This window comes from Perca flavescens, chromosome 1 (assembly GCF_004354835.1).
Source record: "Perca flavescens isolate YP-PL-M2 chromosome 1, PFLA_1.0, whole genome shotgun sequence".
Classification (NCBI taxonomy): Eukaryota; Metazoa; Chordata; class Actinopteri; order Perciformes; family Percidae; genus Perca; species Perca flavescens.
In genome coordinates this window covers 3210001-3327322 of record NC_041331.1, presented here as the reverse complement: position 1 = coordinate 3327322, position 117322 = coordinate 3210001, and the positions used below count along the sequence as shown (strand labels likewise).

General features: G+C 41.4%; 5 protein-coding genes and 1 long non-coding RNA gene across 6 annotated transcripts in view; 5 read left to right on the top strand and 1 right to left on the bottom strand.

Moving 5' to 3' along the window:
• The first annotated feature begins 604 nt into the window (after window positions 1-604).
• LOC114561037 (adhesion G protein-coupled receptor G3) lies at window positions 605-11818 on the top strand. Its single transcript, XM_028586697.1, has 12 exons — window positions 605-908; window positions 1165-1231; window positions 1705-1795; window positions 2688-2816; window positions 3798-3953; window positions 4497-4548; window positions 4642-4733; window positions 5256-5374; window positions 6306-6586; window positions 8742-8838; window positions 9362-9687; window positions 10689-11818. Exons 1-12 carry the CDS (start codon window positions 767-769, stop codon window positions 10802-10804), a joined length of 1668 nt encoding a protein of 555 aa, XP_028442498.1. The 5' UTR covers window positions 605-766; the 3' UTR covers window positions 10805-11818.
• A 1499-nt stretch (window positions 11819-13317) lies between these two features.
• On the top strand, window positions 13318-60205 carry LOC114561045 (adhesion G protein-coupled receptor G3-like). The gene is made up of 13 exons (XM_028586706.1): window positions 13318-13349; window positions 14220-14254; window positions 30217-30283; window positions 30746-30845; window positions 32164-32292; window positions 42367-42513; window positions 43712-43763; window positions 43855-43946; window positions 44401-44519; window positions 45562-45842; window positions 58501-58597; window positions 59194-59519; window positions 59605-60205. The coding sequence occupies exons 2-13, from the start codon at window positions 14230-14232 to the stop codon at window positions 59718-59720; spliced, it is 1551 nt and encodes a 516-aa protein (XP_028442507.1). The 5' UTR covers window positions 13318-13349; window positions 14220-14229; the 3' UTR covers window positions 59721-60205.
• A 14943-nt stretch (window positions 60206-75148) lies between these two features.
• Window positions 75149-76346, top strand: LOC114561055 (uncharacterized). Its single transcript, XR_003693304.1, has 3 exons — window positions 75149-75253; window positions 75780-75846; window positions 76311-76346. It is a non-coding gene; the product is annotated as an uncharacterized LOC114561055 (long non-coding RNA).
• An 8851-nt stretch (window positions 76347-85197) lies between these two features.
• On the top strand, window positions 85198-103734 carry LOC114554719 (adhesion G protein-coupled receptor G3). The gene is made up of 10 exons (XM_028576724.1): window positions 85198-85227; window positions 86011-86139; window positions 87198-87341; window positions 88027-88078; window positions 88168-88259; window positions 93922-94040; window positions 95876-96156; window positions 101490-101586; window positions 102772-103097; window positions 103183-103734. The coding sequence occupies exons 1-10, from the start codon at window positions 85198-85200 to the stop codon at window positions 103296-103298; spliced, it is 1386 nt and encodes a 461-aa protein (XP_028432525.1). The 3' UTR covers window positions 103299-103734.
• A 2454-nt stretch (window positions 103735-106188) lies between these two features.
• Window positions 106189-113831, top strand: slc7a6os (solute carrier family 7 member 6 opposite strand). The gene is made up of 5 exons (XM_028586618.1): window positions 106189-106445; window positions 107023-107349; window positions 109225-109431; window positions 110112-110244; window positions 113167-113831. The coding sequence occupies exons 1-5, from the start codon at window positions 106257-106259 to the stop codon at window positions 113298-113300; spliced, it is 990 nt and encodes a 329-aa protein (XP_028442419.1). The 5' UTR covers window positions 106189-106256; the 3' UTR covers window positions 113301-113831.
• Window positions 113832-116844: 3013 nt separating this feature from the next.
• The window catches only part of slc7a6 (solute carrier family 7 member 6), a 17481-nt gene continuing 17003 nt past the window's right edge, over window positions 116845-117322 (bottom strand). The window contains exon 10 of the mRNA XM_028576041.1: window positions 116845-117039. Coding sequence (XP_028431842.1) covers window positions 116972-117039 — 68 coding nt within the window. The 3' untranslated portion in view covers window positions 116845-116971. The remainder of the gene's footprint in view (window positions 117040-117322) is intronic.

Sequence of the window (117322 nt, the reverse complement as noted above, 5' to 3'; positions counted from 1 at the left end):
TAACAACACAGGACTTTCACCCGGGCGAGCGGGGATGGCGTCCCGTTTGCGGCGCTTTGTTTCCCGGGGATGGCGTCCCTGCGTGTGGCGTTTTGTCCCTCGTGTTACTGAGGCGCGTCTCCCGGCGTTTACGGCTATCTCGCGGGCGCCTCCCGGCTTATGGAGCGACCTTTTCGGCCGCCTCCCGGCGTCCTTTCCCCGAGAAAATAATGTGACATTTACACGTAAAAAATAATGTCACATTTACACGTAAAAAACGTCTCCGTGAACACGTATCAATAGATTAAGAATAACGTGGACATTTACACGAACTGCCGGGCTGGCAACTTTTGAGAACATTATGTGGTTGCAGTGTGAGTTTCACTTCCCCAGCAAACTGTTACTGCCAGTACTTATTGACCCTTGTGTCTTAACTATTTCTTTTTTCTTGCGTATAGGAAAACATTTCAAAAACTTCCTCTTTTCTCTATAGCCTCTTTTTTTCTGTAGGCCTAATCTTGAAGATTTAGTCACAGTAAAATAATATAATTTTTTTCTATGAACAGCAAGAGTCACATTGTAAAAGGAGGAGATTGTATTGTCTTTCTTTTCAGTGATAATGCCGTACTACTCATCAATAAATCAACAGTGTGACAAAAAAAGGAAATTAACATCAGCATCTTAAAGGAGTTGAGTCACCCTTTAAAAGGCGTCAGACATGAATCACTTCTCGTCCCTATCACCTCTCCGCCTCCTCTCTGCCACCACCATGTGACATAATGCAGATATGAAACTCCCTGATCATTCATCAAGCAGAACACTGCTGTGCAGGGAACAGTCACATCACATGTGTTTGAGCATCACTGAGACGATGTGGATTACTTTTTCTTTAGTCACGCTTGCGTGGTTTTCTACAGCCCAAGCTGGCGGTAAGTTTTTCACGTTTATTGTGTATTTTATGGCTGTGTGTTTATGAAGTGAGTACCATTTTAACTGTGAATATATTAAGGTCGTAGACTTTCACATCGAGAGAAAAACAAAGTCACACATCACAGTCACAGTTTCCACAGTAAGTGGTGATCACAATCTGACAACATATCACTTGTCTTATTGCATTGGCAGACCTATAGCCATATATTATACTATCTTTGACTCTTTCTCTTTCTTTCTCTGTCCCCCTGACAGGCAACTGTGAACATGTCTTTGATGAATGTCTAAAACAACAACAACAAGGTGGTGGCCCCTGGACCAGGTAACTCATACTCATACATATAAAGCTGATACTGTAGATCTTTCTCTCCTCTTATTGAACAACAATACATCCTTCTCTTACACTAATGAATATGTGAGGCTGCTCGCTGCTGTCTAATGAATGCTGGGATATCTCTGACATGATTGTGAGACCCTCAAACAAAAAGGGGCACATAAATAACAACAATTAATCAATTATCATAACTTACCATATTGTTGTTAGAGGAACCAGTGTGTCAGCCTTTCAGGAACTAAACCTGACCGGGCATTTCTCTACCACAGTGTTTTTCGAAATGGCTTCACCGGCCAATGTGGTATACAACCCATACATGACTGTGTAAAGTCATCATTTTAAATAATGTCAAAGGACAAAAGGCAACTTAGTTGTGTTGGTTGTTCACCTAAAATCAATGCTTATTCAAGTTTATGTAAGTGTTTGGATTGCTGAAATATATTTGAACTATGTGTTGGTAGGTGCTATGAGGACAGGATTGGAAGCTGTAGGCAAAGTAGAAGCCAACAGATCCCAAACTTCATTCATCGGAGGGTGAGCTGGTCTGATAAGGTGAGGATATTTTTGGGTAGCTCCCAACTCTTGTCTTATCAGGTCAATCTCAAGTTGTTGTATGAAATGTACTAATAAATAAGCAAAACAGAAGTATTATACAAAAATAGTATTAGTTGTCCTCACCATACACAAACATGTGTAATAGAGTTGAGGATGTTACACTGTATTGTCTTTCCTTGGAACGTGTACAAAATCCAACATGTCCTCCAAACCACACAACCGTATAGGTTTTTTATTCTGCCCATCTAATGTCACCCACAGGAGCGTTTCATAGATCAGCGCCCCTAGTGGTGGCAGAAAATACGACCCACAGGACCATTTTCTGTCCTTATATCTAAACCACAGTAACAGTCACATTTCAAAATGTGTTGTTAATGTTGTGAAATGTTCGTAGTTTGGATAGGTTTGGCAAAAAAAAACTACTTCTTTATGTATAGGCACCAAAACTCTGGTCTAAAATCATCTGGCCAAAGGATTACAGTTGAAAATTAGCCGGCTGGTTGATTAATGTGTATTGTCCTTTATAAAATAAAGAATAAGAGAATAAGAATAAGAGAAAACTATTTGGTTAAGTTTAAACATGTTCATTAAACTGAAACATAGTAAAATGTTTGTTTGACCCATCCCTTATATGGATTGTGACGGTCTTATACTCGTCGTTTTGCCCCGTCATAATCACCACAGCCACTAGAGAGCGCTGCCATTTTAAACATAAATATGAGTCGCTGGTTGAACAAACAACGTATGTTGGCTTGTTTTTTCAGAAGACAGTCTGAGCATCAGAGCAATTAAATCAAAGCAATTAAAATCATTAACAATAAGTTAATTACCATAGATAAATCATTTCCATACTTTTTTTGTATGTTCTCTGTATACTCTATGGTTTTAGGTTGAAGCGAGTCCCACTCCTGAACACAGCGTTTACATCCCAGCCTCGGCCCTCCAGAGAAGCAGGGGATCTGTGTCTGACGAGGAGATACTGCTGGTGGCCTCTGTGATCAACAGCACTCATTTCCAGGTCAGTCACATTTGAGCCACAAATTATTAACTCCTCCTTAGTTGCCCTTATTAATCTGATCACAATGGACGTGTACATAAAGAGAAGTTAAGTTTGGGAAATCACAAACATGGCTGCAATTCTGGAGGATGGATACAGAAGAAGGCCCTTCATATTTTAGTGCGCTTACACTGGCTTCTACTTTCAGTTAGCTCCGTCTGTATATTTATACAAGGCATGACTTTCCCCTCATGCTGATTTGCATTGATTTCCATGAACTCTGTACACTCACCAGCCATTGTGTTCTATAAAAAATGGAGGAAAGGTTGATTGAGGAAGCTGATTCACCTCTAATTAACAATACCCCAGTATTAATGTCCTGTTATCCCTTTGGCACCAGGTGGGCAATTTGTATTGGGCACTCCATGATGCAGCCATTAAAAATAACATATACAACATAATACATATACAATACAACAAACAATAGTATGACCTTAATGGTGTGTAATACATAACATGTCAGGAATGGGGGACAGAACTCAGGCGCAGACTAGAGTAGGTGGTAAAGAAGCTGACTTTATTGAAGCTGAGAGTGTGGGCTGGCAGTGGGGGTGCTGGGTCCGAAGATGGCTGGGCTGACAGAGGGGGTGCTGGGTTGTGTTTCTAAGTGCGGCTGCACACACTGTGGAACATGCAGGTGGAAACGGAAACACACCAAACACACAGCAGGCATAACAAAATGAAGAAATAAAAACACAACACATTCACACACACACACCAGACTGTCACCATGGGGAAGTCACGGCAGGCGGGGGTGTGACACAACATGGTGTGACGCAGTGCATATAGTTAACCATTTATAAAACAAATGTATATCAAGAAATATCTGTGCGGTGATAACAACTCTAAGAAAAAGATCAGTTAATAAATTCAACATCAAGCGTAACAACAAACACAAATCTCCATCATCAACCATCTTCTGTCAATCATCTTTCATTACAGTTGGCTCCCACTCGGTCAAAAGCAAGACTATTCACACCACCAGACCGGCCTGTCCGCAGTGTTTTGGGGGGGTTAGTCCTGGCAGTGAGGGCAGGGAACCTTCCTGTCAAAAACCTCTCCCAACCCATCAAATTAACCTTCAAACACAACAAACAGGTAACATAACAAAAGCAGCTGTGAAGGCATATATATATATATATATATATATATATATATATATATATATATATATATATATATATATATATATATATATATATATATATATATATATATATATATATATATATATATATGTATATATACATATATATATATATATATATATATATACATATGTATATATATATATATATATATATATATATATATATATATATATATATATATATATATATATATATATACATATATATATATATATATATATATATATATATACATATACATATATATATATATATATATATATATATATATATATATATATATATATATATATATATATACATATATATACATATATATATATATACATACATATACATATATATACATACATATATACATATATATACATACATACATACATATATATGTGTGTATATATATATATATATATATATATATATATATATATATATATATAGATGAATCTGCTTTCATCATATCTTGAGTACACTTTTGAATGTGTTTCAGGTGGGAAATGGGGAATGTGTGTTTTGGCAGGAGTCAACGCTTAATGATGGAGGTAGGCTACAAATGCCAGCCCCAGTCATTTTACTCCCAAATTAAAAGATCAACTCAGATTTAAACATCATATTGTATGTGTGTGTTTTTTTAGGTAGCTGGAGCACAGAGGGCTGTGATACCGATGACACCGGAGCTGAATTTATTTGCAGCTGCAACCACATGAGCTTCTTTGCTGTGCTTGTGGTAAAATTAACATTCCATCTCCTTCGTAACATGCTACCTAATGTGCAAAAGGATTTGCCTTCAAGTGATTGTGTTTGCAAAAACACAAGAGACAAAGTGTAAGGAACGCAGTGTGTTTAAGTGCTCTAATGTGAGCCACAATGTTACCACACAGATTTGTAGCTGAACGATTATAAGCTAATTGAGGGTATGATTTTGTTACTGGGGGTAAAAAAATCATCAGATACAGCACACATTTTAACTGAATTTCCAGAAAATGGGCAAACTTAAATGTGAATTAATGCACACCAACTCAGCCACGCAAAAAAACGTTTTTCGTTGTTGCGATATTTTGTCCTGTTTTGGAATTTCCAGAATTTCAACTTTTTTCATGTGGTTGGAAATGTAATTTAAAGAGGCATAGAGTGGTATCTAGGACACATATGAATCAAAATCTACAATATATCTACTAAAGAGGCTTCCATCAGACTTCTTTTTCTATTTTGTATTGTTGAATGTGTATTGTCTCTTTTTCTGTGTCAGAACCCTGTGTTATCAGTGGGAGAAAGTGATGCTGTGAACCTGAGTTATATCACCTACATTGGCTCAGCACTCTCCATCTTCTTCACAGTCATCAGCTTGATCCTCTATATATGTCTACAGTGAGTTTGAAAGTCGGACTTCAAATTAATATTCTCATAAGTTCAACAGAGCTATTGCACTTTGCCAGAGTTACAGAGTGTTAATGTTAGAGTTAGTGTTAGTCCTGTCTGTCAGCATCCCAGTCCACTAATGTCCATACTGCGACAGATGAATTGAAAAGTTTGATGGCCACCGACAGGAATGATCTATTGTGCAGATCACCTGGGGAGTTTGAGTTTTAAAGTGTACCAGTTTCATTGCCATGGCTGCAAAGATGGGTGTTATAGGTCACAGAGGTTTGTCTTTAGATACTGTGGGTCAAAACAAGCTCTGTGGTTGATCTCTCTTCCTGTCAGAATGCAAGTTCATAACAGGAAAAAAATTTATTATCTTAATAGCATCAGTGGTAAGCATACATGAAACTGCTTTCAAGAAAGTGTTTAATCAGTAGCCAAGGTAACATCAAAACAGTTTGGGCTAATACCTATGTAGAAATAAGTGGGAGTCCTTTATTTCTTTATTTCTTCATTCGGATCCCACAATCACAACATATACATACAATTTCAAAACTTATAGTGACTTATAGTGCAAGTAAATAACATTACTGCGTGTAACTAGTTCCGTAAATTAGGGTAAAAAAAATAACACCACATTCCAACAACTAAGAGTTAAATTACATTATTGTTTTATTGTTTAACTGTTTTCTAAGTAGTCTTTTAAAACTGGCCTTACTGGGTGCCTCCACTGGGATAGTTGCCAAGCTATTCCACATTGTGATGGCTTTAAACATTACAGACCTGCACACTGCTTCAGTCCAGGCTCCGCTGGGCCCAAAGGACTGTGTTGAGGTGAAAGTATCTGTAGAATTTAGGTCAGTAATGGCCATATATAGTACTGTATCTGCCAAATAGGCTATAGAAAAATGATCATTATATATTGTTTTCCTTTTAGACGTCGGCGTCCGGAGAAGGCTATCGGGGTGCATTTGCAACTAACAGGAGCGCTGCTCTGCCTCCATCTCACCTTCCTGCTGTGCAGCTTCTGGGTGTGGCATCTGAATGAGAATGAGGAGGGCTGGGTTTGCCGGGGTCTGGGTCTCTTTTTACACTGGTCCCTGCTGGCCACCTTCAGCTGGGCGGCTCTGGAAGGCTTCCACCTCTACCTTCTCTTAGTCCGAGTCTTCAACATCTACGTCAGGAGATACCTGCTAAAGCTCAGCGTGGTGGGATGGGGTGAGTAGAGTCTGGTTGGGACGGTGTTTCTGCTCCCTTAAAATGCTGCTTATAACTCTGAAAAATAGCCAAATTAAAATACCCTGTGCAGCTCAAATGGAGTTGGACTATTCATGACAAAAAAGCCTTCAACTATTATTCATTTTGAAATGGGAGAATATTTCTACATACAGTCCCATATATTAATAGGGTATACAGTCCTATATTCATGTTTTCACATTGTATTATGCACATTTTTAATTTAGAGCAATTTATCCAATTTATGCACTTGGGGTGCTGTAGAGCAATGTTTTTAACCCTTGTGTTTTCCTCGGGCCAAATTTGACCCGTTTTCTACGTTTTTTATATCAGAAATATGGATTTCTCTCAACCAAATAACTTGGATGCATGCATTTACGTTGTATGGAACACATACAATGTTCTTCGCAGGTAAAATGAAGGATTACTTCCATTGAATTGTGGGTGTTTAATTTTATAGCATTTAAAAAAAAAAGGTTTAGATGGTTTTAAAACAGCATCCTGACTGAACTTTGACACAAACCAGTCTGTGGTTCACTCAACATCCTCTGATCTTAACTCACAATAATTGATCATTTTTGCTTTTCGTAAACTCAAAAGGAGGTGTAATGTCATTTAAATTAGGTTTATTGACAATGAATAAAAAAAGTGTTGAAAAAAGCAACAAAAACGATGGAAAAAGCAACAAAATTTAATTCATCAAATTAAATAAGGTCCCTACATCCATTGTGTGTTAACCGGTCTGTGGTCATTTCATTTGCTGAAATTATATGAGCTTTCAACCTGCAACAGAACTTTTGTCCACTTGGGGGCAGCAGAAACAAGTTGTAAACTGACATTTTTACATGCAAACCTGTTCGCCAACAGTGCATTATTTACACATCCAGCAGATTCGAAAGCATATTAGTATTAATAGTAGACATTGTCATATATCTGTCAACCTGATTAACACATCCTCATACCTAAACTTGCCTTAGAATTAGTCACATAAAACTACTAAAATGAAGACATCGTAAACTCGCTTCATTTCCTAATGACAGTTGACCTTTAGTTTTGACACGGGACCCAAACCCCGGTTTTCTGAGGTAAAGTCCAGTGTTTTTTTTACCCATCCACCACCCCAGCCTTCCTCCTTATGCCGAATGTGGCGGTCTTATATGGCGGTCACTTCACTTCCTCATTTGTTCTCGTGATAATTACTTCAGCCATGAGAGGTCAACAGGCCTAACAGGAATGTCATTTTGGATCGTCATGAGCTGTTTGCATAATTGACCCATACGGCCGATTTTTGGGTAAGGAGGGGCTGTATATTCACTCTTGTTTTAGCTCTCTTTTCAATCTCTATTACTACTATTACTGTATTCTGCTAGTTGCTAACTTTGTCTGTTTGACGGTAGTCAAGTAGCGGATAGTCACTGAGAACAGCTACAGCTGGTCTACCACGGTCAGTCGTCAGCTATTGCTTAAATGTAACACAATCAATAATTGGTAGTCGGATTCATTTATTGTAGTTATTGGTCTAAATGGGATTTGTTGACAATACAAAATATAGAATATCCCCAGACTTACCTTTTATACACATTACTGCAAAGACGGAGTCAGAAGGTGCCCGCAGCTTATTTGTTCCTGCCCCCCCCAAGCATGTTTATCATGATGATTGTGAGTTGGATAGACATTAGTGCTGAATGCTGGTAACGGAGGTGTTAATGCACTGTAAAAAGCAGCAATGCAATAAGAGGAAAAGAATAAGTCTGCAGCGGATGTAAACAATACAGGTTCCAGAACAATTGAAAACGGTATCCCAAGTTATTGATTATGATGTTAAACATTATTTTGGTCTTTCAATTTAATAAAATAAAATATAACCTCAGAACAGACGTGTTCTGTTTTTCTAAAGCCAAAATGTGTCTGATGTTACTATTTTTAAGTGACATAACAGGGTAGGATTTTGCCGTTAACTGCAGTACTATTCTTGAAACCCATTTTTAGTAGAGTTCACTGAATGAATGCCGATATTTCCCGGCTCCGGGGCTTTTGAGAAAACATTTGGGGCTGGAGCCCCAGAAGCCACCCCCTGGCTCCGTCCCTGGTCAGGGCTTGGTGAAGTAAATTCTGTATCTTTCTTGTCTTCATGCAGGTGTTCCAACACTGGTTGCAGTGGTTTGTGGGATTTCAGGTGTTTATGGCAAATACAGTCCGAGGAATGCCGACAACCAGACTTCATCAGCACAGATGTAAGAAACTAAGATTTATTGTTATGTTTTAAATATTCAACCACACAGGAGTTTAGAATTCCAAGCAAATATTGTTCATAGTGGGATTTTAAGCGTGCGCTATTTTGTTCCTTGTCAAGAAGCTGATTATTTGACTATGGTTAACTGCTCCTCAGATCTCTGCAGGGTAAATCCAGACAGCTAGCTAGACTATCTGTCTAATCTGAGTTTTCTCTCACACAACTAAAACAACTTTTGAACGTACACACGTACCACCAAAACAAGTTCCTTCCCGAGGCTATTTTGTCTAGGCACCGTGGCTTCATCTGGCGCTTAACCCCGCCCAAGACAATTGTGATTGGATTAAAGAAATGCCAATAAACCAGAGCACGTTTTTCACCCATCCCGGAATGCTGTGTGGACTAGCCAGACCCTCCTCCACAGCACCTTTGAGGATGGTCTGGCAAAGCGAGACTAACTTGATCTAAAAAGAAAAACAAAATATTGTCTTTTATTATTTTTCTTTCTTTTTAATAACCTGCAGATGCTGGATGAGCAGCCAGTTCCCACAGAGGCTCCTGGTCAGCTTCATCACTACCGTGGCCGTCCCATGTGTGCTGATGATACTGTGTAATTCCTGCATGCTGGGGCTGGTGGTGTTTAAGCTCTGGGGGCTACGGGCAGGTAGTGGAGGCGCTGAAAGCAGTGGCTGGAAGAAGATAAACAGGGAGAAAGGGATGAAGTTATTGAAAGACTGTGCCAAAGTGCTGGGCCTCAGCTGTGTGCTGGGCTTACCTTGGGGGTTAGCGAGCATCACCTACATCTCCCTCCCTGGGATCTACATATTCACTATACTAAACTCCCTGCAGGGTCAGTATTTGCACGATCCTCATACAGTGCTAGAGTATAAGAGTATAAGAACCCATGCTAAAGTTGATCTTTTGGAAATTGATCTTAGAGTTGCCCTGCCACACAAAACCGTTTTTACTTGCATTTTTTGAAATATGTTAGGTCCATATGTGTTTGTGTTATGTTGTGAATGTGAAAATGAACTGCTACCTCCTCTGTCAGCTCTAGCCACTGAAAAGAAATAAGCGGAGAAATAAGGCCAATTACAAAAGCTGGTCAGTATGACATCATGTTGCCTATGCTCATTACTATTCATGAGCTCGCCAAGTTGCGCTGGGTAAAGGTTGCTGATAGCCAGGTTCTCATTGGCTAGCTGTTAGCCAGTCAGAGTCAAACAGCTTAGCTCGTTGAATATTAATGAGAACTGGCACAAACTGAGCTGAGTCTTCCTGCAGGCTTTATATACCACGCTAGAATGGCTTGAAACAAGGTAACCAAGGTATTGTTTTCCACAAAAAATGTTATAGAGTCCATAGTAGAACTTCAGACATTACCACAAAGTCATGAAATAAGTGTAGCAGGGCATCTTTAATGGCTTAATTAAAAAAATTAGGAAAAATCCAACCATTAAGGACACCAATTTCCTTTGTGAATGAATAATGTATTGTAAATAAATAAATGTTCTTCCTTAAAATATAGACACCCCTATGTTAAATTCCCATAGAGACAGGCAGATTTTTTATTTTTAAAGGCCAGTTATTTCATGGATCCAGGATACTATGCATCCTGATAAAGTTCCCTTGGCCTTTGGAATTAAAATAGCCCCACATCATCACATATCCTTACCATACCTAGAGATTGGCATAGTTTTATTTCAGATAGCCTAATAGCTGGTTTGATTTGCATTGAGAGATGATTTTTTGGAAAGTACCCCATGCCAATACTCATGAGCAGCACTGTATAAAGTACTCTGCTTTTATGATTTACCAGAAGTATTCACAGCCTTTCTCTTTTCTTCTTAGGTGTATTTATGTTCCTGTGGTCTGTGGCTTTGACCTGCAAGTCTCGGTCTGACAATAACTCCTCAACCAGAGACCCTTCTTCTCAGAAAATAATGACCACCAGTTTCAACAACTGATGTTCACAACTACAACAGATGTATTATCTACTGCCTATATTAGGTGTTCCTTTGGAGTCCAGTTATGTGCAGTTAAATGATAACATTACTTAATCAGCTCATGTCTCATCATGTCTTGCAACTTCTTGAAATCAAGATGGCAGACACACATGCATCATGAACAGTAACTGCTTCTAATTATTTATTGTTGCTACAATTATGATCCGTATTGTTGCAGTAATGTCATGCATAATCAGAAATGGACAGGCAGAGATTATGAAAAAAAAAATTCTCTAATTGTCTTTTCAGCAGTTAGTGTTTTAATATATGATCATAAAGACAACTTTGTTAAAAGGAAAACTGTGTAGGAATTTCTCCCATCTAGCGGTGAAATTGTATTTTAGTGCTCTCTAGCGTCTTGCTTTTTCAAATGTGTGTTGCAACTACAGTAGCTGTTATGTACCAAGAAGCTATTATTCCCTTTTCTCCTTCTCCTGATTCCTTCTATAAAGTGCAGTGCACGCTTTCATCTCCTCCGTTTCAGCTGGTTTCAGTCACGTGATGCTCTCAACCAAAACGTGTTGTGGATTAGCTAGACAGGTATGATAGTGCTTTATTTATATAAAAAGTCTGGTGGCTTTGAAGAGAGCACATGGGTTAAGGTGTCCATTCTCAGGAATTAATGTCCAATTAGAGTCCATTAATGACCTTATAATGGACACACTGAAGAGCATTAACATGCTTTTTTAAGACCACTAATTTATATTTGCATGCGTTTTGCAATCAAAATAAGGTTTTTACAATACGTCTGTTTTCTTGGTAACACCTGAGGGTTTGACTCATACCTGGAACATTCTTTCCCATCCAGTACGCCTGAAGTAGTAACTGGATGTGATGATGTCTAAATGTGAAACAAAGTCAGTTCAGAGGGGCAGGGAAACTCTTTCAGCTTGTATGTTAGCGCCATCCTGTGGTGTTCAGAGAACGAGGCACTGAAGGACTACACAGTAAATAAAGATATTAAGATGGTTTTTCTCCATTGAATTTAGCGCATTTATTTTAAACGGTCAACAGTCAGTTTCACCTGAATTACTTGTCCTATATCACTTTTTAATGGTCACCCTGTAGCCAATCAGAATCAAGTATTCACCCAGACCGTTGTATGACTGGATATAACAAATTCAGTTCCCCTTGAGAAAGGGCTGCATGACAGCAAAGAGATGGAAATATTTGCGTTCACTTAAACTGATATTTATTTTTTGGGGTGGCTAATATATGTTTTGCTGCTGCAGCTTCCCTGCCGGTCCTGCCTGCTTCTCTAAAACTGTAAAAAAAAAAATACTTCCTCCATTTTTGACTCTTTCTGGCTCTCTGTTTCCTGAAAGGTTAGCAAAATAGTGCAAATTCACATGTCAAAGTTCAACTAAGTTGTTAGGGCCCCCCTGACCCTTTGGGACCCTGGACCAGGGCCAGGGCCCACTAATCCATCCATGTTTGCAGGTTTACCAGTTTGACCAGTGCTTTGTTGTCCCGTGTACAGATCCTGCCTTAGTTCATTTGTTCTGTGAAAACTATAATTGTGTTCTCTGTTTTTTCTATTTGTTTTTGTTGCTTTGCATTTCTTCAACATTCTGCTTTTGTGCAATAGCCCCCTGGGCAACAGTTAGACCTGTTCTGCTTTCACATTCAGTAAAACCATCAGATTAAAGAGATACTATAGGAAAAGAAGTATTTATTGGGTCCAGAGGTGTTTACAGGCTTTGAGGGTTTTATGTTGGCTTTGTGTACAAAAAACAGTATTCAAAAGAAATAAGATGTAGGCTATATATAAGTTTAAAGCTGCTGAACATAACCTGGAACAGAGGCAGATGAGCGCCATCTATTGGCTATCCAAGGTCCAAGGTTTAATTTTTAATGGAAACGATGTATGCAACTACCAGTTAGATTAATTTAGCCTATTTATTGGGCTTATCGAAGGTGCCAGGAAGCTGTTTTAAGCTCTGGGAAGGCTACAATTTTAAAAGATATTTATTTAGCCTTTTGGAAGATTTTCTATAATTCTATTTTTACATTACATGTCATTTAGCTGACGCTTTCATCCAAAGCGACTTACAATTGCCATATATCAGAGGTCTCACACCTCTGGAGTAACTATGGGTTAAGCGTCTTGCTCAGGGACACAATGGTTGATGATATCGCAGTGGGAATCAAACCCGGATCTCTCACACCAAAGGCATGGGTCACATCCACTGTGCCATCACCACCCCTATTTCAAAATGTAATTAATTTATTCTTCATTTAAAGACAAATGTAAAACATGTATTAACAACATAATGTAACAGTAACATATCTTCAGTCAATTGGAAACTTGACAATTTATCAATAAAGTAAAAAAAAGAAAAGAAAAAAAAATGTTTGCTGACAATGCCGAGGGCAGACACACTGCACAGCAGCTGAGCAGTCAGAGAGTAGGCCTGGCAAACTTGATTCCTTTTAAGGATTTGGGTTATTCTGAGTCACTCACCAAACTGATCCGGGTTGTGCGAGTCAATTTGCCTACGAAATTGTAAGTTATAAAGCTTTTGGCAGCTAAGATGGTTAGGACTAGTAGTAGCTAATGTTGCAAGAGCTTTGTGTGTGGCGCTGTTATCATTTTAGATTGAATTGTGGTAGGACTCAACTGATCCCAGTTAATGATACTGATTCGCGACTCGTGAGTTCATTTAAAGAGTCGAGTTAAAGATCCGAGGGAATCACGACTCAAACAGGTTTATCAGGTAACCGGATGTCTCTCCCAACAGCTAACTCTAACAGTAAATCAAAAACTAAAACAACGTTAATGTGGTGTGATAACTGAGAGGAGTTTACACGTTACAGAAACATGGCATCTAAGATACATTAACGTTACTATTCCTATATCCTTAGCTAGAAACGTTAGCATTGATGCCAACGGCTATAGGTACTAATGCTAACATTAACTCCAGCAATGTTAACTGTGAAAAACAGGGTACTAACTTTTCCTTCCCTAAGTAAAAAACGTCTTGTTTATTCTCTCACTCCGTTACTTTAACGTCACTGTTGACCTGGAAAATGTACGTAGCAAACCAAATGACAACCAACTGTCAGTGTAAGGCCTGGCCAGCTATCATCATATAATATATATAATATATAATAATGAATCCATTGATCCAATGCTCGCCAGTATTTGTTTTTCACAACAGTTTTAGCTAGCAACATTACTTTAAGGCAGATAAGGAAAATACTAACTGTGGTATTGCTCTAAACTCCTTTCACAAATCTGATTTTGGCTAATTAGCTAACTATTTAACGTCACTGTGTTTGTACCTAGCTATACAATGTTTTTTTTTTTTTTTTATTTTGACACAGTTTGAATATTTGGTCACACATCAGTCTAACATCTTCTTTCCTCTCATAGACCAAAGAATATGATCCAGCATCTCTGCTTGATTGGTGAGTATATGAAAATGTAAACTGAAAACTGAGTACAGTCTGTTGGTTGTGGGCAACTGTTTCCTCCCTTAAAGGTCCAGTGTGTAACATGTTTAGTTGTTATTATAAAAATCTGTGTTGCCTGTTCACAAACTTGTCCTTTTTCATAAATATTTACCACCACCATAAAGTTCAAGTATTCCTATTGACTTGAATTTTTACATTTGCACTACTATGAACTGGGGTAGACGCTCCATATCCATGTTCCATCTTGAAATACATTAGCCAGTAAGGGACATACAGGACATACTGCTTCGCCTTTCATGTTTTTGCTGTCACATGATAAACTCACAGCTGCTGCTAACGCTGCTAATGGGTATCGTAGCTTCCCGGCCCCGACACGTTATCTTAATACATTCTGCGGCGGAGTGGGACAAAAAATTTACCAGGAAATTCCGTAGACCACCGGCCCCTGGGGGCCGGGGACAGATGAATGTTCGGAAATATGAGGCTGCTGCCTCCCGCCGAACAGGTTAGTTTGACCAGCGGGTAGTGGCGGCTGGAGCGGGCAGCGGTGGCCGGAGCGGGCGATCAGACTCGCTCAAGTGGCCTCGAAACACTACCGGCCCACTGGGAAAATTCCCGACTTTCCCGATTGCCACTCATGCACGTATTCAAAATCCAAGTTTCAGGAACAGGAGTCCTCTTCTTCGCCCAGAAAAAGAAAAAGGATATTGAAAAAAACAAGAGACCGGCTTTTTGAAGCGTGAAGGCTACCGTAGCTGTAATACCTACTTTGAACTGCGTGGTGCGAGAGAGTTGATTGCGATATATGATCTCAATGCTAGATGGGAGAAATTCCTACACATTAGACCTTTAATAAAAAAAAACTCCTTTAGAATAAAAGTGACTTCTATGTAGGAGATGAGGGATGTATTGCACATTCACATAATAATCCATTCCGCATGAGGTGGCTGACTGAAATAAGGCACAAAACAATCCTCAGTAATGAATGAATGTTTTTTTATATTCTTTGTGCCTTTTAAACCTGATCAATAATGGCAGCATGAAATGGCCAGTAGGTGTCAGTCTTTTATTAGGATAGTCCACACAACTTTCAAATATTAGGTCTGCATTTAAAATAGGTGTGCAGTCATAAACAAAAAATATGAATGTTTGGTTGATGTTTACAGTCACATGGCTGAACTTACATTTAAATAATAAGTATTGCAATTACCATGAAGAACAATTTTAATAAAATATTATATATTATATAATAATTGTTTATCTTTTGTCTGGTCCACACTCTGCAGTAGGAGAACAAGGTAGTGGAAGTCTGGTCCTGTAGTCTATCCTGTTTTTTCTCTTTTTTCTCTATCCTCTGTCCTGCTCAATCTGCTGTCTCTGCCTTCTTTCTCTCTCCCTGTATTTCACACTGTTGGCCTCGTTTTGGCAGAAATTGCCCAGGCTATTACTGGATCTCTGTGGCCTTCGGGCTAAATATTACTGGATCTCTTTAATATCACTGGATCACTCTTTTTACCACTTTTATTTTAAGACAAATGTCAAAGACAACACCGTGAGCAGATGTGTCAAAGGTTGTTTAAAATAATACCAGCAATTTTTCACTGATAGTAATGGACCAGCACCAAGCAAATGCTTAATTTAACACTTTATTTAAATCTAGATAAAAGAAGATAAAAACAGTTCTCCAAATATAAAAAAAGGTAATAAAAAAGGAGGGCCGACGAGGTCAGTCCGAGCTTCCACCACAATGTCCAAGTACATGTGACAAAGTCTGTTCAATACGCAGGTCCAGAGAGGGGCGGCCAATTCCATCGGGGGTAGCCTGGGCTCGTCTTTCCCTACGCCACTCCACGTTGCGATAGGCTACCCACACTGGAGACATTATCTGTATACACAGGCGTTGAATCCTGCATTCAGGTGACTGCATCCCCCTGCTTCAGCCTCTGCCAACGCGTCCCAATCTGCACCACCACTCGTTCGCCTGCACTTTCTTCAGGTCATCACGGCTGTCAATCCTTCAGCCCGTATGCTCATCTCTGTGTCCTCTCCTTCCCCGTTGTCCTCTGTGTGTTTCTGCTCCGTTGTCTCTTTTTACTGCCTCCAGTCTCTCTGTCACACCTGTATTTCATCAGTTTGTCATTAGTTTTTCCGCACCTGTCTTCGCTCAGCCCAGCGGTTCTCAAAGTGTGGGGCGCGCCCCACTGGTGGGGAATAGAGACGTGACAGTGGGGCGCGCCAAACTGGAGTAAATTTCCTTTTTATGCCTTTATATCTTTATCCAGAAATCCCAACTGTCCAGGAAGTTCCAGGAGTCTCCCGCATATTGATAGCGGCTCCTTGACGCCCGCAAATGAGATCAAATCTCCCAGAATCAGGAGCAAGACCGCGCACTCCACTAGAGAGTGTCTGTGTGTGTGTGTGTGTGTGTGTGTGTGTGTGTGTGTGTGTGTGTGTGTGTGTGTGTGTGTGTGTGTCAGGGTACCCGCGGGGTCTTAAAAGCATTGAAAAAGTCTTACATTTGATCGTCTCAAATTAAGGCCTTAAAAGCCTTGAATTTGGTATACAAAGTCTTGGATTTCGTTACAAAGGTCTTATATTTTTTGCCTTCCCTAGGATTAGGTTCATACCGTAACAAAATAGCGGTTAAACTGATCGGAGGATGTGCGGAATGTGTCGGTGTGTCGAGCCTGGCTGGCCACTCGGCGCCTTCAGACAAAGCTCAAGATAACAGGCTAACAGATTATTAGCTAGTCAAACACCGAGCGGCTCCATTAATCTGCTCGGTGCGTCTTATAACAAACGGAGCGAGCAGCCGCCGGACTCTAACATCTGTTGATCCGTGCAGGACTTCACTGTGAGCGGACTGTTTAGAGACCATGTGACCGGCAGGTAAAGTTAAAGGTTTGCTGCTACTGTAGCAGAGCTGCAAGGAAACCAGGGCTCTCAAGTGTCACACATTGAGCGTGACTGTCACGCACTCCCGCCACACATTGTATTTCTCACGCGGAAAAACTATTTATAACATATTTAATATTCTGCAGCGCCCAGAAGTTTTCTGGCGAGCAGCTCTCACTATGGAACTGACAGGAATCAAGGGTGTCTCCCCTGGATTTCTTAGACAAGCCTTCCACTTATCAGCCAATCAAAAAAATAGAGGCATATACAATAGCCAATCAGAAAATAGCACTATTGTATCTGGGTAAGATTTAACGCAACAACCAATGAGAAAAAAGCATAGAGCAGCGTACAGACACTTCCCTAAACGTTCCCAAACAGGGCTCTGAGTCTGTCAGAAGATCTGAGATCTACCGTATCAGCACAGCAATCACGTAATGCACTGCAGACTATGATGCAGGTAGATTATTTTATAGGTTTTTCTTAGGTACTTTATTTTTCTCAAAATATCACGACTCCTCCAAATCTCAGAGAACACAGATATATTTTGAATGTGCACAAAGTTTTGAACATTAGCAGAAATCTTGCTCAAAACACATCTGAAATGTTACAGTCCAGGTGTGTATTAATTCATTAAAATTAATGAATTTATCATTGAGGTGAATAATTGTCATATGCACATTTAAGGAGGTTACTTCCTCAACAAAAGTTTTCACAGCCTGTCCTTAAAACTTAAGAGCCCTGAGTAAATGCTGTACTGAGCTGTGTGTTTTCAGTGTTAAACACTGCTGCAGCTATTCATGCACGACTGTTGTTGGTGATCTCCAGAGGTGGAAGACTTACTCACATCATGTATTTCAGTAAAAGTAGAAAAAACTGTGTTGTAGAGTTACAAATTACTAGTCAGTTACAAGTCCTGCATTCAACATTGTCCTTAAGTTAAATATACTGTACTTAAAGTACCAAAAGTAAAAGTGCTCATTATGCAGTGTAATATATCTTATTTTATTGGATTATATTATATTATTATGCCACATCATATCTCTGTGAGATGGGCTTTTCAGCTGTTGCTTCACTGAAAACAAAGTACAGATCTCAGCTGAACATTGAACATGACTTGAGAGTGGCAGTATCAAGCCTGCAAACCCAGTTTGAGAAATCGTCCGATGCAAAACAGGCTCATTGCAGCCACTAATGCAGGGATAAATAGACCTCACTTGCCAAATGGATTTCTCTTCTTTTCTTTTTTTAACACGTTGCAAAGTGGCACTTTTATTTATTTTCTATTTTTGAACTTGATACAAATTTTAACACAGCTGTAATTTTATTTTCTTTACTTTTGAACTCGCTGTTATTGGATGTAGATTGTTAGTTTGTATTTAGATACAACTTGTTACTATACTGATACTAGTTGTTCAATAAATTGGAACAGTTTAAACTTGTTGCGTATTTCACTAGCATTGTGTTGGGCCAATGGGGGCAGGTGGGGCTTGAAAATTCCACCTTGTCCAAAGTGGGGAATGACCGAAAAAGTTTGAGAACCACTGGCTCAGCCAATCAGTTCACGCCGTGCTGTCTCAAAGTCAAGGGAGGGGGCGTGGTTTTACCATAGTGAATAGTTCATTCATAAATAGAGTTAACACATGCAGTAGTTTATAAAAAAACACGGGTACAGCAAACAGAATTAAAATAACCATGCAAACACTAAAATCTTCTACCTCTCCATGGTGGTCTGCTGCTTGTAGTGTTTAGTAAGGCGCTGATGCAGAGTACCTCTCCATGGTGGTCTGCTGCTTGTAGCATTTAGTAAGGCGCTGATGCAGAGTACCTCTCCATGGTGCTCTGCTGCTTGTAGTGTTTAGTAAGGTGCTGATGCAGAGTACCTCTCCATGGTGGTCTGCTGCTTGTAGTGTTTAGTAAGGCGCTGATGCAGAGTACCTCTCCATGGCGGTCTGCTGCTTGTAGTGTTTAGTAAGGTGCTGATGCAGAGTACCTCTCCATGGTGGTCTGCTGCTTGTAGTGTTTAGTAAGGCGCTGATGCAGAGTACCTCTCCATGGTGGTCTGCTGCTTGTAGTGTTTAGTAAGGTGCTGATGCAGAGTACCTCTCCATGGTGGTCTGCTGCTTGTAGTGTTTAGTAAGGTGCTGATGCAGAGTACCTCTCCATGGTGGTCTGCTGCTTGTAGTGTTTAGTAAGGCGCTGATGCAGAGTACCTCTCCATGGTGGTCTGCTGCTTGTAGTGTTTAGTAAGGTGCTGATGCAGAGTACCTCTCCATGGTGGTCTGCTGCTTGTAGTGTTTAGTAAGGCGCTGATGCAGAGTACCTCTCCATGGTGCTCTGCTGCTTGTAGTGTTTAGTAAGGTGCTGATGCAGAGTACCTCTCCATGGTGGTCTGCTGCTTGTAGTGTTTAGTAAGGTGCTGATGCAGAGTACCTCTCCATGGTGGTCTGCTGCTTGTAGTGTTTAGTAAGGCGCTGATGCAGAGTACCTCTCCATGGTGGTCTGCTGCTTGTAGTGTTTAGTAAGGTGCTGATGCAGAGTACCTCTCCATGGTGCTCTGCTGCTTGTGCCGTGTTGCAGCTGCAGATGTTGTTGGATGTTGATGGCGAATACGGCTGTGCTCCAAAGTGTGAGCACGGCTAAAGTGGTAAAACAAGTTTGTGGTATTACCAGTGTTGGTCTGACGACATTGGTCTGACTACGGTCAGACTTATAAAATCCCCAAAACTGCCATACTGACTTTTCCTGTTTTATCAACGATTTCCTCGCTCGCTGCGGCACTCACTTTCCACTCCACGGCGGTTCTGTTATTGAAGAACACGAGACAGCGATGTGGCGCAACCAAACATGATACTGTTACATGATTGGCTGTTAGAGTGTCACTCCCCACGTTGCTAGGTTGCCAGAGAGTGAGGGCCTTTGTTCATGCAACCAAACTTGATTCACAACCTCTGGTTTCTTCTGATGAAGAAAAACAAGTTATCGAATGTTTTATCGACCGCATTTTTATATTGATATTGATTATGTGTCTATCGCAATACATATCATTATCGTTTTATCGCCCAGCCCTATCGACTAGTCCTCCAAGTGCGACATATTAAGAAGCAATCCTGTGACAACAATGCGCATGTTTGACAAGCATGTTGAGGCGCTGTTCAGAGATTTGATCCTTTCACCTGCACACCCAATTGGCAAAGTCGTGGACTACTTTTACCGATTGGAATTCCAGCACCGAGCAAGCCCACACATTCACTGTCTCATATGGGTGGAAGGAGCACCTGTCTTTGAGGTAGACTCTGATCAGAAGGTGTGTGATTTTGTTTCCAGGTGCATCACAGCCGAGCTGCCTGATCCAATCACACAACCCCAACTGTACAAAAAAGTAACAGAAGTTCAGATGCACAGCAAAAACCATTCCAATACATGCGTTAAATATAGTAATTCTAATTGCCGTTTTGGATTTCCCAAACAACCTGCCCCAGCAACCATGATAATAAGACCAGGAGATAATGTTGATGCAGAAAAAGAAGTAGCAGCATTGAGCAAGCTCACAACACTGAAGCTGTTGCTTAATGAACCTGAAAACACAAATCTAAGTTTACAGCGACTTCTGGCTCTCTGTGAGCTCACCCTTGACGAATATATTGAATGTTTGTGTATGACAGCCACATCCAGTTTGGTGATACTAAAGACAGTTGGGTAAATGGCTACAATCATAACCTCCTTAAAGCCTGGGATGCCAATTTAGATATACAGTTCATTATCAACGCTTGCTCCTGTATTGCCTATATGTGCAGCTACATCAGCAAAGCCGAACATGGTTTAAGCGAATACCGATAATGATGACATACAAGAGAATGTACCAGAATAATACTAGGTCAGAAACAGCAGGAACTGCAATCACGAGAGAGGCCCCTAACATAGATTCCACATTGTTACGCCAAATGTATCAGAACTTGAACCAGAAGCAAGCTTCCGTCATCAGAAACTGGTGCTTAAAGCATGTCTGTGGCTTAAACCCCGAACAGTTCTTCTTTTACATTAATGGTGGTGCTTGAACAGGCTAGTCCCATGTTATCAAATGCATCCATGCTGAGGCTTCCAATATATTGTGCAGACTTCCACGATATGCAGAGAAAGCAGATATTTCTAAACCTACTCCCCCTAAATACTCGCAGGACAAACGGGAACACATTTCCGCGGAGTAAGGGCGCGATCGGAGCCCAAGTGTCGGAGCTGTTACAGGCAGCTGGAAAACAAAACAAAAAAAACATAAGTCACAGTAAAATAAAACAAGGAAGGAGGAAACAGTAAAAATTACTTACAGACAATGGCTTCATTATCAGCATGTAAATCTGGACTTGCAGACGTAGCTCCGAGCAAATATATATCATGGCCTCGAGGCGAGGTTAGTCTATAAAAAAAAAAATGTACGGTTAAGATCGGTATCTATTAACGTATCTATGTCCTTATACAGCAGAATGAATGAAATTCATTCAATGAAAGCCTATTCTTTAAATCTTACCCTTGCTCCGGTTCATAGCTACACTTTGTCTCCGAGTGTTGAACGCGTACTGCTTCCTGTAAATTTCAAGACCAAAAAAATACACTTTTATAAAGCAACCCACTTAGCTCTGCCTCAATGAATCGCGCTGAAAGCAGCCGGGCACACAGCTGTGCTGCTCACGTTTAAACTTGTGTGCATGGTGTTATGAATAACTAAAAGACGTGTTCGTTCTGATTTCTGGAGGAAAGAGGAGAGGCATGGGTCGAATTGAAAGTTAAGCAAAAGGTTTAATAAAACAACATGAAAACGACAGTCAAAACACAACTAAACATAAAACATGAAAACACTGCAGCTGACAGTGGACTGAATCCATGCTTCTCCTTTTGGAGTCACATAAAAACAGTCATGTGACATGACAAACAAATACACTGTAAACAGCGGACTCCAATTGTTTCCCTTGCGGGGTCACAGATTGAAGTGCCGAAATCACCTCAGTTTCCGAATTATATTCCTGTGGAATTGTGGGTGTTTCCCTGAATGGAAACTGTCCCAGGTTAAAGACACACCTCTGATTTCAGGTTTACTCCAGGTCACAGACAAAGGTCGTTTCACATGGTAGTGCCGATTCTGTTCAAGTTTACAGAGTTTGCATTTCCTTTGTTCTAATCACGTCTGGTACCAGGAGGTTGGAGACTCAAAGAGACGTTTCTCTTTATATGTTAATAGTTGGTTTTATACTAATCTATCTGCAAGAAACAGGAAGAGAGGGGGAGAGAAATAGCCAGCTGTTTTTACCTTAGTAGGCTAGTCATTCTAGATTCCATTCCTATTTTCATAACCTGACTGCAGCATACAATTTATTATTTAAAACATAAAACATAAGCATGGTTTTAACTTTTTACAACCTAACAATGGTGGAGTTTTAAACATTATTACCAAGTCTAAGTAGCCTGTTTAACATCCAAAGACAGTCATTGTACTTCTCAAGAGTTAATAAACAGTACAGACTAGCTCGCTGTATCATTATTAATCATATACTTACATTGTCTTTTCCTTTTCTGTGGGCGCATCTTTACGGAGCCCCAGGGGCGACATGGAGGAGAAAAAAAAATGCTCCGTAGGTCTTGAACCACTCCTGTGTGTTTCCAAGTGAAGTTTGACAGAGTGTACAGAGTTGGCCTGAAATAATCCTATACTTTGGAAGCTTTTGCTCTAACTCTCGTCATCTCCCTCCCTATTTTTCAAATTGAAGCAGTGAAGGCGGGGGTAGGGCGCGGGGCAGAGTGATAGAGAAAGACAAACACACACTGGTGTGGAGGTGAATTACAGTGAGTTTTAATGGAATACTGGGAAAGCTTAATAACAGAGGGTCGCTGTTTTGGTGGCGTTACGTTACAACACACTACACAGTGCTTGCTGAGACCAATCATTTGTATTCAAATTCTGAGTAGTGCACAGGAAGAAGAGAAGGAGGGAAATGAAGGAGAAGGCAGTAAACCGGAGAGACCAGGTGGGTCAGAGCAGGAGAAGGCTACAGAAGGAGATGCAGAAATAAGTGAAAGAGAAGATTGAAAGGAAGAATTGACTGTGAGGGATGAAGAGGAGGCTGCATATTCAGAGAGAGACAGAGGCAGAGAGTGATCAGGAGGATGAAGATGACAGGGAGGAAGAGGAGGCTGCAGATTCAGAGAGAGGGACAGAGGCAGAGAGTGATCAGGAGGATGAAGATGACCGGGAGGAAGAGGCCAGTTGTAAGGCCCATTTGTTAAAATAAAATAATAAGAATATATAGTAGTGCATCAACATAAAATGTTGATATAGTTGATTGTGAAACAATAAACATGATCTTGACTTTGAACTACATGCAACAGTGTAGCCAATGGTTTACTTTTACTCCATACACACTAATTGCCTGCTTCATGATGATGATCTGATAATTTCACATTTTAGAAATAATCTCTGGTTTTAAGTTAAGGCTTCCCTAGCTGTCTGCTTTATTTCACGGTTACAGTCAAAAGATAATTGATTGGCTACATATTGAAACATTTAATAATTACTCTGTAGCCACCAAGTTCTGTGATAGATTCATTGTATAAAGTTATGTTAAATATTTGTGCATCTGTTCTGTCTCTTGAATGGACTTCATGCTGAGGCTATTTTACCCAGACCGGGTGGTGCACCGTTTTAGTCCCTTTGCCTTTCATGGGTGACAATTCCCCAGGCCCCGTCTGCAGGTGGACTGCTGTTGGTCCGAAGACGGTTTGAACAGGGAGGACATCGGGCCGTACTAATGTCACTGTAGAGCCGGTGTCAACCAGCGCCACACCCTCCACTCCTTCCACTCCCTCCACAGTGACTGGGATGTGGCAGAGGTCCCCAATCGAAGTCCGGCCCACCACCGCAACCACCTCCTGGCCGGGTGTTCTTGAGGGCGTAAGTGGGGAACTTTGGGTCATGGTCTGCGTAGTCCTCTCTATCCCTGGTGTCCCTGGTGGCGGTTCCCCATGTCTTTAGTCTCTTGCGACCAGTTCTGTTGTAGTGGAAGTTTCCTTTGCAGCAGGGGGAAGAGTTTTCAGAGTTTAGTAAATTGAAACAAATAAGACAGACTGAGACTAAAACCAAATTGGGTTTTTGTATTTTATTAAAAAAGATATATTTGCAAATATAGGATCAACATGATTTCACAAAAGGCCGCAGCCCAGTGTGGAGTCAGTTTCTCAAATGAGTGAACAGAAACACCAGGCTTTATGCATCTTCAGAGTGACAGCACATGCGCACTTAGCCATTAACACTGTCCTGTGTTACACAGCAAAACCTGAATAAAAGCAACACAAAATTCAATAAATCATTTCTTTTAAAAGAAAACCATTCACCAAAGTGTTTTCAACGTCAACATCAATTAATTTAGTTTTAACCTATTTGTGATATAGCAAATCAAAATACAAACAAAGTCTTTAGTGCAGTTTTACTGAAAAAAAAAACTCACTAGAGTACAATATTAAATTAACTGTTTTTATGCTGAAATCTCATATCAACCTGTATTGGTTTCAATATAGCCAATAAAATAAGTATTAAACAAAAATTATGTTGTTTATTTTCTTTTTATCTTTAGTTTTTTAATTTGTGCCTTTTGCACTGAGACATAATACGTTACCAGTTGGTCCTCACACTGTGGTGTGTCTGGTGGGTGTCCTCTTTACCCAAGTCCAATGTGTGGAGGTGCTGTAAACAAAATCTCAAAAGGGTGACAGGTTAAGTCGCTTGCGCGTGCACATTCTATACCTCAGTACAATAAGCAGAGCTTTTCTCAAATGTAGGCATGTTGCATTTTGAATGCAAACCACTATACTTGAGATTTTGGTAGGAATTCTCCATTTTGGAATTATTTCAGTAAGTAGGGCTTTGGCTCCTACACTAGCTGACAGTAGTCTTGATCCAAAAAGAAATCATTTGTGAACCAATGTTGCTTCACCATTGTGAAACAACTGTTTTTCCCTCAATTATATTTCCATCATCCTAATCATACTCTTTACACCTGGTTTTAACCCATGTGTAAGAAAAAGCTGGATAGCTTTCTGTTAGGAAGAATGAGCTCTACTGCTTGTACTGAGAGATGAGATGGCAGAGGTCCAAATCAGATAGCATCAGAAACACCTACAACAGAGATGCCCACACGGTTAGGCCACTGCTAGAGTTTCTGGAAGAAGAACTTCACCTAAAAAAAAATGATACCACCTGTAGCTCTGCAACACCATTGTTTCTCTCGGTCAGCTGGTGTGTGGATAAGAAAATCAGGGTTAAGAACAGTGCATCTGTTAGAGTGACATTTTGCAATCTAACAGAGTAGTAATATCTAAGGTACCTGGCCACAGAGAGTTTTATTCTGTTCCGACAAAATGTGTGACACAGAATGTGGAACAGGGCGTATTTAATACTTTGAGTGGCAGAATCAAGTTTAGCAGAGAAATTTGCAACCGGACGGAGTTTTGTCACCGTGGTGTGGCTGCATAAACTGTTTTTAGGGATCTGGCAGTTCCAGCGTCGGGGAAGCCAGTTTCATATTCACAAACGCTTCATTAGCTTCGGCAGCAAAAAATCTTACAGTGACCTCAGGAACGTGTACAGGCATTTTTACGTGACAGGCTCAAGTAAAAAAAATCCTAATCATTAACACTAAACTGAAAAAGCTGCTATTCTGTTCATTTTACATGAAAACAGCACTGTACCAAAAAACTCTCTCGAGGAAGGAAAAAGCAGATGCAGCCTTGAGAGATGTAGAAAAAACACAAGCTGGGCACTTTAAAAAAAACAAACTATATTGGTTGTCAGTCAAGCATACAGCTACAACACAGTCCATATCAGTCCAAATCAGAGGTGAGGTTGTCAAACTGTCATTATGTCTCTAAAGACATTCTTCATCAGGCCCTGTAGTAACATGAGCTGTGTAATGCAGGTTGTCAGGTTTCATGCAGTCAGAGGCAGGGCTGATTACAGACGCCGCCTCAGTGAGCTCATTTTAGCCACACTGTGATTAACAAATGTGGTTTTGTTAGATGCATCATTACGAGAAATTCTCAATCCATCAGGTGTTGAGGTTAAGCCAATGTTAAAAGTGCACATTAAATCACTACCTGAGCAAAATAAGTGGACATAAATCAGACACCAAAAAAAAGTTTCCCATGTATATGAGAAAGGAACAGAAAATTGTTCTTTTACTGTTTAACCTGTATTCCCAATTGACCAAATAGAATGACCACTGCACTTCAGTGTCAAATCTTTAGCTCTAATAATCAAGTTATGTGAGTGGAACCCTTTTAACTTTACCCTCAGTAGTAGGCATTTTCTTCTAGGTTTCAGAAGATAATATACTATAATGGTTTAACTGATTAGATTCTTTTTTCAGAACTTTCTAACCTATCAATTGTCCCTAAATAGCAAAAAAAAAAAAAAAAAACAGTGTATCAGTGCCAAGCATTTCTTCATTGCATGAAGCGAGTGTGTGTGTGTTTTTTAGCACTACCTTCCTTATCAGCTTTTGGACTCAGTCAAACAGAGGGACAAGTGTTCTTTGTCTGAGGTGTTTTTTGCTTTTTCTTCGGGCAATTACCTACCCAATGTCCAAAGTCCTTGCAGTACAAACACTGGTCTCGGTTGTAGGGCTCATTGTGGGAGCGGCCTTTTTCGGGTCCGCGCTCCATATGTTGCCCACCAGCCTGTTGTAACATGCAGACAAACGCTTCAAACATGGTTTTCTCACGTACTCGTTGGTCTTTCCACCCGAAGCAGGTGTGACTGATGTTGTCGGTCCTGTCCGATTGTTGAGTCCGTGTCCTCTTCATCCCTCCGTTTCTCCAGCTTGTCTTCCTGATTTTTAGAGAAAGCTCAGAAATAGGCTTTGGTTAGAACTGATGAGGTTATTGGTGCATGTGGGTTTGCCTTCTTTTCCTAGATCACTTTTTTCTTAAAACCTTCTTTGTTTTTCCTGTAGGCTACTCAGTAGCTTTAAATCCTGTGTCTTAATTATTGATTTTCCCATTAATTTTCTTTCTACTTCCTCTAATTCCTGTCTTAACAGTTTGAGTTTGTACGTGCTAAAAGACCCATTTTCAGGAAAAAACGTAAGTTTTGGACCAATACGGCAGACACCCCAGGCTTTTTGAGCCGTATTTTTGCACCATGTCATCCACCACGGTTCCCGTAGGGACGTGTGAGCCGGATCTGCCCGATCCGTTACCCATTTTATTGGGAAGAAGTACTTCTATCCTACTTACAATCGTCACTGTAAGGCCAGGTTTCTATCTTATTTCGGAAAAACTCAAGCACAAAAAAACCTAACAGTTTCTGAAAAACTGTTAATTAGATTTACTTCAAAACCTAATTAGATTTGTCCCCCGAAAATCTACAAAGCAAAGTCACACCCGTGCGTGGATCAGTTTTATGGTGCAAAAATACTGCTAGAATGATCACAATTAGGGCTATGTATTTACACAAACATAAAAGACTAGACCTACCCAAAATTAATACAAACAACCCCAAAGTGGTTATTCTATTTTAGTGTCAGTTTTTGTTTCTGGAAGTTTACTACAGCCAATTCAAATTACTCTTAATTTAATTTAAATTAGAGTTTGATCTTACCCTGCTGCGTGGAATTGCTTCCATCTTAATAGATCAGTGTTGGGTCAGTAGAGGCCTCCGTGGTTTCTGATCCTCTCTCTCTGAGTGCTTTTGGGCGAGGTAGAGGCGAAGATCGTTGGATCTCGGATCGCGAGTCCTCAGTCAACCACGGAGTCTCTTTTATCTGACCCCTGCACATGATCCCATCCTCGTCGCCATGTTTGTAGTGGAAGTTTCCTTTGCAGCAGGGGGAAGAGTTTTCAGAGTTTAGTAAAACTAAATAAATAAAAAATATAACCCAAAGTATTACACCAGAATATCTCCTTACATCTCCAGTGTTTTCTGTTAACAAAGACAGACATAAAAGTATGTTGGTAATATCAAAACTGGAGAGACAATAAGTAAATGTACACGTAAAAAACTACTTCTGATTTACATGATTAAGAAATGAAATGTATTAGAAAACATTAAGGCAGTGCATTGTACACAACATTGTTATTTTCCTTTATAAATGAGCTCTTTAGGAACTTATACATCAAATGTCCAGTAGATGGTGATACTTCACCAGTTATAGTTGACTGGTTCAGGCTGACAGTGTTGATCCTCCAGAGTCAAATTACAGAAGAAGAATAAAAATGATTACTCATACGATACAATATGGAAGGTAAAGACTTTTGGAAAACAAGTGCTCTAAATCTATACATGCACCTTTTCAAAACATCAGTTTCATTGCATGGAGCCTTGACAAGTGTCTGGACTATCCCTTTAAAGGACTTAAGGAAATGGACATTTACACATTTACATTTCAATGACGATTGGACAAACTCCCAGAGAGTGGAGTCTTGGGCGGAACTCAAAAGAGGCAGAACTTCCTCTACCCGCTGGCTATATTCCCAGGGGGGGTCCGCCCCCTCTGTCCAGGCTGCCAACCGCAGCTTGCAGGGGGTAATAGTAGGTGATTGGCAGCCGGTTGCTACAATATATATATAATTGTATTATTATAATAATAATGGCCCAGGGTGACCAATAGCCTAACCCATGACAGACCTGCCAACCAATCAGGAGTGACTTTTCTTGTTTAAAAGTAGTGGTTTAATCCAATACTGAGTGAGGAAATTCCAGCCAGGCCAGGCACTCTCTGGCCAGGCGCAGTGTCGCTGCTATTCATATGCTAATTAGAGCCATACGCACCTCCGCGGGAGCTCTCCACATACGTCATGGTTTGTTTCTAACAATATGTGGCACAGACGAATGCGACGTTTACAGGTTGTAAATCGTCGATAAATAATCCCCCTAATAAAATTAGGGGGATTTCCGGGCGTTTACGGGCATTTATGGACAGGGGCGTTGGACAAGGGGGAAAAAGGGGACTGAGTACCCATGGCCCTCATGTGAGGAGGGCCCAAACAGATGCCAGACTGAATAGCTGTGGATGCGGGGAGGGTCCATAGAAAATACTTTTCTAGGGACCATAATTTTGTGCTACGCCCCTGTGTACGGGAACGAAAATCCCACTTTTCATGCAGTGATTTCTGCTGGAAGAGAAAGCTTAGAGTCATCTAAAGTATGGTAATAATCGTATGAATAATAGAAATTAACTTGGTGCAGTTGACACTGAATATTTTTAGAATCTGTGTGCATTTGTAAAATAAGTTAACATATAAACTGTTCCGGTTTTGTTTTGTTTGTTTGGCTCTACACTACATCTCAGCAGTGTTATAGACTGTCTATTCATGTATATTGTGTTATTACCATATCACTTTTGCATATCCTTCATCTTACTTACACCTCACTTTGCGCCGGCTTTGTAATGCCCACTTAATCTGCACTATTGTATTCTGTATTCTTGTACTGTATTGCATGTGAAACTGTATGTTGTCCTGCACGCTTATGCTTTTCTTTGCCAGGTCGCTGTTGCATATGAGAACCTGTTCTCCATAGCCTACCTGGTTAAATAAAGGTTAAATAAAAAATAAATAAATTCTCGTCACTATCAGCTCTCCACCCCCACTCAGCCACCACCATCTGATATAATGCAGATATGAAACTCCCTGATCATTCATCAAGCAGAACACTGCTGTGCAGGGAACAGTCACATCACATGTGTTTGAGCATCACTGAGACGATGTGGATTACTTTTTCTTTAGTCACACTTGCGTGGTTTTCTAAGGCCCAAGTTGCCGGTAAGTTTTTCACGTTTATTGTGTATTTTATGGCTGTGTGCTTATGAAGTGAATACCATTTTAACTGTGAATATATTAAGGTCATAGATTTTCACATTGAGAGAAAAACAAAGTCACACATCACAGTCACAGTTTCCCTGAGTAAGTGGTGATCACAATCTGACAACATATCACTTACCTTATTGCATTGGCAGACCTATAGCCATATATTATACTATCTTTGACTCTTTCTCTTTCTTTCTCTGTCCCCCTGACAGGCAACTGTGAACATGTCTTTGATGAATGTCTAAAACAACAACAACAAGGTGGTGGCCCCTGGACCAGGTAACTCATACTCATACATATAAAGCTGATACTGTAGATCTTTCTCTCCTCTTATTGAACAACAATACATCCTTCTCTTACACTAATGAATATGTGAGGCTGCTCGCTGCTGTCTAATGAATGCTGGGATATCTCTGACATGATTGTGAGACCAAACAAAATGTGCACATAAACAATTAATCAATTATCATAACTTACTATATTGTTGTTAGAGGAACCAGTGTGTCAGCCTTTCAGGAACTAAACCTGACTGCACATTTCTCTACCAATGGTTTCGAAATGGCTTCAACAGCCAATGTGGTATACAACCCATACATGACTGTGTAAAGTAATCATTTTACATTTTAAATGTCAAAGGACAAAAGGCAACTTAGTTGTTTTGGTTTTTCACCTAAAACCAATGCTTATTCAACTTTATGTAAGTGTTTGGATTGCTGAAATATGTGAATTATGTGTTGGTAGGTGTTATGAGGACACCATTACAAGCTGTAGGCCTATAGTGAGAAGACAACAGGGACAGATGCCAAACTTCATTCATCGGAGGGTGAACTGTTATGATAAGGTGAGGATATTTTTGGGTAGCTCCCTGCTCTTGTCTTATCAGGTCAATCTCAAGTTGTTGTATGAAATGTACTAATAAAGAAGCAAAACAGGAGAAAAATAGTATTAGTTGTCCTCACCATACACAAGAATGTGTAGTAGAGTTCTGGATGTTACACAGTATTGTCTTTCCTTGGAACATGTGTACAAAATGTCCTCCAAACCACACAACCGTATAGGTTTTTTATTCTGCCCATCTAATCACCCACGGGTGCGTTTCATAAATCAGCTTCCCTAGTGGTGGCAGGAAATACGACCCACAGGAGCATTTTCGGTCCTTATATCTAAACCACAGTAACAGTCACGTTTCAAAATGTGTTGTTAACGTTGTGAAATGTTTGCATTTTGGATAGGTTTGGCACAAAAAGTACTTGTTTATGTATATACTACTTGGTTAAGTTTAAAAAAAGATCATGGGCCAAGTTCAGCCCCGACAAAACGGAGCAACATGTTTCATTAAACTGAAACAGTAAAAGTCGGTAAATGTCCTATGTATGTTTGACCCATCCCTAACATGGATTTTGACGCTCTTAGGCCGGCTGCACACTGGCTGCGTGGCATGAGCATGGTGTTTCTGTTGCGTGTCAGTTGCGTGGCGGCTGCGTGGCGTTTTCTGTCTTTGCACACCAGAAACATGTCTGACGTGGCGCTGCTGCTGCTAGCCTTGTCTGTACACATGTATTTTTCCCATTGATAAAATGAAATACCACATTAAACATAAATATATACTGATTTGATAACAGCAAAGACAACGTCGGCAGTATTCATGGCAAAATAGGCTACAGAATATTTTGTTCTGTATTGACTGGTGCAATATTTGAAAATCGATAATTATTTATTATTATTATTTATATTTATATTATTATTTTATATATATTTAAATGACATTATATCTGAGACTTTCAAACATCAAAATGTCATTTATTAAATGTATTTGTGTCCAAATTACATAGAAACATCTTTTCGTATTCTATTTTACCTGAAAACGCTACCAACGTGCATGTGTGTTGCTTGAAAAATAAGCGTCGGTCCTATTTCTAGCATGCACGAGTTTTCGGCAGGGCTCAAGCCGCGCCTGAGACGGGGCGTGTCACGCAGGCAAATATGAGTCGTAATTGCTGGTTGAACAAACAACGTATGTTGGCTTTTTTTTCAGAGGACAGTCTGAGCATTTGAGCAATTAAATTTGAGCAATTAAAATCGTCAATAAGTTAATTACCATAGATAAATAATTTCCATACTTTTTTTTGCATGTTTTGTGTTAACTCTATGGTTTTTAGGTTGAAGAGAGTCCCACTCCTGAACACAGCGTTTACATCCCAGCCTCGGCTCTCCAGAGAAGCAGGGGATCTCTGTCTGACGAGAAGACACTGCTGGTGGCCTCTGTGATCAACAGCACTCATTTCCAGGTCAGTCACATTTGAGCCACAAATTATTAACTCCTCCTTAGTTGCCCTTATTAATCTGATCACAATGGACGTGTACATAAAGAGAAGTTAAGTTTGGGAAATCACAAACATGGCTGCAATTCTGGAGGATGGATACAGAAGAAGGCTGTTGGATTCTCGTAGGGTATAGATTTGATCATTGGCAAATTATCAAAGAGGTTTTATCAATATTAATAAAGTTATGAATATGGTTATTAATAACTTTATCAAATCGACAAATAATCAAAACGGGCACCACCCTGCAAGTCAGGGAACAATAATCAAACTGTGGAACAGTCTCATTTCTGTGGTAATCCTTTAAAAAGGAAATAAAGGAAGGGGTGAATCCAAGCACGGACCTGATCGACCAGCAATTATTACAACAAGTACACAAATAATCACAAGCAACTGCTAATTAAGTATAATAAGATTTATTAACGTCACAATTATCAGTAGCTAATCAATAATCCTTCAATAATAAACATATCTTTTACAATATCGCAACCAAAACAAAGCAAAAACAAAGCAGCATGTGTCATGGACACGTCTGTGGGTGTGTGTGTGTGTGTGTGTGTGTGTGTGTGTGTGTGTGTGAGGCGAAAGAGGAGGGGCGGTGTCAAAATGTAGTCCTAACACAAAAACCAAAATGTCTACTCCTGTGAGCTGCACAAAACTATTTAGCCTCAAGAGGGCGGTAGTGGTGCCGCATGCACGGGGAGGGGGTTGAAGAAGCCGAGGGGGTTGCTAGGCAACGCGCACGCTTAGCCTAGTATGCTAGGTCATGTGTTAGCTCTGTACAAGGTGATGCCGACTCCACGTGTGAAGCTAGCACCGTTAGCTCGGGAGCTACAAGCTAGCTTGTGTCCGTGTAGGTGTATGTGTGTGTGTGTATAATTAGTAAAAGGAGACAGGGTAAAGAAGGGAAAACACTCTGATCTTAGTTATCGATAATGACCCAGTCCCCCTCAGCCACTCAGGTCTGGGCTAACGTGTAGTTAGGACAGACTCTGAGACTTTTGTTTTGCTGAGGAAAACGTCACTATAGCCACTCCAGTGGCTAACAGCAGATTTTTGCGATTTTCTCGCAGACAGTAATTGAAACTCCGTGAAAGGAGTGATTAAACAGGTAGCGATTACAGTTATACCCAGCTACTTAACACAACATAATCAACGGTATTGTCAAGTTCACAGGGGGTTTTACTTTACTTCTGCCCAAACTTGAAAAAGGCCTTGGCCATCACCAGGGTTAAATGGAATCAACTCAAATGATTTATTCTTTAATTTTTCTTCTTTGCTTTATTTAGACAGTTTTCCATGTTAAATTAGGCAAATAATCAGAAGTTTTTCATTTGGTTAGGTTGAAAACCTTTACAAGAAAAGAGAAAACAAAACACAAAATACAGCAATTACTTAAAACTGCCTACTATCAAATATACTAACAATTATAAAGTTCTCCTTAACCTTACATTAACTTCAATTAGCAACATTACTTCAAAAATATTATCAAGTCATTACCATGGCATTACTCCCATGCTACCACTATCACACTGTCACATGAACTAACATGAGTGCAATCCATTTGGAAATGTAGCAATTTCAGCATCAACATTTGCATTTTGCATTTAACATTAAACTTTTGACAAATATCAACATCAAACCATTAGGGTATCTCACCAGTAGCATCCCTGGAAATGCCCAGCAAGTAAAGTCCTTTCCCACTTCATCTATTTTCAACAGCAGCTCACAACATATGCTTCACAGCCTCTCACTGCATGTGCTTGAAAATAACTTTGCACTTCCTAATTTCTGGCATGAGGACTGGAAAGTCTCAACTTCCTTTTTCAAAATAAAAGTCTCTTTTTCTCAAAACAAAAGTCTCTCCGTTTGCGATCTAACAGCACAGGTATCGTGATATATTGATACATTCACAGAAAACAGATTAATAACTAGATATGGCCAATACATGATTACAATCAGATCACATTAATGGCACAAGCAGTAGCGAACCCTTTGCTCATTAATAACAAACCAAAACGCACTAGTTCTAACGTCTGCCCAGAACTGTGTAAAGCCTTACGGTGTGCGTTGTTTGTCAGTTAATCTCTCGCCAGAGGTTAACGATCCGTTTCGTCCAGAGCAGGGGACGATACGTGATCCAGGTCGACAAGCAAGAAACAGAACGCCATCCTTTTCTTGAATCCAGGCTGATTAAACCCGCTGCAGACGAAGGAATACTCGGCCAGTATTTCCTCGGATCCCCTTTGTATATCAGGCCGATATAAAATTGTCCCAGCTCAACTCGACCAGCGAGTTGATGCTGGCTAGCTAGTCCAGACTAGTGCTTCCTGTCAGCAACCGGGGGTTACCGTGAAAGCGAAGAAACTTCTTCTTCTTCTTCTTCTTCTTCTTCTTTGAAATTTTACGGCAGCCAGCAGCCAATACGTTGCATTGCTGCCATCTACGGAACTAGCACCTTAATGCACTATATCCGATGATACAGTCCAGTGTCTATTAAAAATTTGAAAAAACAACGTCTTCCCCTCCCGCTTGATCCTAATTCTAAAATACTTTTCATTGACACTTCTTCCAAGCCAAGTCCTTGCAAATTTCTGAGTAGATCTTGTCTTTGATGGTCATAATTTCCACAAGAAATCAAAACATGTTGCACTGTCTCCGGATCCTGACATGAACACAAACCACTCTGGTGCTTACCTAAGATAAATAAATTGCTATTCAGAAACGTGTGACCAATCCTCATTCTAGAAATAATAACCTCGTCCCTACGTCTACCCTCCCTTCTTGTACAAACATTAACTGAGTCAGTGACCTTACTAGAGATTGAGAATAAATGCCTGCCTTTATGTTAAGCGAAGAAACACACGCACCGACAGCTTTTATCCTTCCTCCGCCTCCTAGTGGCTGGGTGGTGCATTCAAAGACCCGACAGCCAATGGGAAAAGTGCAACCTTATCACAGGTGTGAAGCAGTTCTTTGTCTCACCACCAGTCTGCCTTGCCGTCCTCGTGTTGAATGCACATTCTCCATTTTGCTAAGTGGCAGCTTGTAGGAGTTTGGTGAAACTGGCTTTGGGATTTACATGTAGGCCAAGATCCTTTGTCTTGCCTTCAGCTCAATCTGAGCCAAATCACTGTTTAACCAGCTTCTTGGTCCCCAACAGTCCCCCTTTTTGCTCTGAAGAGCGGTTGGTCCCCGGTCTTTGGAGCAAACCAAGGACCATACAGTTCATGGGAGAAAAGGTTAAACTGATATCAACATAGTCCCTGCCTTCCTGGGAATGAGAGGCATTGAGAGGCAAGTTCATAATGTTCATATGTTTACTGAGGCTACAGTGTCTGGGCAGACAAATGAGGCAGTGTCTGGGCAGACAAAATTCTAACTGTAGCTAAACACAAAATGTTTAAACAAAACACAATCCTTAACATAATAGGTAAGCAATTAATTATCCCTTGTACAATCATTGTAGTTATTTCAATATGACATTAACCCAAAATATAGTGAAACAAAAACAAATGAAGGAAGATAGGAAGGGAAAGTGAAGTAGTTAGGGGTTAACAGGTTCACTCCAGAAAAGAATTGGGGTTCACCAGTGTATGTACATGTGACTGTGTGCATGTACCTGTGGACTGGTGCATGTATGTTTTAATGTCAAAACAAATACTCAATGCAGACTCTAGTCTGTATACATTCTGTCTTCTGATGCGTAGGTAAATAAAATTGAGTCCTATCTGTCATTCTTATGAGCTACATAAATTTTGAATTGCACTGCCAAGACTATACGTCAGATGTACCTGTGAAGATCGCTGTCTGGTTAGTAGCAGATTTATGGGTCTACAACAAGGCTCGAGTTTGTTGACCGAAGAGATTCCTTCTCTACCGATGCTTCGCATTAAATCTCTCGCTACTAGCAACTGGTTGTGTTTTCTGTGACACCTGACAGTCTAAAGCATACACTGGGTTCTTGAGGAACAGAATGGAACTAACAGTAAATGGTATCCTGAAAAGAATTTTACTACCGAAGCTCTGAGGTAGTTTGATTTCTGTTTGAAAATTTTACGATGGAAGTGCATGTCAACAGAATGAGGTGAGGCATGCAGCTATCCCTATGACTCAACTGGTTTGAGTCTTATCCTCTTGGGGGGAAAAGCCTCCCTCCCCCTTTCCAGGTGCAGAAGCTGCTCTTCTCTTGGGAGTGAGGACCACATGGGGAGTTGGTCTGACTGAACGTGTGGTTCAGGAGCAGGACCGTGGTTGTCACGGCTGTGCAGTTGGGTGCTGAAAGGCATTCAACCCACATGGTGAGGCTGCACGTGACGATGAGGAGGTACTGGGTACCTCGCCCAGTTCTGGTAACTGGGCCGATCAAGTTTACCTGGAGGTGGGGCCATAAGTGTATGACCCCCTTTCCCTGGAGTACAGACAAGGCGCCTGCTCCAGCCACCTTGAAGAGAGTCTGCAGGGACTCTGAAGAAAGGCAGTGGTTTTTCTGTGCAAAAGCTGGAGGCGGGTCAGGTGGGCGCAAGTAATGGTGCCAGTCTGGCCTGACGGCAAGATTCTTTGGCCAAAGTGATATGGGCACGTCTGTTGGCGTGGCGCCATAAAAGGGTGCACCTTTAACCATACAGGTGTGGCACGGTGCATCGCTGTTGTTCAGCAAGCAAAGGAAAGACCTGTGAGGGTTGGAAAAGTCAAGGCTGCCAGACTGCAGTGGCTGTGTGCTCGCCGGCGGCAAAGAAAAGTCAGAGCCAGGGTCAGGCTCTGGAAGAATCATGGCCATTTGCTCATGAATGACGGTGACTTGTCCGTCTGGGGCTGGCAGACTGCCTGCAGGATCAAGTGGCCTCAGGGTGTCGACCTGGGCCTGACTGTGTCCCCGGTGGCTGTCAGCGAGTGGGCCTGGCCTCAGGTGATTGTCACCGCTGCCCAAGTCTTCTGTGTCACTTACACAGATGAGACTAGGATGCACCAGAGTCATCCTCTCGGGTGTGACATCGACCAAAACAGGTTTTGTGATGGGCGGTTTATCAGGCAGGTAGCTGGGAATGCTACCACTGAATGCAACACCTAATACTGGTGCACTGAGGGGAAGCATTGGTTTAACGACTTCTGCAGAAGTGTTAGAATGTGTCTGACTTATTCTGGAGACGCAGTCCAGCAGGGCTAGGGTGCTTGCACCCCCTTTTTCCCCTGCTGCGGTATCTGTACCGTGGGCGTTGCCCTTGTGGGCAGGGTCTCCCCAGGACGTCAGGGGAGGTGTTTGTGAGGCGCTAGGCGTCATGGTTTCGGGGAGCACTCTGGGCTCCTTTATGTTACCTCCCTGGTCTAGTTCTGCTGATGACGAATCAGTGTCAGGCCCCTTTGAGGAGTCTGACAGTTCTGCTGGATACAGACCTTGTTTTGGGGAGGGACGCGTGTTGACCGAGTCATCGGGCTCCCTTCCCCTTCGTGGGGTGGAGTCCAGGCAGAGTGTGGCTTTGAGCTACGCAAAGTATCCATTGCAGTGGGTGAAAGTTTTGATCCACTTTTACCGCACAAGGTTTGGAGGTTTTCTTCCTCTTTAACGAGTGGAGAAGTTATGGTTTCTTCAGGAAGCAGGATGTTGCAATCAGAAATTAGCTGGGGTGTCTCCTTGCGGAGTGGAGCACCTGTTTCCAGCAAACGGCCCGATAGAGGCTCTTGATAACTCTCACCTATGACCAGCTCTGACACCTCCCTACTGGAGTTCACTAGGCTGCTAGCCGTGGACTCTGAGTAGACCGAAGTGACTGTAGGCTCTGAGGGGAGCCAAGTAGGTTCATCCAGGTCGGCTGGACCGTTGGATGTGGTAGGAGGGTCAGGCTCAGGGTCAAAGGCAGCATCACGTGTTTCTTGGACGTGTGAAGGTGTCAGCATACTTACCCGTTCCGTTGGGTCACACCGGTCACTCTGTCGTAGTTTGAGAGTATCATGCAGCCAAGGCTCGATCAGATCATGTCTCTGGAGCCGGCGGGGGTCGTTCAGAACAGGAGAATCATAGTCACTCAGTTGAGGACGGCTCCTCCCCTTTTGCAGTGGGGATGGAGTCTGATCAAAGCGGGATGGCGAGCTTTGTGGCTCGCGCCGTTTGTCAGTGGACGGAACTCTGATTCTACCTGTGTTCCTCTGATGTTGCAAGACATTCCTCCCCCTTTTGGCAGGGGGGTGGTGATCTCTCCTCCGAGGGGGAGAAGATAAGGAAGAAGGGTCCCTCCTCCGGGAAGGTGAGGAAGAGGGTTTTCTCCGCCAATGTAGCGGAGGTGAATAAGATCGGTCTCTCCGAGTAGGAGGATCAGAAGAAGATGAACAAGAACGGTCTCTTCTCTGGGAAGAAGACAAGTGGGTTTTTCGCTGAGGTGGCGGAGAGAAATGGTGTCTCTGACTGTGAGGAGACCAAGGAGGAGGGGAATAGAACGCTGTTCTTTGCTTGGCACGCCGAAACTGTGCCGAGAGGTCCTCACGGCTCTCCTCTAACCGGGAGACCTCATCACTCCTGGCTTGGACTCTCTGTCTAAGCCAGGCTGTTTTGCGCTGCTCAGCTTCGTAGCTGTCTTGCAGCAGTGCGAGCTGTGCTTGGAGGACAGTGCGTTGCCGATGGGTTCGGCTCTGATAGATGAGCACCAATTGGCCAAGCAAGCCTTGTATGCTAGCTTTTAGTATCCAAGACGGCTGTGCCCTGTAAGCCAATAGTTCCTGGAGTATTTCATCGCAGGTAGTTTCATAACCATCACGGTTATTCTCTTCAGAGTCTAGGATGAGACAAGCGACCACATTCTGCAGGACTGTGTCGGTCGGCTCTTTGGAAGCTTTCGCCTCCAGCCTCTGGTACTCAAAGCAACTCATTTTACCTCTAGTAAAAAGATTGCTACCAGGGCTCAATTCCTTTGTGGTGACAAAGGAAAATGAACTGTGAACAAGTTGATTCAAGGAGCAGGTGAAAGGCTTAACCTGTAGTTCCTTTAGTTTTAAGCGTTGACTGCTAATTAAGCTTATTACTACCATTTATCACCAACCCAATTCTATCAGGTGGTCGCAGAGGTCGCACCACCTCAGGTGAGTAATAGCTGTTACTGTCAAAAATCTGAGTGTTAGTATTAATAACTTTAAGATCGAGTAGAGCGTGAAAATCTTGACTGCTAACTAAGCTAATTACTACCATTTACCACCAACCCGATCGTGTCAGGTGGCCGTAGAGGCCCGGACACCTCAGTTGAGTAATAGCCGTTACTGTCAAGGGTTCAAGTAGAGCGTGAAAATGTTGTTGTCTACTAACCAATGTACACACTGAAAAATTCATAGACCACAACTGAATGTATGCTTGGCAGGTTGCAGAAAAATAAAATTTTAAAAAAAGAATTGATTTTTTTTTTTTTTTATATTTAAAATTAAAAAAGGTATGGACAATTATGCATACATGTTGCACTAAAGCTGGTATTCAACGCTCGCACGGGGCGTTAAATATGTTAAATTATAATTTTCAAAAATAATTATTTTTTTTTTCTTTCAAAAAAACAAATTAATATTCAAAAATTATGGATTATTATGTATAATTATTGTAACAGCTCTGGTTCTAACAGGCCTCACAGAGGGTACAGATTTGATCTTTGGCAAATTATCAAAGAGGTTTTTATCAATATTAATAAAGTTATGAATATGGTTATTAATAACTTTATCAAATCGACAAACAATCAAAACGGGGCACCACCCTGCAAGTCAGGGACCAATAATCAAACTCCGGAACAGTCTCATTTCTGTGGTAATCCTTTAAAAAGGAAATAAAGGAAGGGGTGAATCCTAGCACGGACCTGATCGACCAGCAATTATTACAACAAGTACACAAATAATCACAAGCAACTGCTAATTAAGTATAATAAGATTTATTAACGTCACAATTATCAGTAGCTAATCAATAATCCTTCAATAATAAACTTATATATCTTTTACAATATCACAACCAAAACAAAGCAAAAACAAAGCAGCATGTGTCATGGACACGTCTGTGGGTGTGTGTGTGAGCGAAAGAGGAGGGGCGGTGTCAAAATGTAGTCCTAACACAAAAACCAAAATGTCTACTCCTGTGAGCTGCACGAAACTATTTAGCCTCAAGAGGGCGGTAGTGGTGCTGCATGCACGGGGAGGGGGTTGAAGAAGCCAAGGGGGTTGCTAGGCAACGCGCACGCTTAGCCTAGTGATGCCGACTCCACGTGTGAAGCTAGCACCGTTAGCTTGGGAGCTACAAGCTAGCTTGTGTCCGTGTAGGTGTATATGTGTGTGTGTATAATTAGTAAAAGGAGACAGGGTAAAGAAGGGAAAACACTCTGATCTTAGTTATCGATAATGACCCAGTCCCCCTCAGCCACTCAGGTCTGGGCTAACGTGTAGTTAGGACAGACTCTGAGACTTTTGTTTTGCTGAGGAAAACGTCACTATAACCACTCCAGTGGCTAACAGCAGATTTTCGCGATTTTCTCGCAGACAGTAATTAAAACTCCGTGAAAGGAGTGATTAAACAGGTAGATTACAGTTATACCCAGCTACTTAACACAACATAATCAACGGTATCGTGATCTATTGATACATTCACAGAAAACAGATTAATAATCAGATATGGCCAATACATGATTACAATCAGATCACATTAATGGCACAAGCGGTAGCAAACCCTTTGCTCATTAATAACAAACCAAAACGCACTAGTTCTAACGTCTGCCCAGAACTGTGTAAAGCCTTACGGTGTGCGTCGTTTGTCAGTTAATCTCTCGCCAGAGGTTAACGATCCGTTTCGTCCAGGGCAGGGGACGATACATGATCCAGGTCGACAAGCAAGAAACAGATCGCCGTCCTTTTCTTGAATCCAGGCTGATTAAACCCGCTGCAGATGAAGGAATACTCGGCCAGTATTTCCTCGGATCCCCTTTGTATATCAGGCCGATATAAAATTGTCCCAGGTCAAAACTCGACCAGCGAGGTGATATTGGCTAGCTAGCTAGTGAAACTGGCTTTGGGATTCACATGTAGGCCAAGATCCTTTGTCTTGCCTTCAGCTCAATCTGAGCCAAATCACTGTTTAACCAGCTTCTTGGTCCCCAACAAAGGCCCTTCATATTTTTGTGCACTGACACTGGCTTCTACTTTCAGTTAGCTCCGTCTGTATATTTATACAAGGCATGACTTTCCCCTCATGCTGATTTGCATTGATTTCCATGAACTCTGTACACTCACAGCCAGCCATTGTGTACTATAAAAAATGGAGGAACGGTTGATTGAGGAAGCTGATTCACCTCTAATTAACAATACTCCAGTATTAATGTCCTGTTATCCCTTTGCCATCAGATGGGAAATTTGTCTTGGGCACTCCATGATGCAGCCATTAAAAACAACATATACAACATAATACATATACAATACAACAAACAATAGTATGACCCTAATGGTGTGTAATACACAACATGGTGTGACGCAGTGCATATAGTTAACCATTTATAAAACTAAAAAAAATATTAAGAAATATCTGTGCGGTGATAACAACTCTAAAAAAGGTATTAGTTCCTCCCTACATCTCTGACTTGATACAACTTCATACTCCACCTGTACTCTGAGGTCATTGGGTCAGAGGCTCTTAGTGGTTCCCAGCACTCATTTTAAAACTCGAGGGGATCGATCATTCCAAGCAGTGGCTCCTTGACTGTGGAATGTCTTGCCTCCCTTTCTACGTTGTGTGAATTCTGTCAAATCTTTTAAAAAGCAATTGAAGACTCCGCTAGTCAAGCAGGCTTTTAGTTAGCCGAGGGGTTTTATGGTTGTTTGTTTTCTATTTGTGTTCAAATGTCCTTGTATTTTACTTTGTTGTGTTATGTTACATTTCTATCTGTGAAAGGTACTCTACAAATAAACTTTACATACTTACTAAAAAAAAAAAGATCACTTAATAAATGATTGGTATCAACATCAAGCATAACAACAGCAGTGCAAAAACACAAATCTCCATCGCAACAATCTTTTGTCAATCATCTTTCATTGCAGCTGAGTCCCAGTCAGTCAAAAGCGAGACTACTCATATCACCAGACCGGCCTGTTTTGGGGGGATTAGTCCTGGCAGTGAGGGCAGGGAACCTTCCTGTCAAAAACCTCTCCCAACCCATCAAATTAACCTTCAAACACAACAAACAGGTAAAATAACAAAAGCAGCTGTGAAGGCATATTTATATGTATATATATTAAGGGTGTGACGAGATCTCGTTTTACGAGATCTCGCGAGATTAAAACGTGACGAGATTTCTCGTCGAGGTGAAAAGTTGTCTCGTGAGGCGATGTGATGTCAGCGTGATGGAGCGTGAAATTACTATTGAAGATCCCCCTGCAACTTTTAAATCATTTGTGTGCAAACATTTAACACTTTTACATTTAACACTTACAGCACCACCACAGCTCTCTACTAACTACTGCACCCGCGACGAAAACATTAAAAGGGCAAACAACTCTAAAAGCCTTTGCATCTCTGCAAATAATTGCCGTGCAAGAGCCACGGCAATAACGAGGGACATAGGCGTTTTCATTGCAGCTGATATGAGGCCATTTTCTGTGGTGGAAAATGTCGGATTTCGGCAACTCCTAAATATCCTTTGCTGTCTCCACTTGCCAAAGCATACCTTTCCATCCCTGCTACCTCTGTTCCAAGTGAGTGTGTTTTTTCTACTGCAGGAGACATAGTTACTGCCCAAAGGTCTCAACTGCTGCCAGAAATAGTCGACATGCTTATATTCTTGAAAAAGAACATGACCATATCTTAGTCTTACTTTGGTTATTGATACACTTACTGTTTGCATTTAAAGTTTTTCTGTTATTTACACATTTATTTTATTTACACATACTGTTTATTTTTTTATGTTCGATTTGTGGAAAGGAGTTAGATTTCTCATGTGAAATTGTACAAGGCAGAAGCCAGTTGGTAGAGTTTATACAAAACATTTTGCAGTGTTTGCACGTCCTTTACTGCATATGATTCATTAAAATAGTAAAAAAAAGTTAAATAACATTCATCATTAATAGTTGATTTCAAAATGCACACAAATTGTTTTGCATTTTGTGATTTTTCAGTTGAATAAAAAAACTATTTTCCATTCATATATTCATTGAGGATTTCTTTAAAAAAAAATTTAAAATCTCGTCTCGTCTCGTTCTCGTGAACCCAATCTCGTGATGTGTCTCGTCTCGTGGAGTAAGCGTCTCGTCACACCCCTAATATATATATATATATATATATATATATATATATATATATATATATATATATACATATATGGATGAATGGATGAATGGATGAATCTGCTTTCATCATATCTTGAATACACTTTTGAACGTGTTTCAGGTGGGAAATGGGGAATGTGTGTTTTGGCAGGAGTCAACGCTTAATGATGGAGGTAGGCTACAAATGCCAGCCCCAGTCATTTTACTCCCAAATTAAAAGATCAACTCAGATTTAAACATCATGTTGTATGTGTTTTTTTTTAGGTAGCTGGAGCACAGAGGGCTGTGATACCGATGACACCGGAGCTGAATTTATTTGCAGCTGCAACCACATGAGCTTCTTTGCTGTGCTTGTGGTAAAATTAACATTCCCTTAATGCTCTAATATGAGACACAATGTTACCACACAGATTTATAGCTGAATAATTTTAAGCTATCATTGTTTGAGGGTGCAATTGTGTTACTGGGGGTAAAAAATTATAGCACACATTTTAACTGAATTCCCAGAAAATGGGCACAATTAAATGTGAATTAATGCACACCACCTCAGCCACGCAAAAAAGATTTTCGTTGTTGCCATATTTTGTCCTGTTTTGGAATTTCCAGCATTTCCACTCCAGTTCTTTTATGCGCAGATTGAAAATGCACATACAAAACAGGTGGTTGGAAATTTAATTTAAAGAGGCATAGAGTGGTATCTAAGACACATCTCAATATCTACAATATATCTACTAAAGAGGCTTCCATCAGACTTGTGAACTTCAAATCCATTTTGAAATTGAATGTGTATTGTCTCTTTTTCTGTGCCAGAACCCTGTGTTATCAGTGGGAGAAAGTGATGCTGTGAACCTGAGTTATATCACCTACATTGGCTCAGCACTCTCCATCTTCTTCACAGTCATCAGCTTGATCCTCTATATATGTCTACAGTGAGTTTGAAAGTCTGACTTCAAATTAATATTCCCATAAGTCTAGAGTGAATTATATTAAAAGATTCCTGTAATGATAGTTTAACAGAGATGATGACATTATTACTTCCTGTCATGGAACTGAAGTTTTACGTGTTGTTATATATGTGTGATTATTGACAGTTAGCAGAGCTATTGCACTTAGCCAGAGTTACAGAGTGTTAATGTCAGAGTTAGTGTTAGTCCTGTCTGTCAGCATCCCAGTCCACTAATGTCCATACTGCGACAGAGTGAGGATGAATTGAAAAGTTTGATGGCCACCGACAGGAATGAGTGTTGTGCAGATCACCTGGGGAGTTTGAGTTTTAAAGTGTACTAGTTTCATTCTTAGGGCTGCAAAGATGGGTGTTATAGGTCACAGAGGTTTGTCTTTAGATACTGTGGGTGAAAACAAGCTCTGTGGTTTATCTCATTTCCTGTCAGAATGCAAGTTCATAACAGGAATTAACTGAATTATCTTAACAGTATCAGTGGTAAGCATACATGAAACTGCTTTCTTTGTGTGAATTTCTCTCAAATCGGTGTGGTCCAACACCCCAGCCAGTCTGCCTGCACTTACTGAGCAAGAAAGTGTTTAATCAGTAGACAATGTAACATCAAAACAGTTTGGGCTAATACATATGTAGAGATAAGTGAGAGTCCTTTATTTCTTTATTTCTTCATTCAAATCCCACAATCACAACATATACATACAATTTTACATACATTTAAAACAAGACTTAGTGCAAGTAAATAACATTACTGCGTGTACCTAGTTCCGTAAATTAGGGTAAAAAAGAATAACATCACATTCCAACTGGGATAGTTGCCAAGCTATTCCACATTGTGATGGCTTTAAACATTACAGACCTGCACACTGCTTCAGTCCAGGCTCCGCTGGGCCCAAAGGACTGTGTTGAGGTGAAAGTATCTGTAGAATTTAGGTCAGTAATGGCCATATATAGTACTGTATCTGCCAAATAGGCAATAGAAAAATGATCATTATATATTGTTTTCCTTTTAGACGTCGGCGTCCGGAGAAGGCTATCGGGGTGCATTTGCAACTAACAGGAGCGCTGCTCTGCCTCCATCTCACCTTCCTGCTGTGCAGCTTCTGGGTGTGGCATCTGAATGAGAATGAGGAGGGCTGGGTTTGCCGGGGTCTGGGTCTCTTTTTACACTGGTCCCTGCTGGCCACCTTCAGCTGGGCGGCTCTGGAAGGCTTCCACCTCTACCTTCTCTTAGTCCGAGTCTTCAACATCTACGTCAGGAGATACCTGCTAAAGCTCAGCGTGGTGGGATGGGGTGAGTAGAGTGTGGTTGGGACGCTGGGTGTTTTTGTCAAAAGATGTATAATAATAAATCTGCTCTCTTGGAATGCTGCTTATAACTCCGTAAAATAGCCAAATTAAAATACCCTGTGCAGCTCAAATGGAGTTGGACTATTCATGACAAAAAAGCCTTCAACTATTATTCATTTTGAAATGTGAGAATATTACTACATACAGTCCCATATATTATTAGGGTATACAGTCCTATATTCATGTTGTCACATTGTATTATGCACATTTTTAATTCAGAGCAATTTATCCAAGTCACATATTCCTGTTGGAGTTTTATTTACCACTAGGGATGCAGTAGAGCAATGTTTTTAACCCTTGTTTTTTATATCAGCAATATGGGTTTCTTTCAACTAAACAACTTGGATGCATGCATTAACATTGTGTGACACATACATGTCAGGCTACAATGGCGGACCCAAATGCACGACTCAGGAAACAAGGATAAAGGTGATCGGTTTATTGCTCCCAGAACAATGCAAGCAACGGTACAGATCCAACAGGCAGGCAAACGTGGTCGATGATACAGGCAATAGGTCAGGGTACACGGGGAAACAAAACAAGGGAACGCTGGAAAGTGAGTCAACATGGAGCTACAACAATCTGGCAGAGAACAAGTGAACACAGGTGAGTATATATACACGGGTGAGGGGAAGACAACCAGACACAGGTGAATAACATTAGGGCGGAGACAGGTAATCAAAATCGGCGGGAAACAAACAAAGGCAGGAAGACAAGTGAAGTGAATGAAGACACACAGTGGATGCAAAATAAAACAGGAAGTTCATGAAAACAAACAGAAAACACAATAAGAGCGGAGGCAGACGTGACAGTACCCCTCCCCCTAGGGCCGAACACCGGACGGCCCAGGCACGTCAGGATGCAGTCTGTAAAAGTCCTGAATGAGACCAGGGTCCAAAATATTGCTGGCCGACACCCATGACCTCTCTTCTGGACCATACCCCTCCCAGTCCACCAGAAACTGACGGCCGCGGCCCCTCTTCCTGACCGCCAACAGCTTGCGGACGGTATAAACAGGGCCCCCGTCAATAAGACGAGGAGGAGGAGGAGGCGGCATGACCGGGACCAGTGCGCTCTCCTGGACTGGTTTGACTCTGCTCACATGGAATGTGGGGTGTACTCTCATAGCCCGGGGCAGCTTCAACCGGACAGCCACAGGATTGATCACCTTAGAAACAGGAAACGGTCCCACGAACCGAGGGGCCAACTTCTGGCTCTCGGTACGCAGAGGAAGATCCTTCGTGGCCAGCCACACCCTCTGGCCCACCTGGTAATGGGGCGGCGCAGACCTCCGTCGATCAGCTTGCCTCTTGTAGCGGTCCCTGTTGCACAGTAGAACCTGTCGAGCCCTCGTCCAGGTCCGTCGACAGCGTCTGACCAAGGCCATAGCCGAGGGCACCCCTACCTCCCTCTCGAGAGCAGAAAATAGTGGCGGTTGATAGCCGTAGGCACACTGAAAGGGCGACAAGCCGGTGGATGAGCAGGGCAGGGTGTTGTGGGCGTATTCCACCCACAGAAGCATCTTGGACCAAGATGCAGGGCTCCGAGAAACCAGACAGCGAAGACCCTTCTCAATCTCTTGGTTAAGTCGCTCAGTCTGTCCATTGGATTCCGGATGATAACCCGAAGATAAGCTGACCGTGGCCCCAATCAATGTGCAGAAGGCTTTCCAGAACTGGGAGATGAATTGAGGACCACGATCAGAAACCACATCGGTAGGCAAGCCATGGATCCTGAATACATGGGCGAGCAGAACCTCCGCAGTTTCTTTTGCGGTAGGCAACTTAGGCAGGGGAATAAAATGTACCGTTTTGGAAAACCTGTCCACAGCTGTGAGTACCGCTGTATTACCATCAGAAGGAGGCAAACCGGTAACAAAGTCAAGAGAAATGTCCGACCACGGCCGCTTGGGAATAGGCAGAGGCTGCAGGAGACCAACAGAAGCTTGACGTGAGGTCTTGTTTTGGGCACAGACTGGACACGCAGCCACATACTCCCCAACACCTCTCTCCATAGACGGCCACCAGAACCGTTGCCGTATCACAAAAACGGTCCTCTTGATCCCTGGATGACAAGAGAGAAGTGAAGTGTGAGCCCAGTGGATGACCTGAGCCCGAAGGTCAGCAGGAACAAACAGGCGGTTGGAAGGGCAACCTGCAGGAACAATTAACCCGTCTTGAGCCCTCTTCACCCGTTCCTCCACTTCCCAGGTTACGGCCCCAATAACACAGGACTCAGGCAAAATGTTCACGGGCACCTCGGAAGAGGGGTCAGGATCAAACAGACGGGACAGGGCATCAGGCTTCACATTCTTGGACCCAGGACGGGACGACAAAGTGAATTTAAATCTGTTGAAAAACATGGCCCAACTGGCCTGGCGAGAGTTCAGTCTTTTAGCGGAACGCAGGTATTCCAGATTCTTGTGATCTGTCCAGACGAGAAATGGCTGTTCCGCCCCTTCCAGCCAATGCCGCCACTCCTCCAAAGCAACTTTGACTGCCAACAACTCCCTGTTGCCAACATCATAGTTTCTCTCAGCTCCAGACAGCTTACGGGACAGGAAAGCACAAGGATGGAGTCTCTCATCTTGAGAGGAACGTTGAGACAGGACAGCTCCAACACCCACATCAGACGCGTCCACCTCTACCACAAACTGCCGTTGTAGATCAGGCAGCACCAACACAGGAGCGGTGGAGAAGCTACGTTTCAAGCAGGAGAACGACCGCTCGGCTGCAAGAGACCACTGGAACGGCGTCTTGATTGAAGTGAGGTCGTGAAGAGGAGCCGCCACCGTACTGAAATTCCTGATGAATTTCCGGTAGAAATTAGCAAAGCCCAGAAACCTCTGGACTTGCTTGCGAGTAGTGGGTGTAGGCCATTCAGCAACCACTCTTACTTTTTCTGGGTCCATCTGGATCACTCCTTCCGACACCACAAAGCCCAGAAAGGAGACAGTGGACACATGAAACTCGCACTTCTCAGCTTTAACATAAAGCTGGTTGTCCATAAGTCTCTGAAGCACCAGGCGAACATGTTGCACATGAGAGTCTCGGTCGGACGAAAAGATGAGGATATCGTCCAAGTAAATGAACACAAAGATATTTAACATGTCTCTGAGAATGTCATTAACTAACGCTTGAAACACAGCTGGAGCGTTAGTAAGTCCAAACGGCATTACAAGGTACTCGTAATGACCTGTAGGGGTGTTAAAGGCAGTTTTCCACTCGTCTCCGCCCCTCATTCTCACCAAGTGGTAGGCATTCCGAAGATCCAACTTGGTGAAGATTGTGGCTCCCTGAAGCAGTTCAAAGGCGGTGGAAATCGAAGGTAAAGGATAACGGTTCTTTACCGTAATGTCATTGAGTCCCCTGTAATCAATACAGGGCCGTAAAGACTTGTCTTTCTTTCCCACGAAGAAGAAACCGGCCCCCGCCGGGTACGAGGAAGGACGAATAATCCCCGTAGCCAATGATGCCTCCACGTAAGCCTTCATAGCCGCCATCTCAGGAGGAGACAGAGAAAACAGTCGCCCCTTAGGTGGTGACGTACCAGGCAACAAGTCTATGGCACAATCATAAGGTCTATGGGGCGGCAATGATGTCGCCTTTGTCTTGTTAAAGACGTCCTTTAAGTCCAGATAATCCTCGGGTACACCCGAAAGATCAGGAAAGTCAACTGAATCCCTCTCCTGCTGAACGGTTGGGGCAACGATGTCATGTCCCCCCACCTCCAACTTAGCCGGAAAACAGGTCTGCTCACAATCTCCTCCCCAGCTGAGTATCCTGCCTGAAACCCAGTCCATGTGAGGGTTGTGCAATGTAAGCCACGGAAACCCAAGAACAACTGGGTGAACCGGGGAATCGAACAAATGGAAAGTCAGACTCTCTGTGTGGCCATCAGGAAAAGTCATTGACACAGGAGAAGTGCGATGAGTAACTCGCCAGAGAAGACTTCCATTCAATCCTGTGGCGTCTAAAGGCTTGGGAAGACAAATAGAGTTCAGCAACAAATCCCTGGCGAGAGCCGCATCCATAAGACTAGTGTCCGCACCAGAATCCACCAACACAGTCTGAATCCGAGAGACGATTCCATTCACCAGGGTAACTTCCTGCTTGGGTCGAGAGGGACAAACAGGAACATGTGTACGGCTCACCAGCGCCCTCTCTCCTACTGGTGAGCCCCTTCTTTTGCTGGACAGGAAGCAATGAAATGTCCCAGCTGAGCACAATAGATGCAGCGGCCCTCTCTCCTGCGACGGTGATGCTCCTCCGGCGACAGACGAGTCCTTCCTAGTTGCATCGGCTCATCAGAAAGCGAACCCACAGGACTGCGAGGATCAGATGCTGTAGATTGAGTGCGATGAAATTCTCTTGATGAGTCAAATCTCCTCTGCTGGCCAATAGACGAACTGCTACGTAGCTCAGACGTCCCAGGTTGAGTACGCTGGAAGACCCTAGATGACTCTGGCGCCCTCGGCTGGTAGGTAGAGAAACCTCTCCTCTGTAGCCTTTCCAGGAGACATTTATCAATCTTCACAGTCAGTGCCACTAGCGCATCCAGATCGACGGGTAAGTCCAAGGAAATCAGTTGATCTTTCATGACAGGTGACAGTCCATGTAAAAAAGCATCACACAGGGCGGATGAGTTCCAGCCGCTCTCTGCTGCTAGAATACGGAACTCAATAGCATAGTCTGAGACTCTTCTCTTCCCTTGCTGCAGACCCACCAGGGCTCGAGCAGCCTCCCTCCCGGGAGTAACATTTTGAAAAATCTGAGTGAAAGTCTGGGTGAAACCGACGTAGGAATCACATACCACAGATTTGCGGCTCCATTCCGCAGCAGCCCAGGATTCAGCTCTTCCGGAGAGATGGGAGATAACAAAAGCCACCTTAGCTCGGTCTGTGGGATACGCGGCCGCTTGTAATACGAAATGCAACTCACATTGCGTCAGAAATGCCTGGCAATCCCCCGATCCTCCCGAAAACCTCTCCGGTTTGGCGAGATGTGGAAATGTAGAAGAAGGGACCGTCTCCCTGACAGGATCTCCTCCAGAAATTGCGGGGCTGGAAACGGCTGTGGAACTGCTCCCGGTGCTGGGTACAGCAGTGGAATCCCTCGCTGTCAACCGCTGAACATGGGTGACCAGCTGGCTGACCTGCTCACCCAGTCCGACCACCTGGCTCTCCTGTCGACTAGCCATAGCCAGAACCTCATTCCGCAGAATGGCAATCTGCTCCTCCTGTTGTTGCAGACGCTGACCCTGCGCCCACAGGGCTGCTTTCACCGCCTCGGAGTCGGCTGAGTCCATCTTGGCCAGATTGTACTGTCAGGCTACAATGGCGGACCCAAATGCACGACTCAAGAAACAAGGATAAAGGTGATCGGTTTATTGCTCCCAGAACAATGCAAGCAACGGTACAGATCCAGGCAGGCAAACGTGGTCGATGATACAGGCAATAGGTCAGGGTACACGGGGAAACAAAACAAGGGAACGCTGGAAAGTGAGTCAACATGGAGCTACAACAATCTGGCAGAGAACAAGTGAACACAGGTGAGTATATATACACGGGGGAGGGGAAGACAACCAGACACAGGTGAATAACATTAAGGCGGAGACAGGTAATCAAAATCGGCGGGAAACAAACAAAGGCAGGAAGACAAGTGAAGTGAATGAAGACACACAGTGGATGCAAAATAAAACAGGAAGTTCATGAAAACAAACAGAAAACACAATAAGAGCGGAGGCAGACGTGACAATACAACGTTCTTCGCAGGTAAAATTAATGATTACTTCCATTCAATTGCGGGTGTTTTATTAAATTCATAGCATTTGAAAAAAAAGAATTTCAAATGGTTTTAAAACAGCATCCTGACTGATCTTTGACACAAACCAGTCTGTGATTCATTCAACATCCTCTGATCTTAACTCTTGGTCAAAATAATTGATAATTTTTGCTTTTCGTAAACTCAAAAATGAGGTGCAATGTCATTTAAATTAGGTTTATTGACAATGAATAAAACAATGTTGAAAAAAGCGTCAGAGAAAGCAACAAAATTTAATTCATTAAATTATATTAGCTCTTGGCGGCAACAGAGACAAGTTGTAAACTGACATGTTTTTACATTATATGGCAAATAATATTGTCAAATATCTGTCCACCTGATTAACACATCCTGATACCTAAACAACAATTTAGGTTGATTTAGACGCCCAAAAAAACATATACGACCTTTCTATTTAATGCAGCATTGGAGCAGTTTATGACCGTAATCAAGCGACTGTTGTCGGGACCAGCAGTTGTGTTAAACCTGATTTGTAACCAAAAAGGCCTCAGATTAAACTGACCTCTGGAGACAAGACACACATGTGGCACATGTGGACACAATCAAAGAGATCTTGGCCTAGGTGCAAAACCCACAGCCTTTTCATCAAACTACCAGGAGGAGAAGAGTGCAAAATGGCCCCAGGGAGGGTCCTGCAGATAAGGTTTGCACCTTCCTGTAATTGTGATTCTCCCATTGGTTCAGAGGTTCCTCAAACACAGCATGGGGCCTTAAACTATAAAACCCTCTGACACACAGAAACAGAGCCGGCCCGACCCATAAGCGAACTAAGTGGCTGCTTAGGGCCCCGTGGCTACCAGAGGGCCCCCCAAGAGCGCTTGAAATATCCCACAATAGAGCTCATAACAGAGCCGGTCTATGTAAAGATAGCGTTGCTACTAATAGGTCTCACATTAGACTTTACATGCGTATTTGTACATTATGAGTGCTTAAACTAATATTTACAATACACAAGTTGGTTTAGTGCCAAGTGCAGTGGCAATATGTTACAATGTGGAGAATCCCCAAACCAAATCCTGCTAAGGGCCCCCAAAAGTCTAGGGCCTGCCCTGCACAGAAACGAACGCCTTCCATTGCAACCCCGTTGCTGCAGGGAGCGTGCAAGCGCTTGTGCTAAAATCTTCCATTTCTAAACAAAGTGGATTTAATTAAGGGATCCTGGAAACGCATGTCGTGTTTCAACGCTGCAGAGAGAACAATGACGTTCTCTAGAAGAAAATCAGACACGGACACCGTTGTTTCTTCAAAGTCGACTATGGCTTGTCCCCGCTGCCCTGGGGACAAGTGGAAACCTACGGACTGATGGACTACGTACAGTAAGGGCTAATGTTGCCATTGTTTACCATTAATGTGATCGATTGATAAGCGCTACTGGGGCGCGTTTGATTTATTAATCTATGATTGTGACCGCTGAGTCAAATCTATTTTTGTGAATGTACTCTGATCACGGTGCATTTGTTGATATGTTGTGTAGAATATGTAGCTTGTTCAGGCTGTAAATGCTACTTTTTGCTTCTACCACTGCTGTGGAGTTTTTGTTACTGTTCTGCAAGATAATATTCTCCGTCGGTCCGTCTGTTCACAGCTGCGGGCCGAAGCCACCAAACACCAAACGAGTCAATGGCAGAATAAGCTGTTTGGCATTGGCAGAGAAGATTGAGCAAATTTTTCATGGGCGCAACCGACATGCTCAGCGCTGCTGCTCATCACACAAATGCATGTTCAACATTATACGATTTATTGCCAAAAAGCATTGTTACCACAGAGAAATAATCTACTAAACACAAATGTCCTTACTTTTTGTGCTTTACTAAGTTTAGTTAAAGATGCTATAGGTAAGACTTATACATACTTGCTGAAACTGACCCTATGTTCCAGTAAGCCGGTAATTTAAGAACAAATCCTGCTCCTCTGGCACCACGGTCCGTGTACTTTTCGCTTTGAAAGGAAAAAAAAAAAAAAGCGGATTTTCGTTTTGAAAAACAAAAAAACGGAAAACAACCCAAAATTAAAAACGGAAAACGAAAAACCATCCGTTTTCCCAAATTACCATTTCATTTTTTTTCGTGACCCGTAAATAGAAAAACAAAAAATAAAAAAAAAAAAAAAAAAAAAGGTATTAAGCGGCTGCATACCCGGAAATCATTTGGAAAATGAACCCATTATTCGTTTTTTGTTTTGATAGCAGCTAACAGTTTTGGAACGATCTTTTCTGAGAGGAGTGTGTGGAGGTGGTGTGCTCAGCAGGGACTTTGACTTTTATTATTTGGTCAAAGATTATCTGACTCAATTCATCAAAAATGAGTCTAAAACAAGACAACCATCATAGTCTAATAATAATAATAATAATGAAGCGAAAACCATTTTCACATAAACGGTCTATTGCTTTGGCAAATATCTGTCAAACAAACTAAAATCGAAACCATGATATGGCTTTCCCTTATCAAATCGCAAAAGACAAACAAACAGGGATATAATTAGTATAAATAAGATATAAAATCAATATAAATGTGATTTTTGGAGGTTAAAAAAGTAACTAAATAACTGCATTTTAAATTAGCTACTTTTACTATTTTACTTGTACTTGAGTAAACAACAAAGTAACAGTACTTTTACTTAAGTAGAAATTTTTTTTTTACTGTTTTCACTTCTGCTGATTTATTTAAATCTAAAAATTGCATAGACCTAGCCCTAGTCTGCATATCGCTTTTAATATGCAAATATTAAAAGCATTTCACTGGCGAAACACAAGTTGACTTTTACTATGAAGTGCAGGAGATTCATCAAAAATGAGTCTACACAACAAGACAACCATCATAGTCTAATAATAATAATAATAATAATAATGTGCGGAGGTGGTGTGCTCAGCAGGGACTTGTCAGGGACTTCTGTCCTGACGGCCAACTTGAAGTTGAAATCGCTGAAGGTATTGCTGAGGCAAGTTTTTCTTTTTTTATCAATCGCCGTTTACTGCTTTTGTTAAACATACAAATGAATGCTACTCTTAAAGTAAATAAAAAGCTGACCACCACAGCTAGGCCGATATGCAGACTAGGGCTAGGTCTATGCAATTTTTAGATTTAAATAAATCAGCAGAAGTGAAAAGAGTAAAAAAAAATTTCTACTTAAGTAAAAGTACTGTTACTTTGTTGTTTACTCAAGTACAAGTAAAATAGTAAAAGTAGCTAATTTAAAATGTAGTTACTTAGTTACTTTTTTAACCTCCAAAAATCCCATTTATATTGATTTTATATCTTATTTATACTAATTATATCCCTGTTTGTTTGTCTTTTGCGATTTGATAAGGGAAAGCCATATCATGGTTTCGATTTTAGTTTGTTTGACAGATATTTGCCAAAGCAATGGCGCAAAACAACGTTAGACCTTTTATGTGAAAATGAGAAATTTTGAAAATGTTTTCGCTTCATTACTATTATTATTATTAGACTATGATGGTTGTCTTGTTGTGTAGACTCATTTTTGATGAATGAGAGCAGTCAGCGCTAATCTCCTGTGACCACTTCATAATAAAAGTCAACTTGTGTTTCGCCACAAGTCCCTGCTGAGCACACCACCTCCACACACTCCTCTCAGAAACCCCCGTATCGTTCCAAACTGTGAACCCAACGCAGCTGCTATATCCCCACAAGACATCATATTCTTTCGCTTTTCTAATATAAAACTAGCATATTCGTCTAAAAACATGTTTACGTCCGTATCATTCTAACTGTCCATGGTCTCAGTGATGTCCAAATGATTTCCGGGTATGCAGCCGCTTACTACCTACGATCGCTTCCGGGTCACGAAAAAAATGAATGAGGAATAAGATTTATACACACAATTTAATTTCCGAGTTCCATCTACAAACACATCAAAGAAAATCGGATAACGAGATAGTTTTTCGTTTTCCGTTTTTTAATATCAAAACAAAAAACGAATAATGGGTTGTTTTCCGTTTTTTGTTTTTCTATTTACTAATGGTAATTGGGAAACTGGCCGTTTCTCGTTTTTGTTTTTTTCCTTTCAAAACGAAAATCCGTTGGCCGCCAAGTACACGGACCCACCACCTACAGCCTGTAGTGCGATTGGCAAAAATCCACAGCTCCCTGTTCAGATTCACCAATCAGGCCCAGGGGGGTTGTCTAACTGCGTGTCAATCACTGCTCATGCATACACATTCATTCTCCCTCGTGGGGGGGAGGGGCTTAGAAGACTGTTTGGGCTTTAGCAGAAAGCGGGGGGGGGACTGAGAAGTTGTTGATGTTCAAATTCTTTGACTAAGTCCTGGATCTTCACAATCCTACCTACGGCACCTTTAAAGCATAACTCTCGCCAAAATGCAACCTAGGGTGTTTTTGTGAATATACCCGAGTGAAACTTTAGTTTAAAAGCATAATTAGGATGGAAACGCCACTTTTAACATTTACTACTCAACTACAAGGTCAATATTGTTTTTCACTAATGAAAAAACAACAAATTATCCATGCATTTATATGGAACTAAGTTTTAGGGGCTTTCCATCTTTACTCTCCTCCCTGTTATGTTGCATTCGGAGATCGATTATTTTTGACTGGCAAGATGGCGGCAACCGGAAAAACCAACAGCTAAAGTGAGTTGTTCAAAACCTTTCTTTTTAGTAAACTCTGTGTACACAAACAATGTTCTCAATGCTAAAGTTCATGTGTAGAGCCTCTGGTGATACTTCAAGCAAAGTTTCATGTTTCATGTTGTGTCGAGCCTTCTTAGTCTAATAGTGATTTTGATGCGATCATAGTAGTGCCCCTAGCACTCCCATTCAAAAGGCCATTTGACTGAAAACGAGAATACGGTATATCTTAAAAGTGGCATTTCTGTCCTAATTATGCTTTTATACTAAAGTTTGACTCGGATACATTCACAAAAAGACCCTAGGTTGCATTTTGGCGAGAGTTCCGATTTAAGATTTAAGATTAGGCAACAAAAATACTTAGGGTTAGGAAATCATCAGAGATTGGCTTAGAATTAGTCACATAAAACTACTAAAATGAAGACGTCGTAAAACTCGCTTCATTTCCTAATGACAGTTGACCTTTAGTTTTGACACATGACCCAAACCCCGGTTTTCTGAGGGAAAGTCCGGTGTTTTTTTCACCCATCCACCACCCCAGCCTTCCTCCTTATGCTCAATTTGGCGGTCTAAAGGCCGGGACACACCAGCCAGACGGCCGACCGTCGACAGAAAAGTCAGTCGGGTCCCCGAGGTCCAAAAAACTGCCTCGGGACACACTGAGGCGACACCGACTTGAGAAACGTAATATGTCTCCATAGCAGCAGGCGGCGCTACTCTTTATTGTTGCCCAAGAAATGAAAACCGGCAGCTGATTGGACAAACGTGTCACATGGGTTTGTTTTCTCCGGAAATTCAAAGCCAGACTGTCATGGCGGCTCGTTCAGAATACGATCTCATATTGTACTAAAATAGTTCACTGAAACATGTTTCTGAAAACATTTTAAGCGAGGAATAGGCCATGCAGTTGCTGAATCTGTCCTTATTTCAGCTCAACAAAGGTCAGTTTAAAAGATTTTCGTCAGATTTTCAGAGACTCTAGTCATGCTCATTCCGCTTGCCATTTCCGGGTGAGTCCCAACTGCCCTGCCTCCGACTGAACATGTCAGGTCGGCCAAAATGAATGGCGACAGCCCCCCAGACTGACGATGGCACAGGACACACCGAACAGACTCGAGTCACTGACCTCGCCAGACTGTCCAACGGCTGATTATCGGCCCTGTGTGTCCCAGCCATTATACGGCGGTCACTTCACTTCCTCATTTGTTCTTGTGATAATTACTTCAGCCATGAGAGGTCAACAGGCCTAACAGGATCGTCATTTTGGGTCGTCATGAGCTGTTTGCATAATTGACCCATACGGATGTTTTTTGGGTGAGGAGGGGCTGTATATTCACTCTTGTTTTAGCTCTCTTTTCAATCTCTATTACTACTATTACTGTATTCTGCTAGTTGCTAACTTTGTCTGTCTGACGGTGCTGGGCAAGTAGCGGATAGTCACTGAGAACAGCTACAGCTGGTCTACCACGGTCAGTCGTCAGCTATTGCTTAAATGTAACACAATCAATAATTGGTAGTCTGATTCATTTATTGTAGTTATTGGTCTAAATGGGATTTGTTGACAATAAAAAATATAGAATATCACCAGACTTACCCTTTATACACATTACTGCAAAGACAGAGTCAGAAGGTGCCCGCAGCTTATTTGTTCCTGCCACCCCCACCCCCCCAAGCATGTTTATCATGATGATTGTGAGTTGGATAGACATTAGTGCTGAATGCTGGTAATGGAGGTGTTAATGCACTGTAAAAAGCAGCAATGCAATAAGAGGAAAAGAATAAGTCTACAATACAGGTTCCAAAACATTTGAAAACGGATTGATTATGATCTTAAATATTATTTTGGTCTTTCAATTTAATCAAATAAAATATAACCTGAGAACAGAAGTGTTCTGTTGTTCTACCTAAAAAGAGCCGAAATGTGTCTGATGTTACTATTTTTAAGTGACATAACATACGGTAGGATTTTGGCATTAACGGCAGTACTATTCTTGAAACCCATTTTTAGTAGAGTTCACTGAATGAATGCCGATATTTCCCTCTGGGATTTTTGAGAAAACATTTGGGGCTGGAGCCCCAGAAGCCACCCCCTGGCTCCGTCCCTGGTCAGGGCTTGGTGAAGTAAATTCTATATCCTTCTTGTCTTCATGCAGGTGTTCCAACACTGGTTGCAGTGGTTTGTGGGATTTCAGGTGTTTATGGCAAATACAGTCCAATGGATGCCAACAACCAGACCTCAACAGCACAGATGTAAGAAACTAAGATTTATTGTTATGTTTTAAATATTCAACCACACAGGAGTTTGGAATTCCAAGCAAATATTGTTCATAGTGTGATTTTAAGCATTTGTTCCTTGCCAAGAAGCAGATTATTTGTAATTCAAAGTTAACTTGATCTTAGTCTATATATCCACGACATTCCACTTCCGGGATTGCTCCACTGCCGCAGGAAATTCTCCCGGAAGCATGTCGTTTCGCCGATGACCATTTCCTTCCGCTTTCTTTGTGTTGGTGTTCTAAACTCCGGTGGATTTGTGAGGACTATGGTTAACTGCTCCTCAGATCTCTGCAGGGTAAATCCAGACAGCTAGCTAGACTATCTGTCCAATCTGAGTTTTCTCTCGCACGACTAAAACTACTTTTGAACATACACACGTTACACCAAAACAAGTTCCTTCCCGAGGCTATTTTGTTGAAGCACCGTGGCTTCATCTGGCTGTGTGGACTAGCCAGACCCTCCTCCACAGCGCCTTTGAGGATGGTCTGGCAAAGCGAGACTAACTTGATCTAAAAAGAAAAACAAAATATTGGCTTTTATTATTTTTCTTTCTTTTTAATAACCTGCAGATGCTGGATGAGCAGCCAGTTCCCACAGAGGCTCCTGGTCAGCTTCATCACTACCGTGGCCGTCCCATGTGTGCTGATGATACTGTGTAATTCCTGCATGCTGGGGCTGGTGGTGTTTAAACTCTGGGGGCTACGGGCAGGTAGTGGAGGCGCTGAAAGCAGTGGCTGGAAGAAGATAAACAGGGAGAAAGGGATGAAGTTATTGAAAGACTGTGCCACAGTGCTGGGCCTCAGCTGTGTGCTGGGCTTACCTTGGGGGTTAGCGAGCATCACCTACATCTCCCTCCCTGGGATCTACATATTCACTATACTAAACTCCCTGCAGGGTCAGTATGTGCACGATCCTCATATAAAGTACTCTGCTTTTATGATTTACCAGAAGTATTCACAGCTTTTCTCTTTTCTTCTTAGGTGTATTTATGTTCCTGTGGTCTGTGGCTTTGACTTGCAAGTCTCGTTCTGACAATAACTCCTCAACCAGAGACCCTTCTTCTCAGAAAATAATGACCACCAGTTTCAACAACTGATGTTCACAACTACAACAGATGTATTATCTATTCCCTACAGTAGGTGTTCCTTTGGAGTCCAGTTATGTGCATTTAAATGATAACATTACTTAATCAGCTCATGTCTCATCATGTTTTGCAACTTCTTGAAACCAAGATGGCAGACACACATGCATCATGAACAGTAACTGCTTCTAATTATTTATTGTTGCCACAATTATGATCCGTATTGTTGCAGTAATATCAGAAATGGACAGGTAGAGATTATGAAAAAGATTCTCTAATTGTCTTTTCTGCAGTTACCGCATGATCATAAAGACAACTTTGCTAACCCTTGTGTTGTCTTCCTTTGACCATGCAACTTAGTGTTTCTAGGTCAAAATTTTAAATGAAAATATTTTTTCGACACTTTTGTGGCTTTTCACGATGTTTCTGTCACTTCATTTCAACGTTTTTGTCGACTTCTGTGCCTTTCTAAAAAATGTTCCCAAGTTTTTGGAGCTTTTTCCCACATTTTTGTCACTTGTTTTTGACATTTTTGTGTCACTTTTTTAAACATTCTTTTATCAATTTTTTTTTTTTTTAATGCTATAAAATTTAATAAAACACACAAATTGAATGAAAGTAGTGAACTGATCATTTATTTTACTTGTAAAGACCGCTGCAGGGAATCATCCATGTTACTTTCTTTTTTAAATTTGGTTGAAAGAAAACCAAATTTCAGCTTATGTCTCATCATGTCTTGCAACTTCTTGAAATCATGATGGCAGACACACATGCATCATGAACAGTAACTGCTTCTAATTATTTATTGTTGCTACAATTATGATCCGTATTGTTGCAGTAATGTCATGCATAATGTCATGCATAATCAGAAATTGACAAGCAGAGATGATGAAAAAAATAAATTCTCTAATTGTCTTTTCTGCAGTTAGTGTTTTAATATATGATCATAAAGACAACTTTGTTAAAAGGTTAACTGTGTAGGAATTTCTCCCATCTAGTGGTGAAATTGTATTTTAGTGCTCTCTAGCGTCTCGCTTTTTCAAATGCGTGTTGCAACTACGGTAGCTGTTATGTACCAAGAAGCTATTATTCCCTTTTCTCCTTCTCCTGATTCCTTCTCTAAAGTGCAGTGCACGCTTTCAAATTTGCCGGGGCAGTGACAAGCGCTTCTCACTGATCTCCTCCGTTTCAGCTGGTTTCAGTCACGTGATGCTCTGAACCAAAACGAGTTGTGGATTAGCTAGACAGGTAGGATAGTGCTTTATTTATATAAAAAGTCTGGTGGCTTTGAAGAGAGCACATGGGTTAAGGTGTCCATTCTCAGGCATTAATGTCCAATTAGAGTCCATGAATGACCTTATAATAGACACACTGAAGAGTTATATTATATTATATTATATTATTTTAGAGTAATTTATATTTGTATGCGTTTTGCAATCAAAATAAGGTTTTTACAATACGTCTGTTTTCTTGGTAACACCTGAGGGTTTGACTCATACCTGGAACATTCTTTCCCATCCAGTACGCCTGAAGTAGTAACTGGATGTGATGATGTCTAAATGTGAAACAAAGTCAGTTCAGAGGGGCAGGGAAACTCTTTCAGCTTGTATGTTAGCGCCATCCTGTGGTGTTCAGAGAACGAGGCACTGAAGGACTACACAGTAAATAAAGATATTAAGATGGTTTTTCTCCATTGAATTTAGCGCATTTATTTTAAACGGTCAACAGTCAGTTTCACCTGAATTACTTGTCCTATATCACTTTTTTAATGGTCACCCTGTAGCCAATCAGAATCAAGTATTCACCCAGACCGTGGTATAACTGGATATAACAAATTCAGTTCCCCTTGAGAAAGGGCTGCATGACAGCAAAGAGATGGAAATATTTGCGTTCACTTAAACTGATATTTATTTTTTGGGGTGGCTAATATATGTTTTGCTGCTGCAGCTTCCCTGCCGGTCCTGCCTGCTTCTCTAAAACTGTAAAAAAAAAAAATACTTCCTGCATTTTTGACTTTTTCTGGCTCTCTGTTTCCTGAAAGGTTAGCAAAATGGTGGAAATTCACATGTCAAAGTTCAACTAAGTAGTTAGGGCCCCCCTGACCTCTCGGGACCCTGGACCAGGGCCAGGGCCCACTAATCCATCCATGTTTGCAGGTTTACCAGTTTGACCAGTGCTTTGTTGTACATTCCCGTGTACAGATCCTGCCTTAGTTCATTTGTTCTGTGAAAACTATTTGTGTTCTCTGTTTTTCTATTTGTTTTTGTTGCTTTGCATTTCTTCAACATTCTGCTTTTGTGCAATAGCCCCCTGGGCAACAGTTAGACCTGTTCTGCTTTCACATTCAGTAAAACCATCAGATTAAAGAGATACTATAGGAAAAGAAGTATTTATTGGGTCCAGAGGTGTTTACAGGCTTTGAGGGTTTTATGTTGGCTTTGTGTACAAAAAAAACAGTATTCAAAAGAAATAAGATGTAGGCTATATATAAGTTTAAAGCTGCTGAACATAACCTGGAACAGAGGCAGATGAGCGCCATCTATTGGCTATCCAAGGTCCAAGGTTTAATTTTTAATGGAAACGATGTATGCAACTACCAGTTAGATTAATTTAGCCTACTAATTGGGCGAAGGTGCCAGGAAGCTGTTTTAAGCCCTGGGAAGGCTACAATTTTAAAAGATATTTATTTAGCCTTTTGGAAGATTTTCTATAATTCTATTTTTACATTACATGTCATTTAGCTGACGCTTTCATCCAAAGCGACTTACAATTGCTATATATCAGAAGTCTCACACCTCTGGAGTAACTCTGGGTTTTGTGTCTTGCTCATGGACACAATGGTTGATGATATTGCAGTGGGAATCAAACCCAGATCTCTCACACCAAAGGCATGGGTCATATCCACTGCACCATCACCACCCCTATTTCAAAATGTAATTCATTTATTCTTCATTTAAAGACACACCGATGATTTGTTCGCAATGTACCACACTACATTGTCAAATGTAAAACATGTATTAACAACATAATGTAACAATAACATATCTTCAATTTATCAATAAAGTAAAAAAACAACAACTGCTGAGCAGTCAGAGAGTACGCCTGGCAAACTTGATTCCTTTTAAGGATTTGGGTTATTCTGAGTCACTCACCAAACTGATCCAGGTTGTGCGAGTCACTTGAGTCAGTACTGATCTATAGGCGAGCTGAGGCGAGCTTGCAATGTTTCTGCTCGACCTAATTGCATTTTAACATACTACATTTTACACCAAAACCTACAGTAGGCCTAGTTAGTCTGCGTGCAGAACATTCTATGTTATTTCAGAAGTGAAAGAATGGCTTTTGTTGTTGATTTGCTTTACTCTGAGCTCGAGTGACGTTCACTCGCTCGTCTGCTACAGAATGATCCACTAATGACAACGTAGCCGCTAAGATGGCTAGGACTAGTAGTAGTAGATTGAACTGATCCGAGTTAATGATAGAGAGTCGCAACTTATTTTTTCAATTTAAAGACTAGGGTTAAAGATCCGAGTGAATCACAACTCAAACAGGTTTATCAGGTAACTGGATGTCTCTCCCAACAGCTAACTCCAACAGTAAATCAAAAACTAAAACAACAGGTTGAGCAATTTAAGTTAACGTTAATGTGGTGTGATAACTGAGAGAAGTTTACATGTTACAGAAACATGGCATCTAAGATACATTAACGTTACTATTCCTATATCATCAGCTAGCTAACGTTGGCATTGATGCCAACGGCTGTATATATAATTAATTCTAATGGTCGTATAGTTGCTAATGCTAACATTAACTCCTGCAATGTTAACTGTGAAAAAGTGGGTACTAACTTTTCCTTCCCTAAGTAAAGAACGTCTTGTTTATTCTCTCACTTCATTACTTTAACGTCACTGTTGACCTGGAAAATGTACGTAGCAAACCAAATGACAACCAACTGTCAATGTAAGGCCAGCTATCATTATATTTTTTTATATAATAATAATTAATTATTAATGAATCCATTGATCCAATGCTCGCCAGTATTTGTTTTTCACAACAGTTTTAGCAGAAAAAGAAAAAGGATATTGAAAAAAGCAAGAGGTTTGGCTACCGTAGCTGTAATACGTACTTTGAACTGCGTGGTGCGAGAGAGTTGATTGCAATATACGATCTCAATGCTAGATGGGACAAATTCCTACACATTGGACCTTTAATAAAAAAACTCCTTTAGAATTTCACTTTAGAATAAAAGTGACTTCTATGTAGGAGATGAGAGATGTATTGTACATTCACATAATAATCCATTCCACATGAGGTGGCTGACTGAAATAAGGCACAAAACAATCCTCAGTAATGAATGTTTTTTTTATATTCTTTGTGCCTTTTAAACCTGATCAATAATGGTAGCATGAAATGGCCAGTAGGTGTCAGTCTTTTATTAGGATAGTCCACACAACTTTCAAATATTAGGTCTGTATTTAAAATAGGTGTGCAATCATAAACAAAAAATATGAATGTTTGGGTGATATTTACAGTCACATGGCTGAACTTACATTTAAATAATAAGTATTGCAATTACCATGAAGAATGATTTTAATAAAATAATGATTGTTTATCTTTTGTCTGGTCCACACTCTGCAGTAGGAGAACAAGGCAGTGGAACTCTGGTCCTGTAGTCTATCCTGTTTTTTCTCTTTTTTCTCTATCCTCTGTCCTGCTCAATCTGCTGTCTCTGCCTTCTTTCTCTCTCCCTGTATTTCACACTTGGCCTCGTTTTGGCAGAAATTGCCCAGGCTATTACTGGATCTCTGTGGCCTTCGGGCTAAATATTACTGGATCTCTGTGGCCTTCGGGCTTATTATTACTGGATCACTGTAGCCTCCGGGCTTAATATCACTGGATCACTTTTTTTTACACTTTTATTTTAAGACAAACATATCACATTCCTTCTTACATCCTTACATCTGATATTGACCTCCAAACAGGGTGACCATGCCCAGAAAAGGGAAGAAGTCTTGAGCTTCCAAACTGCGTTGGCAGAACTTTGGTGAGTCTCACCACTCAACACCAGCTGAACAGACAGTGAGTTTGCATCCTCACAGCAACAGAGAAGTACATTTTCCTCAGTCTTCTCATTCTAAAGTTACACGTGTGTTAGCATCCCGCAGTCAGAGGCATTATACATATGCCGATTCCAGAAACAGTCAGTGTACCTGTAACTCTGAATCATTTCTTGCTTTCCTGCACGAATTACGACAACTCCAATGGGCAGACCTTGGTCTTGTGTTGGATAGAGGCCATGCAATGTATGCACTTATTCAGAGTCAGTTAAGCGCTGATGGACGAAAGGTTCACGCACACTTGAATACAGAAGTATTGCCCAAGATTGTTTTTGGCTACAGACAGGATCACCTAATGACAAAGTGTGACTCAATGTTTGGTGTGTTTCCAGCTCTTACTGGTGAATGCAATCACCTGAAACTCTGAGACAGACTTTAGTGCTTGATCATGAGTTCCGTGTGCATCGCACTTTTTCAAGACCAGCAAGGAAGGTATGGCTTTTTTGACCCACACTCTCGACGACCTGATGGCCTACCCCATTGCCCAGACAGTAACAATACAGCTGTCATGTTTATTTTCACACATTTAAGTGATCTAATAAGAAAGATTGTCACATCTTTCAGGATGTTAGGCGCCAGCCCCTATGCTCCTTATTAGATAACACCTGTGCTTTTTCAACTCTCTACGGATGAAAATTTTGCACGTGTAGACACTAACGCAGATATTGGTGTTTCACACATGAGTGATCAAGACCGTGACACTGTGTCCAGTGTAACACAGGCTGAAAAATACATGACTTTGCCATCATTCTCAGTTACAGAGTCCACACCCTGTGCTGACATTACATTGAATGCAAATGAATTCATGCATTATAGTAGCGGTGAAGGTGCTGTGGAATGTCCTAGATCAGACACAATGAACACTTGACGATCATCATATGCCAAATCTATCAAAACATTCCAAAAAACAAAAGTAAAAGTTCAAAAGATGACTTAAGTTATTGGAAAAGAGAAAGACTACACCCGGCAAAAGTGCAGAAAAAAATCAAAAGACTTAAAAATATAAAAGAGAGGGAAAAGTATGCTAATGATAAATTCTATAAGAATTTAAACAAATCTCTGGGAATCAAAAGTTACAGTTGAAATGTTGAGTATAAAAACAGAAAGATGTCCAACATAACTACTAGCTCTCAACAAGACCCTAACTTCCAGCAGAGGCAGACATTTTACTCAACAAACCAGTTACAGTAAAGACATTGGCTTTAAGCAGCGGAAGAGGTCGTATATAAAAAATTGTTATGCAAATGACCCTGCATTCAGATCTAAACAAAAAGAAACAATGAGACAACTTATGAGTAACAAATACACAAATAACTTTGCATTTACAACGTCCAATAACATGCGATGTGCCTTTCAAATAAGAAAAAAATACAGACAGATAAACATAGCCACAGCTAATAATTTAGAGCTTGCTGATATTCCACCTGAACTAAGTGGTTATAACATATAAGAAAGGCACCTCATCGCAAAATGCATACCATTTGCAAAAATGATCACACTTCCCAAAGGTTGACAAAGAGCCATTCATGGCAACGTAATATGTGTCCCTTCGGAAGTGAAAGAAACAGTTGATGCCTTACCTAGATTCAGAAGTGAATCTCAAGTCATGAGAGTAAAGCTAAAGAGACGATTGTGCTATAAAGGCCATCAATTGTTCCAAATCCACAGCAGCAGTCAGACAAATGCAACAACATGGTGATGAATCTAATGGCGGTATTGCTCTAGAATCTTGTCTACAGCCAACTGATGTTTCAGAGGAGATATTAAGCTTTAGTGAGGGAATCTATTCTGTTGCACCCGCTGAAGGAAACAAACCAGTGAGCTTTTTTAAAACCCCTAAACTTGAGGCCATGGCTTTCCCTGTTCAGTTTCCCACTGGTAAAAACACACTAGATGAAAACAGGTTTAGGAGATTAACACCTTGCAGCTATTTCAAAACTAGGCTTTGCTGTGTCTATGACAGGTTCTCTAAAGATACAAACTACTTGTTCTTTGCGCAGTTTGTAACAGAAATATACCAAGCCACTTCCAGCATGACAATACAGTTGCGTAAAGGCAGGCCCTTTACCCAAGATGGCCGCAGAATAAACAATGCAATGTTGCAGGACAAACGGAGGTTGAAAGATTAGTGCGTAACAAAGATGCAATCGGATTTATGATGCCACTGAGAGGCACACCAGCCTACTTGGAAAAAAACACGAAAGATCTGTTTTCTATGATTAAACAGTTGGTGGGAAACTCGACAGGCTAGGTTACGAGGACAATCAGACCCTGCACGGTAGTTTCCACTCTAAAAGACCCCAACTTCACCTTGCCCGCAACCACCCCACCCACTAAACACCATCTCTCTAAATGTTCTGTGTCGTCCTTACCTCATGATGTCACCAAAACCGGAGGCATAACAACCATTCGGGTGGAAAGAGGTAAAACCGTGTCAGTCTCAATTGATCTGTGTGCCATAGCAGCCTGCAGCAGAAGACACTACCATTGGAACTGTGATTAATACCGTACAGGTACAACCTATGCATGTGTTGATAGTTGTAGATACTGGAGTCCGGTGTTCGCTAACAAAGGACCAGACTGGGGATACAGCCCTCCCAAAACCTTACAAAAAGGGTTTAAAACCCGGTTCTCGATTATACATCAACAGCCAAAGATTGATTCATGCGCCCCTTTAATAACCCTAAAAAACGCACCACATACAGATGATGGGACTTACTGGTTGGGAGTAGACGTAAGAAACTTGGATCCAATGGGAAAGTTTAGAATTGAGACTTATGATAGTCAACTGATTAAGCCACCTCCCCCTCACCCCAACGTCCCTATCACTTCCCAATCGGGTGAAAGCATCGCTTCACCTAGTGTTCCCTCCTTACCTAACACTCCCTTGACTACTGCATCTCCTACTCTTTCCCCAGACCCCCGCATAATTTACTTAGATGAACTAAGCGACTGTGATTTAACTTCAATAGAAGGTTATGGCGATAGAAATACATGGCTGGATTGGATAATGTACACAGTGAGAAAACCAGACATGAAAATCACTCACCTTTCGGCGAAATTCAGGGGGGGGTGTTAAGTACTCGGCAGATTTCTGGCGAATGACTATTTAAAAAAAATTAATTAATTAAAAAGTCCACATGGGCTTTGTTTTGATGCCAACCAATCATCGAACTTCCACTTACCAATGAAATGAGTTCTAGCCAATCAGATGCAAAGTAGGGCGGGTCTTTGCCGAAATGTGAGAGTGCGGTGTGGTCTCCGTGGTAACGCGGCTAAAAACAATGGAGGGAAAGTTTATCAAACTTTGAGCATGTAGATACAGGCAGCTTTAGTTGAGAAAGTAGTTAAAATAAATGTCGCTGGGCATGAATAGAGGACAAGAGGAAAAGGGTGGAGACGGGAAGCCGTTTAGCACTCTTTGGAGGCACCATGCACTTCTGCAGCGCATGTTCAAGGAAGATACTGTACGGCAGCAGCGGTAAGAAAGTGCTTGCTAGTCACAAAGCTTCGGTCCGTGCCCTCTGTAATACGAGTACGTTACCGGCAACGACCGCTACCTTTGCGACTGTTCCTTTCCTTTACCGACCGTGATACAAAGAGTACGCGTGTGCACGTTCATAGTGGAACATGATTTGTCATTATCGATGGCCACTATGTAAAAGCTATCTGAAGCCCAAACTGCCTTGACAAAGCTGTCTGTTTGGAATCAGCATGGCAGGTATTTAAACATAACGGCCTTGTCCCAGAGTTTAGACATCTAGCTATATGAAAAGATAAACAATGCAACGTTTTTAATAAATGTAAATAAAGCAGCTAATAGCAACATGGACAAAATCATGAATGTACTAATTCGCTTTTTTGATGATGACCTGGCCAAAGTAGTAAAGTTTAGTTTTCACAATGAATCATTGTAGGATTATGATATTATTGCAATATGTAAATCCACATTGACTCTTAATTTAACATATGGTTGGAAGAAGTAAAAATTGATCCAAAACTTTTTAGTTTTTAAAAATTATGACTTTTATTATTGTGTAATGTCAGAAGGACTTTAACTGTTTTGACAGTCAAATTAACTTTAATGAGTGCATATTGAAATATTACACTGTTGGATGGCAAAAAATGCATCTCAAAATGCATCAGATTGATGCTTTAAAATATGGAATATTTAAAATTTTCTTCCAGGGGACCCAGAAAATAGTTTTTTTGCTGGACCTGCCTCTTGCCTGTCTGCCTGCGCTCAGCCCCAGAGGATTTCAAAGCACCTTCACTACTTTTTGTGTTCAATAAACCTCTATACCTGTTCCAACTTTTTCTCTGTGTCTGCTCCTGAATCTGGCAGCCCAGCCTACCAGTGACAGACCTTTGTCTGGTAAATGTCAGACTCTAATTTACTATATGCTGCTATAGTGCTTAAAGGTAACTACACCTGTTTCCTTCGAGATGGACTACGTGACACCAATGTAAAATTGTTAGACGACTCCTTTTGCAACCTCACTTACAACGTTACTGACCATAACTTACACTTTACAGCCAATAGCTTTGTTAACTAAAACGTGACCAGGGCTGACATCTGGTGGTTATGTGGGGACAGGCGTTTGAGAAATAAATTACCCAAAAAATGGTAGGGTTCTTGTGCATTAGTACAGCTCTTAATGCCTGTAAGTTTGATTGCTTCCCCAGATATGACAGGTCAACCCAGTCTGACGTCAGTTCATGATGGCATTACGAAATTAAATCTATTAGAACGTGATACCATTAGTTATTGTGAAGATTTACGTGTTGGGGTCACGTTTTTTTATACTAATGTATTTCAATGAGAAGCATCTTACGTAATCACAGCACGAAACTTTCTGCCACTCGGCTGCAGCAGAGAAGCTGGATACAGCTTTGATATTATTGGTATTTTTAGCCCAATAATCGCTGTTTTAATCAACATTTATTCACCAGATCTTATCACGGTTTATATGTATTTCTTTTAATGTTATTATTTCGGTCTATTTCGGCCAGGGAAGCTGGATTGCTTTGTTGTTTATTGATATTTTTAAAACTATAACGCTACATCTTTCAACATGTATTTATCATGGTATGCATTTCTTCATTTTAATAATATTATTTCGGTCTTATTACCGGTGAAATATTACAGTAAATAAGACAGAACAGTAAGCTACGATATGAGCCGAGCTGGGCGCATTCAAAGGCGATGTCCCACGATGCAATGCGGGCATTCATTCACAGAATCAGACGGCGATCAGCGGGTCTATAACATCAGTATCGCTTCAATGTACGTAAGGGATCATGTAGAGCGTTGTTATAGCGATTACAACAACGACGGGGTGATCAGGACCCCGACGCCAATCTTCTTCTAGCAGATTTATTGATAGCTATCCTCCAGAGGGAACAGAACTGCGTCCATGGCAACGCTCTGCTATGCATGGCAACGGTGTGTTATACAATAGTCTCTGGTTATACTTACCCTGCGTTCATGGACATCGGAAAAACGTTTTTCCGAGTGAAAACTTCACCATTCACGTTACGTCCTGTGGGAATCAGAGGTCGGAAACTCTGGCTGGATTTTGATACCCGAGTTTCCCAGTTGGTGACGCGTTGATGACAACTGATGTTTGATGTCGGCGACTTTGGGTCACTGAACATATTTTAATGACAATAAACTGTTTATTGTGGACAAATGTCTCTTCCAAGAAACATACACAGACATAATATGTTTCAAATTATTCATAAATAGGCCCACGTATAAAAAAAACAACACATTATCCGTGTCCTTTCCCGTTGGTTGTCCTGCAAATAACACCAACAAACACCTGGCGATGTGCTGTTTGGATGGTCGCATAAGAAAACAGCAGCAAATCTTTAGTTATTGTGGCCTCCATGTTTTCACACACCTGATGCTCTCGGCTACGGCCGACCTTTGGTGGCAGTAATGCAAAAAGTTGTTATGCCAAACGGCAATATAACAGAAAAAGAAGAGCACGCATCCCGACCAAGGGGGTAAGCTTCGCTTCAGAACGCAAACCTCCGATGGCGCCATTTTATTGCTACAAAGCGATCACCTCTTGTTAGCATTACACTGACCGCCATTTTTTTTTTTACGTCACTTGACTGCGAATAACTTTACATCTGAAGCGTTTAAAGACTATTTGTCCGTTGTTTATTTCTAAAGAAACACGACAATGTATAAAAGGATCCATTACCTTGTACCTCACGTTATGGCTCCGTAGCAGATGTTTTTGTAAAAATAAGCTAACGATTGTGTCATAACCAAGTGACTTACTGTCGCACAGTAGAGGAATTACCGTATAGTACAGGAGAAGCTCGCAGGCAGTTTCGACTTACATTAGCTGTTTAGGTTTAATTACTAATGTTAACTAGCATGTTAGTTAGCAATAATTAGCCTGTGCTTATGTTATCTCCTTACATATACCTACACTCTCCGTCTCTGTAAGATTGGGAATGATTGAGATTTCTCTTGTCACAGCTACCAGAAGACTTACAACTTTCAGACACGTTGCTCACGTCACATTTACGTTGTCTCTGTCAGTTGGAGGCTGCGCAGTAAAGCAAGAGATCACCGGAAAAGTGCTTCTAATATCCTTCACTGGTCTCCGTCCAGAGCAACGGGGTCTATTGGTCCATTATATACTGTCTATGATCCCGACCACGTAAACGCTACCAGTCGGAAAAACAACGTAACCACGGGGGCGGTGCCTGTTATTCCGAGGTGGCATGAACGCAGGGTTAGCAACGGTCTGTTATCAATAAAATAACAGACCGCATTGTACATTAGAATATAAGCAAGCCATGTAATAAATATATATAATCAGTAGTTTTGTCACCAGCAACAACACGTTGCTCAGTTTTGTTCCAGTAAGTTATGCATCGTAATAACGTTTAAAAAAAAATCAGCTGAAGACTCCGGAAGTGACGTCGTAATTACCGCTCGGTGGATAGAAAAGATATAAATACATAATATTCGTAATATTGATGTTTTTGTCTAACGTTGTATTTGAGGAGTTAAACAATAAAGATAGCATCAATAATAAAATACAGTTTCATGTATTTGTCTCATGTATTGTGTGCTCGGCCGGCCGGCGGGCGGCATCAATCTGAAACGGAATGAAGCCCAGTCACGGCAGACAGCAGAAAGAGGAGCCGAACACGTCCTCCCACCCACCCCGGAAGAACTACAAGTGCTCAAGCTTTGTAACAGATTCTGGGCCTATTGTGGGAGTTGTAGTTTTTAAATATATTGGTATATTTCTCATAAGTAGAAGTTGGTAGTGTAGAATTTTGGATACACCCTGAGGTTTTTTGGGATGGGGAACACACTGGTGTCATCAGATTTTAAAAATAGAATAGTTAAATAGGTGAAAATAGCTTATTACCATATTTGACAGTGCTTACAGTGGATAAACTTTGGTGACCATATCTACATGACAGCTGAGGTCCAGAGCTTTCTATAACAGCTGGTTTTATGTGTGTAGCACCTTCTGTTGCTAAATGACAAGCCTTCAAACATGGACTGGGTTCAAGGTTCAGAGGTCAATATTGACATATGACTGACATATGTTTCTCTCCAGGTTGAGACCTTTCCAACGATGTGTTTGCTATAGTCCTACAACAAGGTTTTAATTTTCACATATCATAAGGACCATTATGCAAGCTATACTTTATTGTCCCCAGAGGGATATTTGCTTTGAGTTCAAATGCTTCACAAATAACACTTGACATATTGTTTTATCATACAGATGACATACTTACGATAAAAAAAATAAACAAAGTGATATGTAGTCAGATTGAAGCACATCACACAGCCACAATCTATTGCTCATCTTTCACAAACAGTGAGCAACACACAACCCTATATGCATCATATCATGAAGCTATTACCTGCAGCCTCAAGCAACATTATTTAAAGTTTTAATTGAGGTAGGTCCAAATTAGGGCTATAGTTTAGGGTGACAAAACTACTGATTATGTTTATTACATGGCTTGCTTATATTCTAATGTACAATGCGGTCTGTTATTTTATTGATAACAGACCGTTGCTAAGTATAACACACCGTTGCCATGCATAGCAGAGCGTTGCCATGGACGCAGTTCTGTTCCCTCTGGAGGAGAGCTATCAATAAATCCGCTAGAAGAAGATTGGCGTCGGGGTCCTGATCACCCCGTCGTTGTTGTATTCGCTATAACAACGCTCTACATGATCCCTTACGTACATTGCTGTGATTACGTAAGATGCTTCTCATTGAAATACATTAGTATAAAAAACGTGACCTTAACACGTAAATCTTCACAATAACGTAATGGTAGCACGTTCTAATAGATTTCATTTCGTAATGCCATCACGAACTGACGTTAGACTGGGTTGAAACAGGCACATTTTCAACGGGCACTGCACTAGTAATAACAATAATAAGAGCTTGGATTTTTATAGCGCCTTTCATGGACCACAAAGACGCTTTAAATTAAGGCAAAATGAGTAAAAATAGCAGAACAAACATAATACATTAATGTGGTGGTAATGTCTGCTCAGATTAATTTAACTGAGTCTGTAGTTGAGTGTTGTGTACAGGTGAGTTTTGGGGATTTTTAATATGGCATAACGGATTTCTGCTAGAAGAGAGAGAAAGCTGCAGCACTGAAGGCTCTGTCAATCAAAGTATTGTAATAATCGTATGAATAATTGAAATTATGTTGGTGCAGTTGACACTGAATATTTTTGGAATATGCGTGCATTTGTAAAATAAGTTAACATGGTTATAACGTGGTTTAAATGGTTCTTGAATTGAGCCTTGGGATTTGCTGGTGGTGATATATAAAAAGACAATTATAAATTTTCACAGATTTTCTTGCATTTATTATATTGCTTACTTTTTTAAACTTCAAATTAAACATTCAAACCATAACGTACTATTCCACATCTTTCAAACATGGGTGTTATTACACTTTTGAATGACAATTATACATTTTAAACCCATACCTATGGTCAATTACTCATTATGATTAGGGTTAATCTTTCATGAACTTAGTTTTATACAACTTTCAATTTCCATTCATACTTTTTGAAAATATTTAACACAGTTGATGGAGATTCCCTAATCTGACACATCTGTCACTTTTCAGACTCATTCATTCTCCTTTAGCTGCTTCGTCGGCAAAACTGAAGCCAGCAGTCCCATTCAGCATCATCTTCAAATTAACTACAAATATTAAATCATTATATTCCACATCTTTCAAACATTCTGGGTATTATTCTTACTGCCTTCGAGGTACATATGTCTGAGCTCCTGTCTGATCACTGTACATGCTAACCATTCTCCATCATTCATGCTCTGCTCTCGCACCCCCCTTTTGCATTACTGCAATCCATTACCTCAGTCACGCCCCATTGGATATTTGCACAGATGCACATCTTCACCAGGATTGCTATTATATTCTGTTTGCACCCATTTGCACTATTCATCCGCCCTGGTATGCTCAACTATCATTCCTCCAATCGTTGATGTCACACAATCTGTATATTGACTCTTTACAACATCTCAGCATTTATATATTCTGTCTGTTCATGTCTACTGTGATATTACTGACCTACATCATCTAGAGTCTAGATTCTAGACCACATTTTGCACCAACTGTATATTGACTCTTTACTACATCTCAGCATTTTATAGACAGCATTTTATTTATTTCATGCATACCTTGTTATTTCTGATCTACATCACTACCTAGTCCACTATTTGCACTAACTGTATATATATATATATATATATATATATATATATATATATATATATATATACAGTTAGTGTCAATATATATATATATATATATCCGCCCTATGCGTTATAACCGATTTAACATCATAAGTTGCACAAACTGTTCCTGTTTTGTTTTGTTTGTTTGACTACACTACATCTCATCAGTGTTATAGACTGTCTATTCATGTATATTGTGTTATTACAATATCACTCGGAAGCATATGCTTCGTCTTACTTACACCTCACATTGCACCGGCTTTGTAATGCCTACTTAATCTGCACTATGTATTCTGTATTCTTGTACTGTATTGAATGTGAAACTGTATGTTGTCCTGCACGCTTATGCTTTTCTTTGCCAGGTCGCTGTTGCATATGAGAACCTGTTCTCCATGGCCTACCTGGTTAAATAAAAATTAAATAAAAAATAAAAAAAAAGATATGAATCACTTCTCGTCCCATCAGCTCTCCACCCCCACTCTGCCACCACCATCTGTTATAATGCAGATATGAAACTCCCTGATCATTCATCAATCTACACCGCTGTGTAGGGAACAGTCACATCACATGTGTGTGAGCATCACTGAGACGATGTGGATTACTTTTTCTTTAGTCACGCTTGCGTGGTTTTCTACAGCCCAAGCTGGCGGTAAGTTTTTCACGTTTGTTGTGTATTTTATGGCTGTGTGTTTATGAAGTGAGTACCATTTTAACTGTGAATATATTAAGGTCATAGATTTTCACATCGAGAGAAAAACAAAGTCACTCATGGCCCCCTGATACACAGCGTTAGGGACTCTTACCCAACCAGTTGTGCAACACTAAAAGCCACAGTTTCCCTGAGTAAGTGGTGATCACAATCTGACAACATAATAATAATAATAATAATAATACATTTTATTTATACAGCGCTTTTCATGGTACTCAAAGACACTTTACAGTAAAACAGAACATATATCACATTAATACAGATAAGCAATAAAAGCAACACATAAAACAAGCATATTAAAAGCAATTAAAAAACAATAAAACGTAAGACGTAAAATGTAAGACTATTGTATATGGAAAGCTAAGAGGTGACAAACATGTCACTTACCTTATTGCATTGGCAGACCTATAGCCATATATTTTACTATCTTTGACTCTTTCTCTTTCTTTCTCTGTCCCCCTGACAGGCAACTGTGAACATGTCTTTGATGAATGTCTAAAACAACAACAACAAGGTGGTGGCCCCTGGACCAGGTAACTCATACTCATACATATAAAGCTGATACTGTAGATCTTTCTCTCCTCTTATTGAACAACAATACATAATTCTCTTACACTAATGAATAAGTGTGGCTGCTCGCTGCTGTCTAATGAATGCTGGGATATCTCTGACACGATTGAGAGACCCTGAAAGAAAATGTGCACATAAACAATTAATCAATTATCATAACTTACCATATTGTTGTTAGAGGAACCAGTGTGTCAGCCTTTCAGGAACTAAACCTGATCGGGCATTTCTCTACCACAGTGTTTTTCAAAATGGCTTCAACAGCCAATGTGGTATACAACCCATACATGACTGTGTAAAGTCATCATTTAAAATAATGTCAAAGGACAAAAGGCAACTTAGTTGTGTTGGTTGTTCACCTAAAAGCAATGCTTATTCAAGTTTATGTAAGTGTTTGGATTGCTGAAATATGTGAACTATGTGTTGGTAGGTGCTATGAGGACAGCATTGCAAGCTGTACAGTGAGAGGCCAACCGATCCTAAACTTCATTCATCGGAAGGTGAACTGGTCTGAAAAGGTGAGGATAGTTTTGGGTAGCTTTCAGCTCTTGTCTTATCAGGTCAATCTCATGTGTAGTAGAGTTGAGGATGTTACACTGTATTGTCTTTCTTTGGAACATGTGTACAAAATCCAACATGTCCTCCAAGCCATACAACCATAAAAGTTTTTTATTCTTCCCATCTACACTGAATTTTTTTTTTTACTTTGGATCAACTTAAAAAAAATACTACTTTTTAGTTTTGCTCAAATTATATTTCTGATTTTGTCTAAATATTAATTTTGATTTATAAATTAAAAATATTAATTTTGATTTATAAATTAAAAATATTAATTTTGATTTATAAATTAAAAATATTAATTTTGATTTATAAATTATAAATTATATTTATCCGAAGTTAAAGATTTACATTCACACAAAGTAAAAATATTATTTGTTATAAAGACCATAAACCATTATTTTACGTTTTAAATTAACTTTACAATTTGGAAAAGCCTAATATTACTATTACATCCAAGTATAGTTTAATTTTGTTACAGGTAATTTTTTTAGCTCTTTACATGTTGGATTCAGTTCAAACTATAACTTTTACATATACCTTAATTAATATAATTTCTTTAGCCACAAGCCAAAAACATTACTTAATGTCGGTCAATATAGTTACATTTTAAACATTTTTACAACTTCAATTTTACCATGAACAAAACTAACTTTGCTAAACACAGCAAAGCGCAGCCGGTTGTATTCGAACCCTGCACCGCAGCAGGACTCAGCCAAGATAGGGAAAACACTCTTAATGGATGAGCTAGAGGCCACCCCTGAAGTAGTTATTATTTTTAAACAGTACATTACCATGGAAATCTTTACAAAGTCTGCTCTACCTCCCACCAAATTTAAATTGACTCATAGTGCCACCTGCTGCTGTGGGAGAGGCTAGCTACGCTAAACTGGATAGCCACCTAGATGTTTGAGGGGCTTGACTTGGCAAAGGGTCAATAATGACAGAAAGATTTTGCCAAAAGTTATGAGGAATTTTCTTTTCTTTGTATGTATAGAATATATTTGTTTGTACTTTTAAGACATGTAAAAAGTTTTGTAGAAACAGTCAACAAGTGTTGGCAAAAAATTAGCTTAATGTTAGATTAGCCTGGGTATTGTTACAGGGCCTGAGACCATGTAGGACTTTTAATATTTGTTTATCTTGTCCAAAGTGATTATTGCATATAACTACTTACCAGATACTTCTTGATGAGTTTGTACACATCCTCCCCAAGGTACACAATAATGGACTTCAGCAGGCACTCTCTTAGATTTACCTCAAGACTCTAGGTGAGAGCACAAACGCGCAAAATTATGCTGTTCAGTTTTACCACTTGATTGAAGATGCAACTGCCACACAATGCACATGGGTTCTTTGGTTAACGGTTATTGTTATTTACAAATGCTTTGAGTAAACAAGTTAAAAAGTCAGTCAAATTCAGAAGAGAAACATGGCACATCTTCCAAAGGGTATTTTATCTCCTCCACTCCTAACTCCTTATCCACTATTTCATGTCAGTATCAGTGCATGGTTGTTTCGTTTCATCACCTCACTTAGAAGTAACAGTCTCTCATTTTCCAGCTTTTCCTGGGTCTCTGGGTATGTGGTTGGCCTCTCCTCTCTTAGGTCTCTTTACTTCTTTTGTTGGCAATGCATCCTCTGGAGTTTTGGACTTAAATGAATTTGCAAGTAACTCAGAACACCCAATGCCCTTTAGCTGAGTTCGGTAGTTGCCCGTTTTTGTCTTCAACCGCTGCGTTGTATGAACCAGGTTCAGAGAGGCATGGATTTTCTTGATTAGTGTTTCGGCAACGTCACTGAAGTCAGAATCTGTTGGGTAGGTCTTGTACTTGAATATCTCTTCAGCTACCTTTTCCAGAATATCTGATTTTGTTTTTGAACTAGGTGTCAACCTTGTCATGTTTGACCTATACACCACATTCCCCTCCTCTAACTGCAGTTCAGTGTCATAGGAGAACGTTGGTATCGGTAACTCTCTTGGCCACATCTGAGTTCTTGTAGAGACAGAGCTTGAGGGTGTGGAAAAGAGCTCTGTGTCATCTGATTAAGTTGACAAATCATTACAGACAGTGAGATTAAGTCCTTGGCTGCAATCATCAGTTATTGGGATGACCTTGACAGTTGCCAAATCCTCAAGTTCAGCAATAGATGTCAAGTTCACTAGCGCATCTCCAAAGTCTCTGTCTTGATACTGCAGTCTGAAATTCCCATTTAAATGTGTTCTAAGTGATGTGACGCATTTTTTAGGCTACACAATTTTTTGTCACATACAGCAAACATCTCCTCACTATTCACTAGCTGCCTGTCCGCTGAACACACTGTAAAAAAACGCGGTCTCTGCAGACAGCCCAGGCTCCACAAACGGCAATAAAAACAAACTGCGCCAACCTGCAAAACGAACCATAGCAAACAGTGTTCCAGCCAATAATAATAATAATAATAATAATAATACATACGTTTTATATAGCGCTTTACATGGAACTCAAAGACGCTTTACAAACAAAAGAAAGAAAGAAACAAACAAACAAACAAGATGAGTGATTATTGTAAATTATGGATAGGCCAATTGAAACAAATGAGTTTTGTGCAGTTTTTTATAGGTGTTCAGTGAGTCCGAGTTTCTGATGTGGATGGGGAGTGAGTTCCAGAGGGTGGGGGCAGCAATTGCAAAGGCTCGGTCCCCCAAAGTTCGGTGGGTTGATTTGGTGATGGGTTTGAGGAGGTTTAAGTTAGCTGAGCGAAGGAATCTGGAGGGGCGATGGTGCTGTAGAGGTCTGTGAGGTATGGAGGGGCCAGATTATTGAGAGCTTTGTAGGTGATGAGTAGAACTTTGTAATGGATGCGCTGTTGTACAGGGAGCCAGTGAAGCTGTTGAAGGACAGGGGTGATGTGTTGTCTTGAACCGGTGTGGGTGAGAAGGCGAGCAGCAGAGTTTTGAACGTATTGCAGTTTTTGTAAAACAGATGAAGGGAGACCATATAGGAGGCTGTTGCATTAGTCAAGTCTTGATGTAATAAAGGCATGGATGAGAGTTTCAGCGGCAGATGTCGAGAGGGTGGGGCGAAGACGAGCAATGTTACGTAGGTGGAAAAAGGCAGTTTTGGTGATATGACGGATATGGGGCTTAAAAGTGAGTGTGGGGTCAAAAATGAAACCAAGATTTTATATCTGGAGTGAGGTGTTGACTGTATGTCCAGCGATGGAGAGAGCGAAATCTTGGGAGGAGGCGAGTAGTGATTTTGGGCCAATGCTGATGATTTCAGATTTGTTGTAGTTGAGTTTAAGGAAGTTTGCAATCCTCCAGGTTTTTATTGCAGAGAGGCATTTTGTGATGGTTGATACTGTGGCAGGAGTGATGGATCTAGTGCTGAGGTATAGTTGTGTGTCGTCTGCGTAACTGTGGAATTTGAGTCCGTGATTTTGAATGATAAGTCCAAGGGGAAGCATATACAGGATAAACAGAAGGGGACCTAGCACTGAACCTTGAGGGACTCCGTTATTGACCGGTATGGTACGAGACGTACAGTTGTTGATTGATATGAATTGAGATCTGTTGGTGAGGTAGGAGGTGAACCAGGAGAGCACTGAACCAGAGACACCCAGATTTTTTAGACGTTGTAGAAGGATGGAGTGGTCAATTGTGTCGAAAGCGGCACAGAGGTCAAGTAGGAGGAGAATAGAGAGGGAACCAGAGTCAGAAGCAAGCAGGAGGTAATTTGTTACTTTGAGTAGTGCAGTTTCAGTAGAGTGATGAGAGCGGAATCCAGACTGAAAGGTTTCGTAGAGCTGATTGGAAAGAAGGTGATGTTTTAGTTGAGAGGCAACAGAGCGTTCCAGGATTTTTGATAGGAAAGGTAGGTTAGAGATGGGCCGGAAATTGTTGGGGTTGTCAGGATCCAGGCCAGGTTTTTTAAGTATAAGTATAGGTGTAATGGCAGCGACTTTGAAGGAGGAGGGAACTGTTCCAGATGTGAGGGAGGAGTTTATGATAACCATAATAAGTGGGCTGAGGCAGGGGAGGCAGTGCTTGACCAATGCAGATGGAATGGGGTCCAGTGGGCAGGTTGTGAGGTGGATTTTGTTGAGATGATCTATGAGATCGGTTTCTGTGATGACTGATAGGGAGGGGAGAGTGATGTCAAATGGAAAGGATAAGTCCGGTTGAGGGTCTGTACTAGGAGAGATATTCGCAGAGAGTTCTTGGTAAATGCTGTCAATTTTGTATTTAAAGAAATCGATGAAATTATTGCATTTGTCCATGGTGAATAAGCAGGTGATATTGTCAATGGGTTTCAGTAGTTTATTGACTGTGGCAAACAGTGTGCGGGGGTTGGAGGATCCAGAGTGAATGATACCAGAGTAATAAGCTGTGCGGGCTGATGTGAGCGCTGATCTATAGTGTTGGCTGTGATCCTTGTAGGCTTGTAGGTGTACAGTGAGTCCAGTTTTCTTATGTAAGCGTTCTAGTTGTCTGCGTTCTTTTTTAAGTTTGTGCAGTTTGGACCAGGGAGCAGAACGGGAGAATGTAACTGTTGCAGTTTTCACTGGTGCGAGAGTATTGAGGCTGGATGTGAGTGAGCGATTGTAGTGAACTACTAGATCGTCAGTGGTTGAGTTTTCAGGGATGCTGGGTATGGAAATTGTATTTGCGATATGGGAGGAAAGTGAAGTGAGACAGAGGGACTTTAGATTTCGGTAAGATATAGTGCGTATCTGTTTGGGATGGGTACAGGGGAGGTTGATGTGAAATGTTATGGCAAAATGATCAGTTATAGCCAGGTCTGTGTGTGCGAGAGTGCCAATATTGAGTCCAGTAGAGCAGACCAGGTCCAAAGTGTGTCCACGGGTGTGGGTGGGGAAATTGACATGTTGTATGAAATGAAAACTGTGTATAATGTCCAAGAAATCCATGGTGGGTTTGGAGGTAGATAAGTCAATGTGGATATTGAAGTCACCTACGAGTAATATGGTTGATGAAGTTGTGCAGAGTTGAGTTATAAATTCTGAGAAATCTGACAGAAAGGAAGGATTGGGTTTTGGGGGGCAATAAATTGTTGAAATAGTCAGTGGAGTGGGGCCTAGAAGTTTAAATGACAGGTGTTCAAATGAGGTGACAGATGGGAGGGGGAGAGGGGAAGCTTGAGATTTTGTCTGTGGATGGCAGCAATGCCACCGCCCCTGCCTTCCGGAAGAGGTTGGTCCGTATATGTAAATCCAGGGGGGTGGCTTGGTTGAGAGAGAAATATTCATTAGATTTTTGCCAGGTTTCAGTTAAACAGATTAAGTCCAATTCTGAGTCCAGGATGAATTCATTGAGAATGGTGCTTTTATTGTTGAGAGATCTAATGTTCAGTAGTCCAAGCTTGAGAGACTCTTGTTTTGAAGGGGATGAAGTGGAAGTGGGTACTGACCGGAGGTTGAAATGATTATATATAACCGACAAAAAGGAGTTTGTTGAGTCATAAATACGCATTGTGGAAGTAGCCTACGTGCTAACACTGCTGCAGTGATGGCTCAACCAGCTCCTTCTTGTCGGTTTTTACATTGTGTTCAGGGGACAGGCAACTAGCGGATAGTGAGGAGATGTTTGCTGTATGTGACGAAAAATGTTGTAGCCTAAAAAAGCATCACATCACTAACAGGACCGTTAACCCACACACTTTCCGGACTTCATCCATAAGCTGCTCCATTGTCTCTGGAATTCCATCAGGCAGAATTATCTTCCTGGTGTCATCAGGATTCAAAACAACTCACAACTTGGCTGGCATTTTCACTGCCATGTCCACCCATCAAAAAGGATCTAGTAAAAACAAGAATAAAAAAACAGTAGTATTATTTGTATGGTCCATAACGTTCATCTAATTACTACTCACAAATTTTATGATTAACAACCCCCCTAATCGCAATTATAGTTATATAGAGAAGTTTCACACTTTCTGAAATTCCCATAAATTTGTGACAAAAGTCAAACTGCTATGGCCTTAAAGCAGTGTCTTTTTTACATTATGAGAGGACAGCAAATGAAAGCAAAAAAGGAATTCTCAAACATTTTCAATCCAACACTCATTCATATTCAACCTTATGCATGTATGTATCTCTTCAGACAGATGAGACGCCATCCATCAACCATGTAGTGAGCCAGAGGGTAGGGATCTGTCAGTTCATGCACCCCAACAAGCATTAGTTCCCTAGTAGTAGAGATGACTAAATCATAAGCTCCGTAATGTTCCAGGTACCAGGCATTCAATTTTTCGACAATGAAAATTAGTTTCTCCTGTAGAACAATCATATGAACTATTTCCCAGAACTCTTAAAGTACAGCCAGCGACCCATGGGCTACCACCATTCCAATCCTGTAGTTGAAGTTGTCATAGGATGCACTTTTTACAAGGTTCACAGTGTCCACATGTTGATGTATTTGCTTTACTGTCAATGCAATGTCCTCATTAATAACATCAAGGGGAAGTGTTGAAACATCAGTAACCTCCAAAGATGGCTTAGAAAATCTACACATGTGCAGATTATATGCATGGTGCCTTTGAGCTAATGAATACAGTGTAGATACAATACAATTAATATTGTTTTGCTTCAAATCTCATAGTCCATAGTGCAACACGGGGTCCTAACTGGCGTATTAACCCTGGATAATGCTCCAAGTAATGACTTTTGGGCCGAATTCTTTGATCAGGGAAAACTTCTTGGAATACCGTCCTGTGTTCAGATATCTTGAAGTCAAGATAACAAATAAAGTCCTCCGTGTGAAAAGTTGCAACAACCAGTTCTAGAATGTCCTTTATGTCTTTATGATTTCTGCTTCTGTGAGTTCGGAATGACCCATAAATATTTGTTTTGTAGGAACACCCCTGAAACACACAAACTACTCTTTCACTGTTTTTCAGGTGCTGCGCTATGTGTTGAAAATAGTCTTTTAAATGTGAACGTTGATTGCAACTGCATAAAAGACATTTAAATGTGGCTCAAAAGTGCATTCCAAGTCTTGCAGGTACATGGACAGATGAAACAGATTCACTGATAGGAATGGTGACGTCCATAATGTCTGTGTTCAAGCTTATAATGTTTGCGTAGCTCAGATCTTCGTGAAACAGATGTACCAGTCTTTGCATTCCCACATTAATCAGAAGACTAGGAAAGAAAGCAAACTAGACCCACCTTACCCATTTGCCTAATACAATTTACATGATGCAGAATGTTACATTTGCATGCAGTTTATATAACCAGTTATGTTTTTGTCATTTACTTCAGCAGGAAAGCAACACCTTTTTAAATCAATAGATATTTCATTTTACTAGTTCATTAGTACATTAGTGGTAGAGGAACTTCCCAACCTCGAATTTTGTGGGCGGGGCTAAGTTCGGCTGGCATCAAGGCTACTACAATTGATCAAACTATCCAGAACTCTGTCCCTACTTTGCAATTATTCAAAAGCTGTAATAAGTGAATAGGTTTATACAGTAGGAAACACAAACAGATTTTCTTACAATTACTGCAATCATTTAAATCAATTTTAAGGTTACTTCAACTGCATAAAATGTCTCACCATTTATTTAATACTTCATTGCCTGGTCAAATGAACATTTAGGTGGGTAACTTTGTGATATTTGTTTTGACTAGAGATGTGAGGAGACACTTTCATACTGCCATCCACTATATCACAAATGTAACTAAAACAATTTTAATTACGTTATTACTAATACATATTACATTAGTAAGTTGAAATATATTAGGCTATCGACTGCATCTCTATTTTGGGTTTGTCATTCTTAGTTAAATGAAAATGTTCACTTAATTCCGGGACTTACCGAATTCAGTAATATGGCTAAAATTGTGACCTTTTTAGGAAACAGCAAACCTGTAAAGACAAAGAAAAAGGTGAAATTTCACATTTAGTTTTACATGGGGATATTAGAATTATCCATAATTGTCACAACAAATTATTAATTACATAAGAAATATTGGCAGGATTGTATTATACTGACAGATCATAGAATTAAACATAAATTCCTTTTTAATCAGTACTCATGAAAGAGCGAGAGGACCAAAGTTATGATATCCTTCAAAGCAAAACTGTAACTCTGGATGAAAAAGTCTCTATGGCACAGAAAACGGTCACCTATTAATCCCTCTGTTGCTAAACCGAACCGATTCACGGGTAGTGATGTGCAGAGCACTTATTTAAGTGTCATGAATCACTAAAACTAGTTCATTAAGAGACTGCGAATTCCATCTCATTGAACTGAAATATTCCTGTTTATAATTCTGGACGTTTCTTTGTGAAAATTCACCAGGTACAATTCATCAGACAGGAATCCGACACTTGAAATTGCCATTGGATTAGAACAAACAGACCACGAGCTGTGGCTGTGTAACATTAAACATATCTGCGGTGGATTAAAGATGAACAGGCAAACGTTCGTGACCACAGTCAAACTAAGGTTACGTTTTTATTTGTTAAATACACGTTTTAGTAAATTGTTCTTTAGTCTTTTACTCCGAAGGTTTATGCCACTTACAGTAACATGCATTACAGCCGTCAAATGCGACAAAATGTCGACGATGAGTTTTTACCTTCGTCGCCTCACTTTGCTTTGCTGCCAGCTCTGTGTGTACAGTGTGTGCGAGCCGCTGTTGTGTCTAAGTCTAAGTCAAACGCTACCATTAAAACAACCCAATAAGACTTCTTGCCTTGTTTAAAAGAGTTTCCTTGAAAAACCAAACGTCTTCATCGAGGTGAGGTAATGGCGGACAGCAGCAAAATTCAGAACGATGTGAGGTCATGGGGTTACGTCGTTACATACTGTACATCACGTGACATGAAAACCTCTGGTTTAAAGTGAAAATAGAATTTAAGTACAATTGTTGATTTAAATTTTTCTATGGGGAGTGTTATCTGCTTTTATGCAAATAGTTATTAACAGGTTTATCCTAGAAACCATGATTTCTGACTAGACTAACGTAAAAATGCACTTTAAATAAATGACACGATGGTTTCACTTTTTTCATAAATCAGCCCCCTAGTGGTGGCAGGAAATACAACCCACAAGAGCGTTTCAAAACACGTTAACAAAACACGTTAACGTTGTGAAATGTTTCGCAGTTTGGAAAGGTTTGGCACAAAAAGTACTTGTTTATGTATAGGCACCAAAACTATTTGGTTAAGTTTATAAAAAGATAATGGGCCAAGTTCAACGCCGACAAAACTGAGCAACACGTTTCATTAAACTGAAATGTAGTAAAAGTCAATAAAAGTCCTATGTATGTTTGACCCATCCCTTAAATGGATTTGACGCTCTTATACTCGTAGTTTTACTTTATGCTTTGCCCCGTCATAATCACCTCAGCCACTAAAGAGCGCTGTAATTTTAAACGTAAATATGAGTCGAGTTGCTGGTTGAACAAACAACGTATGTTGGCTTTAATTGCTCTGATGCTCAGAGGACAGTCTGAGCATCAGAGCAATTAAATCAGAGCAATTCAAATCAAGTTAATTTCCATAGATAAATCATTTCCATACTTTTTTTGTATGTTCTCTGTATACTCCATGGTTTTAGGTTGAAGAGAGTCCCACTCCTGAACACAGCGTTTACATCCCAGCCTCGGCCCTCCAGAGAAGCAGGGGATCTCTGTCTGACGAGAAGACACTGCTGGTGGCCTCTGTGATCAACAGCACTCATTTCCAGGTCAGTCACATTTGAGCCACAAATTATTAACTCCTCCTTAGTTGCCCTTATTAATCTGATCACAATGGACGTGTACATAAAGAGAAGTTAAGTTTGGGAAATCACAAACATGGCTGCAATTCTGGAGGATAGATACAGAAGAAGGCCCTTCATATTTTTGTGCACTGACACTGGCTTCTACTTTCAGTTAGCTCCGTCTGTATATTTATACAAGGCATGACTTTCCCCTCATGCTGGTTTGCATGGATTTCCATGAACTCTGTACACTCACCAGCCATTGTGTTCTATAAAAAATGGAGGAAAGGTTGATTGAGGAAGCTGATTCACCTCTAATTAACAATACCCCAGTATTAATGTCCTGTTATCCCTTTGCCATCAGATGGGAAATTTGTCTTGGGCACTCCATGATGCAGCCATTAAAAACAACATATACAACATAATACATATACAATACAACAAACAATATTATGACCCTAATCGTGTGTAATACATAACATGGTGTGACGCAGTGCATATAGTTAACCATTTATAAAAAAAAAAAAGAAATATCTGTGCGGTGATAACAACTCTAAAAAAGGTATTAGTTCCTCCCTACATCTCTGACTTGATACAGCTTCATACTCCACCTGTAGTCTGAGGTCATTGGGTCAGAGGCTCTTAGTGGTTCCCAGCACTCATTTTAAAACTCGAGGGGATCGATCATTCCAAGCAGTGGCTCCTTGGCTGTGGAATGTCTTGCCTCCCTTTCTACGTTGTGTGAATTCTGTCAAATCTTTTAAAAAGCAATTGAAGACTCCGCTAGTCAAGCAGGCATTTAGTTAGTGAAGGGGTTTTTATGGTTGTTTGTTTTCTATTTGTGTTCAAATGTCCTTGTATTTTACTTTGTTGTGTTATGTTACATTTCTATCTGTACTCTACAAATAAACTTTACATACTTACTCTAAAAAAAAAATCACTTAATAAATGATTGGTATCAACATCAAGCGTAATAACAAGTGCAGTGCAAAAACACAAATCTCCATCATCAACAATCTTTTGTCAATCATCTTTCATTGCAGCTGAGTCCCAGTCAGTCAAAAGCGAGACTATTCATATCACCAGACTGGCCTGTTTTGGGGGGGTTAGTCCTGGCAGTGAGGGCAGGGAACCTTCCTGTCAAAAACCTCTCCCAACCCATCAAATTAACCTTCAAACACAAACAGGTAAAATAACAAAACCAGCTGTGAAGGCATATATATATATATATATATATATATATATATATATATATATATATATATATATATACAGTACAGGCCATAAGTATGGACACACCTTCATTCAATGTGTTTCCTTTTTATTTTCATGACTATTTACCAAAAGACATCAAAACTATGAATGAACACATATTTGGACACAAAAAACATGTCTTATATTTTAGATTATTCCCACCCTTTTTTTTTATTAATAAGGGACAAACTTCCACTAATTAACCCTGACAAAGCACACCTGTGAAGGTAAAACCATTTCAGGTGACTACCTCATGAAGCTCATTGAGAGAACACCAAGGGTTTGCAGAGTTATCAAAAAAAAAAAAAGCAAAGGGTGGCTACTTTGAAGAATCTAAAATATAAGACATGTTTTCAGTTATTTCACACTTTTTTGTTAAGTACATAATTCCATATGTGTTCATTCATAGTTTTGATGCCTTCAGTGAGAATCTACAATGTAAATAGTCATGAAAATAAAGAAACACATTGAATGAGAAGGTGTGTCCAAACTTTTGGCCTGTACTATATATATATATATATATATATATATATATATATATATATATATATATATATATATATATATGGATGAATCTGATTTCATCATAACTTGAATATACTTTTGAATGTGTTTCAGGTGGGAGAGGGGGCATGTGTGTTTTGGCAGGAGTCAACGCTTAATGATGGAGGTAGGCTACAAATGCCAGCCATAGTCTTTTTGCTCCCAAGTTAAAAGATCAACTCAGATTTAAACATCATATTGTATGTGTTTTTTTAGGTAGCTGGAGCACAGAGGGCTGTGATACCGATGACACCGGAGCTGAATTTATTTGCAGCTGCAACCACATGAGCTTCTTTGCTGTGCTTGTGGTAAAATTATCATTCCCTCTCCGCTGCAACATGCTACCTAATGTGCAAAAGGATTTGCCTTTAAAGGTCCAATGTGTAACGTGTTTAGTTGTTCATTATCAAAATCTGTGTTGCCCGTTCACAAACTTTTTCATGAATGTTTTCCACCACCATCACTTCCAAGTATTCCTTTTGGCTTGAAATTTTACATTTGCATTCGCATGAACTGGGGTAGACGCTCCATATTCATGCGCCATCTTAAAATACGTTAGCCGGTAAGGGACATACAGGACATACTGCTCCGCCTTTCACTTTTTCGCTGTCACATGATGTCATGAGAAGAAGCAAGACGCGGGTCGTAATCCTCATAAAAGAGAGTTTTATTTAACTACAGCACGGGGTAACGTCAACCATGCACTTTTCTTATTTTAAGCTAATACTGCCGTCTTCCGGTGGTTAGCATACCCCACCCCACTACGGTAACTCCACATGGACAAAAGACAATCTCACAACATCTTCCCCTTTTGGAAGTTAGCAATAACAAGATCCCGAACATCTGCATTTTGCAACATCAATTAAACCTTAAATTGTGTTAAACAATATAACAAAGATAAGTGCAAAACTTTGCTATCAAATAACGTCTTTCTTTTGTTATTGAGTCTTGGCAAACTATCTCCAAACGGTGCAGGACCTCACAGGGGTAGACTACCCTCAGTCCTGAAAGGGGTTATTCTGCCCTTTTGAACATCTCAGTCTAGTAACCTAAGAGGCACCCTTATCTCACGGCCCCTGGAAGACCTTTTAACAGGAGTGGACGGTGGAAGGGAGACCCTGGGGAAGGGTCTGCTGGTAGCTGGCTCACTAGTGATTCTGGCGGGCGCAGCCACATCTTTCAGCGGGGAACCGCTGTCCGGCTGAGACACTGTAGGCTGAGCACATTGCTGTTCCTCCGGAGATTCAGTCTCCGAACCGCCTGGAGATGCCGCCTGTTCCGACGGGTGACGTTCCCATTGTCCATCTCCACGAGGTAGGATCTCGGCTCCTTAGACTTACTGATGACCCTGGCAGGTGTCGTCCAACCCCTCTCCCCATCGAGCTTCACCCTAACAGCCTGACCAGGGTGAAGTTCAGGGAGCTCGCGTGCCGAATGCCTGCGGTCATGGTAGAACCTGTATGAACCCTTTGCTGTTGCGTCCTTCATGTAGACTTGGTTCCAGTTGAACGGACGTGGCAGCAACGCCTTTTCCAGGACCGGAACAGTAGTACGGGATCTGTCTACCAGTCATGAGCAGTGCTGGACTTTCACCTGTTGCTGCGATTGGAGTAGAGCGATAACTCAAAAGGGCCAAGCAGGGGTCCGGCTGTTTGAGGATATACTTAGCAGTCTGAACAGCCCTTTCTGCAGCTCCATTCGACTGGGGGTAATGTGGGCTGGAGGTAATGTGAGTGAAACCATACCTCCGTTTGAAATCACGGAACTCTGCTGATGTGAACTGTGTCCCGTTGTCGCTGATCAGTTCCAGCGGGATGCCCCACCTCACAAAAATGTGCTTGAGCCTGTCGATAACCTGCTTGCTGGTAATGGCCGGTAGGGAAGCAATCTCAATGTCCCTAGAGAAGTAATCGACAGCGACAAGAAAGGTCTTACCCTCCAGCTCGAACAGGTCAACAGCAATCCTTTGCCATGGGCCACTGGGCAGGGGAGTGGTCACCAGTGGTTCGCCTTTTGTGTAGGTTTGTGTTCTCTGCAAAAGTCACATGATTTCACTTTGCTTGTGATCTGTGCTCCAATGCTTGGCCACCAAACTGTCAACTTGGCTCGCTCCCGACACTTGGTGAGACCCTGGTGACCTATGTGTAGTTGGTTCAGGACTCCAGCTCTGAGTACTGCTGGAACTACTATGCGGTCGTGGTATAGGACCAGACTGTCCGACTCTGATAAGTGGCTTCTGGCTGCATAGTACCCACGCAGTGGTGAGCCCTCCGCCATTTTGCGAGGCCACCCTTTTCTGATGAATGTGATTACTTTTTGAAGTTCAGCATCACTTTGTGTGGCCCTGCGAATTTCCTCAAGCTTAGGTGACTTGATTGGTTTGCTAGCTACCATAGTGTTCACATATGCCTTCACTTGCATTTCTGTTTCAGGCACGCAACTGTCTTTCAGTGGATGTCTGGAGAGCGTATCTGCGACTACTAGCTGCTTACCGGGAACGTGTTCGGCAGTGACGTTGAAGCGCATGAGGCGCATAAGCAGTCTCTGACATCGTAGTGGCGTTTTGTCCAGATCGTACAAGTTAATCAATGGCACTAGTGGCTTGTGGTCAGTTTGTAAGCGGACCCGGCCCATACCTTGGATGTAGCGGGCGAAACGTTCACAAGCCCAGACCGATGCCAGGCACTCTTTTTCAATCTGTGAATATCTCTTCTCCGCATCTGTGAGTGTACGTGAGCAAAAGGCAACAGGCCGCAACTCTCCATTGTGGTCCTGTAACAGGGCAGCACCAAGGCCATAACTGCTGGCATCGGCGCTGACCACCGTTGGTTTGTTGGCGTCGTAATAACAAAGGGCTGGTGCAACCATGAGCATTGCTTTCGCTTTGTTAAATGCTTGCTCCTGAGGCTCACCCCACACCCACGCAGTCTCTTTCTTGAGCAGGTTAGTGAGCGGATGCAACACTGTAGACAGGCCCGGCAGGAATTTTCCAACATAGTTAACCAGTCCAAGCACCTGCCGCAGCTGCTCCACGTTGGAGGGACTGGACATCTGAGCAATAGCCTCCACTTTGCTCTCATCAGGCTTCACCCCCTCGCGCTAATGATGTGTCCAAAGAACCGCAGTTCAGCCTTTCCAAAGTGACACTTGGCCTTGTTGAGCTTGAGACCGACGCCTTAACCGTCCGCAACACCATGTCGAGATGGCGGTCATGCTCCTCTTTGTAGATCCATAAACCAGGATATCATCCATCACAACGACGGTCCCTTCTAGGCCTTTGAGCAGGTCGGTCATCAGCCGCTGGAAGATCTCAGGCGCTGATGTAATGCCAAACGGCAGACGTTTGAAGCAAAAACGCCCATTGGGGTAATGAAGGTTGTCAATCTTTGGCAGCTGGGGTCCAGTGGAATTTGCCAGAACCCACTAGAGGCGTCCAGAGTGGAGAAAACCTTGGCTCCTGCCAGCTTAGGTGTTATATCGTCCAGTGTGGGCAAAATGTAACGTTCGCGCTTCACTCCCTTGTTCAAGCGTTTCAAATCCACACACACTCTGACCTCGTCCTTGTTGTGTTTTGGAGCAGGCACCATTGGGGCACACCAGTCTGTCGGCTCCGTAACTTCCTCAATGATGTCAAGGCTCAGCATACGCTGTAGTTCCTTTTCCACTTTTGGAAGGAGCGGAAACGGAATTCTGCGTGGTGTGTTGACGCTGTATGGGACTGCTTCCTCTGTTAGCTCGATCTTAACAGGCTCGCAGTTCAGTAGTCCTATTTCCCCGAACACATTGCTTGTTAGATCACTAGTGATAGCATTGACTCTTGCTACCAGCCCCATGCGCTTTGCCACTGCCTTGCCCAACAAGTTACTAACGTATCGTCCTTTTATGACTGTAATCCAGTATTGGTATCTCTGACCTTTGTATGTAGTGGTGGCAAGGAACTTACCCACGCATCGGACTTTCCCTCCTGGGCTATACACTGTTGGCCTGGACTTGTTCAGTTTTGGTATTTGACGTGGTTTGCTGAAAGTCTCTTCAGTCATAACGGTGGTATCAGCGCCTGTGTCGATCTTAAAATCGACCGGACTGCCATTCACTAGTAGTTCGACATCCCAGTCAGTATCCGGGTTCGACTCCTCAATGATGTTTGGCTTCGACTTTGCGGTTGCCCTCAGGAATAGTTCTCCAATAAAAATGAATCCTCGCCTGAATCCATAACGGCCTCTGCTCTGACTTCTTTCAGCATCTTGCATTTACACACAGCCTCGAAATGTCCGAGTTTATTACACTTCCTGCACTTTTTGTTGCGGGCTGGACAGTTTTCCTTTTTATCATGCATTCTGTTGCATCTCTGACAGTTCAGTTTGTTCTCACTGTATTTCTGTCCCTGTCCCTGCCGTGGTTTAATATAGCTCCCCCTTGTGCTATTGTACTGTTTCCGTCTCACCTCATTCACTGTAGCTTCAACACGCTCTGCACCTTGTTGTTTCACTTGTTCACTCTGCCGTGCAAGTTGGATGGCTCTCTCCAGAGTCAGGCCCGCCTCTAGCTGGAGTTTTTGCGAAACCTCCTTGTCCGTTATTCCGATGACGATCCGGTCCCGGATCTGCTCGTCCTTCCCCGCACCGAACTCGCAGTGCTGCGCGAGCTCGTACAGGCTCCGCACGAAGGCTTCAACTGTCTCGCCAGCCCTTTGGCTCCGCTTATGAAAACAGGCGCGATCGTGGATGACGTTTCTTTTCGGGACAAAGTGTTCATCAAACTTCTGCATCACTAGATCAAAGTCATACTCCGGATGTGGCATGGCCTCGGTTGCCGCAGGAAACACAAACGAGCCGTAAATAGGTTCGGCATCTCTCCCTATCGAGTACAAAAGCGAGTTCACCTGCACTTCGCTGCTCTCCCTGTCAAGTTTCAAAGCGACTCTAAACCGGGAGAATCTCTGCCGCCATGTAAGCCACTCCACTGGCTGCGAGAAATCGAACGGCTCGGGAGGCCCAAACTTCGCCATCCTGCTCTTAATGTCGGCGTGAAGTCCTTAATCCCACTTCTGACACCATGTCATGAGAAGAAGCAAGACGCGGGTCGTAATCCTCATAAAAGAGAGTTTTATTTAACTACAGCACGGGGTAACGTCAACCATGCACTTTTCTTATTTTAAGCTAATACTGCCGTCTTCCGGTGGTTAGCATACCCCACCCCACTACGGTAACTCCACATGGACAAAAGACAATCTCACAACACATGATAAACTCACAGGTGCTGCCCCGGCAAGTTTGAAGAAGGAAACATGGAGGACCACACGTATTCAAAATCCAAATTTCAGGAACAGGAGTCTTCTTCTTCTTCGACCCAGAAAAAGAAAAAGCATATTGAAAAGAGCAAGAGGCCGGCTTTTTGAAGCGTGAAGGCTACTGTAGCTGTCATAGGTACTTGGAACTGCGTGGCGCGAGTGAGTTGATTGCGATATATGATCTCAACGCTAGATGGGAGAAATCCTACACATTGGACCTTTATGTGATGTTTTCAAAAACACAAGAGCAAAAGTGTCAGGAACTCAGTGTGTTTAAGCGCTGTAATGTGAGACATAATGTTACCACACAGATTTGTAGCTGAATGATTATAAGCTATCATTGTTTGAGGGTACAATTTCGTTACTGGGGGTAAAAAAATTATCAGATATAGCACACATTTTAACTGAGTTTCCAGAAAAAAATAAATGTGAATTAATGCACACCACCTCAGCCACGCAAAAAAAACGTTTTTTGTTGTTGCGATATTTTGTCCTGTTTCGGAATTTCCAGCATTTCCACTTTTTTCATGTGGTTGGAAATGTAATTTAAAGAGGCATAGAGTGGTATCTAGGACACATATGAATCAAAATCTACAATATATCTACTAAGTTAAACTTCCATCAGACTTCTTTTTCTATTTTGTATTGTTGAATGTGTATTGTCTCTTTTTCTGTGTCAGAACCCTGTGTTATCAGTGGGAGAAAGTGATGCTGTGAACCTGAGTTATATCACCTACATTGGCTCAGCACTCTCCATCTTCTTCACAGTCATCAGCTTGATCCTCTATATATGTCTACAGTGAGTTTGAAAGTCGGACTTCAAATTAATATTCTCATAAGTCTAAAATGAATTATATGAAAAGAGTCCTATAATGATAGTTTAACAGAGATGATGACAGTATGAATACTTCCTGTCATGGAACTAAAGCATTACGTGTTGTGTTATATATGTGTGATTATTGGATTATTTCACATGTCTATCTCTACTCAATATGAGGTTCAGTTCTCTCGTTAAAGATCTTGAAGCATTAACTGATGTAATTTAATCACGTTGTTTCCCTTCATACATCTGGTGCGTCATGCTTGGTCAAGATAGATAGATAAGGATACTTTATTTGTTCCGGGGGACCACAGCACTACACAAACAAAACCACTCTGAACAAGATTAGTGCAAAGATACGTAAGAATTCAAAGTTTAAAAAAAAAGTATGTCCTTTAAACACAGACATACATACAATGTGCAAACTGTGGTAATGTGTGCAAAATGGATGTAATTATGGGTTACAAGTTCAACAGAGCTATTGGACTTTGCCAGAGTTACAGAGTGTTAATGTTAGAGTTAGTGTTAGTCCTGTCTGTCAGCATCCCAGTCCACTAATGTCCATACTGCGACAGATGAATTGAAAAGTTTGATGGCCACCGACAGGAATGATCTATTGTGCAGATCACCTGGGGAGTTTGAGTTTTAAAGTGTACCAGTTTCATTGCCATGGCTGCAAAGATGGGTGTTATAGGTCACAGAGGTTTGTCTTTAGATACTGTGGGTCAAAACAAGCTCTGTGGTTGATCTCTCTTCCTGTCAGAATGCAAGTTCATAACAGGAAAAGAATTTATTATCTTAATAGCATCAGTGGTAAGCATACATGAAACTGCTTTCAAGAAAGTGTTTAATCAGTAGCCAAGGTAACATCAAAACAATTTGGGCTAATACCTATGTAGAAATAAGTGGGAGTCCTTTATTTCTTTATTTCTTCATTCGGATCCCACAATCACAATGTCAAGGAATGACCAGGAGACCGACTGTAGTAGTGAAGCAGATCTTTATTACCTATGAGCCAACAGAGAGCAGGAAGCAACAGGCAGGAATCTGGTAGCTGAGTAGGCAGGTTTAGAGCAGCAGCAGACAACAGGATACAAAGTACTGGTAAGCTAACTTGGATGGACTAGGCATAACATGTGTGAGTCAGAGCGTCAAGCAGAAACGAGACTAGACAAAGTGCATGTGTGTCTGTGCTGCTTATGTAGGTGGTTGTTGATTAGCTGCAGGTGGTGAACTGAGGATGTGGTTTGATGAGGTGCAGGTGTGTGTAATTAGGACTGAGGGGACTGGGAGCGTCTGATCTGCGTGAGTGACGAGGAGTATGAATCAGTGGGAGGAGTGTGTGCTGGAGAGTGAGAGAGAGAGGAGTGAGTGCTGGTGACGGTGGGACCCTTACACACAACATATACATACAATTTTACATACATTTAAAACAAGATTTATAGTGCAAGTAAATTAAATTACTGCGTGTAACTAGTTCCGTAAATTAGGGTTAAAAAAAAAAATAACATCACATTCCAACAACTAAGAGTTAAATTACATTATTGTTTTATTGTTTAACTGTTTTCTAAGTAGTCTTTTAAAACTGGCCTTACTGGGTGCCTCCACTGGGATAGTTGCCAAGCTATTCCACATTGTGATGGCTTTAAACATTACAGACCTGCACACTGCTTCAGTCCAGGCTCCGCTGGGCCCAAAGGACTGTGTTGAGGTGAAAGTATCTGTAGAATTTAGGTCAGTAATGGCCATATATAGTACTGTATCTGCCAAATAGGCAATAGAAAAATGATCATTATATATTGTTTTCCTTTTAGACGTCGGCGTCCGGAGAAGGCTATCGGGGTGCATTTGCAACTAACAGGAGCGCTGCTCTGCCTCCATCTCACCTTCCTGCTGTGCAGCTTCTGGGTGTGGCATCTGAATGAGAATGAGGAGGGCTGGGTTTGCCGGGGTCTGGGTCTCTTTTTACACTGGTCCCTGCTGGCCACCTTCAGCTGGGCGGCTCTGGAAGGCTTCCACCTCTACCTTCTCTTAGTCCGAGTCTTCAACATCTACGTCAGGAGATACCTGCTAAAGCTCAGCGTGGTGGGATGGGGTGAGTATAGTCTGGTTGGGACGCTGGGTGTTTTTGTCAAAAGATGTATAATAATAAATCTGCTCTCTTGAAATATGCTGCTTATAACTCCGAAAAATAGTAAAATTAAAATACCCTGTGCAGCTCAAATTGAGTTGGACTATTCATGACGAAAAATCCTTCAACTATTATTCATTATTCATGTGAGAATTTTACTACATACATTCCTATATTCATGTTTTCACATTGTATTATGCACATTTTTAATTCAGAGCAATTTATCCAATGTATCCTATTTATGTACTTGGGGTGCTATAGAGCAATGTTTTTAACCCTTGTGTTTTCCTCGGGTCAAATTTGACCCGTTTTCTACGTTTTTTATATCAGAAATATGGATTTCTCTCAACCAAATAACTTGGATGCATGCATTTACGTTGTATGGAACACATACAACGTTCTTCGCAGGTAAAATTAATGTTTATTTCCATTGAATTGTGGGTGTTTTATTCAATTTTATAGCATTTAAAAAAAAGAAGTTTAAATGGTTTTAAAACAGCATCCTGACTGAACTTTGACACAAACCAGTCTGTGATGAACACTCAACATCCTCTGATCTTAACTCACAATAATTGATGTTTGCTTTTCGTAAACTCAAAATGAGGTGTAATGTCATTTAAATTAGGTTTATTGACAATGAATAAAAAAGTGTTTTTTTTTACTAAAAAGAAAGGTTTTGAAGAACTCAGCGTAGCTCTTGTTGTTTCCGGCCGCCAAAACGAGTCGATATCCGAATGCAAATGACCGGACTCCATATGAGGCTCCTTTTTCAACTACAAGGTCAATATTGTTTTTCAATAACGACAAAACAAGAAATAATCCGTACATTTCTATGGAACTAAGCTTTAGGAGCTTTCCATCTTTACTCTCCTCCCTGTTATTTTGCATTCGGAAATCGATTGTTTTTGACTGATAAAATGGCTGCGGCCGGAAACAACAAGAGCTACGGTGAGTTGTTTCTAGTAAACTCTGTGTACACAAACAACGTTGTCAATGCTTTCGTTAAGGTGTAGAGCCCCTGGTGATACTTGGAGCAAAGTTTCATGTTGTGTCGAGCCTTCTTAGTGTTTTAAAAATAGCTATTTTGAGGCTAGCATAAAAGTGCCCCTAGCACTCCCATTCAAAAGGCCATTTGACCGAAAAACGAAAATACGGTCAATCTTAAAAGTGGCGATTCGGTCCTACTAGGGTACATTCACAAAAAGACCCTATGTTGCATTTTGGCGAGAGTTACGATTTAACACACAATGGATGTAGGGACCTAATTTATTTTGATGAATTAAATTTTGTCGCTTTTTTCAACACTTTTTGTATTAATTGTCAATAAACCTAATTTAAATGACATTACACCTCATTTTTGAGTTTACGAAAAGCAAAAATGATCAATTATTTTGAGTTAAGAACAGAGGATGTTGAGTGAACCATAGACTGGTTTGTGTCAAAGTTCAGTCAGGATGCTGTTTTAAAACCATTTAAAAAAAAAATTATTTCAAAACCAGTTTTCTGTGTTTTTTTTCACCCATCCACCACCCCAGCCTTCCTCCTTATGCCGAATGTCTTATACGGCAGTCACTTCACTTCCTCATTTGCTTGCGTGATAATTACTTCAGCCATGAGAGGTCAACAGGCCTAACAGGAATGTCATTTTGGGTCGTCATGAGCTGTTTGCATAATTGACCCATAAAGATGTTTTTTGGGTGAGGAGGGGCTGTATATTCACTCTTGTTTTAGCTCTCTTTTCAATCTCTATTACTACTACTACTGTATTCTGCTAGTTGCTAACTTTGTCTGTCTGACGGTGCTGGGCAAGTAGCGGATAGTCACTGAGAACAGCTACAGCTGGTCTACCACGGTCAGTCGTCAGCTATTGCTTAAATGTAACACAATCAATAATTGGTAGTCGGATTCATTTATTGTAGTTATTGGTCTAAATGGGATTTGTTGACAATACAAAATATAGAATATCACCAGACTTACCTTTTATACACATTACTGCAAAGACGGAGTCAGAAGGTGCCCGCAGCTTATTTGTTCCTGCCCCCCACCCCAAGCATGTTTATCATGATGATTGTGAGTTGATGATTGTGATTTTGTTTTTTCTTTTATTTTTCTTTATTTCTTTTTTTACTTGTTTTTCAACAGGTGTGTGTGTGTTTGTGTGTGTGTGTGTGTGTCACAATGTGTATTTTATGGATGTAGTTTTTATGATTGTCTTGTTTTGTTTTTACTGTTGGATTTATAATTGTGCCCTGCCTAGGGACTGCAGATGTAAATTAGCCTAAGGCTAACTGTGGTACAGTGCATCAAATGGCAACATTTATGTTAAAAATTGTACATGGTCCCTAACAAATAATATTAATAAATAAATAGACAGTGCTGAATGCTGGTAATGGAGGTGTTATTGCACTGTAAAAAGCAGCAATGCAAGAGGAAAAGAATAAGTCTGCAGCGGATGTAAACAACACAGGTTCCAGAACATTTGAAAACAGTATCCCAAGTGATTGATCCATCCATCCATCTTCGTCCGCTTATCCGGTGTCGGGTCACGGGGGGAGCAGCTCCAGCAGGGGACCCCAAACCTCCCTTTCCCGAGCAACACCAACCAGCTCCGACTGGGGGATCCCGAGGCGTTCCCAGGCCAGGTTGGAGATATAATCCCTCCACCTAGTCATGGGTCTTCCCCGAGGCCTCCTCCCAGCTGGACGTGCCTGGAACACCTCCCTAGGGAGGCGCCCAGGGGGCATCCTTACCAGATGCCCGAACCACCTCAACTGGCTCCTTTCGACGCAAAGGAGCAGCGGCTCTACTCCGAGCTCCTCACGGATGACTGAGCTTCTCACCCTATCTCTAAGGGAGACACCAGCCACCCTCCTGAGGAAACCCATTTCAGCCGCTTGTACCCTGGATCTCGTTCTTTCGGTCATGACCCAGCCTTCATGACCATAGGTGAGGGTAGGAACGAAAACTGACCGGTAGATCGAGAGCTTTGCCTTCTGGCTAAGCTCTCTTTTCGTCACAACGGTGCGATAGATTGAATGCAATACCGCACCCGCTGCGCCGATTCTCCGACCAATCTCCCGCTCCATTGTCCCCTCACTCGCGAACACAACCCCAAGGTACTTGAACTCCTTCACTTGGGATAAGGACTCATTCCCTACCTGGAGAAGGCATTCCATCGGTTTCCTGCTGAGAACCATGGCCTCAGATTTAGAGGTGCTGATCCTCATCCCAACCGCTTCACACTCGGTGATGCCATCAGGACCACATCATCTGCAAAGAGCAGCGATGAGATCCCCAGCCCACCAAACTGCACCCCCTCCCCACCCCGACTACGCCTCGATATCCTGTCCATAAATACTACAAACAGGATTGGTGACAAAAGCGCAGCCCTGGCGGAGGCCAACCCTCACCTGAAACGAGTCCGACTTACTACCGAGAACCCGGACACAGCTCTCGCTTTGGTTGTACAGAGATTGGATGGCCCTGAGAAGAGACCCCCACCCCATACTCCCAGCAGCACCTCCCACAGTATCTCCCGGGGGACCCGGTCATACGCCTTCTCCAAATCCACAAAACACATGTAGACCGGTTGGGCATACTCCCAGGCTCCCTCCAGGATCCTTGCGAGAGTGAAGAGCTGGTCCGTTGTTCCATGACCAGGACGGAATCCGCATTGTTCCTCCTCAACCCGAGGTTCGACTATTGGCCGAACCCTCCTTTCCAGCACCTTGGAGTAGACTTTACCAGGGAGGCTGAGAAGTGTGATACCCCTATAATTGGCACACACCCTCTGGTCCCCCTTTTTAAAAAGGGGAACCACCACCCCAGTCTGCCACTCCTTTGGCACCATCCCAGACTTCCACGCAATGTTGAAAAGGCGTGTCAACCAGGACAGCCCCTCCACACCCAGAGCCTTGAGCATTTCTGGACGGATCTCATCAATCCCCGGGGCTTTGCCACTGTGTAGTTGTTTGACTACATCAGTGACTTCCGCCTGGGAAATCGACGACAATCCCCCATTATCCTCCAGCTCTGCCTCTAACATAGAGGGCGATTAGTCGGATTCAGGAGTTCCTCAAAGTGCTCCTTCCACCGCCCTATTACCTCCTCAGTTGAGGTCAACAGTGTCCCATCCTTACTGTACACAGCTTGGATGGTTCCCCGCCCCCCCCTGAGGTGGCGAACAGTTTTCCAGAAGCACTTTGGTGCCGACCGAAAGTCCTTCTCCATGTCTTCTCCAAACTTCTCCCACACCCGCTGCTTTGCCTCTTTCACAGCAGAGGCTGCAGCCCTTCGGGCCCTTCGGTACCCTGCAACTGCCTCCGGAGTCCTCCGGGATAACATATCCCGGAAAGACTCCTTCTTCAGTCGGACGGCTTCCCTGACCACCGGTGTCCACCACGGTGTTCGTGGGTTACCGCCCCTTGAGGCACCTAAGACCCAAAACCGTAAACTCCAACACAGCGGCGCTCAGCCGGGGGCTTGTGAGTATCCCCACACCCGCCCGGCGCCTCACACCCTGGGCAACTCCGGAGAAGAAAAGAGTCCAACCCCTATCCAGGAGTATGGTTCCAGAACCAAGACTGTGCGTGAGGGTAAGCCCCACCAGATCTAACCGGTAGCGCCCCACCTCCCGCACCAGTTCCGGCTCCTTCCCCACAGAGAGGTGACGCCCACGCCCCAGAGCCAGCGTCTGCCACCCGGGTCTGGTCCGTCGAGGCCCCTGACCTTCACTGCCACCCGTGTGGCATCGCACCCGACCCCAACGGTTCCTCCCACAGGTGGTGGGCCCATGGGATGGAGAGGGAGTTGCCACGTAGCTTGTTCGGGCTGTGCCCGGCCGGGCTCCGTGGCAAACCCGGCCACCAGGCGCTCGCCGACGAGCCCACCGTCTGGGCCTGGCTCCAGACGGGGGCCCCGGGCTTCCTCCGGGCAGGGTCACTCCATCTCTGCTTAGTGATTGATTATGATCTTAAATATTATTTTAGTCTTTCAATTTAATCAAACAAAATATAACCTGAGAACAGAAATGTTCTGTTGTTCTACCTAAAAAAGCCAAAATGTGTCTGATGTTACTATTTTTAAGTGACATAACATACGGTAGGATTTTGGCATTAACTGCAGTACTATTCTTGAAACCCATTTTTAGTAGAGTTCACTGAATGAATGCCGATATTTCCCGGCTCCGGGGCTTTTGAGAAAACATTTGGGGCTGGAGCCCCAGAAGCCACCCCCTGGCTCCGTCCCTGGTCAGGGCTTGGTGAAGTAAATTCTGTATCCTTCTTGTCTTCATGCAGGTGTTCCAACACTGGTTGCAGTGGTTTGTGGGATTTCAGGGGTTTATGGCAAATACAGTCCGATGGATGCCAACAACCAGACCTCAACAGCACAGATGTAAGAAACCAAGATTTATTGTTATGTTTTAAATATTCAACCACACAGGAGTTTGGAATTCCAAGCAAATATTGTTCATAGTGGGATTTTAAGCGTGCATTATTTTGTTCCTTGCCAAGAAGCTGATTATTTGTAATTCAAAGTTAACTTGAAATTAAACCCGAGACACACTAGCCTGATAATTGGCCGTTGGCCGGTCTGTTGAGGTCAGTGACTCGAGTCTGTTCCGTGTGTTCCGTGCCATCGTCCGTCCGAGGGGCCATCGGCCTTCATTTTGGCCGATTTTACATGTTGAATCGGAAGGCGGGCACTGCCGGCAGTCAGACTCAAATGACCAATCCAATTGGTAGAGTGCTAACCTGGAAACGAGGAGCGGGATGAGCTTAAAATGTTTTCAGAAACACGTTTCCGTGAACTATTTTAGTACAATATGAGATCGTATTCTGAACAAGCCGCCATGACAGTCTGTCTTTGAATTTCTGGAGAAACCAGACCCACGTGACGCGTTCATCAAATCAGCTGCCGGTACAGATTAGCGCCGCTTGCTGTTATGGAGACGTATTACGTCTCGTCACTTTGGTGTGTTCTGAGGCACTTTTTTGACCAACTCAGGGAGACTGATCAGTCTTTACTGCCGAGGGTCGGCCATCTGGTCGGTGTGTCTGGGCTTTTAGTCTATATCCACGACATTCCACTTCCAGGATTGCTCTGGTGCCGCAGGAAATTACGCCGGATGCATGTATGTCCATTTCCTTCCGCTTCCTTTGTGTTGGCGTTCTAAACTCCGGTGGATTTGTGAGGACTATGGTTAACTGCTCCTCAGATCTCTGCAGGGTAAATCCAGACAGCTAGCTAGACTATCTGTCCAATCTGAGTTTTCTCTCGCACAACTAAAACAACTTTTGGACATCCACATGTTCCACCAAAACAAGTTCCTTCCCGAGGCTATTTAGCAGAGGCACCGTGCCGAGCTTAGCGCCGCCCATGACGATTGTGATTGGTTTAAAGAAATGCCAATAAATCAGAGCATGTTTTTTACCAATCCCGGAATGCTGTGTGGACTAGCCAGACCCTCCTCCACAGCGCCTTTTGAGGATGGTCTGGCAAAGCGAGACTAACTTGATCTAAATAGAAAAACAAAATATTGGCTTTTATTTTTTTGTCTTTCTTTTTAATAACCTGCAGATGCTGGATGAGCAGCCAGTTCCCACAGAGGCTCCTGGTCAGCTTCATCACTACCGTGGCCGTCCCATGTGTGCTGATGATACTGTGTAATTCCTGCATGCTGGGGCTGGTGGTGTTTAAGCTCTGGGGGCTACGGGCAGGTAGTGGAGGCGCTGAAAGCAGTGGCTGGAAGAAGATAAACAGGGAGAAAGGGATGAAGTTATTGAAAGACTGTGCCACAGTGCTGGGCCTCAGCTGTGTGCTGGGCTTACCTTGGGGGTTAGCGAGCATCACCTACATCTCCCTCCCTGGGATCTACATATTCACTATACTAAACTCCCTGCAGGGTCAGTATGTGCACGATCCTCATATAAAGTACTCTGCTTTTATGATTTACCAGAAGTATTCACAGCTTTTCTCTTTTCTTCTTAGGTGTATTTATGTTCCTGTGGTCTGTGGCTTTGACCTGCAAGTCTCGTTCTGACAATAACTCCTCAACCAGAGACCCTTCTTCTCAGAAAATAATGACCACCAGTTTCAAGAACTGATGTTCACAACTACAATAGATGTATTATCTATTTCCTACAGTAGGTGTTCCTTTGGAGTCCAGTTATGTGCAGTTAAATGATAACATTACTTAATCAGCTCAAGTCTCATCATGTCTTGCAACTTCTTGAAATCAAGATGACAGACACACATGCATCATGAACAGTAACTGCTTCTAATTATTTATTGTTGCTACAGTTATGATCCGTATTGTTGCAGTAATATCAGAAATGGACAGTCAGAGATTATGAAAAAAATTCTCTAATTGTCTTTTCTGCAGTTAGCCCTTGTTAACCCTTGTGTTGTCTTCCTTTGACCATGCAACTTAGTTTTTCTAGGTCAACATTTTAAATGAAAACGTTTTTTTCGACACTTTTGTGGCTTTTCACAATGTTTCTGTCACTTCTTTTCAACGTTTTTGTCGACTTCTGTGCCTTTCTAAAGTTTTTTCCCAAGTTTTTGGAGCTTTTTCCAACATTTTTGTAACGTTCTTTTATAAAAATTGTTTTCAAATGCTATAAAATTGAATAAAACACACAAATTGAATGAAAGTAGTGAACTGATCATTTATTTTACTTGTGAAGAGCGCTAGGGAATCATCTTTTTTTGAAAATTTGGTTGAAAGAAAACCAAATTTCTGATAGGCCTATAAAAACTTTTTGAAAATAGGTCAAATTTGACCAGAGGACAACAGGAGGGTTAAAGCAGGCCTACACGTGTTTTCTGAGGCTAATGGTTTTGCCCAATTTGCTTTTAAAGTGAAAGTTTGGGATTTTGAAGTGGGGATTGCATCAGATGCTTATGGTACGTATGAGGTGTGTGACTTTGGTGTTGTAAAGGGTTAGCACAGATTCACCAATGTCACAAACAAACCAATCGAGGCAGCGGCCAGCAAGTCCTGCGTTCTGCAGGTAAAATCCATTGACATATGGTAAAATCACAGTTTATATAAAAAGGAGTCTGGTGGCTTTGAAGAGAGCACATGGGTTAAGGTGTCCATTCTCAGGAATTAATTTCCAATTAGAGTCCATTAATGACCTTATAATGGACACATTGAAGAGCATTAACCCGCTATGCATGTTTTTTTAAGACCACAAATTTATGATGTGATGATGTCAGTTCAGCGGGGTAGGGAAACTTACCTCTTTCAGCTTGTGTGTTAGCACCATCCTGTGGCGCTAACACAGGCACTGAAGGACTGAGGCACTGAAGGACTACACAGTGAATAAAGATATTAAGATGTTATTTCTCCATTTAATTTAGCGCATTTATTTTGAATGGTCAGTTTCACCTGAACTACTTGTCCTATATCACTTTTACGTACTTTTACGTTTTATCAAACGTCTTTTTATTAAAGCATATGATTTAACATACATTACACTAATACATTCTGAGAATCTTTTTTTATAGCTAATTAAAAAACCAAATAAACAGTAAACTTAAAGTGGTACAACAATAAAACAAGACAAAGCAAAACAAGACAAGTAACAACAATACAAAAATGATTGGAGGAGCACCACCAGGCTGACCACAATCCACCACACTATCCCAACCCCCTATCCGCCCGATTAACCACTCCCCATGTATCTCCACCCCATCCACCCTCCCCCGCAGAGACCTTCACTCTAAAACCATAACAATTGTCATACATTGTGTGCTATATCACTTTTAATGGCCATCCTGCAGCCAATCAGAAGTATTCACCCAGACTGTGGTATAACTGGATATAACAAGTTGAGAAAGGGCTGCATGACAGCAAAGAGTTGGAAATATTTACGTTCACTTAAACTGATAAAGGTAAGGTAATCGCAGAATCTCTAGCTTAGGCCACCCCCCCCCCTGACCTCTCGGGACCCTGGAGGGCCCACTAATCCATCCATGTTTGCAGGTTTACACGTGGAAGTGACAGCAGCGTTGGTTTTGCGTTGGTTTGAACTGTTGTCTGTTTGACCAGTGCTTTGTTGTACATTCAGATCCTGCCTTAGTTCATTTGTTCTGTGAAAACTATAATTGTGTTCTCTGTTTTTTCTATTTGTTTTTGTTGCTTTGCATTTCTTCAACATTCTGCTTTTGTGCAATAGCCCCCTGGGCAACAGTTAGACCTGTTCTGCTTTCACATTCAGTAAAACCATCAGATTAAAGAGATACTATAGGAAAAGAAGTATTTATTGGGTCCAGAGGTGTTTACAGGCTTTGAGGGTTTTATGTTGGATTTGTGTACAAAAAAAACAGTATTCAAAAGAAATAAGATGTAGGCTATATATAAGTTTTAAGCTGCTGAACATAACCTGTAACAGTGGCAGATGAGCGCCATCTATTGGCAATCCAAGGTCCAAGGTTTAATTTTTAATGGAAACGATGTATGCAACTACCAGTTAGATTAATTTAGCCTATTTATTGGGCTTATCAAAGGTGCCAGGAAGCTGTTTTAAGCCCTGGGAAGGCTACAATTTTAAAAGCCTTTTGGAAGATTTTCTATAATTTTATTTCAAAATTCAGAATCATCAATTGTAACATTTGATAATCCTTAAACTTTTGAATATCCTAATTTAATATAGGCATACATTAAGGCCTAGGTTATTGGTCACACATTATTTTTGTGAAGAAAAAATAATATTGTTTATAATTAACCTATATTATCAAGAGTAGCCTAGTACTCCCGACTCGGAATAACTTTATTAAGGGAAGATTTTAAGTAATTTAAATACACGGAATAATGTTTTGACGAAACCTATTTTATACAGTCAGCAAACAAAAGAAATTAAGAAAAATCGAGAATATCAATAATTTAGTTATTCTATCGGAAGAGCAATTAATTCGAGGACATATTTATTATTTATTATTATTGATCCCTATAGTCCACGGTCCTCCCCCTATAGCTTCCGGGCGGAAATAAAGGCGGAGCGTTCCCCGTTTCCCTCCTCCCAGTCTGCCAGACAAACTCAACAGACAGGAACAACATGGATCCGAATACGACGATTCTGCGAGTCAAGAGGAAAAGGGGGACCGACCCGGCAGATGCGTTGTTGTTGGCGTGTAAACGTATCCGGCCGGAGACGTCCCAAGGCTCAGGCGAAACGGTACCGGAGCCAAATGAAGCCGAGGTGGAAAATTCTGTCTTCAAACTCGTGGCGACCGTAGCGACACAGGTGAGAGGCCTGCTACTACAGCCACAGTGCTGGCTAACGACTACGCAGCTTGCGGTGGGAACGGCATTTAAACGTTAGCTAGCGTGACGGTACAAACTTACCCATTTAGTAAATTTAACTGATCGATGGCAAGCTGAATTTAACTACCTAAAGCGATGGTAGTTGTTAGAAAACAAACGCGCCTTCTGTGCTAGCTAGTTGTTGTTGTTAGCATAATACTCCGTTTAGCTAGGCAACGTTGTTAGCCGACATTAGCCGTAACGTCACAACAGCCCCACATTGCATTAACGTTAATGTGTACAGTGGTTTGCTCATTTTGTTGATGTTGATCATAACGTCAGTTTAGCTGCTAAACACTTTTTCGGTTTAATGTTATTACATGTTAAAGTTGACTCTTTTTCTTCCTGCCTTTTACTGAAATGGCCCCATGCTGACCGCTGTTTGGGTGGTGAGATGTTTTCAAGGATTCTGTTGGTACCTGCTTAATTTCCTTAAACTTCTAGCTAGGTGTCGGGAAGTAAAGCTAAATGTTAGAGCCGTGTAAATAAACTCTCCCTTTTTGTCATCCCATCACCAGGATGCTCCTGTTCAGACACAGGTGCGACAGGCTTTGGCTCGGCCTCGCATGGCCCACGCACTGCGCCCCTCTGCTGCCAGTTCGCAACGGATCATCGGGGACCTCCGGAGCACAAAGTGGAGCACCAGGAGGGAGGAACGCTACAGAATCCTCTCCAGCCACCGTACAGGGCTGTCCAGCCCGGCGGAGCAGCAAACCAACCAGACAGAAGCTTCTGATGGCGTGGAAGACACTGGGAAAGAGCAGGACAAATGTTTGGGTCTTGGTGCAATCCAGGTGGTTGATCTCCTACATGAGGATGTAGAGGACCAGGACAAATCTAGCAAGGTGAGTTGAGAATGATGTAGTGTATCGCCTGCTTCACTTATTTCACAAACACATGGACATACATTCCTTTTAATAATAAAAAAATAACAGTCAATGCTGTAAACAGTTTTTTTTTTTTAAGATTTTTTTTTTGGGGGGGGGTATTTCTGCCTTTTTATTTGATAGGAAAGCTGAGATATGAAAGAGGGTGGAAGACATGCAGGAAAACTGCCACGGGTCGGAATCAAACCCTGGACCTTCTGCATCGAGGATTAAACCTCTACGTGTGCACCTGCTCTACCAACTGAGCTAATCGGCCACGGTTACATTTGTCTTTTAATTGACAATAATGCTTGTGTACCGCCAGCGTGGAAGATGGTATTATACCTTTTATCAACCTGGTGAACAAGCCTTGCATAATGTATGTAGAAATTTTACAACTTACCCACAGTTAACCCCTGGTCCCATCTTCATCCATAGCCAGTATGTTTTCCTAAGCCATAAGGAACTTGTTTCACTGTTATAAATATGCTACGAACAAAGTGAAACGAAAGCTTACTGTATCTTAACAGTTAGGCTTTCTCAGCCACGTGTCTTTAAATTTGGCAGCTTTTGTGCAGACTGTAAAGCTAAAATAACCTTCTCCCCTCCTTCTGTACCAGTAGAACCTGCTAAGTAATTTCTTTTTTTTTATTCACAGAAATCAAAACCGAAGAGCAATATAGATAGATGGATGGATGGATAAAATTCTAACAATAAAATTTCCATCCTGACAAAATAAAGTGTAGTAATTTGTAAGGAAAAAAGGGGGAGGTGGGGGGTTATTGATAGCAGTGCTAAGCAGCAGAGTGGTTTTTGGAATAGTACAGTGAATCTGTATTGGTACCTGTATAGGTATCAGGAAATCTTCCTACCAGTTATTAAGATATTCCTGTAACACTCAATATCTTATAAGCAAGTCCGTAGATGGGTGTGGCGGAGCCAGCTTCAAAGTTTCCAGATGTCCTCGTTAACGTTATCAGGTTATTCACATTCAGTTTAAATCCCAAATATTGCCAAATGGGCACCTTTTTGCTTCTCTCTTGCTTCCACACCAAATCCTCTTGTCGGTCAATTCTCCCGACTCTCGTCACGTGAAGTGAAAGCTGACTCCGGTCGCTCTGTGCTGCGACTCTGCTTCTTCTGCTGTACGGAGCAGACACTTGTACTGAAGATGGTGCAGCAGCTTTCTTCAGGCTGTCACAACACTGCACATTTATGACATGTTGTCCTTTTTTAGGTTGCTGGCGGTACTCCATCACACACAACTGTCGTGCAAATGCATTGAGTGTTACCAAAGGCTTACAACAGTAAATATTTAATAGCATATTAAAGCTTTAGTGCGTAACTTTTTGATGTTAATAAACGTCAGTTACATTCACACATGAGTTGCTACGAAGCTAATTAAGGTGATCAGCTCCACACAGCTCTCTCTGTATTTCTCACTATGTTCAGAAGACTGTGGCGTCTGGCAACTTTCGCACGCAGAAGCTCGAGTGAAGATAATTACCTCTTCTGAAGAGTCTGTTTTTTGTGTCCTCCTTGGCTACTCGCAACTGTGTGGGTCACGGAAGGTTTGTATCATGTGGACACACCGACAGTGTTGTCATTACTTAAAATTCTTCATGGGAGCGACAGAAACTACGCACTGTAGCTTTACCTGAAATACTGTTTGAATACAACAAATAGATCTGTGTGCTTGTGACATATGGTACACTTTATTTGTTTTCATTTGTAAGCTCCTTTATTGTGTAGTGTCAACTGTCTTTGTTAATGTGTTGGAGGTTATAATTGAAGGCTATAGTCAACATTGCTAAGGCTGCCGTTTTGTTCTCTCGCTCTGCTTTTTTTGTGAAGACGCTGTCCTCGGACCCAGAAGTGATCCTGTGTAACAGCACCAAGATGCTGCGGGAGCGCCTGAGCATCACCCGAGAGAGACTGGGGGAGGAGCACCGGGAGCAGGACGACGACTACGTCTACGATCTCTACTACCAGGAAATGGTCGCGCCAGGCTGGATCCAGGACATCCTGTCTGTCAGGGCCTACACCGATGAGGGAGAACTGGTGTGTGTGATGGATGGACGGACAGATGAATGAATGCTGAACTCTGAGTGAGTGAATGAAGACGAGGGCGCCGTAGAGAGTAGACATTTCCTAAATGTTCTAACTGCCTGTGAAATAGTTATGTGGCTGAATCAGCGCAGGTCAGCTGGTCTTGGCCTACCTGTACATGCTGCCCCTGCTCTCTAGCTCGGCTCAAGGCCAGTCAGTCAAAACGTGTTCCGCCACATGTTGCTGTTCTAGTGAGGCAGATCATACAGATAATACCTCATTTGTATAGAGGATTTCAAAACCAAGTTACAAAGTGCTGTACAGTAAAAACAAGATCCATAATTAAAATATAAATGAAATAAAATGGATAACATTCAACAATAACAATACAACAATAATGGCAATAAATTGGACAAATACAGAGGAGACACCACATGGAAAAATTGTCTAAAGAAATTTGCATTCAAAAGTGTTATGTTATCTAACATTTAGTACTCAGTACATTGGTACAAATTGATTGTCAAAGTGTTAATTCAAGTTTATGGCTTAAAAAATGAAGTTTATTATTATTATTATTATTATTATTATTATTATTATTTTTTTTTTTATTACAATTTCTTTGAGTGCAATAAAACCAATGATGACTCAAGAGAAAGGAGGCTTTTGGATAAACGGCCGGTTGTGTTTCCCAGGTGCCTGACGTTGTGGTTCATGAAGAGGAGGTGTATGAAGACGAGGACGATGAAAACGAGGAAGGCAACTGGAGGAATGACTACCCCGACGAGGGGAGCGATGCAGACAGCGACCGAGAGGAGCGCTACGGTGGTACGTAGTCGTTGATGGGTTCCCTACTGAAGTCTGTGTAGGTTTGCACCTGGGATCTTGGTCAACCTGATCTTACCAAAACCCTCTTCCATTTTCAACAAAAGGTGGATGGAGAACAGTCTTTGCTCATGTCTTGAATGAGATCTACTCAAAATGCCTGAAAGAATGAAATAACTGTAATTTATAATTTTTTTTTTTGTGGTAACATTCACAAAAGGGGCATCTTAAAGTGTTCATATTATGCTTTTTCCCTTTCCTTTATTGCGTTATATATCTTTTTTGTGCATGTAATAGGTTTACAAAGTGAAAAGCCCAAAGTCCCCCAAAGGGACTTACCATCTCTAACAGAAAACACTGTTCACAAACTGCTCCAAACAGCTCTATTGTAGTCCAACCTTTACTACCGTGATCAACGTGCGTCACTTTCTAACACACGTTAAAATGCTCGCCTAGCTGCTAGCGTAGCACGCCCTTGTAAGGCTCTTATATACTAGACGCAGCCCAGCTGGCGCTTGCAAATGTGATGTCATGAGATCGTGACTCAATCATGACTATTTATACCTGCGCTGATGCTCGCGACATTATTTGCAGTCTTCTCCTGAACAGCGGTGGCGCTAATGTGCAAAGGCTACAGACTTTGCTATTTGTACGGACTAGAAGAAGAAAAAGGTGAACCATGGCAGAACTGGCAGCAGCACTGACGTCAATGCTTCAATTTGATTGGTTGAGCTACTTGGTGGGATCAAGCTTTTCATTCACCATAAAATAACTCCTCTTAACCCAGGAAGTTTACAAGAGAGACTTGCAGTCACTCTGAGAGTCCTGGCATCATGTTACCCTCGAGTTCATTCAGGCTTCCTGTTTCCACTGTGTCACGCGCCGCTGAATAGGAAAAAAAGTGATGTTAGTAGTCCTTACCTAGGTACTGTCAGGGCACGCCCTCATACTCTGCTTCTGACTGGTTAGTTGTCCTTACCTAGGTACTGTCAGGGCACGCCCTCATACTCTGCTTCTGACTGGTTAGTAGTCCTTACCTAGGTACTGTCAGGGCACGCCCTCATACTCTGCTTCTGACTGGCTAGTAGTCCTTACCTAGGTACTGAACATGTGATTCCCAACAAAGATGGAACAGAAGTGAGATGCCTCACTCTGTAGCTAAAACAGAGAGCTCAACACACAGGGTGAAAAGAGGAGCTGCAGCAATGTGCAGTACAACAAAAATATGGTGTTTTTTTTCAAAATGAAACTATGTAAACCTATTCTGAGATAACTTCAAAATACAATTATGAACCTGAAAATGAGCATAACATGAGCACTGCAAGGTCTTTTATTCAAAACGGTGTTTATAACATGATTTGGGTGCGACTACTGATGGGACCCAATTGGATTGGGTCTGATCCGGTCTGGGTCAGTTGATAAATGGCAAATAAAATCATGCGACGGATGCATTAAAATGTTAATTTATACATTGTAATGATTCAAACAAAGCCTATTTTGCGTCTAAAAATATGGAGTTTAGTTGGATTAACACTCTAATGGCGCTTACCCACTGCTGGTACCAGCTCGGCTCGACTCGGCTGTGGATTTAGTACCGCCTCATGCGTGAGGCGAGCGCGGCTGGCCGTCATAGCGACGCCGCAGGAAACAGCCGTGACCTAATGCAACACACAGAATGTTGAAGGTGTGTTATTTTGGATTGCAACGCTACTGGTAGGGCTGCACAATAGTGTGTGTGTGTGTGTACGTCCTTGCAATATCAACGTGCAATTTGCACATCGCCAAAGGTTACAACATATCGCAATAGATGCTCAGACATTCTTTTTTTTATTTTTTTTGTGAGCTGAAAGAAAATATCAGCTGAAAACTGCACTTAAAATGTAACTGTCACTTTTAAGTGCTGCCTTTTTTTTTATATATTCAATTTTATGTTCAATTTGTTCAATGAGAAAAATTTTGGAAATTATTTCCTTTTGGTTTAAATTCAACGAGCGATTTGATGTAATTAGCAGAATACTGCAGAAATGCAGAATTTTTATTTATCGCATGTATTGCGATATTCTACAACGTCATCGCATATTTTCCTCGTACCGTGCAGCCCTAACTACTAGCCACCTGGTGTACCTAGGGCTGACCTGTAGGTTTCACAAAATATTCACACAATGAGATTTGATAAATAATCACCAGTAATGTGGATATAATGACTAAGTGGGTAAAGGCCAATAATAGAACTGCAAGAACAGTCTGGTAAGTTCAGAAAATGACATCACTTTACCGTAACATAGATTTTGGATATCGTAATATCTAGTGTCATCACGATATTGATAGGAAATAGCCCAGTGTAACTCACTTGAGGTTTATTGAAGTCTAGGGTTGGGTACCAAAACCCGGTGCTAATATGGCACAGGTGCCTAACCGACCAGTATCTAATCGCAATGTGGATTTTGGTGCCAATTAAATGCCTTCTGCACTGCTCTCTGATGCTCTGAAACAGACATTAGAGGCAACAGAAGCATCGCCCCACGTGACGCTAGTTAACCCTTCACTTGAGAGCAGTTAACGTTAGCCTTCGCTTGGCTAGCAGCTGGAGTAAACACGGTTAAAATGCTGACCGCTAAACGGTGTAAATGGTATTTCTCAGTTCACTTGAAACTAGTAAGCCTTGTGGTGCATTCAAAGTTATTGTAAAATACCCTATTTTCTTTCTTTTTTTTTTTTTTTTATTAAATCAAAGTATCGGCATTGGGGGACCAAATCTATACCCAACCCTACTGATGTCTACCTGACCGTCAAAGACTAGAAATCTGTGCCAGCTTTTAGGTTTTTCCTAGTCTTCTAGTTTGTCCCAAGCTGTGTGTCCGTGTGTGTCCGTGTGTCCTTCCTGTTCATTAATTGTCTGGCTTCTGTCTCCGATCACGTCTGCAGGTTACTGGGAGGAGGAGCACTCGTACAGCCAGAGGAGCTGGGGGCGCTACCAGAGGGAAGTGCTGCACGAGCTGGACTGCCCCGCTGAAGATGACCATGAAGATGATGATGGAGACAAATATAATTCTGATTGATCTATCCCTTACCCCCCCTCCTCCAAATGCCTGTCAGTGGATCTTCCCAATACACTCAACACAAATGATCACCATACTCCGTATTCCTCTGTGTAGACGAGAGTGGAGGGAAACAACTATTGCAATGCCGCATAATCATAATCACAAATGCAAACCTTGAGGTAAATAAAAAAGAACTTCAAGAAATTCCATCTTAAAGTGAAGTGACAAATGTACTGAGAACATCCTGTTAACACCCCTGTTCTTGTTACCATACCATATATCGCTAAAGCTCTTTTTAGAGTGAAATCCATCCTCTGCTCTACTACACAGATGGGGAAGGAGTAGGTGTCATTTCCAGAAGGATCCAGAGTGTCTTTTTCTTTCTTTTTTTTAACTGTGGTGGAGTGAATTTGTGTGTGGGTGTTTGTTCCATGTGGATGTGTGTGTGTGTGTGTGTGTGTGTGTGTGTGTGTGTGTGTGTGTTGTTGCACATTAGTGTGATATGCCTTGTATGCTCTGTGCTGTTAACACTTCTGTTATAAAGACATCTTGTGCTGTTAACACTTGCAATTTAAGACATTTTTTGTGTGTGTGTGTGTGTGTGTGTGTGTGTGTGTGTGTGTGTGTGTGTGTATATTTGTGTGTGTTTTAGATTTTTGCATACTGTGAAAGTGTGATGCAAGTTTTGTTGTGGGTGTGCGATTTTGGTTCAGAAATCCCCCTTTGAAGTTAAGATTGTTTCTGTTGGATGCTTGTTGAATTAAACTTTTTGTAAATATGTAGATGTGTATAAAAAGAAGGCTTTCAAAATAAACTTTAAACATCCAAGTGTCAATTTGTCATGTACGATAAATCCAAATGGTTTAATTTAGGTAAATGTACTCAAAAGCTCAATTTGATGTTTGAACATAACATCTCATAATCCAAGATGCAAAGAAAGTATAAATATGCAGTCCAGTAATCTTCAATTTAAGATATTAAAATAAGGTTTTCTCAGCATGTTCATCTGGAGAGGTTTATCTGGGGCCCGTTTCAGGAAGGAGGCTTAACAAACTGAGTCTAACTCTGAGTTAATTTACCCAGAGATGGCATTTTGGTTTGAGAACAGCTGATGTGAGTTTGTTCAATCGACTCTCGAGTAGGTTCAGTGCGTGCACCACCACAAAACAAATTCTTCTTTATCGAAGAAAACTTGCTCCCAACCAGATTAGGGACTGTTTGGTATTTATGGAATGGACCACCGGATGGAAATAGGGGAGGGTCATGTCTTTTTATTCTTTGTTGAGGGGAGGGTCATCCATCTTTTTTATTCCAGAGGGGGGGGGTCACCCAACTTTTGTATTCATGGAACGGCAACATTTCAAAGTGGCTTGTTTGGTGCATATTTTTCCATGTAGCTCTTAGTCTCGGCCCTCCTTCGCTACCAGATGGGTCTGACCCATGAGTTTGCTGTGAGGCAGGGGGAACACTGCTCCCCTGGTGGCTGAAACGGATAATTGCATTGTTTTAAAAAATGAGTGGAATAATTACATCTGGCATCATCAGATATTTTATAAATATCTTAAATAACACAAAACGAGTAAAGAAGAAGTACAGAAGGTATTGATAAATTGTTGGGGGAGGGTCATGCCTTTTTTCCAAATCGTATTGGAGGGTCATAGAATTTCTTTACTGGCGAGGGGAGGGTCATGTCTTTTTTGGCTAAAGGTCCCAAAACTACTCCGGTGGCCCCTGAAATAAATAACAAACAGTCCCTTAGGTTCACAGGTGACTGTGAGGTAAGTTACCTCTCGTTGTGAAACGGGCTGCAGTTCCCCCTCTCTCTCAGGTTTGAGTATCCTCTCTTTCTGAAACCGAAAACCCAGAGTTTCCCTCATCTCAGTGTTAACTAACTCAGAGTTTAACCTGTTTTCTGAAATGGACCCCCGATGAGCTGGTTGTGAAAGCTTTGGATGTCAAAAGTCTGTAGAAAATCCTCCTCAACCAGTCCTAAATTCTTTAGAAAAAAGCTCAGCTGCCCTAACCTGTTAGGAGTTCCTCGCAGTGTGAGCTAAACACGCAGCACATCACCGAAAACAAATTGTCTCTCATTTTATGTTTAATTTAACAAACTGCAATGATTTGGGATTTAACAACTGTGGTTGAATCACCAAACATCGAAGCTTCACTTCCCTTAATATTCAATACTTAATATATAATACTCATAAGTACACATGATTTCAAAAAGGTTTTAACACACTTTCATGAAGCATGCCCAGTTTGGACCAAGGGACCAATGCCAACGTAGGATTTAATTAATGGCACAAGATGAAAGAGCTAAATTGAAGCCAAGATGTAGTGCCATTTAAAATGAATGGGATTTTACCAGTTAAAGTAAAAATGATTTGGTCCTGTGCATACTTACCTTGGCATACAAGTGACACACAGCTTTTAGTTATTCTACAGCAAATTGGATCTAGATCAGCAAGTCCATTTAAAACAGTGTACAGCTATTGATATAAACTCAAACATGTTTGTACTTTAATTGGGAGAAGAAAAAAACAGTGTCAAAGCCTGATAGTGTCAGCTGACAACTTATTGCTGAGTGAGTGTATCTCCATAAATAACTTTCAAAACTTCTGCGATAGGAGGATTTCTCCAATTTAAACCATTCCTCGCAGGGATAGATACTTTAGAAATAATAATCGTTTAAACGTAGGTGACTAAAAGACAGAACTCTACAATAGATACCTAAATGAATTGCTATTTTGACTAAGTCAATCTATTGATGCCTCGGGTACAGCACGTTGAACACTTAGTGCCGCAGCACCCAGAGAAGATAAAGAACGGGAAGGCTACAGCTTCCTACAACGCCAGAGTGGATTCAGCGGCAGATAATTAACCCACCTCAGCCGCCAAATGGAAAAGGCCCAATGTTTTATTTCAACACTTAAAATGCAATAACACACCTACCAGACATTAGACAATGACACCAAATGTACATAAAGGCAATGACATCCGGGTGATGGCTCAAAGTCTTCACATAGCAGCAGACAAAAAAAGAAAAACATTATCTTCCCTTTTTTCCATTCACTAAGCTTACATGATGGACAATTTATGATTTGTCTTTTCATTCACAGGTGAAATTATGCACATTCACACATAATGTATATATATATATATATATATATATATATATATATATATATATATATATATGTATATATAGTTATGTCTTTCAGTTAAAGTGGGTTAAATCCATATATTAAAAATGTACTTTATGTATAATCATTATCAGGTCTTTGTGGTCATGTGCAGCGCCTGTAAAATCTCACAGGCACATGCTCTTTAAAAGGCATTATACAGTTACCTGTGCACCCTCTCTCAGCAGATCCTTTATAATAGAGGTAATTAAAAAGTGTGATGAAGAATACAAATAGCCATACTATGCAGTATAACAGTACTGTCAGTCCTTACGGTCGGAGTCTTTGAATGGCCTTGAATTCCAGGATAAAGCTGAAGGTGGGGGTGGGCATCTGGCAGCATTTTCAGTGTAAACAAGTCAGTGGCGTCTGAGACAGTGAACAGTACAATAAAATCTTTTTTTTTTTTTTTTTCCACAGAAGAATCCCTCACCTGGCTGGCCCCGGTGACTTTCAGCTTTCAGGATGTAGAGACTGCTGGTGTTGAGTTTTAAAGTGTTTGGGATGCTATTCACTTTTGTCCATCTCTGTTAGTACACAGTAGCAGGTGTACTGGGCGGAGAGAGTCAGAGAACCTGCAGTAAGAGACAACAACATCCGAATGTATGAGAGAGGGGGAGGAACGATGCAGTTGCAATGACAAAGTGTGCCTGTTGGCTGTTGCCTTAAAGTGCTCATATTATGCTATTGGGTTTTTTCCCTTTCCTTTATTGTGTGATATATCTTGTGCATGTTATATAGGTTTACAAAGTATAAAAACACCTAAAGTCCACCCCAAAGGGACTTACCATCTCCAACAGAAAACACTGTTCACAAACTGCTCCAAACAGCTCTGTTGTAGTCCAGCCTTTACTTCAG

What these genes read in the sequence shown, in the direction of transcription:
- LOC114561037 (XM_028586697.1), top strand. Translation starts at nt 767, where the DNA reads ATGAAACTCCCTGATCATTCATCAAGCAGAACACTGCTGTGCAGGGAA. An exon ending in TCAACAGCACTCATTTCCAG is followed by an intron (nt 2,817 to 3,797) that starts GTCAGTCACATT and finishes CTTTCATTACAG; the next exon opens with TTGGCTCCCACTCGGTCAAA. An exon ending in GCTCAGCGTGGTGGGATGGG is followed by an intron (nt 6,587 to 8,741) that starts GTGAGTAGAGTC and finishes GTCTTCATGCAG; the next exon opens with GTGTTCCAACACTGGTTGCA.
- LOC114561045 (XM_028586706.1), top strand. Translation starts at nt 14,230, where the DNA reads ATGATCCAGCATCTCTGCTTGATTG. An exon ending in GGTGGTGGCCCCTGGACCAG is followed by an intron (nt 30,284 to 30,745) that starts GTAACTCATACT and finishes ATGTGTTGGTAG; the next exon opens with GTGTTATGAGGACACCATTA. An exon ending in CCTTCAAACACAACAAACAG is followed by an intron (nt 42,514 to 43,711) that starts GTAAAATAACAA and finishes AACGTGTTTCAG; the next exon opens with GTGGGAAATGGGGAATGTGT.
- LOC114554719 (XM_028576724.1), top strand. Translation starts at nt 85,198, where the DNA reads ATGGCGGACAGCAGCAAAATTCAGAACGAT. An exon ending in GCAGCAAAATTCAGAACGAT is followed by an intron (nt 85,228 to 86,010) that starts GTGAGGTCATGG and finishes CCATGGTTTTAG; the next exon opens with GTTGAAGAGAGTCCCACTCC. An exon ending in TAACCTTCAAACACAAACAG is followed by an intron (nt 87,342 to 88,026) that starts GTAAAATAACAA and finishes AATGTGTTTCAG; the next exon opens with GTGGGAGAGGGGGCATGTGT.
- slc7a6os (XM_028586618.1), top strand. Translation starts at nt 106,257, where the DNA reads ATGGATCCGAATACGACGATTCTGCGAGTCAAGAGGAAAAGGGGGACC. An exon ending in TGGCGACCGTAGCGACACAG is followed by an intron (nt 106,446 to 107,022) that starts GTGAGAGGCCTG and finishes TCCCATCACCAG; the next exon opens with GATGCTCCTGTTCAGACACA. An exon ending in CCGAGAGGAGCGCTACGGTG is followed by an intron (nt 110,245 to 113,166) that starts GTACGTAGTCGT and finishes TCACGTCTGCAG; the next exon opens with GTTACTGGGAGGAGGAGCAC.